Genomic DNA, 142,976 nt, shown 5'->3' with positions numbered 1-142,976 from the left:
CATGGGTGTAGGGAATAAAATAAACTTTATCTTATTTTATTTATATATTTATGTTTGCAAAATCTCGAAGTTTAAACCACACAATAAATGGATTGATAGTGGTAACTGTTGATTTATAAATATATAAATATATGGGAGGGACACCTCTCAATATTTGCCACTTGGTTGGAAACTACCTCGCTAGGACCCTGCGAGAGACAATGGTTCTAACTCGGATGAACAGGGTCTCTCCCAGCCTCCAGCTGCTTTCCTCCCTTAGTTGAAGGGACCCTCAGTAAATGGTAATGATGAGTAGCAGGTTGCAGGTAGGAGCCTGAGGAAGGGCAGTTAGCTCTGCTAAGGGCAGGCTGAGGGCCGGGAAGAATTGGAGCAGTGACCACAGGCATCTGTGTATTTAAATCATACTGGTTTTGGGAGCTCACTCCTAGCAGAGGAATCAAAATGTAAGTTAAAATGTAAGTTCTGGTCCTCAAGTAAACTTTCTGTCTTAGTCATAAAATTGGGTTATTATACCCCAGGAGTTGTGAATCAAGATATTTTGAAGAGAATCCATTTTCTGATCCTCCATTTCCTATGCTTTTTCCTAAAAGTGGTCTTCCTACAAAGGCACCTAAGACAAGGCGTGCCCTTTCACACCCCCTGGAGGAAACAGAGCTTTCCAAGAGAAAGCTGCATCTCTCACTCACTGTAACCCCGCTGAGGGCACTGCATTGTGGAGCAGGTATGAAACCTTGAGGGGCTCTAAGGATGGGGTAACAGGTCTTTTTGCAAGTCAGGTGGTTTCTAGTTATTTGCTTTCAACCAAATGGAAGGGCTCATCACACTGTCAGCGGATCATTAAAAAAGATGTGATAATAATATGAGGCATATATTTTGGAAGTTCAAAGAATCGAATGGCATTCTATAACAAAACTCATTGGTTTCCATCTATTATGTATTTGTTTGTTTGCTCGTATGAACAAGGTTTCTCAGTGTTTAAATCTATCATGGGAATGAAATAGACACTGAACCTTCAGTCTAGCAATAAGCAGTGGTCATCTACATATATGCACACTTACGCAGAAGAGAATCTGCCCTTCCCATCTCATTTAGAGATGCATTTCTGATAAAAATTTACTTTTTATGTTTAATATTGTCAAATTTGACAATTAGTTGCATAGCTCTCATCAATAGAGCATTAATCATTATAACAACTAAAATCAAAACAAAAATTGTTAATACAGCTTTTTTTTTTTTAAGATTTTTTATTCATTTGAGACACAGAGATACAGAGAGAGAGAGAGAGAGAGAGAGAGAGCATGAGGGAGAGGGAGAAGCAGACTCCCCTCTGAGCCAGGAGCCCGATGTGGGGCTCGATCCCAGGACCCCGGGATCACGACCTGAGCCGAAGGCAGATACTTAACCATCTGAGCCACCCAGGCGTCCCTGTTAATACAGCTTTATGAACAAAGTAAGTTTTAACTTAAACATTTTTATTGATGTATTACTCAATGAAAGATTTTCAGTCATGAAAAATATATTACCTGTGGAGAAAATCCGTAACAGAGTGGAATGGAAATACAAGCTTGTGGAAGGAACAATGTAAATTTCCAGCTATTAAAGAATTGGGACGTTTCTCTATTTTTTTAAATGGATAATGGAGGCTACCAAATGGCTATGATATTTAGATTCCATTGGACACTTCAAAGAGAGATTAAAGATCTTTATTTTAAAATATCAATATTCGGGCGCCTGGGTGGCTCAGTTGGTTAAGCGACTGCCTTCGGCTCAGGTCATGATCCTGGAGTCCCAGGATCGAGTCCCGCATCGAGCCCGGCGGGGAGTCTGCTTCTCCCTCTGACCCTCCTCCCTCTCATGCTCTCTGTCTCTCATTCTCTCGCGCGCGCGCAAATAAAAAAAAAAATAAAAAATAAAATAAAATATCAATATTCATTTTTCTCTGAATTTTCATAATGGCTGTCATATAGGATATAGAGTCAAAACAAGGCACATAGACAGTGGGGAAAAAAACAATGTATAAAGTGCTAGAAAGCATATCCTTTAGAACTATTTCAACTGGTGATGAAAAGTTTAAATGCCAACTTAAAAAAATACAAGAAGGTATGTAATGTTAAAAACTCTTGTAGAGGGCGCCTGGGTGGCTCAGTCCTTAAGCGTCTGCCTTGGACTCAGGTCATGATCCCGGGGTCCTGGGATCGAGCCCCGCATCGGGCTCCCTGCTCGGCAAGAAGCCTGCTTCTCCCTCTCCCACTCCCCCTGCTTGTGTTACTACTCTCGCTATCTCTCTCTCTGCCAAATAAATAAATAAATAAATAATCTTTAAAAAAATAAAAAAAAACTCTTGTAGAGGCTTTGAAGGCCACTGTCTGGGAGTGAAGGATCCCGTGTCTACTGCATCTGTCCCGCTCTGACTTTACTGGGAATCTTTGATGTGGCTTCCAAAAAAAAAAGAAAAGAAAAGAAAGCCCCCCCCCAACGTGCCCTGCCCTGGGGCTCTGGATGCCGCGGCTGGCCCCTCCCCGCGAGCAGCCTGGAGCCCCACTCCCCGCCTGCGCGCCCTGCCCGCCGCCACCTCCTCCCAGCGCGGGCCGCCCGGCCAGCCCCGGAGTAAATAAACCGCGTAAATAAACCACCGGGCAGGGACCCAGACAATGGACCTTGGCGCGGAGTTAATGGGCTGGGCCTCCCGCTTTAGCCGAGTGTGACCGAGCTGGCAGGGGGCCTGGCCTGGCGCCAGCATCGATTACGACTAGACGGAGCCAGGGCAGACTTGGCACGGGCGGGCCCCACAGCTGGCAGATTCAGTCACCCTGGCCGCGAGGGCATGAGACCTGCCCCTGGGGCCCGCTGCCACCCGCGGGCCGCACTCCCACCGCGGGCTGCCTGCCGTCACCGCCAGTGGGGAAGGGCCTCCCGTTGGGCCCCCAGACCCTCGGCCCTGACCTTTGGTCCTGCCCAGAGGGGGACTGTCCCTGATAGGGCCTCTTCCTGTTCCAGGCTGCTATGTGGCCCCAGACTGGGGGTGGGGACAGTGGGGGGGTGGGGGAGGGGCAGTGGCAAGGAATGAGGGAGGCTGCTAAGCTTGGCTGGCGTCTGTCAGCAGGAAGGGCAGGTGAGGCAGGCTTCAGATTGAGGCCCCAGCGGGCCTTCCTTTTCCTGTCCCTCAAAAACTCTCCAGGGCCCCTGGTTCTGGTCCACCTCAGCATTGCAGCCCTGAAGAGGGGAGTGGAAAGGAGTGTCGGGGAGGCAACCTGAGGGCTCTCCTAAGTCTCTCTGCTATGAAGCTGTTGGCGTTGCTGTTAGAAGCAGGGCTTGGCTGGGTGGAAAGGAAATGCTTTGCTTTTTTTAAGTTTACTTCTAGCTCCCAGACTCTCCTCGGACAGTCTCCCCTGGGCAGCGCACGGGTGTCCTCAAGTTGACCCCTCATCCTATTCTGACAAGATCCATGGTCTCACAGTCTTGCTGAGCAAAGGTTTCACTGGTTTGGCCTGACCTTAGGGGAGACAGATCCTTCCACTGGGCAGGGTCTCCAAATTTTAGGGGATGGTGGGTGCATCTCTCCTCTGAGAAGTCCCATTGAGGAGAGAAAACACGTGGCCACATGCTCAGAGTGACAGTCCCTGTTCCCTGAGGTGGAGAGCTGCAGGTGGAGAGGTGCATCCCGCCCGAGGAAGCAGATACAATCCTGCCTCTCACCTCCCTACCCAGAGACGGAAGTCGAAACGGACCGCCGTCCCTGGCTCCCTCCTCAAGCTCTAGGACCAGATCTTTCACTTTTCCATGAGCTCTGTGCTCAGAAGGAGTTTGCTATAGGGGATAACTGCCCACCTGAGGGTGGGGAGACTGTGGGACCCACCAAGTGACACCAGCTCTAACCACACTGGGGAGTCGGGGTCTCCAAACCACCAGAGAAGACACAGTGACAAGTCACAGACAAAACTGGTCTGGACCAGGAATGAGAAATGTCCAGACATTTTGGACAAAAGGAGGAACAGGGGGAGAAGGATGACTTTTCTGTAAAAGAAATACGGTCATTTGATGGAGAAATAAAAATACGCACAATTCTCTTCTCCTCCACTACACTTACTTTTTTAGTGTCCTTTAAGGACCTACAAAAATCACTTAGATCATTTAGGAACATAAAATGTGCTATGCATAACTTGGCTCATAAAATTGTCACCTTTGTTATATGGATTTAGAGATGTGAAGGCCTGTTAAAAAGTTAAAAACGTGTTGTTAATGGAGAGTCTTTATTTTTCCCATATTTTTTAAAACCAAAAGACGCCTGAGGGAGTGTGGATTCCCAGCCCCCCCCCTCCCCCCCCGGCCTTCACTTCTACAGCCTGGACTCATCTTTTTGGCGTCCATTTACATAGGAGCTTGCAGGCTTGCACACAAGATACCTCACACCCGGGGCTGGCTTCGTGGGCATGTCACCTGAGCCAGCGGCACACGGCCCAGCACTCACAAGGGCCCTGCACTTGGTTTCATATCTGCTGTTGCCATATTTAAATTCTTCATAATTTTGGGGCGCCTGGGTGGCTCAGTTGGTTGAGCATCTGCCTTCGGCTCGGGTCATGGTCCCAGGGTCCTGGGATCCAGCCCCGCGTCAGGCTCCCTGTTCAGCGGGGAGTCTGCTTCTCCCTCTCCCGCTCCCCCTGCTTATGCTCTTTCTCTATCAAATAAATCAATAAAATCTTTTAAAAAATTCTTCATGATTTTTTGACCAGAGTCCTGCATTTTCATTTGGCACTGTGTCCCACAAATGACTTAGAGAGTTCTGCTCATACTCCCCACCTCTCCAGTCCCCCTGCCTAGGGTACCAGTCCCTCTGGATCATTACTGGGACTCACTGGCACAGTCTCCCCAGGAACCCAGGATGGCCCTTGTCCTTGCTTGACTCCCCTTCCTCTCGGCAGACCCCTGTGTTCCTCACCTGGTCCTTGCCTGGTCCTCCCTGGTTCCCCAGGAGAAGCTCATCAGCCTCTGCTTCTCACATGCACCTTTGCTCTGGCTTCGGGGACGGTGGGGGATTCTATAACAACACCACTGAGCCTGTTTCCAGCGTGGGGTCGGTCCCAGCAGCCGGGTTTGCGCCTCACGGCATCTGGTGTTCCCCTCCAGACGCTGTACCTCACGCAGAGCGGGAAGCCTTCAAAGGAGCCATGCCTTCCTGGTTGCTCCCTTGCATCCTGATGCAGTCTGATGGTGTTTTTGCAATTTTCCTGTCAGCTTGGTGAGAGAAGTTCAAAGAGACTCTGTCTTCCTTTCTGGCTTCCTTTCCAGACAGAACAGCTTTCTCTCGGCTGCTCCCCTGCCCCACCTCTCTCAAGGAAATTGGTGTCTTTCCTCTTCCCTCCCCCCCCCCAAAAAAGTTCCTGAGGGTTATCCTGAAAGCAGGTGGGGAGAGCAGCTGAAGTATGAGGCAGGTCAGAAATCAGCCAACTCCTAGCTGTGTCATCTCTTTGCCAATACCCTGTGTGGAGTTAGACTCTCAGAGGCTCTTCTGAGGGAGAAGCTCAGAAAGAGAGGGGCTAGAAGAACATTAGCATCTCTTGTTAGACCACCTGCAAGTCACCAATTCTGAAAGAAGGTGATGGATTGTTCAGAACTTGCCCCTGGGCACACTTCCTAGTGGCCGGTGACAAAGGGGAACTTGCCCACCTGCTGCCTTCCTGTGGGTGAAGCTTAGTGGCTGAGGTTATTCCTTGGGAAGAACCTTGGATCCCAGGGGTCTTGGAAGGGTTCTTCGAGCTGACAATGTGGGGCAGTCACTCCTGGCCCAAATCAGGAGTTTCCCAGTTTTCCCAAGGCATTAGCGTTGCTCAGCATTGTACTCGGTCAATTCTAACTGCCCCAGAAAACCTAGTGTAGTGCTCAGGAAAGTGTACAGACACAGTTAACATGGTCCCTCTGTCCCTGCTCTCCCTCTTTCCTCCCTATTAAAATGAGTCAACAGGATCTGGGGAGGGGGGTGGTGACTAGAAGTACCAGGCCAGACATAACCACCTACTGCAGGAGAGCCTGCCAGACCCAAAGATCAGCTCAGAGCTCCAAGTCTTCCTTTCAAGATCGGCACTGAAACCAGCCAGAGACCAACTGTGCACACTCCCTGGATCTGGGGATAGGACTAAATAGGTAAGACCGGACAGGAGACAAAGTGAACAGTAGGCCCAGAGCCAGTAGGAACAGGCTCTGAAAATCAAAATCCCAAAAGATAGGGAGGGGGATGGTTTCCAAGGAGACCCCAAAGCGTAAGCCCTGTGGAGAAGGCTCAAATGGCAGAGGGATAGCTGTTCAGCTTCTGGAGAAAGGGGGAGGGCACCCTGGAGCAGGAGAAGGGCAGAGTTGTAAATGAGGGCAGTCAGCAAAAATTACTTCTTGCCCCGCAAAAGGGAAGAGGAGACAGGATGGAAATTTCCACTAAGCAAGACTGTCAAGACACTGGGTAAAAGTGGAAGGGGAAAGATGGACACAGGGCAGGAAGTCACATCATCAGAATCAAAATGATTCACTTTGAGCTTGGTGATGAGAGAAGGAGGGGATCAAGTAAGTGGTGAAATTGTAACCACCTTAGTCAATCGTGTGACCCAAAAGAGCATGGGACTTTCCTTGCGGAATTAAAACACACAGACTTGGAAAGCCCTTTGTGGCCAGAGATGGTTGGCTGAACACCAATTCTGAGCCCTTCCATAGCGTGTGGATGATGGTGGGAAGCGCCCACCCGGCCGAGGACTCTATTTCCCAGGTCCCCTTACAGTAAGCATGGTCCCATGTGACTAGGACTCACTAATGGAAAATGAATGGGGTGGTGTGTATCATTTCCAAGCAGACGTGGCTAAGGAGCAGACGTGCCTTCTCCTCCCTCTTGTTCCCCCATCTGTAATGGCTCTGAAGGTCCGTGCTGAAGTTGGCCAAGTGACAAACTGGAAGGAACCTGGATCCCTGAATCACCATGTTGAAGGCCTTCAACACCAAACATCCACATTAGACAGATGTGTGAGTGAGAAAGAAACTTTTTTTGTGTTAAACCTTTGAGATTTGGCGGGGGGGGGGGGGGGGGCTCTAATATAGCAGTTATCGTTCCTTCCATCTCCAACCCAGAAATTGCACTTACAGGAAGGTTTCCTAAAAAAAAAAAAAAATCATCAGAGACACAAAGATTTATAGAACCTAAGAATAAGGAACAAACTCTTCAATGGCTATAATCATGGTGAACGCCGCACAGGCCTTGGAAGTATGGGGATGGGCAGTGGCCCACGGCAGAGGGAGAATAGATTGGGCAATTGCACAGTAGTGCAAATATTCACTGTTGTGGTGGGAAGAAGGAAGAACAGCAGTTGAGAAGAAAAGGAGAAAACTGATCAATAAACCCTGTGTTTAAAAAATGTGTAAACTGAACCATCTGTACAAACATTCCGGCAGAGGTTGGTGAATAGATCCTGGCATGGAAATACTTTGTTAATTGTGATTGGGGGTAATTGGCACTTTTCCCTAAGAAATCCTTCGACATATGATTAAACTGCTACAGTCTCTTTTACCTTTTCTATCTAGATTTCTCCAGCCTGGAGATCTCTGGATCTGGGGATAGGACTAAACAGGTAAGACCAGACAGGAGACAAAGTGAACAGTAGGCCCAGAGCCAGTAGGAACAAGCTCTGAAAATCAAAATCCTGGGGCTAACAACTGAAGCCTTTTCTTCTCCTTTCCATAAGTGATCCTTCTTGCCATCCTGTCTGGCCCCAGGCAGTGATGGTAATACTAGTAGAGTAAGTGCTAGTACTAGAAGTTATGTTTAAAATATACTATATTTGTATTTTGCTTATACTTTCAAATTACTTTCACTATTTTGCAGAATTGGAATCCCTATTGCAAAATTGGTGTCTTTTGGACTGGCGACTCTCACATACACCAGAATTGATTTTCAAGGTGTTTTTTTTTTTTTTTTTTTAAATAGTGATCTCCAATATGGGAAGAAAACAAAAAGAGAAAAAGAAAAGAAAAAACTGTCCTCCTTGGTAACTATGTTAGCGGGGATAGGGCAGGGTATACTGCAATAATAAAGTAACTCCGAAATTCCAGTGAACACAAAAAAGGTTTATTTCTCTCTTATGTGGGCTGTTCATTCCAGGTTGGCTGGGGGCTCTACTCCACATAGTCCTCCGAGACCCGAGGTGACAGTTGACACCACGCTGTAGCTGTACTATCCGGAACAAGGTGCCTCCTCAATCACTGAACATGGGAAGAGAGAGTAAAGAATGGCACAAGGGCATTTTCTGCCCCAGCCTGGGGGTGACACACCACACATCATTTCTGCTTATATTTCATTGGTCATTCGTATTTTGTTGTCACATGGCCCACCTACTGTGCAGGACTAAATACAATGTTTCACAAGCTACATCATCTCTCATCCTGTGCACCATTCCCTCCTGCCCATTTTGCTACTTCTCTTCATATACGTACAATAATCTAACTTTCTGAGAGGACACAAGGAAGGACAGGGGTAGCAAATGTGTACTGTTATTTCCTCCGTGTCCAGCAGACATTGCTCATTAGTCATGGCACTCTTTTCTGCTAAGCCTAGATGGAGCATCAGAATCCTTCTTAACACAGCTGGCTGCTGGTTTCTCACTACAGATGAAACTCATTTGCCCTTCCCTGCCTAGAGAATTTCACTGACCCCGAGGATGAGGACGAGGCCGTGGAACTGGCTCGCTTGGCTCCAGCTCTGCTACCTAATCTGGAATCTCCAATGTTACCAGCATTTTTGGGCTCTGGTGTTTTCCCTTCAACTTCTACCACTTTGATCGGGGTAAGAACAATCAAAGGAAACTTGACTTCCTTTACAACTAACACGGGCTACCACATAGACTGAAAGAAAAGACATCTTCAGGGAAAAACAGAAATGCAAGTCCTTCTGACCCAAAACTTTGAAATGGATCAATCCAGACCTCCTCTCCAGAAGCCTCCGTAGTTCCACGGGTTCCTCCCCGAAATCAAGGAAGGAAATCTTTCTTTCCTATCTTCAGTGACATGGAGCGAAGAGAATATCCTTCATAAAAATATCCTCCTTAAGGGTTAAACAAAGGAGGATCTCAGTAAGAAAATCCAGATTGTTTTTCCCCCTCAGCCGTGAACACTCTGCTCACCATTTTCTGTTTATTTCGAGCTTTATCCTGAGCCCCCGGGGTCTCTGGTAAGAGATACTCTAGAAAACAGAGGAGTTGGGGCAGGCTGCTGGCTTCCTTTTTTTCCTTTTCTTTCCCCCCTGTAAGTCATTTCCCAAAACTTCTTAAAGTCCTCACGTTATACAAAGTGAAGATTTGCTCTCTCACACCAATAGCCGAGAAGTCCCTCCCGACAGAAGTTTTCACTACTGTTGCTGTTTGCCATTGGCTCTGCAGACGTAAACAGGGTCATCTGGGGCCAAAGAGGGTGGGTGTTTAGTTTTCAAGCTCTGGGGTTAAGAGTGAAAGCATGTGACTCCAGCCTGGCCAGAAACAGAGAAGCCTTTGTGTGCCGGGAGCCGGCGATTGGCAGTCCTGAGGCTACGCGCAGGGGGAGCGACAAAGAGCGCTGACCCAGGTTTCAAGGGTCCGAGAGGAGACCACTGGGGAGAGGCTACCTCTTTGTGTCAGGCTCCGAGGCTTCCGTGGGGGAGCTTCTGGCCCGTGGCTCCTGGGGGAGCCAAGCGCTTCAAAATAAAAGAGAGCTGCCGTGGCTTGCAGAGGGACACACGTACTCCTGTGGCCGGGGGTGGGAGGAGGCAGGCCGAAGCTACTGGAAGCAAGAGCAGTGTCCGAGGGGGAGTTTCCCCGACAGAACTTCCTTGGAGTCCTAATCTCTGAACACTGCAGGCTGTTCCTGTGCCATTGCTCCTCGAAGCTCCCCCCCTTCTCATCCCGGATGGCTGGGCTGAGCGGGAGAAGAGACCAGAGCAGCCCACAGCGCATCTCCCCCTCGCGGCCCCTTGTTCAGGAAGGGGAGGGTTGTGGCTGGCAGAGCGGTGCCAGAGGGAAGCTAGCAGGCTGCTGACTCAGCCCACCCTGGCTGCACCCTCAGGCACCCACAGCCATTGGCAACACCCTTCACCACGGTGCTGAGGACCCACAGACGTTTGGGGAGCTTGGGGTCCGCCCGTGGCCAGCCCTGAGTGAGGCGGGTGGCCCTCTGCCTGGTCCACTGTGCTAAACTGCTCACGGCCCACTTGTTGCAGCGTCGGGATGGGGGGTGCCCTTTCCCCAATCCCGCCCCTTCCCCCCATATTGCTGCTTTGAATCTTCCTGCAGTGAGCAAGGCAAGTCTTTTGAAAGTCTGCAGAATCTGACTTCCAGACTTCGGCTGGGGGAGAAAAAGGAAACAAGGTTGATTTAGCCACTCAAAAGCCTGGGCCCACTGGGACTCCTCAGAAAGAGTTCAGAAATGAATATGGGGGTGGATAGCCTATCTTGAGGAACATCCCTCGATACTCACCTCATTCCTCTGTTATTCTGCACTCCTTCCTTCTACAAAGATTTCTGGGCATCTCGCAAATGTCAAGTTATTTACTGGATAGTGAGGATCTAGTGGGCAATGAGACAGACCAGTTCCTGCCACCAGGAAGAAGCCTGTGGTCTATGTAGACATGCACACAGTCATTCACATACCATTGCCCATTGGTGGTCAAGAAAATGGATAGGGGCGCCTGGGTGGCTCAGTCATCAGGCGTCTGCCTTCGGCTCAGGTCCTGGGATCGAGCCCCGCGTCGGGCTCCCTGCTCGGCAGGAAGCCTGCTTCTCCCTCTCCCACTCCCCCTGCTTGTGTTCCCTCTCTCGCTGTGTCTCTCTCTGTCAAATAAATAAATAAATAAAATCTTAAAAAAAAAAAAAAAGAAAGAAAAAAGAAAACGGTAAGTGATGATTGCCAGTGGTGAGAGGTGGTGCTAAGGGTATGAAATCCAGTCTTCTAGGTGGATTTCAGTTTCTCCAGCCAATAAGATGTCACCAGCTCTTCTCTACGTTTCAAGGAGGGATCACTGAAGTTATGCGCACGGACCGGCAATAAAGAGCAGCATAGTGCGGCGGTACCAAGCCCTAGGGCTCAGGCAAGGGGCTCAGGGACCCAAGGCTCGATCTTCCGGACTTGGGGGCTCATGGGTTTTTCTGTGGTCACTGTTTAAAGCAGCACCCAGCCCACTTGAGCCTGTGTATCTATGAAGTTGTACCCCGTGCTCCAGGGCACTTGGCAAATGTAACGATGTGTTAGAAATGAGGTTGCCACCAGGCACTGAACCCTCTCCACTTCAAAGACAGGATCACTGAGCAGAACCCTGGACTCACTCAGGTGAAAAACAAGAACCTTTTATCTGGGGTGCACAGAGCTCCCAGGCCTTTGCCCTTGACAGCTTCTGGGTCTCCGACAGCCACGGGCCATGTTCCCCTTCACCTTCAACGTCTGATTGCTTCCTACCGGCTCATTCAGCACGAACATCGGAGCCAGAAGCCCCTTTCCTCCCGGAGTTTATAGAAAGGCACCAGGCTCAGCGCCCCTGCTTCAACCTGGATAAGCTAGAAGGGTTGCAAAGACGACCACAGATACCCCGTCTGGGCTGGGGTGGTGGCCTCCAGAAGGCCAGACCGTGATCACAGCTTTAGTCTCCGGGTGTGCTGACAATGGAGAAGGGTGCATCCCTGGAATCAAGAATGCAGCACAAGAAACACAAGCGCCTCCAGGAACTGCGCCAGCCTCCTTCAAGGCGGAGGCGAGGATGAACGGTGCAGGAGGGAAAGGTGACTTCTTGTGGTATAAGCAAGGTCGGTGACAGAATGAGGAAAGGGCCTGCCTTGGTTTCTAAGTTTTTGTCGTTCTCATTCTTTTTATTTTCCTTTGCAACAAAACTAGAGTCCTTAAACCTGGGGACCAAGTGACAGATGAAGAGACTCAGTAAATTTCCTGAAACCTTAGATTCTTGAGTCTCTATAGTCTGTGCCACCTCCCAAAGAGAAGATTCCTAGATAGTTTCCAGCAGAATCTCAAGAGTTCAAGACCCAGCAAAGACTGTTGAGTAAAATGCTGGGTGGGTCATAGGTATGCAGTCTGGTCCTACCCCAATTTATAGATGAGGAAGAACACCAAGGACCAGAGAGGGGAAGTCAGGTCCCTGCCCAAAGTCACTGAGGCAGTTAGGGACAGAGTCTGCTTAAAAACCTAGCCTCCTTAATCCTAGTCAGGTAGGGTTTCCCCTGCTTCATAGCAACTGGATTTCTTTTGCGACCTAATTTTGAGGGCAGGGATCACACGGCCTGTTTCTTTTGAAGCTGTGCATGGGCTTGACGTGATGTGTCACTCATGGTGAGGGGCTCAGGCAGTACCATGCACCCACTCAGTGGATCTTGTCTTCTCTCGAGAGCAGGGCTTGACATGAGTTCAAATGCTAGTGACAGACCCACCTGCAGAGCAGCATGGAGCCAGAGACCTTTGAACGGCAGCAAAAGCAGGATAGGACACCACTTCCATCCCTTACCCTCCTCCCCCTCTTCAGGGCAATCCCAATTCCAATTCCACATTGAGTCTGCCCATTCAGGAGGGCAAAAACTTCCCCTCCGGGAAGTAGGGGATTAAGGGCAGGGTAGCTGGGTTGAGTGGTCAGATTGAGTCTCATTTTCTATCTTTATTTTTATTTATTTTAAAGATTTTATTTATTTATTTGAGAGAGAGAGAGAGAGAGACAGCACAAGCAGGGGGAGGGGTAGAGGAAGAGGGAGAAGCAGGCTCCCCGCTGAGAAAGGAGCCGGACGCAGGCCTCGATCCCAGGACCCTGAGATCATAACCTGAGCCAAAGGCAGACGCTTAACCAACTGAGCCACCCAAGGCCCCCTCTTTTTTTATTTTAATTTTTATTATTTTTTATATCTTATTTTTAGAGTCTCATTTTTCACAGGAACTGGCTCTAAGACCTCCTGTAAGGCAAAAATCACGCGAAGTAGAAAATGCCCTTGGAAATCCATTCCGATGCCCCTGAAGTGTAACAAGCAGACCCATCACTTCTCAGGAAATTCCAGACAGCCAGCTTCTCCTTCAGGTTGGAAGAGAGTTCTGTTGCTTCCGTTGAGCAGTGGAGGAAACCCCTGACATTTAGGGCTATCCCGGCCCAAAAAATTTATCTCTGAGTGTGATAAGATGCTGGTGTGATATGAGGCCCGGGAAGGGCTGTCATGCGTGTTCCCACATCACACTCAGTCCAGGCACGCATTCGCTGAGTGGAGGGCAGGAGTCTCATCTGCTGCAATGTATCCCTACACGCATTTCCCATTCCCTCCCCACGCCCGTTGCTGAGCTTGTATAGTTGACTTCATGTAAATCAAAGGGCTGCTCCAGGATCCAGGAATCCCCACCATACTATTAGCCTCTCAACAAAAGCTGCCACCTTGGGTGTTGAAGCCCTGACCCACAGAAGCTGTGAAATAATAAACGTTAGTGGTGTTAAGCTGCTAAATGTTGGGATAATTTGTTGTGCAGAACGCGAATATAAGAAGACAAATACAGAATACTAATACAAGGGAGTAGCTGGAGAGACAGGATAAGGAATGTGGACGTGATCCACTAGGGCAACTTTTCCAGGGGGGGAGTGATTGGATTGGGTCTGTCTTTGAGAAAGTTCGCCTGGCGACGGAGGATGTGCTGTGGGAGGGCCAGGGTTGGCAAAGAGACCAGTTAGGGGACTCTGCAGTTATCCAGGCAAAAAGAGGTATATTAAGACAATGTGGCAGAGATAGTAAGAGGATTGGTGCAGGAGACCTTTCTGAGGGGCACCTGGGTGGCTCAGTCGGTTGAGCGTCTGCCTTTGGCTCAGCTCATGATCTCAGGGTCCTGGGATCGAGCCTCACATCGGGCTCCCTGCTCGGTGGGCATCCTGCTTCTCCCTCTCCACTGCTTGTGTTCTCTCATGCTCTCTCTCTCTCAAATGAAATCTTTAAAAAAAGAGAGAGAGACCCTTCTGAGTAAGAATGCTCAGAGCTTATGGATCAGCTGCCTACAGATGATAATAATAAAAGCAATAATATTATTAATAATACTCACAGCTAACATTTATGGAAAACCTAACATGTACCAAGCACTACTGTAAGCCCCCTATATGTATTCACACATTTAATGCTCACAGCAACCTGATGAGGTAGGTACTGTTTTCCTTTTACAGATGAGCAAACTGAGGCAAAGGGAGACTCTATGACCTACCCAATGCCACTTAGCTGGTAAGCCGCAGAGCCTGGGTTCAAACTTAGGCAGCTGTGCCTTTACCATCTCAAGGGACTTCCTCTGGAGGGATCAGAGAGAGAGAGGGAGGGAGAAGGTGGGACAGGGTGAGCTCTGAGGGTTCTAGCCTGGGCAACTGAGTGCAGCCTTACCCTAAGTAGCCGCGGATGACTTGAAAGACATTCCTCTCACCAATCACCTACTAATTCCCTGTGTACCTCACAGGAGCTGCTTAATGGGCTCGACTACAACCCAGCGCGTGCAATGTACAAGAACATCCGGATGTGGCACCAGGCCCCGCTTCTACCACACTCCAGTAAAAATAAATCTCTCTGTCCAAATATAGAGTGGTCAGAAGTGCCATGTTTTACAGGACAAGAGGCAGTTATTTGGCATTAAAAATAGACAAGTTTTGGCTTCCCTGCAGATCTGGGCAAGAGCACTGCAATTTCCAAATGGAAACCTGGGTGGATGGGGTCAGCCCCCTCAGACTGACTCAGCTATTTAAAAAGCCCATATAGAAAATTACATCCCCTTTCTTTTTTTTTTTTTTTTTTTAAGATTTTATTTATTTATTTGACAGAGAGAGACACAGCGAGAGAGGGAACACAAGCAGGGGGAGTGGGAGAGGGAGAAGCAGGCTCCCCGCAGAGCAGGGAGCCCGATGTGGGACTCGATCCCAGGACCCTGGGATCATGACCTGAGCCGAAGGCAGTCGCTCAGCCGACTGAGCCACCCAGGCGCCCCTACATCCCCTTTCTGGGCCTCAGTTTACTCATCCATAAGATGAAGAGGTAAGGGGCACCTGCGTGGCTCAGTAGGTTAAGCCTCTGCCCTCTACTCAGGTCATGACCGCAGGGTCCTGGGATCGTTCCCTGCTCTGTGGGGAGCCTGCTTCTCCCTCCCCCTCTGCCACCCCCCAACTCATGCTCTCTCTCTCAAATAAATGAAATCAATAAAATATTTTTAAAAAATGAAGAGGCAAGGCACGACAATTGACATGAAAGCTTCCATTGTCTGTGAGGGTAGGAACTGGAGCCCAAAGCTGGCCCTCGGAGAGCTGAAGGCCTCCTAAATCACGGAGACCCCGCACAGATAAGGTGGATAAGGCGAGCTGGCCCTTTGGCCCGCAGCTCACTGCTCATAGGACCAGAAGTGGTTTTTTTCTGAGGATTTTCAGAATTCCATCAAGGGCTTTAAATTACCCTTTTGAGTCAGACACCTTGTTAATCCACAAAGAAAGGCAAACCAGAAGTCCCCCTCCAACTAGCATACCTCCCTCCTGAGATGCTACCTTGATAAAAGGAAGCCAAAGCCCAGCCAGACACGGGAGTGGGGGGTGGGCGGTGGAGGGGCTGCCAGGCATTTTCGGTCCCCGAGGCTGCCCCTGCGGAGGGCCTCCGCCCTTCCCCTCTATTCTGCAGACAGGTGTCGCTGACCTACTCACGGAAGAGCGGAGGTCTCAGAGAGGGGACACAATTTGCCTAAGATCGTTCAGCTGGTGGAAGCTGGAACCGGATCCAAATCCAGGTCTGGATCCAAAGCCCGGATCTTTCCACCTCATGGGGCCTCTCCTGTGCTGTTGTGAGGTCAGCAGGGCTCCTCTCCACTCCCAGAGAGGAAAGGAAATCCTGATAAAAGCAGGGAGCCTGGGGCTAACTCAGGACAGCAGCCAGAAACAAGTCAGGAGTCTCTAATTCCCTAAGGGATCCCCTTGGAGTTTTATCACACCTTGAAAAAGAAAGACCGGCTTTGCTTTAAATGGTTTTATTAAAAATTGTACCAATTGATGGGGGAGAATATACACACACACATATGCATGTGAAGAACAGAAAGCCAAGTATTCTGTACAGGTTAAAAAACAATGGGTCCCCATTTCCCTCCCTCTCTTTCCCTGTCTCTCTCCCAGAGGCAGAGTGCCTAGAACCCAGGACAGCTAACCTGGGCTAAACAAAATGCTACATTCTCACTGGGTCTCCCCCTGACAGCCCCTGTGGACCCAGGGATGGGGCGGCCCACTGGGCGATGCTCACAGAACAGGGAGAGGTGCTGGCCACCCATGCAGAGAAGGGGGCAGGGCAGACCCGGGTGCCGGCTCCCAGCTCCCGTGGCCTGCAAGGCTGGTGCATCTTTGGAAGAGCTCGGCTTTCTGTGTTATTCCCTCAAAGCTCCAAGTCCCCACCAGCCGAGGTGCCCCTGCCCACAGTGTGCCCAGGAGGCTTCGAGGGCAGGTAAGTTAACCCTTTCCTGGACCAAGCCCAGCCAAGGTCCAGCGTCCCACCAAGGATTTGCCTGCACCCGGAAGGCCCTGCAGCTTCCTGCAGCCCAGGCTGAACGTTGATTCCCAGAAGCCCCGCAGAGCCCTGGAGGCAGAAGTCTTTTTGTTTTTGCTGCTCTCCACTCTCCATACCCCCTCTTCATCAAGTCCACCAAATGGCACAAGCTTGCCAGCTCTCAGTGGGCTACTTACTGACCGGGGCAGGCGCAGTGGCTCCCCAGCCCCCACTGGAGGCCGTGGCTGGACCATCCCAAACAACACTGCTCCCCCCCTTCTATGCCCAGGCTGGAGCCACCCCATGGATGAGGCTGGGCCACTGGGGACAGTGAGACAAGTCAGCTGGGCCCCTCTGACTGTTTGGAGCATGCCTGCCACATAAGCTCTAGACATGGACCCACACCCCTCAGGGCTTGGGGAGGTCACTGGGAGGTGATCTTTCTCTCCCTTGCACTGAGCAAGAAAAGGCCATGGGGACAGCCCTCCAGCAGCCCAAACTTTGAAGCAGGCAAAGGCAGGGAGGCCACGCCGGGTCCTTCGACTCACTGAGGGAGTCAGCTGTCTGGCCTGAGTGGGGTTCTCTCCCTAGTTCTGTCTACCAGCTTCCAGAAACTCTAGGGTTCTGAACTGAAGGGCTCTTTTGACCCTGACTACCAGGCTTCCTCCCTCTGGGGCTTTTCTATAATAAGAGGGAGGTTTCCAGCCCTTCTCCCACCCCTCACCCTCAGCAAACCACAAAAACTCCACAAGTCTTCAGCTGGTTACAGGTCAGGAGCCAGGTCAGAGTCTCCCTCCCTCCAAATCTGATTCTCCACCCCCTAACTAGAGACAGCCAAGCTCCCGGGGGTGGGGGATGGGGGATGGGGGCCCAGGGAGAGGGATGTGTCTCCTGAGGCTGGACTTGAGGAATGTTCAGACCAACTCACCAGACAGAGGGGGCAGGGGCCAGTCTAGATCACTAGGCCAATTAAAACCAGCCAGCCAGAAGGAACCTCTCTTCTTCCAGGAGCTATTTACCTCCTGGGTGTTTTGGGGAAAAGGGAGAAGGAGGGGGTTTTAAACTGTGCCCCAGCTGGCTTAGGATAGTGAGTTAGTTCCTGGCTTCCCATAAGATGGAGACAGTGCAGTCAGACCACCCTCCATCTGGGCCCAGGCTCAGTGTTCAGGTGGGCTTGTCAAACTCTGGGCTCAGTTCTTGGGGCAGGCCACAGGACATCCTGCCTGGGCCTGGCAAGATTTCTGAAGCTGATGGCTTTGCCTCAGTGTTGAGGCCCTGGACCATTTATTTGTTCTCTCACTCAGCTCACTCAGAAGTCCGCTAAGAGGGGTTCAAAGTGGCTGGCAGAAATAATCCTGGTTTTCTTGTGTGCCACTCAAGCATACACCACCTGCCTGTCACTGCCTTGGTCCAGGAGAGGGGAAAATGGCACATGTCCAATGCACGTCCTAAAATGGTGTGGAGACACGCAAAGAAGGCTGCATTTCACAAGGGTCAGCGTGTCCCGGAGCTGGTCTTCACCTGTTCCCTGGGCTCCTCCTTGTAAGCAGGAACCCATCTTCTTAGCAGACAAACCATGGTACACACCCTGAGAATACAATTCTAGCCAAGAAGAGGTAATACCTCCAGAACATCCAAGCAGAACAAAACAAAGGCTAATGTACAGTTTGAGGTCTTTCACCTTGGGGCCACTGAGCCCATATGGCACCTTCATGCAAATTAGGAAAGGCACCCCTTCCTCTGAGCAGACGTAGCCCCAAATTAGGGCATATAGCCTAGTGGGCATAGCATGAGCTGGATTTGACTTCCATTACCTTCTTCGGCAGGTGCCCTTGTGCAGTGAACAACCTGCCCAACTGTACATCCAGTAGATTAATGCTTCCTGAAGACCTCCTGTCTGTAGAACTGGAGGAGCTTGGGCTTGTTTAGATTTGAGAGTCTACTTGGACTCCTCCAATTTCCTTGGGTAGCCCTGAGGTCTTCTCTGCCCAGGGAAGCCACCTTTTCTTTGGGCCTTGCTTCATGTTAGCACCAATGTTATCTTTTCTTACATAGGCAAAAATTATAATTTAATTTCTATGTATCTGGTTAGCAGATTCCCTGTGTCTTTTCAGATTCCCCGCATCTGCTTTCAGAGCTGCCAGCCTGGCTGCCTTAAATTCTCTCCATTAGTGCCACAGCAGGGAGAGAAGGGAAGTTCAGAGGCAGCTGCGAGCCTGCTGAGCTCCCGAGCACGCCCTTCTGGCCTAGCTGGAAGCTGAAGGAAGCCAGGAAATGTGTACCCAGCTTTGACGGTTGCACGCTCTAATCATTGTCTGTTACTCCAAAAGACACGGTTCAGCTGACAAAGCCATGGCGCTGGCTTCTTCCTGTATCCCACTAGGTGTGAAAAAGGAATGGGGATAAGCGGGAGGAGGTATGTTGTTTCCAAGGAAACCAAGGGGTCTGGGTTCCTCTCGGGCTGACTCTCACAGGTGGGATGGCCACCACATTTCCCAGCCCCACGGTAATCCTGCCCCATGTGTGCCCCAGAGTGCTGATATTGGGGGAGGAAAGCAGTCTGTTGGCTGGGTCTTTTCAAAGAAGAGCTGACGAAGGCACAAGCTGCTGGCTATGGCCCGTTCCTTGGCTATTTGGCTCATCTGTGGTGGACACCCAGGCCAGTCCCAGGCACCCAGAGGTGACAGTGGTCCTGCACCTCGGGACCAATCCTGGGGCCTCCGAGTGGGAGCAAGTAAGACTCGAGGCCTACCCAGAAGTTTGGTTCATTTTGCGGCACGTTTGAGGGGTCCTTGTAGAAACCCAACCCTCCCTGAGGTCTGCTGGAGATGACAGGAGCTGGGCGAGAATCCCTGAGCCCTTGGGGCAGGCACTGGCTGGGCCAAAGGAGAACCCAGATATGGAGCTGGCTGACTGGCCTTAGTGGAAGTTGCCATGCTCAGCTGGAAAGCCCCTGGCCGAGGCCCTGGGGGATGAAAGCAGTGTGACTGGCAGATCTCGGGCCCGACCACGGTTGAAGGCCAAGAGAGCGCTGGCGGGACCAGGAGTCTAATCCAGTCTCCTAGTTCTTAACCAAGCTCCTGTGGGAAAACTACAGTCCACTCGCTGGAGAACATCACTACCTGGTCATCTTCAACAACAGCTCACTGAAGACTTGTCAGAGCCCTTGGGAGGTCCCACATCACAGACCTATCAGCCTCAACTTCAACAGTGTTTGACAAAGGCCCTCATTCCTGGTCGAGGTCCTGAACAGGGAAAGAGGCCCCGCTTGGGGTATGTCTTATGTACACAGAGAGAAACTTGGAAAATGCAAACGCAAAACAGCAATGAACAAACTTCACAAGACACAGTGTCAGTCCTCGCCGATGTCCTTCCTGCGGTGGGTGCCCCATACAAAGAGGGCAGCCCAGCCTCACCTGGGACCTGCCCCATTCCTGTTCTCATCAGCATTCAAAGCGAGGTTGTGTAGGAAGAGGAGGATCTGCCACCACATTCGATTTTGGTTTTGCTGGTGCTAGAAAGGAAAAAAAAAAATCAATGTAATTTCTAAACATAGCCTGTAGCCTCAACGACTCCCGGGTCCTTATCATTCCCAATAAAAGTTCAGATAAACGAGTCTGGGGACAGCACTTTAATCCCATCAGGACAGCAAACTGAGGAGAGGAGGGAGGAGTTGGGGGGGGAGATGAGAAGAGTGGCGATGAGGGGGAGATAGTTGAGTTCTCCAAAAAACAATTGCAGTTTTAACATTAAAAAGAAAAGTCCAGGCTCTTTATGCACTGTGCACAAGAGGATTAAACTTTTTCCCCTGCTTGCAGGATTTTCCAGAGTTTAGCCAAGTGCTGCTTTTAATCAGATTGGCTCCTGAGCCCCTCAAACCTCAGCTGCATGAACAACAAACTTTCTTCAGAAAGAAAGAGAAGTGCCCCCCTCGCTCCCCCAACTCCAAAGTAACACAGAGAACAAGGGGGAAAGGGGGGGAGCCTCCATCTGCAAGTGATTTGACACTGTGAAGGTCAAAGGGTTAATCTTCAATTTAAACCACACTGCTGAGGCAGCAAAAATCTGATTTCATCCAGTGCAAACACGCACACACACAGACACAGACACACACACACACTTGTGCACCCGCCCTCTCTCCCTTCCCAGCATCTCCAGCTCAGTGCTGCCCTTTTTATAGCTGCTCTTGACAGTAAGCCATAAATAATCCCTCTTGGAGCGCTTTCCTACTGACTGGAGCCAATTAAACGTTAAGCAAGAACATACTTGAAAACAAAACAAAAACAAAGAATGCACACTACTCTCTGGAGGTTATCCCAGGTCCTACTGTCAGGCAGGGACGCTGGGGGCAAAGGTCAGGGGTCACTGGCTCCCAGGACTGGGGCTGGTGCCCCGCCCACACAGGTACCCTTTCCCAGGGGCCAGCGGAGGCCCCCCGAGGGGACTGGGGTGCTGGAAGAGGCGGTCTTTGTTCTCTCTTTGTCTGCCAGGGCAGGAGGACTGGATTGGGGCCCTCTCCACGGGGTCCTCCATGGATAGGGGAATAAAAAACCAGCGTGCAGGAAGAAGCCAGCATGGGCTGGACCAGGATCACGGCAGTGGCCCTACAGTGAGTGCATCCGTGTGAACTGACAGCAGAGCCGGGGCCCTTCTTGGGCTGTCTTTAACCCCACTGCCCCGGCCCCTACATCTCCGATGAAGGGGACAGGCTAAGTCAGGGGCAGAATGGAAAGTGGGCCTAGGTCTCCCGCACCCTCGGAGCTTGGTGGGAGCAGCTGGCCCTGGCCTCCCGGACTTTGCCCCAGGCGACCGTGCAGGTTCTGTGGCACCTCCCCTCCCCGCCACCTTGGGCCACTAAGGGAAGAGAGGTGACCCGCGGACTGAGGCTGACCTCAGGGCCTTGCCGAGGCAGGTGAACAGAACGCCCCCCCTCCATCTGGGGCAACAGCGTGCTCCTTGCCCCTGCGGAAGGGAGGCTGGAAAACCACCCAGAAAGCTGGAGTCCCGGCTACTGCGAGGAGGGGAAATCGGGGTGTGCCACAGAGGAGTCCTGGCAGACCACGCAGGAGACTGATGGCTGCCTTGTGTTTTGTAAACAAAGATGGGTAAAAAGAGGAAACACAGCCGGCTTAACAAAATCTGGTTAGAGTAAAGCAGCGTGAAAACGGACTCAGCTGCAAAACCTGAAGGCTCGGGCCTGCCTGCAGCCGCTGGGCTGGGCACCCCTCCTCCTGCTTCCCGCCCCCCAGCTGCTGCCCAGGACAGGTGCAAAGGTCATGTGGCGGAACGGGAGGAAAATCCAGGAAAAGACTGGTCCCTGGAGAGGCCAGTCTGCTGGAATTCCAAGTCTCCTCAGGTGCCTGTTTGAAAAGGCCAAGTAATAATAACAACCACAGTCATGACAAGAATAGTAACACTGAGTGTGCCAGGCTCTGTTCTGAGTGTTCTACATCCTTGCTTCTCAAAGTGGGGTCCGTGGACCAGCAGCGTCAGCATCCTCTGGGAGCTTACTAGAAATACAGATCTACTGAATCCGAATATGCATTTTTAACAAGATCCCCAGGTGACTTGGAGACACATTAAACTCTTTTGGCCCTTCTCGACAACCCTATGAGATTGTTATATATCATCATCCCCATTTTACAGATGAGAACATTGAAAGAGTTTGATAACTTGGCCACATGGCTACTAAGTGGCAGGGACTGGACTGAATTCCAGACCACCTGGCCCTAGAGCAATGTCCTTACCCATTATCATCATTCTCTGAGCGCCACCATATACCTTTATGCCAAAGCAGACCCTCTCTCCTCCCCTTCTCTAAATCATATCAAAATAGTTCAATGGCTAAGAAAAGGAGATCACAATTCTATGATTTGGGGCCTGGGCCAATCCCATTTCTGTATGCCTCAGTTTTTCCCCAAATGCCCCTAACGGAGGCTGCCTGCTGTTTGGGTTACTTCCTGGGCCCTGAGGTGTCTGGGGATGAGGCAACGCAGCACCCTCACTCCCATCATTTGGGCGTGTTGGGGGACCCAGAAGCAGCTACGGGCCAGAGAGTGCTGTCAGAGTGGAAGGCTGAGGTCTTGTTGGGAAACACAGGCAGGCCTAGGTGCAGGAGGCAGTGCCCACAGGCCCACCGTCGCGAAGGACCCAAGTTCCACGTCTCTGCCTGTGACAGGCTTCTGGGTACATGGATCGGCAAGGAAGTCTCCCTGGGCCAGGAATCAGAGGACCTGGCTGTCGGCCGCGGCTTCCCAGCAGCCTGTCTGTGAGTCCTCACTTCCCTTATAAGAGAAATGCAGGCATGGTATGAGATCAGTGGTTCCCAAACCTGACTGTGTCACAGAATCCGCTGACGTGCTGTTATAAATACAGAGTCCCAGGGCTCCACCTAGACCAACTGGGTCAGAATCTCCAGGGAAGCAGTCCAGGAATTTGTACGTTGAACAAACTCTCTGGGTGACATTTTTAAATTTTATTTATTTATTTATTTATTTTTAAGATTTTATTTTTTTAAAGTAATCTCTACACCTAACACGGGGCTCGAACTCACAACCTGGAGGTCAAGAGCCAAATGCCCCACCGACTGAGCCAGCCAGGCACCCCAGGTGACATTTTTTAAATCACAGGTAACATTTATTGTATATTTTAGTCATCAAAGTAATACATGTTAACTGTAGAAAAATTGGAAAACACAAGACATGAGAGAGAAGAAAATAAAATCATTTGTGATCCTATAGCCTGGAAGAAAACACTTCATGATTGGATTTTTTTTTTCAGTCTCTTTCAATCTCTTCCCATCAGAATAATGACTTGGCCAAGCCAGAGGTAAATCCTGCCCAGGTGGTTCTGAGGCAGCCAGGCCACAGACAGGCATCTGGAAACCACGGAGGAGTTTTCCGACCCTAAGGTTTACGATGTGAAGTTTGTCATCCACAATTACCTTCAGGATTACAACTCCGAGCTCCAACAGCTGAATCCAGCCAGCCTATTGGAGGGTCTGGGTGAGGCTGGAGGCCAGGCTGCCTTGTACGGAGTTAAGCTGGCTGCGTGGCAGCCATGAGAGCAGCAAGACCAGCAAGAGCAGGGCCTGGTAACCGGTCCTCAGCCTCGGTAGCCCCTGCTCTGGGCACAAGCAGATGCCACACAAATTCCACTTAGCCTTCTCTTGCCACAGGTCAGCTCCCAAAAGACCTTCTTCCTCAACCAAGCTGCCTCACACCAAAACTATCAAAGAATGCCCTGATTATGAGGAACAACAATAAAAACAATATTTAAAAAAAAAATTAAACAAAAGGGCCTGACCAGAAAGGAAAGAAAAAGGACATGAAGGGAGGCTGGTGAGAGAAACAGTAAGGAGGAAGGAAATCAACATTCACTGAACAGGATGAGGTACACAAAGACACCCAAACGCCAGAGAACATGGATCCTTCCAGCAGAAGGTGTGGAGAAGCAGGGGAGAAGGAAGGGGGAAGCAGGAAAGAGTATGCTTGGCCTCTGACATTCAGGCACTTGGCACAGCACAGAGCACAGAACCTGAGCTCAGTGAGTGCGAATCCCCAGAGCAGGGCCCAGCTCTCCCAGACTCAGCTTGAGCACCCTTCTAAGTCTGGGAACCTGCAAAAAGTGGGGTTCTAAGAAGGCACAGTCAGGGTGCCCTTAGGGATAAGGGATTGAGGGACAGGGGATGGGAAACTGCTGGGAATTGAAGCTTACACCGGAAGGCCTCAAATTGAGAGTTTAGAGGGTAGGACCAAAGCATAGGGGGAAAAAATAGAGGTGAATGCCCCAAGAGAATGGGATCTGACATGGTGGATAAGAATATCCTCTTCAGTTAAGAGAGCACAGACAGGCATTAGAGACCTAGGGCTCTTCTTTCTCCATTCCACTTTCTTTTCTTTTCTTTTTTTTTTTTTTAAAGATTTTATTTATTTATTTGACAGAGAGAGACACAGAGAGAGAGGGAACACAAGCAGGGGGAGTGGGAGAGGGAGAAGCAGGCTTCCCGCCGAGCAGGGAGCCCGATGCGGGGCTCGATCCCATGACCGTGGAATCATGACCTGAGCCGAAGGCAGACGCTCAACGACTGAGCCACCCAGGCGCCCCTCTCCATTCCACTTTCTTGCTGTGGTCAGCCAGCTGACAAGGGTTCGAGTCACCCCCGCTGTACATAAGGCAGAGCAACTGAACGCACAACCACGCATCCTGTGTCATGGGGAGCACGCCGGGGCACACAGTAGGTACTCAGCAAGTGCACAGTGGACCGACTACAGAAAAGTCAGCCTTGCAAGATAACCCACTTGTCTGAGGGCAGGAACAACTGATGTCTGGCCAGGTCTAAAGATGTACTCCATGTGATGGTATCAGCCTTTTGCCCGAGGAGAGGCCCAACTAGTAAAAGACTTTTTTTCTTCTTCTTCTTCTTTTTTTTTTTAAAGAGCTGGCTGTAGCATCTGACAAGGTTGGATTACACAAATCAAACTCTGTTTCATCCCACGTGGCCTCTGCCCTCAGGACAAAGAGTGTTCCCTCCCCTCTCCGGATAAGAATCTCCCTCGGCCTCTCTCCCTTTGGATCCAATTCACACCCTCTGGGGGCTTTTGTGTGTCACCCGTGTTCCAGATGCTCCAGCAAAAGCTAATTCACCCCCAAAGAACTAGAGCAAAGAGCAAGCCTACACTGTGGCCAGGCTTGAAAAGGACCCTGCCAATTTACCAAACAGACAGCAATTTATAATATCTCATACTTAGAGTGCCTTCCGATCTTCCCATTTCCTCTTCACAAAGATCTGGAACACAGGAAGGACACGTATTATCCATCCCATTTTATGGATGGGGAGGTAAAGGCTCAGAAACATTCCCCCAAGCACATTAGTTGGGGGGTGGGGGTTATTCGGACCCCTGACTTCTGACTCCAGAGCTATGTTTTTCCACTAAAATATTAGTGTGTTCATTCACATCATGGCAAGTAGCACTAACTTTTCAAAGAGAATCACCACTGAGCTGCTCCCCTCGTATGTTTAAAGACATTGTTTCCAGATCATTAACTATTTAGTAAGGATGCTGTGGACCAGAAAAAAATAAACCTTCCAGAGGCAGGGCTAACTGAAGATCAAACAGAAATAAAGCTAAAACTGCTCTGAAATTATAACTTCAGATCATGTTCTGAAACCACACTCGGTTTCTTTAAAACACAGAATTTCCTATACCCTGTTTTGCAGGGAGAAACACTCTCTCCAGAGTGATGTTTTCCCACCTCTTCCCCTTAGCCATCATAGTCTAAACCCACCCTGGCCGAGGCTGAGGGAGAGAGCCTCGGCACCGAGAACATGAACACCGAGATAAGAGAGACTTCAGGAAAATTCCACTTGAAAGAAGTTGAGAAGATGTTTTTGTTCAATTCAGCAAGCTTCTATCAAGCCCCGAACTCGGCTAAGACTTATGAAGGACACAAAGATGAGCAAGATGTCAACTGTCCTCAGTTGTTTTACAATCTGAACGGAAGACAACAAGAGCATAGAAGTAAGTTTTATGGGAGGCAGAGGGAGGTCAGGGCAGTGAGTGGGCGCTCCCTCACACTCCTGTCTTCCAGGGGGTGCCTGGAAGCAGAGATTGCGCAGTGGGAAGACCACAGTTTTAGGATCAGTCAGATCCGTATGGCTCCCAGCGCAGTCACTTACAGCGTAACTTGGGCATGCCGTCTCCCTTCTCTGAGCCTCGGTGTCCTACCAAATGGGGCTAACGGGGTCCAGAGGTACGAGGTTGCTGTGGTGATCCAGTGAGAAACATCCATGTAAAGCAATAGGCCTGGTGACTGTGCCGAGCAAGCAGCTCACTCCCCATGCTGAGGACAAGGAAACCTGCGCCCCACTTAAGCTCGCTGAGCACTTCCCTCAACATCCTCTCCCTCAGAGCGCCTGCCCCAGGAGTGCTATCTTCTAAACAGACTTATGAAGTCCTGGGGAAATCCCTGACTTTTCACTCTGAGATGGGCCAAGACAGCTAGAGGCAGCTGGGCTCAGAATTCCAGGCGGCCAAGCTGAGCAAGGGATTCTGAAACCCACAAGGCAGCCCCTTGGGTCCAGTGGCCCACTGCCCTAAGAAGGCTTCTGACCCAGATGCTAGAGGAACGAGCAACGTGGCAAAATGGAGAAGGAAAAAAATAGCCCCTTGCCAAGAGCTTCCTCAGGGCAGTCAGCCGTGCCAACAGGACATTGAAGCCACTGGCTGCCATCATGGCGACACCAATCACTTCTTCCGGGAAGAAAGGGTAGCGCAGGACAGGCTGGGTCTCAGTCGAAGACAGGAGGGTTTCCTCTAATGCAACTGCGGGCCACCGGCTCCAGCCACTGGGGGCTGGGGGGCAGGGCTGTGTGCACGACCCATATCCCCAGAGCCCCATGTGGCGCCTCCACAGCCTCTGGAGGCTGCCATTCCTGGGGCCCTTACCCAGCTTCCCACAGGGCCGGCTCTGGCTCCCTCAGAGAACTGCTCCGTCGAACTACCGGACAACTTCTTAAGAACTCAGGAAGAAATCCTGGTGTGTGTGCTCTGGTGGAAGGTGAGGGAGAGAGAGGATTGAGGGGCGGCAGATCTGCTGTGGGGCTACGAGACCGTGGAAAAGGAGCCCCCAAAGCTCTGACTCCCAAACTGGGGCCTTGGCAGCTGGCTGTTCTTGTCCTGCCTGGAGCCAGTCCCCTAGCCAGGACAAGGCAAGCTAAGCGTGGAAGAAGGCTGGACCCTCCTCCTCACCACACACACTGACCGTTCTCGTTCTGGTCATGGAACATGCCCTCTTGGTTGTCAGACAGGATCAAAAGGCAAACCAGACCTTTTTCTTCATCCTTCTTTTCTTGTGCCTCTCCCAACCCCTCCTCCCATCACCCCCCTTCTCCCCTAAGGAAAAAAAAAAAAAAGCCAACTCCCATCCCCAAGGCCTATAGCTTGGTGAGGAGGGAATGAACTCTCCAGAACTACAAGGCCCTTCTCCTGGAAGAGAGAGTAGTCAGGTGCAGAGTTGTGTGGGGAACTCGGCCTCTAGTCAGCCACGCTGATGACTCAGAAGCTAAATATAGTGAGCGATATAAACAGAGCCAGCCACAGAGCAAACACAGGGCCCCCAAGCCCCGGCCTGGCTCTCACGCACAGCGGCCCTCCACGGCCCCTCCCCCAGTCTCACTTTTCCCCAGGCACCCTCCTAGGTAGACCTCCCACTGCTGGAACAGAGGCTGGCTCCACAGGGACCTTCTCACTCTAAGGTGAATGTCTGGGGCTCCTGCCCAGGGCTGCCACATCTAGGGTCTGAACAACCTCATTAGCCACAGTCTGAGCCCCCCAAACCACTCAGCAACAAGGAGGGCATCCCAAAGGGTCAGGAAGCAGTCAAGGGCCCCCTGAACAAAGGATCCAGGCTGTTGGCAGATGTAAACACCACTCTGGGTACAACTTCCAAGTGAGCTCCCTAAGAACTATAAAGACAGGTCCAAGCAAAATCCTAAAATCATCTTCTGGCACATTTCTTAAAGTGTTAAACCGCCCACACCTTAATAGTTATATATATTATAATCTCCACTGGGCTTTCACATCTGCTCTGCTAGGTAAGTATGAGAAATCGAGGTTCAGGGAAGTTAAATGACATGCCTATAGACAGAGAACTCATAAGGGACAGAGGTAGAAATTTGAACCCAGGTCTGCCTTTACATCTAGGATCCTTTCTGTGATATTGCAACAAAAGATAGTTTCTAGTGAGTGGCTAACATTTTCCTCAGATTTCATTTTCCAGAAAGTCTAATTACCATTCAGAGAATTTCCAAATCGGACTATTCTGAATGAAGCCACTCCTGGTCCAAGTGAAAAGGCCATTTCCAACTCAAGGAATTCCCATGTGCTTGTAGCTTTACTCACTCAGTGGTCTACAGTGGCTTTTTTTTTTTTTTTTTGAGGATTCTTGGCTTCTTAACATTGCCTAGGAATACCCCCCCCCCATAAATTTCAAGATGGTGCCATTGGGATAGGAGACATTCCTAAGAGGAGGGGACAGCAGCTACTGTCCATTCTTAGGCCCATACTGGAGGAGATCGCAGAAGGGGGAATGGAGAGAAACTAGAACCCACACCTTCTGACTCCAGCAGCTCATGAACACAGTGAGGAAGCAAACCTGTACCTCCTCTTCACTGCAGAAGCTGGAGAGACAGAGCCTAAGTCAAGGCAGACCCTGGTCAGCAGATCACCAACTCTTGATTTCAGCTCAGGTCATGATTTCAGTTCGTGAGATTGGGCCCCATATTGGGCTCAGTGCCCATAGCAGAGTCTGTTTGTCCCTCTCCCTCCTACACTGCCCCTCACTCTTTCTCTCTCTAAAATAAATAAATAAAATCTAAAAAAAAAAAGGGGGGGGGACCATTCCACTCCTGACCCAGTCAAAGGAAGGTGGGGCATGTGACCAGGTTGGGAAAGGCTTTTGTCTCCAAACGCCCGGCCTCCAACTCTCTTGCTGCTTTGGAGACCCAAAGAGCCAACAAAAAGCACCTCACTGATACTGATATTCTGCCTTCAAATCCTTGCCTTTCAATCCAGAGGAGCCACCCTGAACTGATCACTCGGGTAACCAGGCTAGACCCCACCCACATGCTCCTTAGGAAGTATGTGGCCGGCAAAAATCCAGATCCAACATCCAGTACAATTTGCAACCTTTTGAATTGGGGGTCATGTTGATGCACTCAATTGGCCATAATGCCATTCTACAACACACTACCCCGTCATGGTACCCCCCACCCCCTCTGCTCCACATCTCCTAGGAAAAAGTGTTCCCTTGACACAGAAAAAGAATTACTTGAGGTCCTTAACTAGGGACCAAAAGTGAATGCTCACACTACCTACAGGACTCAGGGACCAAGGGCCATTGTCTGGCCTTGGGACACCATCCCAGATCTGAGGAGAAAGGAAATGGCCAAGCCCTCTCAACAACTTATTGCCTCTTGGGTTGTGTTTCCTGGCTCCCTAAACTCGGCCTATATCGATGGGGGACTGATCATCATTCTTTGAGGAGAAATGTACAAGGCCGAGGCCCACAAGTGAACAGCTTGGACACTGATTTCTCTGTGCAGGGCAGGTGGAGGGAGCTCAGGGGAGGCAACTCTGCTAAGGGATCAGCCTGATAGGAGGGGTGGGAAATGGTGAACTGACAAGAACAAATGTGAGGGATGATCAGGCTTCTAGACAGACAACAGGAAACATGCATTAAAGAATACCTACTGTGTACCCAGAACTTTAAATGGTATTTTCTCACTTAACCTTCACAATAATATTCTGTGGTATTAGCTCTAATTTACAGAGGAGGAGCTAGACTTGACAAGGTCAAGTGCCTTCCTGATGGCTAGGGGGTAGCAGAGCTGGCATTTAAACCTGGGCCTTCTGACTTTGGACTCAAAGCCTAGAGACTTAATCCTAAACCACTTCCTTCCTAGTACCTCAGTGTCCCTGCCTGCAAAGGAAGGGAATAGGGAAAGAAAAGAAAAGAATGTAGGAGTCACAACAGTACTTTCTAGATATGAAATATTAGACTGTGGTTTATATAATAAAGTCAGAAAACGACTCACTTCTTAAAGCTAGCTGCTAAAAGTTCCTCTGCATGCTGGTGCTCCTTCTGCCCGTGGCTCTTATCCTAGCCCTTCCTGCAGGATGAGCTCCTGGACAAGGTCTGTGAGCAGGGTTAGTGGGGAGGACAGGGTTAAAAGCAAGAGGATTCCACAGACCAAAAGCCTGGTTCTCTGTAATGGAAAGTTTGGGAAAACCAGCTCTGGGCTAGAAAGGCTTAGCTGACTGGCTCCCGCCACTGTGAGGTAGGAGTAGACAGCAGGCAGGAGGGTGAGGGACACAGGGACACAGGGGACTTGGGAGCCAGTAGGGGGTGAGGTGCAGAACACTGCAGGGGAGATTCTCCTATGGTTCTCCTTTGATTCTGCTGCTTTGCCCCTCCTCCCAGGCTGGGGTAGCTCTGGCTGATAGCCGAAAGATACCCTCAAAAAGGCAGCCCTGGACTGGGGGAAATGATGCCAAGCAGCAATGAGCAGGGTCAGACCTTGGGATGAGGGCTGTCTCCTCTCGTTCAGGACTGAGTCATCAAGAAAGGGCCCTGGGCTATGTTCTAGTCTTGTCCTCCCAGCCTGCTCCCAAGCCTACGGGGGCTCACCAATGGATGGAGAAATATTCTGGGAAACAATTGTTGAGAGAGATCAGGTCAATTGGGAATGAAGAAAGCTGCCTTCCAGACAGTCCTCTAGATGAATCTAGGAGACCCACAGCCACTGTGCCCTCCAAAAACTCCAGCACCAGGACTGGAAGCTGTGAGCTGGTCTCAGCCATAGGCCTGTAAAACCAGGCTAGAGTGAATGGGCAGGAAGGAGGCCAAGAGACGGAAATCCAGAATCAGAGCAAGTCCACACATGGAATGAAGGGGAGACTTGAAGCCAAGTTTCCAGATAACAATCAAAGGAGGGACTAGGGACTGGAGCGAGGGGTCAACGGAGGAAGCTAGGCTGCCTTATTACCTAAGCATAGGGCCCCCCTCTCTTCCAGATCACTAAGGGACTGGGAGAGCCATCCAGGACCAGGTCTGGCCCCAGATTTCCCTCAGAACTCCTTGGCAGAAGGCACTAACCATATGTAACCCCTGATGGTCTGTTCTCAGGAGACCAAAAGACAACTTCTCTCTCCCCTGGTGTTGGCAATGGTTTGGCCCTTCAGTCAAACCTACTCTGATCACCTGAAGTTACCCATCTAAACTCAGGGTCTGCCCAACCGTGATGAGTTATTTATTCTCTTTATTCCAGACACAGACACAGACACAGACACACACACACACACACACACACACACACACAGCCCGCTAGGACGGTCCCCGGGGTAGGGACCGTGTTCATTTCCAGGTGGCATGCCTTTGCTTCCATGGTGGTTGTACGAGCACGGATTCAGCCTTGGGCTCCTCTCCCTGCCTTGGCAGCCATCCAGAAAGCCAGCCCAGAGAGGAAGGGTTAAGTGCCTGGGGGCTGGCCCAGACAGCGGCTGCAGAGCAGGGCAGCCTCCAGCCCGTGGCACGGAGGGCTCCTCCAGCACGAGCCTGCCAGCCGCCGCCGCCTTTGTTGATGGACTCTGCCACATGCTCGACTGACACGCGATGCTCCGCCCAGGCGGGGCTGGTGCCAGGCTGCCGGCCAAGCGCCCGGCCGTCAGTCTGGAGAGACTCTCTGAGGTATACTCTCCAGAGTCCCAGGTCCCGGTTCCCAGACAGAGACAATGAGGAGCAGCCTCCCCAGCTGGAAAGTGTCAGGTTACAACCGGTTCCACCACTTTCCCCGACTCAGGCCCATCCCTCGGCCTTGGTTACCCGGTTCCCACTGCACCTCAAGTCAGGCACCCCCAAATGTCCGATTTCACTCCGGCACCCTGAAAACCTTCCCCTTGGGTCTGGGAGGGACAATCTCCCACCCTGGCCTTGAGCAGACACAGTGTGTCAAACAAGGCTGCAGAAAGCCACCCCATTCCCCAGGAGAGATGGTAGCATTTCCTGACAAACCACTGGACAAACCGCTCTTAGGAAGCCTGAGCTGAGAGAGGGCAGAGAACCAACTTGGAGCTCAGAGATGGCAAGAGTGCTCAGCCAGTTGGGCCCATCCAGTTAACCCTGGGACCATATCCTCGGGGCCTGGCAGAGACAGAGTTGCTGAGGCAGGTCCGAGCCCCCAGCCCCAGCAGACTCCCCCCCCCGCCCCACCCCAAGCCCCCGTGCCTACTTGCTGCATGTGAAGCCGATGGAACTGGTCTGCAATGCACTGAAGCTTTCGGGCAATCTGTACCTCTGCTCGATGCTGCCACTGCCCTTCAGGGGGCTGCCCCCCAAGGGGCAAGCCTGCAGGGAAACTGGCCGGGAGAGGGAGCCGGTAGCCAGCATTGCCTGCAAAGACAGAGGGCCCACATCTCAGCATTCTCCACAACTGCACCATCCACTCCATGCCTAACACTCCTGGCTGACACCTGGGGCCCGAGGTCTTTATCGGGCACGCTGCCAGATTTGGACAACCTGGCTGCCCAACCATCTAAAAGCTGATGTTCAGAGGGAGCAAATGGTCCTAGCCTTGTCCCTTCACAGGCAGTGCCGGGGCAAAAGTAGTATGTGTGGGGGAACTTGCCAGCCTTCGGTCTTTATTTACCAAGCTGTGCTTGACCACAATTTATTTTTCATGCAGTAGCAGGTTGAAGCTCTTCTCTGGAAAAGCACCGGAGGCAGCTCTCCGGAGTTCCTGGGTTGAGCAAAGCAAGGCGGGAGAAAGAGAATACCAAAATGTGCCTTCACTTTTTCCCCTGGCTGGGCCCAGGTCCTGAAGCTCTGGGCAATGGTACGAAAACGAGGGAGAGAAAACTCCTTAGACCCACTGGATAGCCAAGTTCCTCTCTGGAGGAGCCCCAGGCCAGACCGCAAGACCTCGAGACCTGCGCTGCACCCTACCCAAGTGCTGGCAAGCGAGCTGCCGCTAGGGGTGCCCGCCTGCCTCCTCCCTCTGTTCCCTCTTCCCTGCTGGCCGGCCTTATCCATCTTTTCGGACTCCCCAAGGAAGTACCGGGCAGCTCCCTCCAGGAATAACTGCAGCGGCTCCTCAAGAGGCAACCTCAGACCTAGCAAGACAGCCTCCGAACCTTTTCCCCCACCCTCCATAAGCTATTGTGCTAAAAGAATAAAGCCGACTGAGTGTCTAACCCTGTCCCTTTGCCAGAGGAGGGCATGTTACTCATAAAACAAACCATTTAAGCCCACAAATGAAGGGGGCTTGTCTGATTGAGTCTTGGAAACAGCCCCTCAGCTGGCACTGAGCCCCGGCAGGCCCAACCTCTTTCTCCAATTCCCCCTTCCAAGCACAGAAAGTCCCAAGTGACACCTTCTGCCTTCAGGAACCTTCCCTCCAGAAAGGACTGGGTTTTTCCCTTCAGTGTCAACAGCGAGTCACAGATCCCCCAACCTTCTCCGGGGCCACTTCGGCCAATTAATGGAAGGCATATCACTCCCAGGACACAAAAGCCTGGGCCACTCATTGGGCCACAGGATGTAAAGCCCAAGGCCCAGGTACCCTCTCTCCAACCCTAAAAGGCACCATGGACCCAAGGATCCCTGCAGAAAGGGACAAAAAGGCAGAAGTGATGGCATAGCAACTTGCCTTTCTTGGTGCCCAAGGAGCACAAGTGAAAAGCAATAACAGGCAGAGAAGAAGAGTGACAAGAGTCGAGGAATCCATAGCCCCTGCTGTTTAATTTGGGGAAGGAAATAACAAAGTGCAGGTCTGAGGAGGGGAAGTCCCCTCTTTTCCCCCAGTCTCTATGGGAGGAGTCCTGAGGCTAAGAGCACTCACCATAAAAGAGTCGCTGGGGTTCTTGGGTCACCCCACAAGGCAGCATGACACCCTGACTCGGGGAGGCTGGACTGAGGGTCTGGGTGGCCTTGTCTTCCTGGCTGGTGGGTCGAAGCCCAGGGCCACAGCAGTGGGTGAGAGGGAAGAGATGCAGACGGCTGAGGGGGCAGTCCAGCTGGCTCTGGGCAAACAGGTCAGCAGAGAGCAAGCTCCCAGGCTGCGTCCCCGGCTCCCCGTCGTCTGGCTGGAACACATCATCCTCTAGCTCCTCCACACACTGAGGCGGATCCATCTCCCCTGTTAGGGCGCAAAGCAGGTCTCCGGGCTGCTGCTTCTACCCAGGCCAAACCTGAAGGATCCCCCCTCCCCTTTCTTCTGTCCTGCTTCTCCTTCTTACCTGGGGCAGTGGGGCCAGGTACTGAGGACAGATAACCCGGTGATAAAATACTACCAAGGATGACACCCCTCCCCAAACAGTGAGGACTGCCTCGCTGTTCAAGGATGTGCCATACCTCTTCCCTGGGCCTTCCCAGAGCCACCCCCTACCTTGGCCTTTTCTTCTGACCCAGGCTGGTTCTGGTCACGAAGTCTGACTGCTATTGACTCTGAGCAATAGCAGGGGTATGATCAACTGCTACAAGCATGCAGGACACCTGGGGAAATGTCAACAAGACTAGACCCTGTGAGTGGCTGTGGGAGGGCAGAGGGTGCTGTGACTGGCTGTACACACAGTGCTCACCACACACACACACACACACACACACACACACTCACTCACTCACTCACTGCCCTGAGGAGTAACCAGCCAGCTCTCCTCTCAGTCTGAGCTGAGCTCCCAGCTGAGCAGCAAAAACAAAAGCCAGCAATCAGAGGGCAGCCAGGTTCCCTCCAAACCTGCTAAGCCCCGCCCAGATGCCCATCTACTCTAGTCTCCACCCCCTGCTTGCTCAACACAACAAACAGGCTCCACGGTGTGGTAAGCGTGTCCTGGGAGAGAGGGCAGAAAGACCCAAGTTAATCGTTGCCCTCCCAGCAGAGGAGAGCTGTCTGTCCACCACAGCTTGGCCGAGAGGGTAGGTCCAACATCTAGCATGTGGCCAGCCTCCCCCAGCTCAGCCTACTCACTGGTGTCCATGACTTCAATCTTCTTTCCCCACAGCCCAGCATTCCTGTCAGCGTTGAACCTGAGACTGGTGTAACCTTCCTCACAGAAGGAAGTGAAATTCAGCCCTCTTTCTGTGACCTCACTCACCGCCTCTGTACTACTCAGGTTGTCGATACGAGTTTCTTGGTCATGAAGAAGTTCCTCTTGCTCCACCTGATGGCTCTTGGAAATCTAAGCTTGGAGCCGGCCAGCATCTTGGGCTCCCAACACAGCCCCCTACACACACACACACACACACACACACACACACACACACACACCCAGGAACCTGTTAAGAGTCCCTGGGCAGCCAGAAGCAGCAACTACCTGAATGGTTAAGGATACAGAGAGATACTGTTTGTCACTGCCAGATTCAATTAGATATCCCCTGGGAATTCTGTCTCCCAGTCTCTTGCCTTTGAAGAACAAGCCAAATGGTCTGTGGGTTGGTAAAGTACTTAAAGGCATCTCACTTAAATTCAGAAAATCTGGGGCGCCTGGGTGGCTCAGTTGGTTAAGCGACTGCCTCTGGCTCAGGTCATGATCCTGGAGTCCCAGGATCGAGTCCCGCATCGGGCTCCCTGCTCGGCAGGGAGTCTGCTTCTCCCTCTGACCCTCCCCACTCTCATGTGCTCTCTCTCATTCTCTCTCTCTCAAATAAATAAATAAAATCTTTTAAATTCAGAAAATCTTGGCTTCCCTAAATGCAAGCTCTCTCTGAGGTGCTTGCTTCAACCCTCCCTCCATCCCAACTATCCGTGAGCTATCTATGACCCCATCTCTGCCCTCTTCCCTGGTGAGTGAGGAGACCCCCGCTTGGATGGCAAAACAGGCACACGCTGTTCTTTGGAAAGTGTTTCCCAAAGGAGGGTAGGAGATCTTCAGCTTATCAGCACCAGGAAACAAAGTTTCTGGCTGAAAGGACCAAGTGCTGTCTTGCCAGTCACCTGGCAGGGGCTCACCTCCAGCCCTTCAGGCTTCTCTCCCCAAGCTGGCAATCCCAGCCTAAGAAGGGGCCCTCCAAAGCCAATCACAAGCAGCAGTCATTGTCTTGGTTTTTCCTTTGAAGCCGGTCACCTCCCCCTCCCCCTCCCAGCAAAGCCCCAAAGTTCAACCCTTGCCTGGACTGGACTGTGGGGAAATGCAGCCATAGGGTGTGTCTCTGCAAGCCCTGGGGACCCTACCCATTCTCCACAGGAACTGCAGGTGGCTCTTCTGTACGCGGGAGCCTCCCGAGGGGTGCTGGGCAAAGTCAAGTGTAAACCGGGATGCGGTAAGGAGACCCTCTTCTCCCCTTCGCCTGAGCTGAGGGGGTGATGTCCAAACTGGTAGGAGGATCACACTTCTTGAGAGCACAGCCCGGGAAGGCTTTATTCCTAGCAAGGGGAATCAAAGCCCGCTGGAGCCGTCCCAGCCCCCAAGGGCTGTAACTGGGATGCTGAACTTAAGACTCCTCCTCCCAGGAGAAGTGCTTAGCCAGGCACTCTGAACCTCGATAGGAGTTAAAATCTCGGAACGCACACATACATGCATACACACTCACGCACCCACACGACACACAGCAGACCTGGGTGACTCCAGGAGAGAGTCTCGGCCTCCGAGTCGTGATGCCAGGGCTCCGCGCCAGGGTCCAGCGTGACGAGCACTCGGGGGCTTGGCGCCCAGACTCAATTGGGAAGGAGGGAAAGAGCCCAGCTGTTAAGGAGAGGAGCCTTCAGACTCCGCAGGGAGGCTGGACGCCCCACAACTCCCTGTCCTACCCCAAAGTCAGATCCAGAGGCCGGGCCGTTCTCGGGAGCCCAGGTCTGCTCAGCAGTGAACCGCAGGTTCCCTGTCCACCTGGACCCAACTCCTTACTGTCTGAAATGCTACTACCCCCAAGTTCCCTGGTGGAGCAGCGCACCTAGATGAGGGTTCTGCACCCCGTTCCCGCACCCAAGCGCTCCAGTCCTTCATGGTCACCCTAGACGCCCGCAGCCCAACCCTTCCCGGGCCCCCATGCGCAGCACGACTCCTCTCCCCACTTCCCCGAGGAGGTGCGATCCAACTCCGGCCGGCCCCGGCCGCCCGCGCGCTCACCGGGCTGCGGCGGGTGGCGGGAGGCGCGGGCAGGGGCGGCGGCGGCAGCTGGCTGGCTGGCGCGGGAGGAGGCCACTGTGCACCGCGCGGTATTGTTTCCAAAATACGCCCGCTCGGGGCATCCCGCAAACAGCTGATGAGGCCCCGCCCCCGGCGCGTCACGCCCACGGCTGGCCAATGGCGAGCGGAGCCCCAAGTCCCGGGCTGGGCGGCTGCCAGGGACGGTCACGAATGTACGAACCTTCCCTTGGAAACATCGCAAGGGGCCGAGCGAAATTCCGGCTCCCGTCAGAAACGCAATTGGAGCGCCATAGTCCGCGCAGGTTCCGTTCCTAACGCCAGCTCGGGAAGGACCGGAGAGTCCCCGAGTCCTCTCTATTAGAAGGGAGAGAGGGGGCGCCAAAGTGACTTTTGTCTTCTCTTTCTCCGGAATGGCCTGATAATTATGGAGCGTCCAGAAAGGGAGGGTAGGAGGAGGCAGGAAGCTTTTAGATGGGGCGGGCGGCGTCCACCGAGTGCAAGGTGTGGGTCCTTGTGGATCCCGGCCTGGTGGCAAAGCACCCTCCCGCCTGCCTAGCGGGTCAGAAATGAACTCCTGGCGCAAATCTCTAGGAAGCATGAGAACACGTGCGTCTGGCGCTGTTACCGAGTGACATTCAGATCAAACACCTCCAAAGGGACTCTCATGTCCTCTCCTTGAGTGGGCGTGGATACTTAGAAAATAAGTATCTGGCTGAGGAGAGGAAAGATAAAAAATGCAGGCGCTGCGTGAGCAGTTGACACCCATCCTGTTTATGGCATCATCCAGAGATGTGTACTGCAGATCTCGTACTATCAGTAAGGGAGTCCCCAGGCCATTTCACAAACATTTATTGAATACCTACATTGTGCCAGGTACTGGGTTAGGAGCCAAAAACCTGGTGCCTGTCCTCAGGGAGCCTATAGTTTACTCGGGGAGGAAGATTTGAAAATAACCGAATGCCGCATGAAATGTCTTAATTTTTAGGGACAATGACTGCTGGAAGGTGCAGAGAAATTCAGAACGGAAAGCTTCAGGGAGATGGCTTTTGAGTTGGGCCTTAAAGGATGTGGAAATTTTTCAATAAGGAAGACCAAATAAAGCAGCCCAGGCCTAGGGCAGCAGAATAAAGTGCTGAACTGGACAATCTGTCCTGGGAGCAGGGCAGGCTGGAGGAGAGGTCTTTGGGTGCACCCCAGGATTTGGGAAGGGTGGTCATGGACAGGTAGATTCAGGTCAGAGTACATAGGTGTCCCTGCAGTGCAAGGCTGGAGAATCCCTACTGGAGGCAAAAGGGAGCCAGCAAAGATTTTTACAGAAGATAAGTGAATTGACCAAGCCTGCATTTTAGGAAAGATAAAAGAAGCCAGAAATCAGTGAGAGCGAGCCAGTCCCTGCAACAGACTAGGTGGTCAATGATGGGCCTGACCCTGGTGATAGTAGGGATGGACAGTCCTCTGACCACCAAGCTGCTGTCTCTGGTTGTAAACTCAGACAGATTTAAGTTAAGTGGAGCTGGGACTCAGCCCAGAGGAGCCTGAAGTCTCCTTGCACCTTTTCCCCTACCCATTCTTTCCTTAGCTCCCTCAAAGCGCATCTGAAAGAGAGCCAACCAGGCATCTTGACTGACAGCTGGGGTTGCTAAGGCAGGAAAACACCATCTCCAAAGTCCAGAGAAGAGGGAAAAGGGAAAGAGGGGAGGGTCGAGGTTGGCCAGCAGCCCAGTCCCCAGGAGCTGACGGATGTCCAGAAAGAGGTGCTGGAGCCAAAAGGAGATATATTATTTTACCAGGAGGCTTGGCCAAGAGGGAGTGTCACCTGGTCAGGGTGACCTCACATTCATGCCACATGTGGGGAAATGAGGAAACCAAGCCCAGCTTCCATGCAGGGCACTGGGGAGCCCTCACCACATTCACCAGGCACAGACCTCTTTCCCCTCCTTCCTTCCATCCTTCTCTTCTGAATGGCTTTCCTCCTGGACCCATGTCTCAAGCTGACCAGTGAGGACTATGGGTATTACTTAGGATCAAGAATGAACCGAAGGGGCGCCTGGGTGGCTCAGTTGGTTAAGCGACTGCCTTCAGCTCAGGTCATGATCCTGGAGTCCCTGGATCGAGTCTGCATCGGGCTCCCTGCTCGGCAGGGAGTCTGCTTCTCCCTCTGACCCTCCTCCCTCTCATGCTCTCTGTCTCAAATAAATAAATAAAATCTTTAAAAAAAAAAAAAAGAATGAACCGAAGGACAGAGCAGGTCTGAATCTCTCTTCTCAGGCAGCACAGGCCCTAGGGGGCAGAGGTCATGCTCATTTTCCTTACCGCCCCCAACCCCCACGTCTCCATCTCCCACCTCCCCACCTCTCAGCCCCCACCCCCATTCCAAGCTGCAACTGCTCTGTCTGCTTCATCATGGCAGAATTGGGTCCACAAGGTAAGGAAGATGGTAGAGCAGAATTGTTACCTGGGCTCCATGTACTTGCCAGACTCACCAGGGTCTCCTCAGCTTTAGGGTCTCTGAACCCCTGAAATTGGCTAAATTGTGTATGTGGGTTCACACAAATATTTTGAGGGGTGGCTCCATAGCTTACTTACAACAGTCTCCCAAAGGGGCCTGTGATCCTATAAAAGTTTAAAAATCACCAATGTAGGGGAATGGGGCTGGGAGCAGAAGGGATCATCTTAGTGGGTCTGGATAGTTTGCAAGGTGGGAGGAGGGTCACACCCTCTAGTGACATTTCTTCTAAGACCTCTCTCCCAGGCCTTCCCAGCCTCTCTCAGGCTGGTTCTGAAGGACACGCAGCGGCTTGGCCTCCTGCGCTCTCAGCCTCTAGGGTCAGGCAGCAGGGGCCCAGCCTTCTGAGCTGCAGGGACCAGAAAAGACTGTCAGGGATAAAGGGGTCAGGGAGGTCAGGAGCCTCACTCCCCACCTCTCATCACTGTCAAAGCGGATCCCTCCCTCTGTACCATTCCTCCCCTTCCAGCACGGGGCTCAGCAGCGTCAGGACCTGCTTGACTGGAGGTCTGGGCACTGAATCCCTGACCAACAGCAGCACCCTAGTTGCGGCCACAGCAGTCCATTTTGGAGAATTTCCTTTCTCTCTTTCTCTTCCCGCCCCTTGCCCCAATTTGTTTTCTCCTCTGCTGACTGATGCTGGCTGTAGAAGGAGGGTCCCCAGAGAAAGGCATAGTTGCTCTGAAAGGCGCCAACGATCTGGGAGGGACACAAAGAGTTAAGGGGAGGCTGCTTTCAACAGAAGAGAAAATCCAGCTCCCTATAGAAAGCAGGCAGCAACCCTCTCCATTGTTTCACCTGGCTATAGGATTTCTCTCTGAGACAAGGAATAGGCTCTAAAACTCTGGTAACTGGATCACTGGGAAGGGAGGTTTTTTAAAAACCAGCTGACAGCTGAATAATAGGAATTACCAGGCAGGCTGCCCCGGGGGTTGCTGAGGTTTGTAACTCAACCCCCAGGGAGGGGTTAGATTGGAAACTGATTTATGGTGGGGGTCTTGGTGGGGGAGTCCATAGTGCTTGATCCTCTTGCCTCTTAACTTCCTCCAGGAGGGATCGTGTCCATAACAAAGATCAGGAACCTGGAAGATTTGAGTGTCCTTCCCTTGCTGGTATTGCTCTAACAGAATGAAATTATCTCTCGGACATCATTCCATCTGTGTGCAAAGGAACAGTCGCTCTCTTCTGAGTTGCAGTGTGTGTGTGTTTACAAGTAAGAGAGAGAGAGAGAATATACCCGAATAGACAGATTAGTTTCTGCTAACTGGGTAAGCAAGTGGAGAGACTTGATTTCCCAGTCAATGAGTTCACTACTTGCCAATCACTGGTTCAGTGGGATGTAAACAGAAAAAGCAGGTGCTAAAGAGAAAACACTTGGAGCCCCAGACCTGGGTGGAAAGGAAGATGCAAAGTGAGGCTGCCGTGCGAAAGCCCAGGGGAACCTAAAAGATAAGGTGAAGTCCAGGATCCCATGACTTACGACATTTAGCACACATTCAGTTTCAGTTTTCAGTGAATGAATAAGTATACATTTCCAGATTTTAAAAATATGAATAGTTTCATGTTGGGGAGTGGGGAAAAAAACTCTGCAGTGGAGGATTTCCATAAATGTTCTATCTCCATTGTGTCTGTCACTTGGGATGGCTGGCCTTAACCGAGTCTCTTCTCACCAGCAGAGCCAACTCCTAGAAGACAAAAGGGATGCTGCCAGGTCTTTGGTACCGTCAGACCACCCTCCTCCTGGCTGCGGGGACACATTTACAGGAAAACTACAAGCATGGCCCTCAGATGGTAGAGCAGAATTGTTACCTGGGCTCCATGTACTTGCCAGACTCACCAGGGTCTCCTCAGCTTTAGAGTCTCTGAACCCCTGAAATTGGCTAAATTGTGTATGTGGGTTCACACAAATATTTTGAGGGGTGGCTCCATAGCTTACTTACAACAGTCTCCCAAAGGGGACTGTGATCCTATAAAAGTTTAAAAATCACCAATGTAGGTGATTTCCCCCTCCCCCTCCTCCCCAGCCCAGGGCTCAACATGCCCAGCCCACGGAAAAGAAGTAGGGTTTATCCTGCCAAGGGATGAAGGAATCCAATCAAAATACTCTCCTTTTACTCTACTTCACCCAGGACGCAGTCATTTTCCTGGGCAAAGATACACCAGGACGTCAGTACATACTTCTCCTTGGGATTGTCAGGGAAACCTCAGAAATGTTCGGCTCAGGCTAGAGAATGATCGATTGCTATTGAGGAAACCTGCCACCTGTAAGATCTGAGAAGCAGTCCCTCCTGGGTCTAGAGCCTCCCAGGTTTTGAATCTGGTGCTCAAGAGGATCTGGACCAAGAAGATGAGTTGGATCATCTGTTTCCCAGCCAAACCCTTAGTCCTTACTGTCCTGGAGTGGGAGAGGGTCACTATCTGGCAAAGACAGAGGGGCTCCATCACCCAGGTGTGAGTTCATCAAATATCTACTGAGCATCTGCCATGTGCTAGGCTCCACGTCAAAGGCTGGAGGTACAGATATCCCTGGGGCATCCTTGAGCATATCCATGCCCTTTTCCCCCAAACACGAACCCTCATATGCATATCTCAAAGGGAAACTGGGGACAGGAGGAAGGTCTGTCAGGGAGAGCTGCAACGGGACAAGCTAAAGGTAAACAGATTTCCCAGGGAGGCCGAAACTCCCTGGAAGCGGTCTTGCGTTCCCTCGCACAAGGATATCCTGGAAATGTCCGAGGCCCCACTTCTTCCCTGTTCCCAAGGCCCACCCCTCATCAGGTGGAGTAGAAAGATGTGAGGAGATTTGGGTTCAGTTCCCAGCTCTGCCATCAACAGGCGCCGTCCACCACACTTATGTCCTCGCCCCTGCAGATTCAGAGGTGGCACACCTTGCTGGCTTGGCTGGGCTAGGACTCTGGGGACAACACCTGCCTCTTGTCCCAATTCCGCCAGAGGTCCCTGGGTTATAATCCAAACAACTCCCACCTGTTGAGCACCTACGAAATGCTAGACACCAGACAAAAGGCAGCTCACTTAATCCTAAACAACCCCAAGAGGGAGCCGTCACCATCAGTGCCATTTGACATTCACGGAATCTAAAGTCACTTCTCCAAAGACAGGCAGCCAGCAACAGCTCCATGATTTGAGGCTGATCTGTGTGATGTGAACGTCAGTGCTCACATCCCCTACATATACTGCCTTCAAGGCACACCCAGCCCCTCCCCGCCCCGACGGTATTCACTCCCCTTCCCCCATCAATAACACGCTGTCCCCTGCGCCCCCAGAACAGGAAGGCCAAGCCTGAGGCAGCCTAGCGAGGTAAATTCCAGCCTCTCTCAGTGGCTACCACTCCCACCACCACCACCACCTGCGGCAGAAGCGATTGCATCACCCCGCAGGAAGCGGTCCAGCAGCCCGGCATCGGCCCTGGGGCACATTTTCAGTTCCTACTTCTATCCTTGCCTAACGTAGCACACGGCCTTATCTTCTACCCCTGCCCTGGCCCTGGGGGTTTAGGCTAACGTGCATGCCTGGATAAGGGACTGTGGTCTGTTGCTTGGATGGGATTTGTACAGGACCAACGGGAGCCTCTTCTCTGAATGCTGCCAGATGGGGGTGGGGAGGTCAGGCTGAAGGAGCTTTGCCAGCCAAGGAGATCAACCAGTCAGCGATCCCAAGGGCTCAGAGAAAAAGTCCTCTTGGATGCAGGAGACAAGTCCCAGGCAGCCGCCATTACCCTGCACCTGCCTTTCAAGGATGAGTACTGGCGTGTCTGGGCCAAGGTGCTGAAGAGCCTGCCAACACAGCCAAGATGTCTGTTGTGGTGTCTGGAGCCCACTAGATTGGCAGACACATTGCACTTGGCTTTGTTTTCCTTCCTACATTCACCATGAAATCTTCTGGAACCGAGGATAGGTCCTCAGCCCTGTAGTTCTGCTCCTGCGCATCCTGGACTTCCCGTCCCTCTCTGCCAACTTCCTTCTCCCTCTCCCCCCCTGCAGCACTATTTCTTTATTTCCTTAATCTCTCTTCCTACCCTGGTTTCTTCCTGCCTTTGGCACCTCTGTCTGGCCTCTCTCCTCCAAAGCAGCAACCATCAGCTCAGAAAAGGGACTCGTAAAACGTTCAACATTTCAGTAGAAGTCAATCTGTGTAGAAAGGCTGCTTCCTTTATATTATCATCCCCATTTGAGAATGGTTTGTTTGAGTCTGAGTGGCATTTGAAATGGCTCTGGGAGTGGGGTTATCACTGTCTCTTCACCCAGAGAGAGGGAGAGAGAGCGAGAGCACTGTGCTAACCCAGTGACCACTATATGGGTCTCTCCAGCTCTCAGATGCTCTTTGCACCACTAACCTGACTTAATCCTCAGCGGGGGTAAGGGCACCTGAAACAATGCTTTAGATAAATATCAAGTTGTTCTTTTGGGACCAGCCCAGCCTGAAATTACCAATACTGGTTTACTTTGTTTAAAAAAAAAAAAAAAAAGTCAAACTGCAACATGAAACTGGGTAATGAGAGGGCCAGTGAGGCTCTCTCCCAAGGCTCAAGGGTCACTAAACCTGTCCTAGATGTAATACACCTCTAAGAAATGAAGGGGGACCTCAACTCTGAGCTCTACCCCCAAATCAGACCAGGTTATGGAGCCTATTCCAGGTTTCATAGGCTCCTAAGCATGATCTGAGGCTATGTAAACTTCTGATGGAGAAACTAAATGTCATGATCAATCCTGGACTTCACAGCTGGAGAAAATATCAAAAATTCCCAGATGCTTCGGAGTAGAATCACTTTTTCATTCCTAACCCTTCTTACGAAACTGACCTCTGTATAAGCCCCTGGCATAAATTCTTACTAACTTCAGGGAGAAACTATTTCCCCAGCTTATATCAGCTCTGAGACAGGGTCATAGACTATGACCTTCACTGTGCCTTTGGACTAGGTCAACTCTCAGAGGGGAGGTGAAAAAAAGAATCTTGATGTGGCTTTGGGTTTAGAATGTAGTTCCCTGAAAAGCAGCTTACCACTTTCCTTGTCTGCAAGAAGGAAGGTTTGCTAAAATGTTTATTGTTGAAATAATTCCTTGAAGGCAGAGAACTTCTGTATTCCATTTCTTTGGTACTGAAAAAAGAGTGTGTGCCATTATCTTTGAAATGTGATTTCTGAAAAATAATTTAGTCTTATGTTTGGGGGATGTTGTTTTATTTGATCTCTTTTGGTTCTTTGGCAATGGGGGTCTCTTCCTATTTCTACATGTCCCCAATAAGTTTAACTGAAATCATGATTACTTCATTATTTATTGAGCACATACTATGTGCCCCAAGCCATAATAAGAGTATTAAGGAAGCCATGAGGTATAAGACACATCTCTTGGCTACCTTTCCCACTGCCTGCCATGTAATTCCCTAACCATAAAATTCACCCATTTAAAGTGTACAAACAGGGGCGCCTGGGTGGCTCAGTTGGTTAAGCGACTGCCTTCGGCTCAGGTCATGATCCTGGAGTCCCTGGATCGAGTCCTGGATCGAGTCCCGCATCGGGCTCCCTGCTCAGCAGGGAGTCTGCTTCTCCCTCTGACCATCCCCCCTCTCATGCTCTCTGTCTCTCATTCTCTCTGTCTCAAATAAATAAATAAAATCTTTAAAAAATAAATAAATAAATAAAGTGTACAAACGTTTTTTTAAATATTTTCAGAGTTTTGTAACCATCATCACAATTTTATTTTTATTTTATTTTTTAATATTATATTTTATATTATTTATATTTTATATTTATTTTATATTATTATATATTTTTATTTTTTTATTTTTTAAAAAGATTTTATTTATTTATTTTGACAGAGAGAGACAGTGAGAGAGGGAACAAAAGCAGGGGGAGTGTGAGAGGAAGAAGCACGCCTCCCGCTGAACAGGGAGTCCAATGCGGGGCTCCATCCCAGGACCCTGGGATCATAACCTGAGCTGAAGGCAGACGCTTAACTATTGAGCCACCCCGGTGTCCTACCATCATCACAATTTTAGAGCATTTTCATCGCCCCAAAAAGAAATCCCATACCCTTTAGCAGTCACTCTCCATTTCCCCCCAAGCCCTCCCTAGCCCAAGTACCACCAATCCACTTTCTATCTCTAATAGATTTCCTATTCTGGACATTTCATTTACGTGCTATGAATCATATATTATATTTTCTTTTGTAGCTGACTCCTTTCATTTATTTATTTATTTTTAAGATTTTATTTTTTTATTTATTTGAAAGAGAAAAACAGGGAGCCCGATGCGGGGCTCGATCCCAGGACCCTGGGATCATGACCTGAGCCGAAGGCAGACGCTTAACAACTGAGCCACCCAGGCACCCTTATATTTAACCTTTTAAAGAATCATTGTGTGTTTGATTTGTATTTACCTAATGACAAATGCTGTTAAGTATATTTTCATGGCTTTATTGGTCATTTACATATCTTCGTTGGAGAAATGTCTATTCAAATCCTTTGCCCACTTTGCTATTAGGTTATATGTCTTTTTATTGTTGAGTTGTAAGAATTCTTTTTTTTTTTTTTTAAGATTTTATTTATTTATTTGACAGAGAGAGAGCCACAGCGAGAGCGGGAACACAAGCAGGGGGAGTGGGAGAGGGAGAAGCAGGCTTCCCGCCGAGCAGGGAGCCTGATGCGGGGCTCGATCCCAGGACCCTGAGACGATGACCCGAGCCGAAGGCAGACGCTTAACGACTGAGCCACCCAGGCGCCCCGAGTTGTAAGAATTCTTTATATATTTTGGATACAAGTCCTTTATCAAAATATGTGATTTGCAAATACTTTCTATTCTATTAGTTGTCTTTTTACGTGTTGTCTTGATGATGTCATTTGCAGCACAGAAGTTTTTTAATTTTTATGTAGTTAAATTTATCTATTTTTTTTTTGTCACTTATGCTTTTAGTATCATATCTAAGAAACCATTACCTAACCCAAGGTCACAAAGATTCAGTCGTATGTTTTCTTTTAAGAGTTCTATAGTTTTATCTCTTATATTTGGGCTCCATTTTAAGCTAATTTTTGTTATGGTATAAAGAAAGTGTTCAAATTTGTTCTTTTGTGTGTGAATATCCAGTGATCCCAGCGCCATTTGTTGAAAAGACCACTTTCCCCCATTTTTTTTTAAGATTTTATTTATTTATTTATTTGAGAGAGAGAGAGAGAGAGAAACAGCATGAGAGGGGAGAGGGTCAGAGGGAGAAGCAGACTCCCTGCCGAGGAGGGAGCCCGATGCGGGACTCGATCCCAGGACTCCGGGATCATGACCAGAGCGGAAGGACTCCGGGATCATGACCAGAGCGGAAGGCAGTCACTTAACCAACTGAGCCACCCAGGCGCCCCTCTCCCATTTTTTTTTTTTAAGATTTTATTTATTTATTTGACAGAGAGAGACACGGCGAGGGATGGAACACAAGCAGAGGGAGAGGGAGAAGCAGGCTTCCCACTGAGCAGGGAGCCCAATGCGGGACTGGACCCAGGACCCGGGGATCATGACCTGAGCCGAAGGTAGACGCTTAACTGCTGAGCCACGCAGGCGCCTCCATTCTTTCCCCCATTGAATAGTCTTGGCAGACTTGTTGAAAATCAATTGGCCTTATGTTTGAGGGTTTATTTCCAGACTCTCAATTCTGTTTCTTTCATCTATAGGTCTTTCCTTTATGCCAGTACCACACCGTCTTGATAACTGTAGCTGTATAGTAACTTTTGAAATGGGAAAGTGTGACTCTTTGGAGTTTATTCTTATTTTTCAAGATCATTTGGATATTCTTGGTTCCTTGCTTTTCCATGTGAATTTAAGGATTTATTTGCCAATTACTGAAAGAAAAAAAAAAAGCCAGCTGAGACTACAATTGGTATTGTATTTAATCTATAAATCAATTAGGAGTATTACCATCTTAACAATATCAAGTCTTCCAGTTCATGAACATGGGCTGTCTTTCCATGTATTATCTTCTTTAATTTCTTTCAATAATGTCTTATAGTTTTCAGTGTACACATCTTGCATATCTGTCAAAATTTATTCCTATTTTATTCTTTTTGGTGTTACTGCAAATAAAATTGTTTTTTTAATTTTATTTTTAAATTGTTCATTGCTTGTATACTGAAATACAATTAATTTTTGTACATTGATCTTGTATTCTACAATCTTGCTGCATTCATTTATTAATCTCTTAGGGTTTCTTTTCCCTTTTTTTTTTTTTTTGAGGTTTCATTAGGCTTTTCTATATACAAAATCAGGTCATCTGCAAATAGACATAGTCTTATTTCTTCCTTTCTAATCTGTATACCTTTTATTTCTTTTTCTTTCCTAACTGCCCTGTACAATGAACATCAGGTACAATGTTGCATAGAAGTGACAAAGGTGAACATCCTTGTCTTACCCCTGATCCCAGGGGAAAAGCTTTCAGTCTTTTACTACTAAATATGACATTAGCTCTGGGGTTTTTGTAGATGTCCTTTATCAGGTTGAGGAAGTTCCTTTCTATTCCTAGTTTATTGAGTGTTTTTATCATAAAAACATGTTGGATTTTGTCAAAGGCTTTTTTTGTGTCTCTATTGAGATGATTATATGATTTTTGTCCTTTATTTTATTGCAAATGTATTATATTCATTGATTGTATATGCTGAATCAATCTTGCAATCTTGGGACAAATTCCACTTCTAGTATAATCCTTTTTGTGTGTTCCTAATGTCAGTTTGCTGATCTTTTGTTGTTTTGTAGTCTTTTGAGGAGGTACAATTAACACAGAAGAAGGAATAGAGGACAATAATGCAAAACAGTATATAACCCAGTACTATAAGGTACAGGGAATCAGTGTTATTTATATATTAAATAACAAAATAAATTATTTTTAAATAATAAATTAAATTAAATTAATATTTATTGTGTATCAACTATGTGCCAGGTATTGTGGTTCGGGGAAATAAAAGCTGCGGAGGCCAAGGGTCTTGGTTAGCACCCTTCCCTCCATTCTAGCCAGCATCCCCAAGTCATCAAGATACCTCCCCCATACCCCTGCAAACACTTCTCAATTCCATTCACACCCAGGGGGCATTGAAAAAGGAGCCAGCACTTCTTGGGGATTTAATTAGATGGCCAGACATAATGCTGTGAATCAGTTAAGAAGCCAGAATAACAGGATAAGAACAGGGTTTCGGACTCAGACAAATGGGGATTCAAATCCCAGCATTGGCACCTACTGGTGATTTGGGAATAGTAAATTAATTTCTCTGAACTTACTTATAGTATCTGTCCGGTGGAAATAATTATAGTACCCTCTTCATGTGGTTTTTGGGGAGTAGAAATTGCGATAAACTATAAAAATCACCTAGCAGAGTGCTTTGATACATAGTAGATGCTCAACAAATCATAACTATTACTATGTGTTCAGCACTGTGTGACAACCACAGGATAAGAAAGAAGGTCCAGAAAAAGAGTGAAAAAAACAGGGATGCCTGCGTAGCTCAGCTGGTTCAGCATCTGCCTTTGGCTCAGGTCATGATCTCAGGGTCCTGGGATGGAACCCCTAGTAGGGTTCCCTGCTCTGCAGGGAGTCAGCTTCTCCCTCTTCCCCTCCCTCCGACTCATGCACGTTCTCTCTTTCTCTGTCTCTTTCTCTCTCAAATAAATAAATAAAATCTTAAAAAAAAATGTTTAAAAAAAGAATGAAAAAACATTGGCCAAATTTTCAGAATGTGCATGTTCTAGTTGGGGAATCAAACCTAGCACATACAAAATAACTGTAGCATTATAAAAATAGCATATAATTTACCTAAAAATCTTATCATACAGAATAAGATTAGTATAGGAATAAATGAAACTGTAGTATATAAATGCTTGACACCAAAGTGCCCAACACATAGTAAGTACTTGATAAATAGTAGTAGTTACTATTATTTTTTAAGATTTTATTTATTTATTTGACAGAGAGACACAGTGAGAGTGAGGGAACACAAGCAGAGGGAGTGGGAAAGGGAGAAGCAGGCTTCCGCAGAGCAAGGAGCCCGATGCAGGGGCTCGATCCCGGGACCCTAGGATCGTGACCTGAGCCGAAGGCAGACGTTTAACAACTGAGCCACCCAGGTGTCCTGGTAGTAGTTATTATTAACGGTTGCTTTTGCCTTAGGAGTCTCTCTAGAAGAGTGGTTTTCAAACTGTGGTCCTTGATCCAGCAGTTTAACAAAATATGGAAGTAAAATGGAAGCCAGGGTAACCTAGGGCCTATGCGCCATCCTATATAAGTGGTTGTACAAAATGAGGCCTCTGGAAGCAGTAGATTTTCACCTCTAACCTTGCCTGCAATTAGGGAGAATAGCCACCAGGCTCCTTAGTTGGGCTTGCTGGTAAAGCAGAAGCTTCCTTTGCTATAGGCTGTTTTAGGGAAGTAGCTAGTAGTGAAAGAAGGGTGAGGTTTGGAATCCTTAGACACAGAAATCCTGCTGTGCCCCTTGTAAATTACTTAACTTGTTAGAGTCCCAGTTTCTTCATCTGTTTATAAAAAATGGGGATTAAACAAGATGACAAACATGCAAGTCCTTAGCATGTTGCCAACCACATAGATGCTCAGGAAATGTTTGTTTCCCTTCCTTTTCCCAGAAAAGAGAAGGGGTGACAGGGGCATAATCGGTCAGCTGTCCGAGTCTCCTCTGTGACCCCCCGAGAACCACCAGTGTCCCTGTGACTCAGTGTCTGTGTCTTCCAGAGCTATTACTAATTAAGAACAGAGTAAGATTTACATGTTAAATATTTCTCTGATAATTCCCCAGCTGGGGCTGCAGCAAACTTGTGGTTTAACCCGCTTTCAATTATAATCTACATTCCCAGTACATAACTTAGAACTTCAAGTAACAGAACATAAAGTTTATTTGAATTCTAGAATTATTAATGTAAAAAATAAATATGACAGTCTTGTGATCCTGTTTTTTCACGGGGGAGACAGTGCCTCACAGGCTGGACCCATTCCCATGAGGGGTTGGGCCTTTCTTCTGGGCTTTCATTTTTGGGTTTGGGTTCACATTTCTCCATTCTCTCACGGAGTCTAGGGCTGAATTTCTAAAAGAAAGAAGAAAAGGAAGTAGAGGGAAAATGAGCTGTTTTCTTTAAAAAAGGAAATGGTCCCATCTTTTAAATGTCCCCAGCCCACACGAATACCCACATGAACCCCACATTCCCAGCCTGGGAATCTGAACAAAAATAACACCAGGACTCTTGGGAGTCCCACAAATCTATTTGCATACATTTGCATACACATAGAAGCAAACATACTCAATGAATTAATTACGGTGCCCAGTGGTGATTGCAATCAACCCCAATATTAAAAACTGGCCTGTGGGAAACAGGTGACATGACCACAGGGCAGACCATGCTGCTGGCTCTGCTCTGGGGAAGACCAGAACCCCAGTGCAACAGAGACCTAGTGTCCTTGATCTCTGCTCTCCCAACTTTCTCCCCTCTCCTCCCTTCCAGATCCAGATCCAACTGCCCTTCCTTCTTCTCCCTTCAGATCCAGGGGAAGCCGTGGCTCAGTGACTCCCTCCTGAGAGCCAGAGTTAAGGCAGGCCTGAGCCCCATAAGGTCCTCAGGCTGCAGAGAGCTCGCCAGTGTGGGAAGAGGGGGCACCCCGTAGGCAGTGGCCACCCCTCAGGAGAATCTTCAGGGCAGCTACAGTGGGGCAGACATGCAGGAGCATGCCAGCAGCATGGAGCCTTGTAAGGAAATCTCCAGGGAGGCAGGCAGAGGCGCAGACCTGGGAGTGTGGGAGAATCTGGCCCTGATCTAGGACACCAGCCTTTACAGCACACCCTTTGAAGTGTCACACTGTCCTCCCAGACCTGCAGAGCCCTTTCTTCTCTGGCCATTGCTGAGCAGTCTGGCTCCTGGAAAAGCCAGACAGATTGTTCTAAAGTCTGCATTTCTACTGGCTCTCTGTATCTAATAGGCTGTCACTCAAAACTCTGCCCCAGAAGCCAGGCAGTGCCTGGAGGAAGTGGGAGGGGACACCACATAGGGCAGTATCCACAGCTGGGCCTGTGCTTCCCCCAGGTTACAGGAAAGTCTAGACTGCCCTGAACTCTGGGCCCAAATTTCACTTTCAAGGAGCTCAGTGCCTTTAAACCTTTGAGTTACCTGGTGTCCCCAGGGCAGAGCCCTGTGGGCAAGGTCTCTAGATCCTATGTGATCCTCAGGCCAGCGCCACCCACATGGCATTGCTGTAAGGGTCTTCTCTCTTCACAGGATTGTCCACACTTGGGCCAAGAGGGCAGCTGCCAATATGGAATGCTATGGAAAGTGTCCTTCTCCCTCTGGGTTCCCACAGTTTGCCCTGAGGCCTGCAGGTCCGCAATTGGAATCCTTTTGGGGTAACCAGAAGGCCCTGTTACAATCAGCTATTGATTGGAGAAAGGGGCTGTGGCCTCCCCTATAGGAGGTGCTCCAGCTTCTCTGGGGTAACATTCAGCCACAACCTCTTCCCAAGGACCAATGATGGGCTTTTCCTCCTGTGATCAAAGCCATGGGCCCCAACCTCCTTCTTTACTGCCCTCCATCCCCCTCTCCTGCAAGGGGCTTCACACAGCACGTGTTTAGTTGGCCATTGTGGGAAAGACTGCTTCAGTGGAGTGTGGCTCCTAAGTGATTAAGTACAACTGGTGAATAGAGTATAAAACCTAAGGAGGACAGTTAGAGCCACAATGAAGAGAATTCTAGGTGCATGTCCATAATCTCTTATCTGAAATCCCAAAGCTCCAAAATCTAAAAAACAAAAACAAAACAAAACCTAAGAACAAAAAACAAAACAGGGGCGCCTGGGTGGCTCAGTCGTTAAGCGTCTGCCTTCGGCTCAGGTCATGATCCCAGGGTCCTGGGATCGAGCCCCGCATCGGGCTCCCTGCTCCGCGGGAAGCCTGCTTCTCCCTCTCCCACTCCCCCTGCTTGTGTTCCCTCTCTCGCTGTGTCTCTCTCTGTCAAATAAATAAATAAAATCTTTAAACAAAACAAAACAAAACAAAAACAAAAATCACCACATGTGTAACGTATTAGGCATCAAAGCCTATTAAAATGATGTGAAGCTATTCATGATTTCCCTCATTTTTGGTGGTTATCACTACATTTTTCTGCCAAATCAGTATTTACTTATGGAGTGCTGGCCCAGATCCTACTGAAGGTGGTAGCTAAATACATGGCATGTGACCCGTAGTATCTGGCTCCGAGGGTTCAGATAAAGGATTGGGAAAGCGTAGAGTATGCTATTACGAGCGAAGAATAAACTATAACAAGGTATGAATAGCTTTGCTCAGGAGACTATTTAGACTGTGTTGAGAAAGTAGGCTATGACTCAGACCTGCTGAATTCAAATCCTAGTTCCAACATTTACCAGCTGCATGACCTTGTAAACATTGCCTAATCTCTCCATACCTCCTGTTATGAACTGACTTGTTTCCACCCCAAAATTCCTATGTCGAGGCCCTAACTCCCAGCACCCCAGAATATGACTGTATGTAGAAAGAGGTAATTAAATTAAGGTGAGGTCATATGGGTGGTCTCTAATCCACCTGACTGGTGTCCCTATAAAAAGAGGGGGATTAAGACATACGTAAGACACTGGAGATGTATGTATACAAAGAAAAAGCCATCTGCAAGCCAAGGCAAGAGGCCTCAGGAGGAACCAAACTGACAGCCAGTGAGTTCCCTGACTGACACCTCGGTCTTGGACTTCCAACCTCCAAAAGCATGAGAAAAGAAGTTTCTGTTGCCTAAGCCACTCATAAGTTTCTGTTGTCTAAGCCCTTTTGTAAAGCAGCCCTAGCAGACTGACTAATACACCCCCTTTTGTGGATGATAATAATAGAACCTAACTATTAGGGTTGTTGTGAGGATTGAATGAGTAAGAATGTAAGAATAATGTCCAATGCCTGGCAGAGTAAGCACTCAATAAACATTAGCTATTATTATGTTGAAACAAAGATATGTCACATTTACTCATTCACTTATACCCCCCCAAAAAATATATATATATGAGCCCAGCCCATTTCTCTTCCCTGAACTGCAGACAAAAGGCCTACTCAGCATCTCTGTTTGGATGACTAAAGGGTACACTTCCCACAAGTCTGCTCCACCTCAATCTTCCCCATTGCAACCAGCCACTCCATCCTTCTGGTCTCTCAGGCCAAAACTTTTGGGTCATCCTCAACTCCTCTTTTTCTCACATTTCACATCCAATCTGTCCATAAACCCCATTGGCTGTGCCTTCAAAATGTATCCAGATTTTGGCACTTCTCACTACGTCACTGCTACCCCCCAAGCCACCATTATCCCTTGCCTGGATTGTTGCAAAAACCGGCCTCCCTGTTGCCTCTCTTGTCCCTTATAGTCTCTTCTCATCCCAGCAGCCAGAGCAATCCTGTTAACGCCCATACCAGATAGTGTCATTCCCCTGCTCAGAACCATCCAATTGTTTCCCATCTCACTCAAATTAAAAGCCAAAGTCTGCAGTGCCCTACAAGAGTGAGCCTAATTGACTCCTGATTACCCATAGATTTATCTCCTCCTCCTCTCCTCTTTCACTCTGCTCCAGCCAAATCAGCCTCCTTGCTGTTTTCTACCCTGTACTTCAAGAAAAACTAAAGGAAATTCTTCAGGCTGAAGAGAAATGATCTCAGATGGAAACTTAGAACTACTAGAAGGAATGACAAGCACTGGAAATGGTAAATATGTGGGTAAATAGAAAAGATTGTTTTCTTTATTTAAGAAGACAATTGACTATTTCTTTTAAAGATTTTATTTATTTATTTTGACAGAGAGAGACACAGCGAGAGAGGGAACACAAGCAGGGGGAGTGGGAGAGGAAGAAGCAGGCTTCCCGCCGAGCAGAGAGCCTGATGCAGGGCTCAATCCCAGGACCCTGGGCTCATGGCCTGAGCCAAAGGCAGACGCTTAACGACTGAGCCACCCAGGCACCCCGGCAACTGAGTATTTAAACCTAAGTAATGACCATGTATTATGGAGTTTTTTAAATATGCACAGAAGTAAAGTAGATGATAGTAATAGACAAAGGATGGGAAAGGGTGAATGGAAGTATAAGTTTCTCACATTATTTGTGAAGTGATATAATGTAGATCCAAAGTAGACTGTACGAAGTTAAAGATGCACATCGTAATCCATAGAGCAATCATTAAAGATAAAACAGACATCTAGCTACAAAGTGAAAGAGGCAACAAAATGGGATACTACCAAGTAATCAATCCAGAAGCAAGCATAAAAGGAGGAACAAAGAAACAATGAACATATGGGACCAGTAAAAATTCATAGCAAAATGGGAGACAGCTATCCACATGGCTTATTTCCTCACAACCTTTATGTCTTTACTGAAACATCACTTTCTTAGGGGACCTTCCCTGACTATCTTATTTTATTTTGTACCTTCTCTCCAGAGCAACTCCTACTTTCCTTTTTCGTGGCCTCAAGGCCATTGTCTATCCTTGCATGCCAGATCTGGGCTGTGCTTACTCTTCCCTGGCTTGAGCCTGGAAGGCCTTTGCCCAAACACTGCAGCTTGTCAAGAGCAGTAACAAAACCAAGTGCCAGATGCCTTATCACAGCCTTTTTATTTACTAAAAAGCCACAACTAGTGTGGAATGTGTAATGAAGGGTTCAGGTGTCACTGAGGACTTGACCATGCAGCCAGGGGAGCTGGAGAGTAAAAGAGGAGAAGGTGGATGATGGACAGAGCCTAGGAGAGAGAGGAGAAGGAGCTACCATCTCTATAAATTATTATCATAAACACTCTTCCGTGTACTGTGGTCCCCTACCTCTGGGGGCTGTTGGCCCCCCGTGTCACCTGTATCTCTCTCCTCCTCTGCCGGCCATCTATTAGAGGCAGAAGACAAGGTAACTGGAGCCAAAGAGGTTCCCAAGGCCACATGCAAGGCCCTGTCCTCCCTGGGCAATGGCAACTGAATATGAGCTGGGAGAAATGTGTGGAATCCACATAGTTCCCACCCTGAAGAGCTTATGGTTTAACTGGGACGGTAAAACAGACCCACAAAACATGTCATTTCAAAAGTGCATTGCCTCTAGCCATCCATACATATACACGCCCACCTCCTGGCTCAAGCCACCATTTCCAGAGTGCTGTGCTGGATGCCTAGGACAGTGCAGCTCACACCTTACTGAATTCCCTGGACTTCTTATTATAATGCAAACCACACTCTGATTAGCAAGGCTGCAGAAGATTCAAAGATGAAAAAGACAACGCTCCTGCCCTCACTTTACTTAAAATCCAGACAATATAGCATGAGAGAGAGGGAGAGAAGTGCTATAAGAGAAGCACAGCAAAAAGGACAGCAGAGCGATGATTTCCTTGGTTTCAGTCCAAAAGTGCAAGATTATGGTAGACGGCAAACCTCAAGCCACCAGACAGATTTAATGTCTAAGGGCATTTGGCAAGAGAGAGAGCTGGGGGTATGCAAAAACTTGGGGGAGTATGGATGAAACCAACTTCTGTATGACCCAGGTGAATATGCTGTTGGGGTCCTCACTTCTGTCCACTCTGATGGAAATTGCTGGACGGGAAGAGACCACCATCATGACATGGCCAGTGTGGATGTTTTCCCATAGGTAAAGAGGGCCCAGGATTCGCTGTGGGGAGCTTCCAGGAGAGGAGTGAGAAGTACATCAGAAGGAGGTTATGAGGACCCAGGAGTGGACCCTTCTTGTAAAGGGAGATGCAAGCAGAGAGGACAGGCAGCCAGAGAGACTATAACTCATTGTGGGTTGGTCCTGAATTCTTGTCATTTCTAAGCATGGAGCCCTGCTTGCTTCTTTCACATAGGGCCTGTTTCAAGAGGTGCAGATTTTGGTACAACCTTAAGTTTAATAGCCACCGTGGTGATGCAGGGCTAAGTCCACTGTCAGGCTCATCACTCAGGCTCATCTGTGCAGGGCAGGAACCATCATAGATAGAATCGTGGGATTTTAGGGGCGCCTGGGTGGCTCAGTTGGTTAAGCGACTGCCTTCGGCTCAGGTCATGATCCTGGAGTCCCGGGATCAAGTCCCGCATCGGGCTCCCTGCTCGGCGGGGAGTCTGCTTCTCCCTCTGACCCTCCTCCCTCTCATGCTCTCTGTCTCTCATTCTGTCTGTCTCAAATAAATAAATAAAATCTTTAAAAAATAAAAAAATAAAAAAAGAATCGTGGGATTTTAGAGCTGGAAGTTCCTTCCTCAGGCCCAATACCTTCCCTTTAACACCAAACTCACAACTAGGCCAAGTACTTTCTGGAATAGTCCATGGTTCTTCCCTTTCCCTGGAGCTGAGATTCCCCCCATGAAGATGGCTCCACAGTTCTCATAGAATCCCCCCTGGGCCCCTCAGCAAAGCGTGAGGAATGAAGAGAAAACAGGCCCGTCCTCTGCACAGGGTGGAGGGTCAGGGGGGAGGAGGGCTCGTTTGTCAGCTTTGGAACCATCATCAGGGGCCAGTTGGCAGGACTGCATGCTTGGTGATTCAGCCCCAAGAGGCGGAACAAGCAGGAAGGCCCACCACTTGGCTGCTGACAACAGTGGCAGTTAACCTTGACTGTTAACACAGCAGGATGGAGGGCCAGTGTTGGGGGTGGGGGGGTCTGATTGATACCACGCCCAAAGTTAGGAAGGCTGTGCCCAGATTTGCCTAGGACAGTCCTAGCACATAATACATGACTGCTATGTGAGCAAAATTATTAAAAGAACCCCTTTCGGGGCACCTGGGTGGCTCAGTTGGTTAAGCGACTGTCTTCGGCTCAGGTCATGATCCTGGAGTCCCAGGATCGAGTCCCGCATCGGGCTCCCTGCTCAGCAGGGAGTCTGCTTCTCCCTCTGACCCTCCCCCTTCTCATGCTCTCTCTCTATCTCATTCTCTCTCAAATAAATAAATAAAATCTTTAAAAAAAAAAAAGAACCCCTTTCACTACCCATCGTGACTACTGTTTTAGACACCAATTTCTGTGGTCACCTGGTACAGCTCCTAGTCTCTGACGGCAAAGGCTGAAGGGTGGGGTTCCTGAGCCCCTGCCCTGACCCCACGGGGCCTTCCTTCTCTGCCCCTGCACCACCCTGATTGTTCTGGACACACCACTAGTACCCAGCACTGGAAGGAGTAGGGGTCTGGGCTTGGGACTCTGTGGGGAGCCTGGGAGGCTCAGCCTGGCCTCCAGGCAGCTCCAGAAGGGTAGAGAGAGGGCCGGGAAGCACTCTGGGGCTGATCCAAGGTGGAAGACAACACCAAGCCCCAGCCAGGCCTGTCCCAAAGCAGACTCAAAGCCGCTTGCTGGGGAGGAGCCGGGCTTGGGACAGGGCACACACTTCCTGGATAGTTGCAGCATGGTATTAGACTTTCCCCTCCTGCGTGGGCTAGGGAGACAGCAGGGACTGTATAGTGGAGAAACCAGGAAGCCAGGACACTACACCAAGGCAAGGTGATTCATTAATGATAATTAAAACTACAACCACACTACTCAGTGACTACTTGTATCATTGTAGGTTGACTTCTTCTTATAGCACAATTCAGCTATAGTCCTCTGAGGATGTCACTTTCCAAGGAATGACAGGCCAGACTTGCCTTCCCGTGGGGCCCGGGCTGGACCTTTGCCTCTGAAGGAGCCATATTATTCTCCTTCCATGGCGGCTGATGGGGACCCTGATTCAACTCTCTCTTCCCTTTCTCCACTATCACATGCTCTTCCCCAAGGTAGGAGGCAAAATCCATCCAAGCCCCAAATATTGCTGGAGCCCAGGTGTCCAGAGGGATCAGAGAGGGACTTCTCTACAGCAGGTGTGGTGGAGCCGGAGATAACAGGGTTAGGATTAGCTAAGGGGCTGAGGCCTGGGGCTGGCATCTCTGCTCGGCCCAAGGGCCCTTCACTTGCCCGGGCCCCACTCCTGGCAAATGATTAACCAGAGGGCCGAGCGGCCAAGCCCCCTGATGGCTGTGCCCCTGAGAACTCTGTGGCACAGAGCCACCATGCCTACCCGCAGGCAGGCATTTAAGAGAGCAAGAGCCTCTATCTTGTTCAAACCGTGCTTATTTTGACTATCTGTCACCCACAACCAAACCTAATCCCAGCTGATAGAAGTATGTTAAGACTTCTTGTTCACACTCCACTTCTTTCCAAAAATAATTTGAGGGGTGCCTGGGTGGCTCAGCTGTTAAACGTCTGCCTTTGGCTCAGGTCATGATCCCAGGTTCCTGGGATCAAGCCCCGCATCGGGATCCCTGCTCCTCGGGAAGCCTGCTTCTCCCTCTCCCACGCCCCCTGCTTGTGTTCTCTCTTGCTGTGTCTCTCTGTGTCAAATAAATAAATAAAATCTTAAATAATAATAATAATAATAATTTGAGACAACTTACGGTCAATGACAAATAAATGATAGAAGCATGCAAGCAAGGATAAAGAAATCAGAGGCATATCATAAAAATGGGGTGACAGTTTTTTCCAGAAAATGTGCGTTGAAGGAAATTATTGTAGCTGCATGCAACATTTCACATCTAACTTCCCGGCCACCAAGTCAAATAAGGGCTACCTGGTGACTTAATGTACCTCTCATTATTAGTGTGGGTGGTCAGGAGAAGGCTCTACCAGGGCTACCACTGGCAGCTTACAAAGCAAACTCTTTGTTTTCAATAGCATTATCCCACAATGAGGGAGTAAATCACAAACCCGCATTAGAGGGGCACCTGGCTGGCTCAGTTGGTAGAGCATTCAACTCTTGATTTCCAGGTTGTGAGTTTGAGCCCCATGCTGGGTGCTTAAAAATAAAATCGTAGGGCACCTGGGTGGCTCAGTCAGTTAAGCGGCTAACTTGCTTTCAGTTCATGTCGTGATCTCAGGGTAGTGGGATCAAGCCACAGCGGGCTCTGCACTCAGCAGGGAGTCTGCTTGTCTCTCTCCCTCTCCCTCTGCCCCTCCTTTTGCTCACACACACTCTCTTTCTCAAATAAATAAATAAATAAATAAATAAATAAATAAATAAATAAATCTTTAAAAAATAAAATAAAATGGAAAAATTGGAAAAAACCCCAAACAAACCTGCATTGGATGACATGTTCCATATGGCCCACTTGCCCCATCTCATTCTCTCTCTACTCTTTTCCCGCTAGTGTCCTAGAGGGCTTGTAGCCACCAGTGCTCTTGCCCTCTGCCTGCCAGTTGGTTTGGCTATTGGGAGGCCCGAGTTAGGGGGTCATGAGATGGGAAGAGAGAGATGGTGGAGTATTTATTCTTCACTGGTGTCATACTTGTCAGTGGCTGTGTCCTTCTCTCTTCAGCCACATCTCCTGTCAGGCTCTCTCATTGTTGTAATTCTCGATGGGTTCCAGGAACAACTCCAACCCTTACCCCATCAGAAGGAGGGGTAACAGCTTCCCACTATTGCTAGTCTCTGAGTACTTCACCATCCTTTATTGGTCCCCTTTAATCCTGTCCCTGCCATTGTAAATTATCCCTCTGTTAAGTCTCACTTACAGTGTGTCACTGGTTCTTGCTAGGACCCCAACTGATTAACAGATGATATCTCTGTTAGGAATGAATTTTGCTTCAAGTAACAGAAAGCCTGACAAACAGTGGCTTAAACAAGACAGGGTAATTTTTTTCACATAATGAGAAGTCCGGGGGTAGCCGTTCCAGGTTGGTGAGACCATATTTTTTTTCTTTTTTAATGAAACCATCCATTTTCCTTTATTTAACCTCCCCAAAGCAAAAACAAAACAAAACAGTGTGTTCTTTACATTTTTCTTAAGTCAAACCAAGCTGTTAACAGGGTGAAGAGTCAATATACAAAGTATTCAATGAAAATTATACGAAGCCACTCTAAAAATATCACTAGTGCAAATCCATTTGTGATTCACATTCTTGAGACCAAATAACTGGTGAAACTCAACGATCAGCTCTTCATTCACCTTCAGCTTCCTGGCAACCATGGTAAGGTTAGAATTTTGGGGAGCTGGCTGATGATCATGAGATGTGATAATATGGTGGATTTTTTTTTTTTTTTTTTTTTGGAATGGCATATTCATCAGCTTCCCCTTGATGACTGCTTTTCCTTAGAACTATTTTCCCTCCCAGGAAAAACTGCATGATGCTGTCACACAGCCAGGCTCTTCCTGCCTTTCCATTCTGCTTTCCCTTAGCATATTGGCTCTTATCGTCCTGCTGTCACTTCATGGTCAAAAGAGGCTGCCCAGATCCAGACATCACATCTATCTCCAAGTTAGGAAGCAGGGCAGAAGGGCCAGGCCAACTGTGCCTCTACCACCTCTATCCTCTCTAGACTTCTGTTTGGGTCACAACTGGATCAAATGGCCACTCTCAGATGCAAGGGAAGTGAGAGACTGGGGAAAGGAATTGTCATGACTGGGTTGAGAAAATTGTGAGCCACTGCTTGGGGCAGGGCACATCATCATCACAGGAAATGATCTTGTTAGCAAGGGAGAGCAGGAGGATTGGTGTTGGGTAAGCCATGAATACGATCGCTGCCATGAAGTTAACTTGGCCTGGGATGCCCATGGGCCCAAGGTGACTGTGAACAGGTAACTGAGACAAGCTGGCCCACAGTAGTGTCTGCAGTTAAAGGTGAGAATGGGGATGGAAAGGAGTTAAAAACCCACTGTCCCTAATACGGCCTGGGGCCCCATTTCCCCCTTTGGTGTCATGGGGAGAAACCCTAGACACAGTCAGAAAACTGCTTTGGAAAGTTCTCCACAGCTGCCTCAAAGCTTCTCCCCGCCTCCATGTGGCCAAGCTGCACACGATACTTCTGTGGAAGTACGACCCCATCATACGTACTGCAGTTTTCTTTCCCGCCTGGCTGTCTTCACCCACTCAACAGGGGATGACTTGGGATGAGAATCTCATCTTATTTGTGACCCCACTGCCCAGTTAGTACCTGGCATGCAATAGCAAACGCTCCATAAAGCTTTGTTGGCTGAGTGACTAAGTGACGGACTAAAATAGAGGAGTGGGAGTGGGGTGGTGCTCTCAGTCTTTCCCCCAGGACGCCGTGTGACCTTGGGCAAAGAAGTTCTCTGAACCTTGGTTCCTGGCTTGTCACCTGAGGAGCTGCACTGGAAGATCTCCAAGACCTCTTCTCATTCTGACATTCGGTGATTCTTAACTCGCACCACAGACGAAGGAACACCTCTGGACTTATTTCTTTGGATCAACACATTAGCTGTCTAGATATCTCCCATCAAAATGCAAAGACACCACAGGTGGAGGTTATCATAATAAAAAGCCCACTGGCATTACTGAGGAAAATTCTCTGGTGTTTACGATTAGCCACCCTCAGAAAAAAGTGTCTGGGGAAGGGGCACACAGGAGAGGTAAGTTTTGACATGGATAGGAAAGAAAGTCTGAAACCAAGTATACTGTCCAGGTCCTCTGGGACAGTTGAGATTCTGTGAGAAATAGCGAGGGGGCAAGGAGCCTGGATAACTGGAATAGAGGGGACATAGAGACAGTGGGGAATTGTGGGGACACAGAAAGCCACCAGAGAAATCATCAGTTGTTCCTGTGTGTCTAGCAGAATAGTTGAGCACAAGGAGCCAGGCTGTGGATCACAGAGGGACAGAGGGGCAGGGATGGGGCCAACATCCTGGCTAGCGGCCTGATGGGAGGTCCCTCTGGGCAGCAGCTTGTCAAGATGCTGCCCAGAGCCATTGGCCTTCTGCTGTGACACTCCAGGGGGTGGTCCTCAGGGTCCTTGCAAGGCTGAAGCTGAACAGAAGAGGAAAGACCCTGTCCTCCATGCTTTCCAGATCCCCCCCTCCACTAGGACTGTGCACAGAGTCAGAGCCAAGGCAAGTGGCATTCTTCCCAGGGCACATACTTTTGTCTTTTTGCATCACCTGTCATGTTCTCTCCCCCTCACAGATATTTTTGCTCTAAGTACAATGGCATTACTTTATTATTAGTCACTCACCCTAAGTGATTCACTTTTTCTTTCTTTTTTTTAACCCCAGGTACATTGGATTAATCTCAGTCCTTGGTCTATAGCCCTCTCTCTTCTTTGATCCAGGCATGGCCCACCTTTGTGGTTATTTGTGTTTAGTTAATTATTTATTTCAAAACAATATAAAAAGCACCCATGAACACCCAGGGCTAGAACTAAAATATGGACAGACTCATATCTACCTATGAGTTCCTCCTATGTCCTATCCCTCTCCCTGCCATCCCACTACCCACCCTTGATTTTCTAAAATTTGATCTCCAAGGCTTATAAAGTATCACAACCACTACCAGAGTTTATTCTCTGGGAGCACATCCAGTCCTTCTGATTTCTAACTGGCTGGATACGTTCACGCTCAGAGAGGCCTGAGCTTCAGGCAATGACATGTGTTCATGGCAATGTGGCCAGGGTCACCCACTTGCAGTGAAGTCACACGGCACACACATATATTTCACATTGTTTTAAAATTTTATCTAAGCCAGTGTTTCTCAACCCTGGCACTACTGACCCTTTGGGCTGGATCCTTCCTTGTCGTGAGTGGCTGTCCTGTCTGCCGTAGGATGTCTAACAGTGTACCTCTACCCACCAGATGCCAGGAGCAGCCCTGTCCCTGCCCCCTCCCCCCAGTTGTGACAGTCAAAAATGTCTCCTGGGGAGGAGACAAAAACCACTCCTGCTTGAAAGCCACCAATCTGAGCAAATATTTGGCAATATCCAGTCGAACCAATTCTGCAGTTCAAATGACCTAAAGGAACACCCATGCATGTACATCTGTGCCGTCCGCCTCACGAGACACAGTGTGGTCCTGAAGCAGCAACCTGCACACCTGGGAGCTCATCAGAAATGCAGAATCTCAGGCCCCACCCCAGTCCTGCTGAATTGGGATCTGCATTTCAAAAAGATCCCCAGGCGATTCATGAAGTTTGAGAAGCTCTGCTGCAGAGATTACACAAATTCTGCTTCTCTGAATAAAGTGGGCCCAGACACAGCGTTCCTCAGCGGGGGAAGTTACTGCCATTTTGGGTGGGACAATCCCACTGTTGTGTGGGGTTGTCCTTCGCTTTGCAGGACATCCCTGTCCCATCCCTATTAAATGCCCACAGCGGGGCGCCTGGGTGGCTCAGTTGGTTAAGTGACTGCCTTTGGCTCGGGTCATGATCCTGGAGTCCCTGGATTGAGTCCCGCATCGGGCTCCCTGCTCAGCAGGGAGTCTGCTTCTCCCTCTGACCCTTCCCCTCTCATGCTCTCTGTCTCTCATTCTCTCTCTCTCTCTCTCTCTCAAAAAAAAAAAAAAAATGCCCACAGCGCTCGCTCCCCAGTCCCCAAGAGAGAGCACTTTGTCTGACAGTAGGGCTGCCTCAGTCTGCAGACACGTCCAGGAGGCAAGGAAAGATGCAGAAGTGAAAACAGCCTCGTGCCCTTCATCACATCCTCCAGGTGGGAGGGCTATGGTGCCAAGGGATGAGCACTGGTCCCCTGGGGCCAACGGGAATGCGTCAGAGCTGGGCACAGCAAGGGGAGCAGGGAGCCCTCTGGGAGAGACAGGAGCTGTGACCTGCCGCCCAACCAGTTAGACCAGCTGGGGCAGTTCCCCCTGGTCCTGGCAGCCTTGATGGATGGCCTCATCAGGATAAAGCAAATGAGTGAAAACAGCTTGGCATCTGAGAGGTGTGTCTGAGGTGTGGAAGGGAACGCATCCAGGTGGGACAGGGGAGGTACCCATTCTGTGCCCTGTCCCTTTCTCACCTGGGACAATCTTCAGGCTTTCCCCCAGCCAAGAAGATAGGTGGCTCCATGCATAGCTGGGAAACTTGAGAACCCGCGGGGGTGAGACCCAGCTTCCAGGCTGCAGCTGGACACCACCCTACACTGGGAGCAGAAGGAGCTGAGCTTGCCCTCCAACCTTTCTGTTGGCCAGGCACAGCAAGTCTGGGGCCTCCCTGGCCAGATCCCCCCACACCGACCCCAAGCTTCCACCATTATGATTCCCTGCAGCCCCACAGACCCCTAGAACACTTACTCTCTTGCCAACCTGTGTTAGACGTGTGGTTCCTTCTGGCTAGAAAGCCCTTCCTTTCCTTCGAATAACTCCTAGGCATTTTCCGAGACCCCTCTTGGGAGCAACAGTGTCACGCACTCACTATTCTCTTTTCTTCATTTCTGTCAGTCACTCAGTGAACTGGTGCTTATTGAGCACCTGCCTTGGGCCAGGTCCTGAGGATCTGATGAGCAGTGAGAGCTGCCACATCCCCCCTTGTGGCTCTTACCCATTCTTGGCGGGGGCGCTCAGGAGAGCGGTGGGGGGCAGAGCCTTTGGGTGCTGCGAGGAGCCAGCAGATCCAATCTCTTCGTTTGCAGTTGTGGAGGAAACGGCAGCCCATAGATTGGAGGGATAAACCTCTCTCAGACCTGTCTGGGTGGTGGGGTCTGCCCCACGACAGCCCCGTGGCTAATGCTGTCCACTGCCTGTCTGGCCCTGGCAAACATTCCCCGCCCCCCTCCGCCGGCAGAAGCCAGCCTCTCAAATGCCACCGCTCCCCTGGTGAAAACACAGGGACTGCAGCTAGCCTGGCTCCCTGTCCCTGCTTTCAGGATGCCCACTGCCTTCCCTAACTCCTCCCAGGGGGCCTGGATGGAAACTCAGAAACAGGATCAGGTCAATCCACTTCTGTCTTTCGGCTCTTAGGGGAAGATGTTTTTCTCACTTTGCCTGTCTCTGGACTCTCTTCTCCCTGCTTCAGTTTGGGAGCCTGTGTTGGAAGAAAGGCATTCAAACTTCCTAGAGGCAATGCTTCCCGAAGACCTCTGTGGGAGAAGGGAAGCTTGTGTAGTTCTGTCCTGGCTCAAGAGACTGGGGTTCACATCACTGGCAAGTTCAAGCCCAGCAGTGAGCCTCAGATTCTGAAATGAGAAGAATTCCTCTAATGTTGCTCGAGAAGGTTCCCAAATTTAGGTCTCCTATTGGCCCTCAGACTCAGAATTGTTTTAAGAAAGGAAGACTGTTGGCCAATCCTGGGGAGGACCCACACCTTCAGACAGGGGGAAAAAAAAGCTGGAAGGGAGGAGGGTAGAGTTGGAACAGAGGCCAAATAGCTTCTCACCTCACTTAACTCTTCTCTGAATCATCCCACTTTAGCCACGGTCAACTTCTCACGGTGTGATCCAAACAGCTCCATGTTGGCTCCCACATCCAGCCAAACTAAGTTGTTTCCCAACATCCCATCCTCTTCCAGCCTGTGGTCCCCTGACCTCTGGCCTTTCCTTGGAAGAGCCATGCAGAGCCCAAGAATGCCTCCCATGGCTGGGCCTCTCAGAATGTCAGAAGTGAACTTTCTACAGTCTGCACCAGGCCCCGGGAGACAACATCTGGGAGGGGTAACAAGGAAGCCTGAGTGGCAGAGAAGCATTGGGAGCACCAACGTACCCACCCCCAGCCACGCCATCCTCCTGCCAGCTTCCCCACATTGCGTGGCTCTGCCAAGAACCATCCCAACTGTTGTTCACCTATCATGGGATCACCACCCCCTCACATAAGGATAGACAGGCCTCACTGCTGTGGAGCTACATGAACACAAGTGAGGAAGACTCCACTAGCTCCTCCATAAAATCCGCTAGGCCCAGGGCCACAGGGGGCAGACACAGTGCTTTCCGTGACTTAGAAAAAGGAGGCCCCTCTGAGCAGAAGAACTTTTAGAAGTGCCTCCTCTGAGTGAGCAAAGCAGGAAAAAGTGTCCCATCTGTGCCTCTGGATGGGTGCTCTTGGGCATGGCATAATTTGTACACCTAAGTATGTGGTCCGGATTCAGCCCCCCTTTCACAGCCTCCCCTAGGTGGTCTGGTTATCTTCCAGAGCTCTTGGGCTCATCAACGAGTCATCCCCGCAGTTACTGCCCAGCATCTGCCACGCTCTTCCTTTCCTGCTTCAGTTCCCTGGTTGATGGCTCTACCTCTGAGGCCACTGGAGGATATTTCACCTCTGCTGGAGCCTGCTGGGAGGGTGCTGATGTCCAGACACGGAGTAGCCCCTCAGTGCTCTCCCAGGCCTTCCTGGAGCACAAAACTCTGATCAGGATAATGGCAGGGCAAAACAGCCCAAACGTGTACTTCCTATTAGCTACATAGTTTATTGAGCACCGCATCTTACCCCATTTCTCAACAGCCCTGCCGTATGATTGCTCCAGTTCTCAGCTTGTGGTCCATTCCGACCTTTTGTTGTTGTTGTTGTTGTTGTTGTTTTCTGCCAGTTGAAGAAAAGTTGATACCTGGTATTGCCTTGTTCAGCATGTATATTTTTTGCATATATCAGTATGGAAACTCTGGGTCAGGCAATTTCCAATGGTTTGAGAAGACCCATGAAAAGTAGGGTAGGTCTGCAGAAAAGCAGAAACATAGTTCAGAAAAGAGTTTCCATGGAATCGAAGAGAGAGAAGCCCAGCTCCTTGGAGCATTCCCTAATCCCCTGTCAGCAACAGCTACTGTGAGATGCAACTGGGTAGCTGCCAGTAGTCCCCAGCCCTGGGCTAACGCATCTTTTCACCCTTCACCTCCCTTCCTCCTGCAAACACAAGATGGTTTGGATTATTATGCTTCCTTCTCATTGGTTCTTCTACCTCAAGACACCTCATCACTGGTAAAGACAAGATGCAGCTCCTGCCCTGATTGGCTGATCTGTTGCTGGGGTAAAGGCCAGCAGGGTGATTCTGCTTTCCCAGATGTGGTCTCCTTCAGGACCTAAAGATACACACCCCCATTCAGTCTCTCTTGACCTTCCTCCCACCCCCAGACAGTCCCTCCTTCCTCTTATGGTTACACAGTAAACAATCAGGCCATCCAAGGGTTCCCTGGGGAGACCCAGAGGTTTTCATCTTTGCAGTGGTTAGCCTGCTAAAGTAGGATTTCATATAATCCACGAAGGCAAAATTGGGGGAAATCAACCTTTGATAATCAAGAACACACACATCTCCACAAGACCAAGCGAGAGGTCATAGATTTTCTGACAACTAAATCCCTCTAACAGCCACTAATGCAGATTAAGTATGGCTTTGCATGTAAAGCAAATGTGTAAAAACGCAGGGTTTGCTAGTCCCCAACTGCTACCAGTGGCCACTGTGCCTGAAATTCCACCATTAAGGTTTATTCCTTTATGAATTTTCTTCTCCTGGGGCTGACTGTTAAAATACAAAGAGCCCTGGGCGCCTGGGTGGCTCAGTTGGTTAAGCAACTGCCTTCGGCTCAGGTCATGATCCTGGAGTCCCGCAGGATTGAGTCCCGCATCGGACTCCCTGCTCAGCGGGGAGTCTGCTTCTCCCTCTGATCCTCCCCCTCTCATGTTCTCTGTCTCCCATTCTCTCTCTCAGATAAATAAATTAAAAAAAAAATCTTTAAAAAAAAAAATACAAAGAGCCCAAAGTCTGTTCTGAAAGATATGCGAAAAGCTTGGCCAAATGAGTTCAGAGACACCAAGATGTTTTAGCAACCCCCGCGATAGGTGGAATCGTGGCCCCTAAAGATGTCCATGTCCTAATCCATGGAACCTGTGGCAAAAGGGACTTGGCAGATGTGATTAACAGTCAGGACTTTGAGATAGAAAGGTTAGCCTGGATTATCTGGATGGGTCCAATATAATTACATGAGCCCTTAAAAGCAGAGAGATTTTCCTGACTATGGTCAGAGAAAGAGACATGGTAATACAGAAACCAAATCAGACAGATGCGTGTTGCTGGCTTTGAAGATGTCGGAAGGGGGCCACCAGCGAAGGAATACTTGTGAATGCCTCTAAAAATTGGAAAAAAGGAAACAAATTCTCCCAAAGGGCTTCCAGAAACACAGTCCAGCAGCACCTTGTTTAACCCAGTGAGGCTCGAGGCAAACTTCTGACATGTCAAATTGTAAGATTATAAATCTGTGTTGTTTTAAGCTACTAAGTTTATGGTATTTTGTTGCAGCAGCAATAGAAAACTAAAAGGGAAGGGGTACCTTCCCTTAGAGATTCAAAGTGCACGTTGGCATATTAAAGGCTCGAGGGAGCCTTTCAGTAAAGATACCCATGTAAGTCAGCATTTCAGAAACTTATTTGAAAACCACACCTTTTATTCCCCTGTAACATCTGCTAACATCTTAGAACATGATATGGAAAATACTGCAGTAAAGCATTAACTGCTATTAACATCTCAGTGTGACTTAGTTCCTGTTTTCAATGTGATAGCTAGGTGAGAGAGAACAGCACACAGGACAGGCAAGTTTTAGTGGGCCGACACGGAGGTCTAAAGGGCTGAGCTCTGGGTACAGGAAGTCAGTGGAGAGAGTGGGGAATGAAGAGGAAGTGGACACATACTAGAGAGAAACTTCAGCTGCGACTCAGCCTGTGTTGCTCAATAGTTTGTGCCAAACCTCCCCTACCTTTCAGGTTGGCCATCTTCTCTACAAAATTTGCCCTGACCTCCTCCTCTCCCCCACGCCTGGGCTGGAAGGTCCTCCATGTGCCTCCATGGCCTCTTGTGTTTATTTACCTCTGGTTGTGGCAGCAATGTAGTGAAATTACCTGTTTATTTGTCTGTCTCTCCCACTAGCCTGAAGTTGCTAGAGGACAAGAGCTGTGTCTGGTTCACTGTTCACATCTTCTGTGTCCCACCATGCCCGGCACATTGAAGGACTCAGGCTGAGCCTCTGTCTTACCCTCCTTGGACCAGAAATGTGTATGAGCTTAATCCTGACTTTCTTCACGATCAGTGAGTGCTGTTGAGGGACATATCAACACTCAGCCACAGTCCAGCCCAACAAGAACTCGCCTTCCCAGTAAGACCATACAGCACATTCTGTCATACCTTTTTTTAAAAAAAAACCTGTCTCCCTTCTCTGGTGAAACAAGCAGAGTTTAGCCTGAAAGTGTTCCATGTTGTACCACAATTTATGGAGCTTCTGACTAGGTTATGAGCAAAACAGATCAAAAGAGCAAACGTTACATCTTCCAAGATGGTTTATAGGAAGCAAACGGAATTAAGGAGTTGTGGAAGTGAACAGGACACTCTGGGAAAAGGAAATGAGGGGCTAGGTCAGTACTGGTGTGAGGTGAGAGATAAAATGAGCCAAAGAGAGAATCCCATATATCACCTCTCCCATAATCCAGGAAGTCTTTTTGGATGTAAAACACTTAGAAGTAAAGAGAAACCAAAATTTCCTGTAGGGAACCACCCCTTCCCCTCTCTCCTCCCAAGATGAAACACATGATCTGGGCTTGAACAATTAGAGCCCTGAATCTGCTAGTTCCAAAGATGGGGGCGGGGGGGGGGGGTAGGGGGGCATGGCAAATGAGATTGACTTCTGAGTCTGAACTTGAACCTGGAAAGACAAAGTCCTATAGCTGTTATTCAACGGAGAATGACAATAAACTAACATAAAGAAGAGCACAGGTGAGAAATGGAGAGGGTCCCAGTCCTGGTGACACCACATGAGTCCTGGGTTAAGTGTCATCTGAAGTCTTTCATATATGAGCCAATAAACTCCCTTTTCTGAGGAAGTCAGTTTGGGTTGGATTCCCATTCCATTGCAATCAAGAGTCCTGATGATGTGGAAGAAAGAAGAGCTTACATAGTATGAGAAAATGGTGGAGGGGCACCCAGCTGGTTCAGTCAGTAGAGCCTGCAACTCTTGATATCGGGGTTGTAAGTTCGAGCCCCATGTTGGGTGTAGAGATTACTTAAAAATAAAATCTTTAAAAAAATGGTGGAGAAATCTGAGAACCAAGAGGCAAGGAGCAGTGAACACCTACTCCCAGCTCCCCTCTCTGGGAACTGCCACCTCTCACCACCCTCAAGTTCACAGGAGGATGACTCCCTCGTACCTGGGTTTGTTCAAAAGCCCCTGCTCCCCTGGCCACAACTGAGCCCACCATATTTTCTTCCTCAGGAAACTGGAACGGGGACTAAGAGTCCAGTGCCAGTGGAGGCTGCTGCCCTGAAGAGGAAAAGACGCCAAACCTTGGGAGATGAGACATAGCTGTATTTTCTGCCTGTGGACTGTGCAGTAGAGATGAGAAATTTGAAGGTCAGAGAGACTATATGGCTTTGCCTAAGGATGCACACTTGTTACGATTTTCACAGAACTAGAGTCCAGCTTTTCTGAATTCAAAATTAGACAGGAAACAGCTGGGTCAGGGTGCCCTAAGAACTCTAGACGTGGGAGCAACTTGAATCAGACAGCAAGGGGTGATCTCAGCCTGGCCAGCCACCCAAGAAGTTTCAAGCCAAGGGCAAGCACTCAAAGGTATCTCTCTATGCTCAAAACATCAAAGAAATTCTGGTGCTTGAAATATCCCTCGATGGGCTCAGAGACTTGCTTTAGAGCACTTGCAGAGAATTTACACTGCCTCAACCTGCGCCTACTGAGCGGCCACGGACTCCCCGGAAACTACAACTCCCATTATGCATCGCGACTGCGTGGACTAAACCTGGGATAAACTACAAGCCCCAGAATTCCTTGGCGGAGAGAGGGAGATACGCGAGTACGAAGGGGCGGAGGGGCGTATTCACGTCGGCCGCGCGGGACCGTTAAATTTGAAATTTGGAGGGTTCGAGGTGGCTGGTTTGCCGAGGAGGCAGGGGCAAACTTTTGTCCCTCTGGTCGCTTCGTTACCTCGAAGGGCAAGTTGCAGAAGGAAGCCCAGGCGGTCTGCGGCCCTGAAGAAAGGCCTGCGGCAGGACGAGGGCCTGAACCGGGAATGCAGGATGGCGGCGATGAAGAAGGAAGGGGGTGCCCTGAGGTAGGTACCCGAGAAAGGTTGCCGGGAGCTCTGCCTGCGAGACCCGATGGTGTAGCCGGTGACAGAGGCTCCGCTCAGAGCTGTCCAGAGGAACACGGTCGGGAGAAGAGCGGCCCGGCTGGAGCCTCCTTCCTGCTGGAGTTGGGCGCAAGGGTCGGAGGTGAAGACGGGGTTAGTTAGCATCGACCTCGGTGGGGTGAGGGCACGTGAGAACCCTGCTGCACCCAGCTTCAAAGCAAAGGAGTCTGTGCGACCCCAATGGCACAAAGAATTTGGAATTTATAGTGTGGTCTGTGTATCTCCGCTCAGCCATTTGCTGGCTCTTTGACCTTGGACTCATCTTAGTACGGAAAATGCTGGTGGGGGGTGGGTGGCGTAACTGGGTGACGGGCTTTAAGGAGAGCACTTGATTTAATGAGCACTGACTGGGTGTTACATGCAACTGATGAGTCAGTGAATTCTACCTCTAAAACTAATAATACAGTATATGTTAATTAAATTGAATTTAAATAAAAAAGGATAGCAGAGATATAATAAATTGCTACTTAAATTGAAATCATACTGTAATCTTGTAAATAAAATCACAGTTGTCTTTTTTTTTTAAATACTGAAAATGCTGATGAATTCAAAGTATGTGTAAAGTAACTGCTTCCAAATAAGTGCCAAACAAATGGTAGGTGCTTCCATGTCAATGGCATACTTAGAAATATAAAAAGCCCTTCTCTGCATGCTTGCTGCTTTTCCTTATATAAATACATATCAGTTCTTCTAGGTTGGAATTCTGAATGCATTTTATTTTTTTTTAAGATTTTATTTATTTATTTGAGAGAGAATGTGAAAGAGAGAGAGCATGAGCAGGGGTAGGGGTAGAGGGACAAGCAGACTCCCTGCTGAGTGGGGAGCCCTTGGGGGGGGCGGCCCCATCCCAAGACCCTGAGATCATGACCTGAGCCAAGTCAGATGCTTAACCTGCTGAGCTACCCAGGCACCCCAAGCTACGCATTTTCATTATGGGGTGCACAATACTTAGATAAATGCCGTGTGGAGAACTCTTTAACTCGTGCAACAAATATTTATTGACTACCTCCTAAGCACTAAATATGGCAAATAAACAAAAGACACAAAAATCCCTGCCCTTGTGCAATTTAGTTTCTGGGGTGGGATGAGGGTGGGGGCAGCAGACAATAAACAAGAAAAATAAACTAAAAGCTAGATGGTCAGTATGAAAAGAACTAAAACGATGGGGAGCAGGGGCACTGGTGCAATTTTAGACAGTTTTGAACAGGGGGCCTCACTGAGAAGGTGTCATCTGGGTCAAGACTTGAAGGAAACTGCCCCGTGTTGGGTTCCCTGCTCAGTATAGAGTCTGCTTCTCCCTCTCCCTCTGCCGCTTCCCCTGCTTCTGCTCTCTCTCTCTCTCTCTCAAATAAATAAATAAATAAAATCTTTAAAAAAAAAAAAAAGACTTGAAGGAAACTTAAGAGCTAGTCAAGCACGTATCTGGGGGAAGTACAGAAATTTGGAGGGTTAGGGTTAGGGGAGGGAGCTGCACCTGGCAAGTAGCTGGAGCCAAGTGAACCAGAAGAGTAAAAGGAAATGAAGGATGAGGTAAAGGCAAGGATGTGAAGATTGTAAAGACTTGGTTTTTATTCTGGTTCAAAAGTCAGTGGAAGGTTTTGAGCAGAGGAAAGACAGGATCTGGTATGAGTTTCAATAGGATCATTGGCTGCAGTGTTGAAAAGACTAAGGCAGAAAAGGATGAAAGCAGGGAGACCAGTTATGAGGTTATTAAAATAATCCAGGCAAGAGAAGATATTAGCTTGAGCCAGGCTAGAAACAGTGGAGAAGATAAGAGGTTGATTTCTGAATCTATTTCGAAGGTAGAGCTAGTAGGATTTGCCAGTAACTGGAGGTGGGGGATAATGAGAGGGGTGTCAGGGTTGGCACTGTGATTTGGGCTTGAGCAACTGGAAACTAAACGAGATGATGCATTTAGTGGTAAGCAACTGGAAAAATGAAAGTGCCATTTATTTGAGATGAAGGAAGACTGTGGGAGGAGCAGGTCTGGAAGGAAGCAAGAGGAGCAAGGAGGGAGGGGAGCAGTCCCAGCTCAGTTTGGGACATTAGCTGAGGTAGTTTAATTGCTATTTCAAGATCAAGAGAAGACATTCAGATGAACTCCGCAAACATTTATTCAGTGCTTACTAGAGTCAGATCCTATATTAGACCATCGGGGTTGTGAAAATAAATGACAAGGCCCTTACAATTATAAGATTCACACAATATGGTTAAAAAGATGTGAGTAGTTACAACCTAAATTATTAATCACTTACAGTTTACCTTCTTGAGTGTTTTCAGCTCTCATCTAGACTGAGGTCACATGTAACTTTCACTTTATTTCTAAGATTAGTGCCTGTTTCTCTGTTTTAAGCCCAGAGATGGTGTCTCTCAGACAGAAGTAGGCTTCTATCTGTCAGTTGCAGAGCTCTGAAGTTCAGAGCACATACCCCATATGGTGATTGCCTCCAAAAAACTTGTGGGAATTTCCCCATCAGTAGGCTTGATGGAATGGGGGGGCGGAGGCAGTTGTGACCAGTAAATTGTATTTTTGTCTGCTTCTGCTCTGGGCTACCTGTATATACATATACACTTCAGTTTTAAGTCACCAGTTGAAACATGGGGTGTTAGTCTGACAAACTGCTTATTTTTTAAAAAAGATTTTATTTATTTATTTATTTATTTGAGAGTGAGAGAGAGCAAGCTCACAAGCAAGGGGAGGGGCAGAGGGAGAGGGACAAGCAGACTCCATGCTGAGCAGAGCCCAACGTGGGGCTCAGTCCCCAAACCCTGAGATCATGACCTGAGCCTCAATCAAGAGTAAGATGCTTAACCAGCTGAGCCACCCCGGCACCCCGGTTTGCTAATTTTAAACTAAACGAGATGATGCATTTAGTGGTAAGCATAGAACTGCTTTTTGTCTGCGTTGCCAAATTTATAATTTTTTCCCCTTCTTTTCTTCCTGCCTTAAACTTTATTCTTATAACTGTCCACAGTACCCTAGTTAGATTCTCTCTTCTGTTAGGCAATACTACAGCCATAAACTTGGAATCCAGGTCACAGAAAGGCTCAGACACTTAGGAGTGTAAGAACACTACTCATGTGCCAGCCCACCATATTCAGCCCAAAGATCATGAATAATCACTTATTTGAAAACATTTACAATAATCTAGTGATTTAATAATACTTATACATATATATGTTTATATATATACTTACATATACGTGTAAGTATGAAGTTTACTTTTATTTCTCTCTTTACAGTGAAGCCATGTCCTTGGAGGGAGATGAGTGGGAGCTGAGTAAAGAAAATGTCCAACCGCTAAGGCAGGGGCGGATCATGTCCACACTTCAGGGCGCGTTGGCGCAGCAAGAATCTGCCTCTAACGCTACTCTTCAGCAGCAGAAACGGTGTGTAGAACGGTGGGGGATCACCCTGTCATCATTCATCCTCAAGGCGGGATGGTAATGGAGATGTGGATCCATGCAGATTGGCATAGGAAATACTTTTCAAAAATTGATAGTGTGAGAATCTGTTCGCCACCTGCTTTTTCATCACACAACAGCTACCTAAAGATCTCCTTGAGTATGATTAAGAACAAGAGCTATAGGATTTCATTTCATTATGGAGCAGCCAAACTCTTGTATCAATAGAAATAGATCTTATACAGGGGACAATGAGAAGCAAAGTAAAACAAGTATCATATTAAACAGTATTTATCAAAAGTATAATGTCATGCTGGATCTCTAAATGGAATTAACTCTTTAATAGTAATCAGTTAAAGAAATTGCTTCCTTGGATTCCGAGTAGTGAGGGAGAGGGGAATCTGCTATCTTGCATGTGTACTCAATTTTTAACCTTCTAGGAAAGCATTTTTGAGAGTATGCCAAAAAGAAATAGTGATCTCCAAAGAAAATATAAACCCGAGAGAAATTAAATTTATACTAGAATGTTTCTCATGAATGATTTAATGAAGTCTGAAAAAAGAGAAGCTGAAAAATACTACAGTTGGCCCTTGAACAATACAGGGATTAGGGGTGCCGACCCTCCGTGCAGTAGAAAATCCACGTGTAAATTTTGACTCCCAAAACTTAACTATTAAAAGCCTCTTGACTGGAAACCTTACCAATAACATAAACAGTTAACACGTATTTTGTATGTTATATATATCATATACTGTATTCTTATAATAAAGTAAGCTAGAGAAAAGAAAATGTTAAGAAAATCATAAAGAGAAAATATGCTTACGGTACTGTACACTATTTACTTGAAAAAAATCCACATATGAGTAGACCCGTGTAGTTGAAACCCATGTTGTTCAAGGGTCAACTGTACTACGTTATTCAAATGGACCCACAGAACTTGCTTTCCTTTGACTAATACCTGTTTTGATAAATACACTTTTTTCAAAAAAGTGAACTAAAGCATCAGTTTCTACCTTTAATCTCTGACAAAAAAATTTCACTGTCATAGGCAATTTCAAAACTTCGGGTTATAATGTAATGAATATCCTCACTCATCTCATTGGATCTTTAAAAGCATTGAGTTTTATTTCAGAGATGGTGGTATTCTATTCTTAACTCTTCTTCCTGGTTTCTGTGACATTTTACTAGTGTTTCCACTTCTCTAACCTTCCTTTTTTCTTATTGGCTTCCTACTGCATTTTACCTAAGTCTTTTGTTCATTGCTCTATGTGTCCTTACAAATTCACGTTTTTCAGGATTGTTTAACTACTGTTTACGTCTCTTATTTGCCTTCTAAATGTCTTTTTATCTACCTGTAATATATAATCACTAGTGTATTAAATACTGAATCTCTTCTCTCATAAATGACCTTTCCATTTTGGTTAATGGTACCAAAACTCACTTGAATGATTTTACTCGTTGCCCTCTCATCCTAATTTTATTTAGTCCGTTACTAAGGTCTGGGATTTTTTTCTTAAAGTATAATTTACATGCTATGAAATGCTCAGATTTTTAAGTTTATGATTTAATCAATTTTGACATGCATTTCAAGACAGAGAACATTTTTATTACCTCCAAAAGTTCTCTCAATGCCCATTCCCAATCAACGTTCTTCCGCTCCTCATGAAGCAACCAGTGATCAGATACCTATCATCATAGGTTATTTTTGCTTATTCTAGAAGATTATATGAATGGGGTCATAGGTTCTTTCACTCAGCATGTTTTATTAGGCCTTTCGTGTTGCATGATCAGTAGATTATTCCTTTTTATTACTGAGCTGTATTCCATTTGTTTATCCATTTATCAGTTGATGGACATTAGATGCTTTACAGTTTTGTGCTTCATGAATAAAGCTGCTGTAGACATTCTTGTACAAGGATTTTTGTGAACATTTTCATTTCTCTTAGAATAGAACTAATGGGTCAAAGAATAAACGTGTGTTTAACTTTTAAGAAACTGGCAGTTTTCCAAAGAGATTATAACATTTTACACTTCTGTCAGCAATGTATGAGAGTTCGCTTGCTCCAAATCCACTTCAGTATATGGTGGTGTCAGTCTTTTTTCGTTTTAGCCATTTCGGTGGATATGTAATAGTATCTCATTATGGTTTTATTTGTCATTTCCCTGGTGACTAATGATGTGAGCACTTTTTCACATGGTTATTGGCCTTTTATATATCTTCTTTTGTGGTATATTTGTTCAGACATTTTGCCCAGTTTTAAAATTGGGTTACAAGAGACCTTTATATAGTCTGTATATAAGACCTTTATCAAATAATGTGTTACAAACATTTTCTTCCAGTTCATGGCTACCTATTTTCATGGGAGTGTTTTCTGATAAGCAGAAGTTTTTCATTTAGATGAAGTTTAATGAATTACTGTTTTTCTTTTACGGTTAGTGTTTTTTCTGTCTTTAGATCTTTGCAGAGATCCAAATTTGCAAAGATATTCTCCTGTGTTTTCTTCTAGTAGCTTTATTGTTTTAGCTTTTATGTTTCAGTCTATGATTCATCTTAAATTTATCCTTGTGTATAGTGTAAGGCTGGGGTAAAAGTTCTTCCCCCACCCCCCATAAGGATTTCTAGTTGTTCTGCCTCCATTTGTTGGAAGAGATTATTTTCTTTACCCCCACTGAATTGCTCTATGAAAATTCCCTTGTGAAAAAAGAAATCATTTGATTGTATATGTGTGGATTATTTCTGGCCTGTCTGTTCTCTTCCATTGATCTAATTGCTTATCCTTTCACCAATTACACATTTTCTTGATTAGCTTTATATAATAAATCTTGACTTTGGGCAGAGTGAGTTCTCCAACTTTTGTTGTTCTTTTTCAAAATTATTTTGGCTATTTTTGGTCCTTTGCTTTTCCAAACAAATTTTAAAATCATCTTGTCAGTTTCTAGAAAAGAGTCTTGTGAGATTTTGTTTGGATTGCATTGCATCTGTAGATACATTGGGAGGATTGCTGATTTTATTTTGTCTTAGATTTTATTTTTTCACCATTTCTGTAGATAATCGCCTCATTATCTCATACTGAAATCACCATTTTAGCTTCATAATTGTGGTTCCTTTTCTAATTTCTTCTATTCTTAAAATATTAATTGATCTTTTTGAAATCTTTACTTAACATATTCAAGATACTCTCCCATTAAAGAACCAGTAGTGGCTTGAGCAGGTGGAATCCAAAGTCCTTATTTTTAATTTAGTTTTATTTTTTTGAAGTAATCTTTATGCCCAACGTGGAGCTTGAACTCACAGCCCTGAGCTACATGCTCCGCAGACTGAGCCAGCCAGGTGCCCAAAGTCTTTAAATTTACATTTAAAACATGCCCTTCTTGGGGTGCTTGGGTGGCTCAGTCAGTTAAGCATCTGCCTTTGGCTCAGGTCATGATCCCAAGGTCCTGGGATTGAGCCCCACATCAAGCTCCTTGCTCAGCAGGGAGTCTGTTTCTCCCTCTCCCTCTGACTGCTGCTCCCCCTGCTTGTGTTCTCTCTGTCAAATAAATAAATACAATCTTAAAAAAAACAAACATGCCCTTCTTACTTCGCCAGTAGGCATTCTAATGTAGTGTTAGACTACTACTGACCTCCTGACAATATGTCAGAAGGAGGATCATCTGCTCCTGGAGCACGGTTATATGTATATATGTACATCATTGTAAGGTTAATCCCTTACTATTCCTATCTCCATTTATTCCTAATACTAACTGTATCTTATAGCTCAGTTTCCTCTGGATAAACTCTCCCACTTTTACAACTTTATTCAATACTGATTTCTTGGAAATCTTGGAAAACTCCATTTTTCTTTCAAATTTTATGGTTCCTTCAGAGTCCCACCTTCTGATGCTGCTTCTGTGATACCTCCTTTTGACTTATCAAAGCTTTTACTATCCATTCTTGGCAATTATAATATACTATCCTGCTTTGTATTGTTAGTTAATTTTCCCTTTGTGTACTTTGTCTTTCTTATTAGAGTATAAATTCCTTTGTGTCAGGAACTATTTTATAGTTCTTTGTATGAAATGTAACCCTTTCTACAGTTTTTATTGATGAAACATTTATCTAAATTGTGGTTTATTACTCAGTACTTCCTATCATTTACTGAGTGCTTATTATGTCTAAACACTTTATACTAAGCGTAATCAACCTAATAAGATAGGTGCTACAGTAGTCCTGCCTGACCTGTGATTTCACTTTCCTCAGTTTCACTTACCTGCTGTCAACTGTGGCCCAGGAGCAGATGATCGATCCTCCTTATGACATTTTGTCAGGAGGTCAGTAGTAGTCTAACACTACATTAGAATGCCTACAACATTCACCTCACTTCATCTCATTGTGTAGGCATTTTATCATCTCACATCATCACAAGAGGAAGATGAAAGATGAGTACAGTACAAGATAGTTTGAGAGAGAGAGACCACATTCACATAACTCTTATTATAGTATATTGTTACAGTTGTTCTATTTTGTTATTGTTGTTAATCCCTTACTCTGACTAATATATAAGTTGAAGTTTCTCATAGATATGTATGTACAGGAATAAAACATAGTATATATAAGTTTCAGAAGTATCCTCAATTTCAGGCATCCATTGGAGGTCTTGGAAACTATCCCCCTGCAGATAAAGGGAGGATTTCTTTATTATTATCTCCATTTTACAGATGAGAAGACTGAAAATAGAATTTAAACTACTTGTCTAATGTCACTCTGCTAGTGATTAGTAGAGCTGCTAATTTGAACCTAGGGATTCTTGTTCCAGAGCCTTAAACTGCTGTGTAATTCTGTTTTTCTATATGTTATTTTGGAATTTGTTTATCTAATTTCCCCATGTTTTGTCCTTCCTGTTATATTATCAGGCAGTATCTTGATTATTTCTATGTTTCTTCCTGTTTAATAAATCCTCAAACTCCAGTGCAGTTATTTGGATCAGTATTAAACACTTAAAAAATGAATAAAAATGAAGGTGACACTTGTTTATTTGGCTATTATCCCCATTGCTAATGCTAACATTTTCTGTTTAAATTTCAGGGCATTTGAATCTGAAATTCGATTTTACACTGGAAATGACCCTCTGGATGTTTGGGATAGGTGGGTCTTTTTTCATTTAACAAGGGCACTAGAAACTTAACAGATGAGTCCTTATGGCCATGCTTCTCAAATTAGGGTGTACAGAGCAATGTCAGAGTACAAAGTGGTATCTTGGGGACACAGAGAGACAGATTAATCACAGTGTTTCTTTCTGAGGTGTTCACGACTGAAGAAATTTCAAATTTGTGGCATGCATCTGAGAACTACACCCTTTTATCTCCAAACCCATTATTTTCCAGAGGCACATGTTAGCAATATTTGGAAAAGTTTGAGGGATATAGGTTTAGGACATGAGGGCCTCTCTAAATAAACATACTTTCAAATTAGATATTTCTGCTTAAGAAAGTCAAGAATGGGTCTTGGTGCAAGAATAAAAGTACACATTAAACTTTAAAATTATTCTTTTGTGGCACCTGTGTGGCTCAGTTGGCTAAGAATCTGCCTTCGGCTCAGGTCATGATCCCAGGGAGTCCTAGGATCGAGTCCCGCAGCGGGCTCCCTGCTCAGGGGGATGTCTGCTTCTCCCTCTCCCCCTGCTCCTTCTCTTGCTCCCTCTCTCTCTCAAGTAAAATCTTTAGAAGTAAATAAGTGAGTAAATAAATAAATAAAATTATTCTTTCCCTTTCCATTTAGGTATATTAATTGGACAGAGCAGAACTATCCTCAGGGGGGGAAAGAGAGTAATATGTCAACATTATTAGAAAGAGCTGTTGAAGCACTACAAGGAGAAAAACGATACTATAATGATCCCCGATTTCTTAGTCTCTGGCTTAAATTGGTAAGTCTTTCTTAAGTGCTGTTTGAATGTAAAATATTAAGCCAGGAGATTTTCTCTAGAGCTTTCTGGTACACACCAAAAAAATGGCAAAACTTGAGCCATTTAGTAGGTACTAAACATTTAATACATGCTCAATATTTGTTAAATTAGTTCTACTTAAAGATGGATTTTAATGTAAAGGTTTTTTTTTTTAACCCCTTTAAAAGTGATCATAAGGCCTGTATACCTCCTCATGGGAGTGGAGTATTTATTTCAAATATAATTGGGCCATGCAACTGTACTGGGGGAGGCCATGTAGGAGCCAACACATGGCAGTAGTATGATTGTGAAAAAGTTTTTGTTGGGGCACCTGGGTGGCTCAGTTGGTTAAGCGACTGCCTTCGGCTCAGGTCATGATCCTGGAGTCCCGGGATCGAGTCCCGCATCGGACTCCCTGCTCGGCGGGGAGTCTGCTTCTCCCTCTGACCCTCCCCCCTCTCATGCTCTCTCTATCTCATTCTCTCTCTCAAATAAATAAATAAAATCTTTAAAAAAAAAAAAAAAAAAGTTTTTGTAGGTGATTCTGGTATCCCTTTGGCCCCTTTCTGAGAATCAACACCATGAAAAGGTAATGTTTTTTATGTAGTATATTGCTACATCCAAAAATATCTGCCTGACCACTTTATACTGTCTCATTTGACATGTAGTTCTTTTATTTCTAGAACACTCTTGAGGATTTTTTTATGAAAACATCTTCGAATAAGATAATGACCAGAATTTCTTAGATACTAATTTCATTGCCTTTATCCTAAAAGAGATTAGAAAAAGTAAGTGATAAATATTTAGAATAGAATGTTAGATAATAGAAAATTAGATAATGGATAACTAGATACTTATAAAAATAAATTATTTTTCTTAAAAATAAAAAATGAACTATAAAAATAGATAATTATATAATAGAATTCTAAATAATAGAATATTTACAACAACCATTGTAATATGATAGAATATTGACATTTGAAATTGATAAAATTTCTGGCTAAAATATATCTCTTGAGGAGAGCTTATCTTAAACCTCAAATATCACTAAAAAAGGAAATTAGGTGAGTCCTGAAGGCATAAGCTATCTTGGTTTCCATAGGACATTTGACATATGTTGGCATCATTATTAACAAGTTGGAGAAATTATCTGTAGGGTATTAGTGACAGGAGTCTATGACAAAGGATGGTACCCAAAGCATGTTGTTAGCATGGAGACTATGGTCCCTGGTAGCTTACTAATGGATTTTGTTCTTCATTCCATCCTACATAATATTCTTATCCTAAATAACATTCTTATATGTGATTTACTAAAAGTTTGGACTAGATAAACCTCTAAAGTAATTCTTTATCCCAGAATTCTATGATTATATTTAGTTGGAGCTATTAAAAGTAACAGCTGGAATAATTTTTCTGTTCATAAATGCTAACCTGGTGCTGGTACTGAAGAGTAATGATATTATCATAAAATAAAAAGCATAGTCTAGACCAGAGCTACTGAAGAATGGTCTGCAGACTGTTCAAGATAAGTATAAAAGTTCAGAGCAAGCATTTAGAAGTTTTGCTAAGTTTTGTTAACAAATTTGACATTGCCACAACATCCAAACACATCATCATTTTTCTAGTAACTTCTATTTTTATTGTATTTTTTAAAAATACTAGTCAACAATGGGGAAAAAGAATACCAGTCAATAGTGGAATGGAAACTTGAAACACACACCAAAACTAGCCCCTTTCCCACAGGCAATCTGAGAATCGCTGGTCTAGACAACCCTCAGATTCAAATGATCAGCCCTAGTATGATCAGCAATAATCTGAACTTTGTAGATGGTTAACAGGGTGCATATTGAACTATTTTGCTGAGGTTTTTCTCTTTATGGAATGGTCAAGAGGAGTAACAGTTGGGTTCCTCACACTACTTTCTTTGCTTTGCAGAAAAATTTCTCCAGTCTAAGAGTTATTTTTGTAAGGGATAACTACAATCTAGCTAAGGAAAAAATTGTTTTTAGGAAATATCCAGGATTTTTAGTTAAAAGTGTAAAATTGTTTTAGTTGGCTTGTTAGAGGTTACCAAAAAGATTTGTTTAACTTTTGGATATATTAATCTAACCATGTGGTCCTTTTATTTATGTTATTTCTTAAGTAATCTCATTCAGACTCTAGAATAACCTGATATTTATTGGCTGTTTCATGCTGAACCAGAGCTATTTAGAAAGCCATTAACAAGTGCAGTCAATGTTAACCTTTATTTATGTAGTAACAGATATCAAGGACTGGATCTGATACTGATAACATATTCAGAATTAGAACTTCGCTTGAATTGCCATCACATATGGGAAAACATCACTCATTTGGATAAGTGAAAAACTAGTTACTGAATTACTACAGAATTAAACTATAAAATACTAATTGTTTTGTCAAAGATGTAAATGGAGCATTTCATTTATTCAATTTTCTACCAGACCCTGGCTAGGGATTAGGATATAGTGGATAGTAATGTTTTGTGCCTTTGTGGAGCTTACTTTATTGGAAAAGACAGATGTTAAGCATTTAATTGTCACAAAAGAGAAAGCAGGAAAGTATTGAGTTGCATAGGAGGGAATATATACAAGGAGGACTTAACCTAGGCTAGACAATCAGGAACAGATAGAGATGAGAGAAAATATATCTAGTAAATAAACAGGAGAAAATGTTAGCCTCCTTAGTAGTATAAGAACTCCTAATTAGAACACTGAAATGCAATTTTTATATGAAATTAGAAACTTAAAAATAGGTATTTTCTGTGAAATTAGTATTTGGGAATAACTACTAGCATTTTAAATTTGTACAACCCTCTTAGAAAGCAAGTTGTTACTTTTTAGGGTGCCTGGGTGGCTCAGTTGGTTAGGCGGCTGCCTTCGGCTCAGGTCATGATCCTGGAGTCCTGGGATCAAGTCCCACATCGGGCTCCCTGCTCCTCAGGGAGTCTGCTTCCCCCTCTGCTGCTCCCCCTGCTCCCCCTGCTCCCCCTGCTCCCGCTCTCTCTCTCTCTGTGTCAAATAAATAAATAGATAAAAATCTTTAAAAAAAAAAAGCAATTTGTGACTTTTTAACATAGTTCTAGTTCTGAAAATTTATCTTAAGGCAGTAATATGAACATGAAAGGTTGTGTGCATGACAATGTTTGTTATAGAATTATATGTAATTGGGCAAAGTAGAAACTGCATATCCAAAAAATAGGGGAGTGGCTAAATGATGGAAGATTATTGGATGGAACATTATTTATCTAAAAATAATAAAGAATAAGCAGCAGCATGGAAAAATGAATGATGGACGGTTCGATGGATGGTTAAGTAGAATAAAAGCAAATTTTCTTATGATTAAAACTTTATAAAATGATAAAAAACCCTTTTGTGCTATATAAAATGATATATGTTCTTTTTTTCCTCAAGGAAAAAATATATATCAAACTGTTAATAATGTGGGATTTTTATTGACTCATTACCCTATCTTCTTACTACTAGAATTATCTACATTTTATCTGGTCTTATAAGATCCTTCTAAAATACAGATTTGACCATGTCATTCCTTTGCTTATAGCTCTCCCACCCCAACACACATACATTCACTATCAGGTAGGTTTAAAATTAATTGTCTTGACATTTAAGACCTGTCACACCCTTTTTTCCAAGCTCCTGTCTTGTCTGCATCTCTATAAACTTTTAGTTTCTGTCTTTGCTTATACCATTTTCTCTGTGTAGAATGCCTTCCTTTCCCATTCTCTACCAGATGTAAGTCTATTCCTCCCTCAAGGCCACACTCAAAAATGTCATACCTTCTTGAAGTCTTTCCTTCTCATCCCTTTTTCTTACAAATTAATCTCTTTTGTCTACTTTTTAACTCTTCCCAGTGTAGTCTTTATAACATTGCATTATAATAGATAAATATTTTTTCAATGCAGAAACTACATATAGTAACTCCAGTGATTACTTGGCACATAAAAGACAGTAAGTGAATAGAAATTGGTTGACTGTTAATGCTTTTAATTTGTTACAGGGACGTTTATGCAATGAGCCTTTGGATATGTACAGTTATTTACACAGCCAAGGGATCGGTGTTTCACTTGCTCAGTTCTATATCTCATGGGCTGAAGAATATGAAGCTAGAGAAAACTTTAAGAAAGCAGATAAGATATTTCAGGAAGGGATTCAACAGAAGGCCGAACCACTGGAACGACTGCAGTCACAGCACCGGTAAACTTCTCGAGCTTGTCTTCACTCTTTAAAACTAATAGATAAAAATAGTTGGTTTTGCATCTGAATAAAATGCTCTCATGGATTGGCAAATTTACTTAGTTACTATTTAATTTTTTAAAAGACCAATTTTTATTTAACATTTAGTAAAATCTACTCTTTGGTGTACAATTCTGTAAGTTTTCACAAATGAATAGAGACATGTAACCATTACCATGATCAAGTTTCACCACTCCATAGAATTTCCTTATGCTCTCTCCCTTAGTAGTTTAACACTTACTCTCATTCCCAAACCCTGGCAACCACTGATCTAGTCTCTAGCCCTGTAGTTTTGCCTTTTCCATGATATCACATAAATGGCATCATACAATGTAGCCTTTTGAGTCTGACTGCTTTCATTTAGCATAATGCATTTCAGTTGTTAAATTGGTTCTACTGTAAAGATGGATTTTATATGTATATTCTGAATACAAGTCTTTTGTCAGGTATGTGACTTGTAAATCTTCTCCCAGTTTAACTGTGATCTGTTTGTTCTCTTAGCAGTGTGTTTTATAGAACAAAATTTTTAATTTTGAAGAAGTCTAACTTATTTATTTTTTGTGTGAATCATGCTCTTGGTATATCTGAGAACTCTGTTTAGCGAAAGATTGCAAACATTTTGTTTTCATCTTGAAATTTAAAAAAAAAAATTTTGAGTATAGTTGATACACAACCGTTGCATTAGCTTCAGGTGTATAAGATAGTGATTCTACAAGTTGATACATTATGCTGTACTCATTGCAAGTATAGCTATTATCTGTCACCATACAAAGCCCTTATAATATCACTGACTATATTTCTTTCTTTTTTTTTTTTTTAAGATTTTATTTATTTATTTGACAGAGAGAGACACAGCGAGAGAGGGAACACAAGCAGGGGGAGCAGGAGAGGGAGAAGCAGGCTTCCCACTGAGCAGGGAGCCCGATGCGGGGCTCGATCCCAGGACCCTGGGATCATGACCTGAGCCGAAGGCAGACGCTTAACCGACTGAGCCACCCAGGCGCCCCCACTGACTATATTTCTTATGCTATACCTTTTATTCCCATGACTTACTCATTCTATAACTGGAAGCCTGTGTCTCCCTCTCCTTTTCACTCATTTTGCCCAGCCCACGCACCCCCGTCCCCTCTGGCAACCATCAGTTTGTTCTCTGTATTTATAGGTCTTAGTCTGCTTTTTGTTTGTTTATTCCTTTTTTTTTCCTTTTAGATTCCACATGAATGAAATCATACGGTATTTTTCTTTCTCAGTCTGACTTATTTCACTTAGCATAATGTGCTGTAGGTACATCCATGTTGTCACCAGTGGCACCATCTCATGCTTTTTTATGGCTCCCTAATATTCCATTATATATACATATCTTCCTTATCTATTTGACTATTGATAGACACTTAGGTTGCTTCTATATCTTAGCTATTGTAAATACTGCAATAAACATAGGTGTGCATATATCTTTTTGAATTAGTGTTTTTGTTTTCTTTGGGTAAATACCCAGTAGTAGAATTACTGTATTATATGGTATTTCTATGTTTAATTTTTTCTTAAAGATTTATTTATTTATTTGAGAGAGAGAGAGCACACTAGTAGGGGTAGGGGCAGAGGTAGAGAAATCTTCACTCCCCCCTGAGGGCGGAGCCCGACATGGGCTTAATCCCATGACCTGTGAGATCATGACCTGAAACCAAGAGCTGGACGCCCAACAGATTGAACCACCCAGGTGCCCCAGTCTTGAAGTTTTTATAGTTTTATTTTTTATATTTAGCTCTCTGATCCATTTTCAGTTAATTTTTTTAGAAAGTATTGATCAAAAAAAAAAAAGTATTGATCAAGGTTCTTTTTTTTTGCATACGAACCCCCATTTGTTCTTGTACCACTTGTTGAAAAGATTTTCTCCATTGAATTGACTTTGCACCTTTGTCAAAAATCATATTTGACATAAAAAAAAAAGTATTTGTGTAGGTTTATTTCTGTTATTCTGTTCTTTTGATCTGTGTATCTGTTAATTAGTGTACCATGGTATCTAGGTTGCTGTACCTTTATACTTTATAGTAAGTCTAGAAATCGGGTAAATATGAGACCTCCACCTTCGTTCTTCTTTTTAGCCCTTCTGGTTCTTTGACTTTCTGTATAAGTGTTAGAATTAGCTTCCAGAAATTGGATAGCCACATGCAGAAGAATGAAACTGGACCATTTCCTTACACCACACACAGAAATAGACTCCAAATGGTTGAAAGACCTCAATGTGAGACAGGAGTCCATCAAAATCCTAAAGGAGAACACAGGCAGCAACCTCTTCGACCTCAGCCACAGCAACTTCTTAGAAACATCACCAAAGGCAAGGGAAGGAAGGGCAAAAATGAACCATTGCGACTTCATCAAGATAAAAAGCTTTTGCAAAGCAAAGGAAACAGTCAACAAAACCAAAAGACAACCGACAGAATGGGAGAAGATATTTGCAAATGACATATCAGATAAAGGGCTAGTATCCAAAATCTATAAAGAACTTATCAAACTCAACACCCAAAGAACAAAGAATCCAATCAAGAAATGGGCAGAAGACATGAACAGACATTTTTCCAAAGAAGACATCCAAATGGCCAACAGACACATGAAAAAGTGCTCAATATCACTCGGCATCAGGGAAATCCAAATCAAAACCTCAATGAGATACCACCTCACACCAGTCAGAATGGCTAAAATTAACAAGTCAGGAAACGACAGATGTTGGCGGGGATGCGGAGAAAGGGGAACCCTCCTACACTGTTGGTAGGAATGCAAGCTGGTGCAGCCACTCTGGAAAACAGTATGGAGGTTACTCAAAAAGTTGAAAATAGAGCTACCATATGATCCAGCAATTGCACTACTGGGTATTTACCCCAAAGATACAAAAGTAGGGATCCAAAAGGGTACGTGCACCCCGATATTTATAGCAGCAATGTCCACAATAGCCAAACTGTGGAAAGAGCCAAGATGTCCATCGACAGATGAATGGAAAAAGAAGATGTGGTATATTTATACAATGGAATATTATGCAGCCATCAAAAGGAATGAGATCTTGCCATTTGCAACGACATGGATGGAACTGGAGGGTATTATGCTGAGCGAAATAAGTCAGAGAAAGACATGTATCATATGACCTCACTGATATGAGGAATTCTTAATCTCAGGAAACAAACTGAGGGTTGCTGGAGTGGGGGGGTGGGTGGAAGGGATGGGGTGACTGGGTGATAGACACTGGGGAGGGTGGAGGGTATGTGCTCTGATAAGCGCTGTGAATTGTGCAAGACTGTTGAATCTCATATCTGTACCTCTGAAACAAATAATGCAATATATGTTAAGGAAAAAAAAAAAAGAAGAAGATAGCAGGAGGGGAAGAATGAAGGGGGTGAAATCGGAGGGGTAGACGAACCATGAGAGACGATGGACTCTGAAAAACAAACTGAGGGTTCTAGAGGGGAGGGTGGTGGGAGGATGGGTTAGCCTGGTGATGGGTATTGAGGAGGGCACGTTCTGCATGGAGCACTGGGTGTTATGCACAAACAATGAATCATGAAACACTACATCTAAAACTAATGATGTAATGTATGGGGATTAACATAACAATAAAAAAATTTAAAAAAAAAGAATTAGCTTCCAGGATTTTGACTAGTATTTTGCATAAACTTGGTATATTTCTCCATTTATTTAGATCTTTGATTTCTTTGAGTAAGCTTTGGTAGTATTTGTCTTTTGAGGAATTGACTCTTTCATCTATGAGGTTATGAGCATAGAGTTGTTTATAGTATTTATTTTCCTATTAATGTTTGTAGGTTATATAGTGATCTCCCCTCTTTCATTCCTGATATTGGTAATTTGTGTCTTCTCTTTTTACCTCAGTCTGGCTAGAAGTTTATCGATTTTATTGATCTTTTTAGGGAACCAGCTTTTGGTTTCATTGCTTTTTCTTGATTGATTTTTTTTCTTCTTATTTTTATTAATTTCTGCTTTTTATTATTTCCTTCTTTGTGCTTGCTTTGAGTTTAACTTGCTCTTTTTCTGGTTTAAGATGATAGCCTATTTCACTAATTCTAGATCTTCTTATCTAATATAAAACTTTCTTTCTAAACACTGCTTTAGCTATCTTCCACAAATTCTGACATAATACTGTATTTTTCATTTTCATTCAGAACAACATTTTTTAATTTCCCATATGTTGTCCCTTTGACTCATGGGTTATTTAGAAGTATATTAATTAAAAAAAAATTTTTTTTTAAGATTTTTTTTATTTATTTATTTGAGACAGAGAGAATGAGAGAGAGAGAGCACATGAGAGGGGGGAGGGTCAGAGGCAGAAGCAGGCTCCCTGCTGAGCAGGGAGCCCGATGCGGACTCGATCCAGGGACTCCAGGATCATGACCTGGGCCGAAGGCAGTCACTTAATCAACTGAGCCACCCAGGCGCCCTAGAAGTATATTAATTTAATTGGGAAATGTTTAGAGATTTTTCAGATGTCTCTCTGTTACTGATTTCTAGTTTAATTCCATTATGGTCAGAGAACATAATTTGTATGGTTTCAGTTTTTTTTAATTTGTTAAGTTTTGTTTTATGGCCCAGAATATGGTCTGTCGTTGGTGAATATTCCATGGACACTTGAAAAATATGTGTTTTCTGCTGTTTAGGGATGGAATGTTTTTTATATGTCACGTAGGTCAAGTTGATAGGTCGTCTGTTCTGGTCTTCTGTTTCCTTGCTGATTTTCTATCTACTTGTTCTATCAGTTACTGAGAGAGGAATTTTGAAGTCCCTTTTATTATGACTTTGTCTATTTTTCCCTAAGTCCCATTTGTTTTGCTTTATATATTTTGAAGTTCTGAAGCATGCACATTTAGAATTGACCCCTTTGTCAGTATATAATGTCTCTCTTTATCCCTGGTCATACACGTTCTGAAGTCTCCTTGGTCTGCTACTAGCACAGCCACTCTGGCGTCCTTTTGTTTATATGCTATATCTTTTTCCTTCCCTTTTTTTTTTTTTTAACAGTTTTAGAGTTGTGTGACCATCACCACTGTCTAATTTTAGAACATATTTAACACCCCAAAATGAAGCCCATACTCATTAGCACTCACTCCCCATTCCCTCTCACCCACTTCCAGGCAACCAGTTATCTGCTTTCTCTCTCTAGATTTGCCTATTCTGGGCTTTGCACATAGATGGAATCCTATGTTATGTGGTCTGTTGTGACTGGCTTCTTTCACTTAGCATACTGTTTGGAAGGTTCATCATAGTATATTCATCACTGATGAACATAGTTGTGTCGTATATTAGTATTTCATTCCCTTCTATTGCTCAGTAATAACCCATTCAGTGACTATGCCACATTTTGCTTATCCATTCATGCAATAATGAACATTTAGGTTGTTTCCATTTTTTGGCTCTTGTGAAACAATGCTGCTGCAAACATTCATGATGCAGGCTTTTGTATGGATTTTCTTTCATTGTTATTCCATGTCTTCATGTTTAAAGTGGGTTTTTCATCACAGCAAATAGTTGGGTCTTGTTTTTTCCTCAGCTCTCACAATATCTTTTTAAATGGTGTATTTAGAACATTTAATTATTAATTGGATTGGATTTAGATCTATTATTTTCTTATTTGTTCTCAATTTGTTCTCTATCTTTTGTTCCTCTGTTGCCTCTTTCCTGCCTTCTTTTGGATTGTGTGAATTTTTTTTTTTTTTTTAAGATTTTATTTATTTATTTGCGAGAGAGAATGAGAGACAGAGAGCATGAGAGGGAGGAGGGTCAGAGGGAGAAGCAGACTCCCCGCTGAGCAGGGAGCCCGATGCGGAACTCGATCTCAGGACTCCAGGATCATGACCTGAGCCGAAGGCAGTCACTTAACCGACTGAGCCACCCAGGCGCCCAGTGAATATTTTTTAATATTTCATTTTAATTTATTTTATTGGCTTTTTTTTTGTCTGTTACTATTTTTTTTAGTGGTTGTCTAGGGTATATTATAAACAGACCTGATCTTTCATGGTCTACTTAGGGTTGATATTTTACCACTTCAAGTAAAAAAATAAAGAAGCTTTATAACCATATAGGTCCCTTGATCTTCCCTACTTTTTTGGTATACTTGTCATATGTATTACATCTACATACATTGAAAACCCCACCAGACAATGTTATAATTTTTGTTTTCAACAGCCTTAACATATTTAAAGAACTTTGGAGGAAAATGGTCTTTTGTATTTATCATTTTGTTCTTCCTTCATTCCTGAAGTCCCAAGTTCTCCTCTAGTATAATTTCCCTTTAGCCTGAAGAGGTTTGTTTAGACATTCATTTAGAGTGAGCCTATGGCTAATAAATTTCCTTAGTTTTCTTCATCTGAGAATGATTTCATTTCATCCTCATTCCTGAAGGATATTTTCACTGGATGTAGAATTCTGGGTCAACAGTTCTTTTCTTTTTTCTCTTTTTAAATTTAATTTATTTATATGAGAGAGAGAGAGAGAGCATGAGCAGTGGGGAGGGGCAGAGGGCAAGGGAGAAGAGCAGACTCCCCACTGAGCAGAGAGCCGGAAGCGGGGCTCCATCCCAGGACCCTGGGATCATGACCTGAGATGAAGGCAGACGCTTAATGACTGAGCCACCCAGACACCCCTCAATAGTTCTTTAATTTCAATGCTTTAAAAATGTTGTTGCACTGTCTTCTGGACTCCATGATTTCTGATGAGAATGGTTCCTTCTCTATATGTAATATGTTGATTTTCTCTGGGTGCATTTAAGATTTTTCTCTTTTCTTTTTTTAAGATGTTATTTATTTGACAGAGAAAGAGAGCGTGCGCACAAGCCAGGGGTGGGGGTTGTAGAGAGAGAAGCAGACTTCCCGCTGAGCAGGGAGCCTGATGTGGGACTCGATCCCAGGACCCTGGGATCATGACCTGAGCCGAAGGTAGACACTTTGGTTTTTTTTAAGATTTTATTTATTTATTTGACAGAGAGAGAGAGAAAGTGAGAGAGCACAAGCAAGGGGAGAGGGAGAGGGAGAAGCAGGCTTCCCGCTGAGCAAGGAGCCCAATGCAAGACTCGATCCCAGGACCCTGGGATCATGACCTGAGCTGAGGCAGACGCTTAACCGACTGAGCCACCCAGGCGCCCCTGTTTTTGTTTTTAATTTTTTAACCTTTCTTTTTTCTGTTCTTCAGAATGGCTAATTTTTGTTGATTGGTCCTCAAGTTCATTTACTCTTTCCTTAGCCATCTCCATTCTGATATTGAGTTCATCCAGTGAATTTTTTATTTCAGATAATGTGTTTTTCAGGTCTAAATTTTCCATTTGATTCTTTTTTATAGTGTTTGTGTCTCTGCTGAGAACTTCTGTCTTTCTATTTATTTCAGATATTTTTACCTTTATCTCTCAGAACGTCGTTATAATAGCTGCTTTTAAATTTCTGTCTGGAAATTCCCAACACCTAGGTCATCTTGATTTTGATTGATTGCCTTTTTCTTTGAGAATTGATCACATTTTCCTGGTTCTTTGTCTGTCAGGTCATTTTGGATTATATCCTGGACATTTATCCTGTTACTATGTTATTAGACTCTGAGTCCTATTGGTTGATTTTCTCTGGGGAATGTTGATATTTTGTCTTAGTAGGCAACCAACCCTCAGATATCACAAGTTCTTTCTCTGATGGATAGTGGTTCCATTGACAGTTCAATTTTCAAGACATTTGGGTCTATCCCACATGTAGGCTGCTCAGGGGTTAGTCTAGGACTTGCGCAATGGTTTATATCATAGTTCACTTCTCAAAGCCTTTTTTGTGCTACTTTGGGCCTGCCTTCTGCATGCATAGCTCAGGAGTGAGTCCAGGGCTTGTGCCAATTCATGTAGAGAATTAGGAGATCCCCTTCTTCGGCTCGTCCTCTCTAGTACCTCTCCCACATTCGTTGGCCCTCAGAGTCCCCTTTTCCCAGTACTCTGGACAGAAAGATGAGGTTTTAGCTTCCCACACCATCGTTGCAACAATTTTAAACCACAAGAGAAAAGAGAAGAAGAAAAAAAAAAAAACAGGAAACAACCCTGTGTGGTTTGTTTCTTCAAGTTTGACTCCTCTCTACAGTCCACTTGCTTTTGTTTACTTTTCAGAGGCCTCAGTTGCTTTTTTTGTATTTTGTTTAGAGTTTTTAATTCTACCCAGTGAGAGAGAGGCTATCACGGGCTTATTCCGTCTTGGCCAGCACTTGCAGTTTATTCTGTTTTTTTACCCTTTTGATAATACGGAAAGCTTTGACAACAGCACAGGAAGTTAAATCTTCAAACTTCTGCCAGCTGTGCTGAAGTAAAATGACATGTGGGATACAACTTCGTTTCATATGGTTTGGGAAAAAATGGTATGGAGCTGAGCAATGTGCCTAGTGAGAGCAAGAGACATAGACAGTGATAAAAGAGATGTGGCAAGACATTGACAGTTGTGAATCTAGGTGAAGAGTATATGGGTGCTCATTTACTCTTCCAACTATTTTGTAAGTTTAAAAAGTTGATGGGAAACTCCGGCCTTAATAAATTCTTTAATCTTAGTCACCCTGATCTGATCCTCAGATCAGCCTAATGGTGCTCTTCAGAGTATGCTAATTGGTTGAACGTGGACATTTAAAGGGGAAGTTAAATCATCCTATTCCAAACTTTCTCTGATTTCAAGGTAGCTTTCTTTATTCCTGAGAGAATAAACACTTTCTTTGGGCTGTTTCTCTATATTTCTTCTCCCTTGTTTAATAAATTAGAAATTTTGATTCTGGTGAGTAGTGTTCATCTCCCCCAAAAGTTAATTGTCCATTCTCTTACTTTTAGACAATTCCAAGCTCGAGTGTCTCGGCAAACTGTTTTGGCACTTGAGAAAGAAGAGGAGGAGGAAGTTTTTGGATCTTCTGTACCACAACGAAGCACACTGGCTGAACTAAAAAGCAAAGGAAAAAAGACAGCAAGAGCTCCAATCAGCCGTGTAGGAGGTGCTCTTAAGGGTAAGTTTGTTAAGTGTTATTATGGGAAGCTCTTAGTCTCGGGTGGTAGGCAAATTATGTAAAGAGATAATGTATAAATATATATGTGGACGCTGTCCTAGTTTTCTGAATACTAGGTAGCAAAAAGAAGGAAGTCTTCAGAGAGCTGAGATTACAGTATGCAGTAAAAGCAAAACATGTCAGCAATTTTGTGTCTTAATTAAGAAAAACCTAATATATAGGAAGCATCAGGAGTTTCTGAGTTTGAATTGTTAGTAGAAAGAAGAATGCAATAATATAGCCAGTATTGTCAAAGTGAAGCTTACATGTACCAGAGCCTCAGAAAATGTATTAACGTGGTCTTCAGGTTTTTGGGGCCAGAAATTGGACTCTCTTTGTATACCTAAAGATGATCACTAATAAGCTTTCTTTCTTTCTTTTTTTTTTTTTTAAATTAACTATGTTTAGGGAAGTTTTAGATTCACAGCAAAATTGAGTAGAAAGTACAGAGAGCAGTAAGCTTTTACTAACTACATTTATAGCAGTTAGATGGATAGACCAGAATTTAAAAAACTCTCTTATTCCTTTTACGGTATCAACTTACCAGTATTCAAAATATTACTTGTAGATCCTAGAATTAGGGTATAGGGAGTATATAGACCTAAAGAATATTTCATCCAGGGGCGCCTGGGTGGCTCAGTCTAAGCGTCTGCCTTCAGCTCAGGTCATGATCCCAGGGTCCTGGGATCGAGCCCCGCATCAGGCTCCCTTCTCAGCGGGAAGCCTGCTTCTCCCTCTCCCACTACCCCCTGCTTGTGTTCCTCTCTCGCTGTGTCTCTCTGTGTCAAATAAATAAATAAAATCTTAAAAAAAAAAAAAAAAGAGTATTTTATCCAGATCATAATGAAGCTTGATTGTAATAAGGAGCCCCACAACAGAGAACACCCCTAATAAATGGGCTAATTTGTCTTCTCTAGATTCAGCACATTTCAGCTGATTTCCATTGAGAGAAAAATTTTAAATTGACAAATGAGGATTTAGGTTAGGGTAGTCTCTGAGAAAACTAGGTAGTGTTAGAATGATGATTGAAGGAAGATGTAGAATTTTTTTTTTTAAGATTTTATTTATTTATTTATTTGTCAGAGAGAGAGAGAGTGATCAGCTTCCTGCTGAGCAAGGAGCCCAATGTGGGACTCAAACCCAGGACCCTGGGATCATGACCTGAGCCGAAGGCAGACGTTTAACCATCTGAACCACCCAGGCATCCCAAGTTTTTTTTAACATATCTTTAAATAAAAGACTGGAGGTGAGGTAAAGGAGGGAGAGTATAAGTAACAAACAGAATGGATTAAAAAGTTAATTTAATTCATGTAAAGTTTTAAAAAAATTGTTTAAAAAAATCTCTTTGTTTCTATGGTGGTAGAGGTAATCTCCTTGATTTTAGGAAGGATTAGGTATTCCTTATCTGGCATCTGAGTTGATAATTAAAGATTTTACATAAAATTTTAATATTTTTCTCCTAGCTCCAAACCAGAACAGAGGACTCCAAAATCCAGTTCCTCAACAGATGCAAAGTAATTCCAGAATTACTATTTTTGATGAAAATGCTGATGAGGCTTCTAGAGCAGAGTTGTCTAAGCCTACAGTTCAGCCATGGATAGCACCCCCTGTGTCCAGGGCCAAAGAGAACGAGCTGCAGCCAGGCCCTTGGAACACAGGCAGGCCTTTGGAATACAGGGTAAGGACTCTTAGATCCAGTGTACTTGCCAACATAACAAAAAATTCAGATTTAGAGTAGAGGAGTGTTTTTAGCATCTCTTTTGATTCCTCCTGAATGATTAGGCCTGACCTGCATATACTTTGTCAGAATGTATAACTGTGGTAATTGTCATCTTCTTCTTCGTCGCCAGCCTCATGGTGGTACAGCTTCTGTGACCACTATACCCTCTCTGCTTCCCAGTTTTACTCCATATGTTGAAGAAACTGCACAACAGCCAGTGATGTGAGTTTGATTTCCTGATATTTTGAGGTGGGAATTATTAAGAGTGAGCAGGAGCACCTATTCTGGTTCCCAAAAGCATTTCCTTCTTTGTGGGGATGAAAGTAACCAGACAAATTGTGTTTTTTAAATGTCTATGTTCTCTAGAGTATGTTAGGGCCAAAAGACCATTTGATAATATTCTTATTAAGGAATAAACTTCATAGGCTTATATTTACATTGTTTTAGTCAAAGATAATCACTTTGACTTAAGTGAGATGTTCTACCTTTGTTATTGACAGTAATTAGAAAATATGATAGTTTTTCCTTTTACCCTGCTCTTTCCTTCTGGATGTCTTTTTCTTTTTCTTCCTAACCCTTAGTATTTCTGTTATAAGAAAAAGAATGATGGGTGATACTTAGATCATCAGGCAGTGTGAGATCTACTCTAATACACACTGCAGAGCATATAATACTAGGGTCAGAGTCTGTGTCCCAGTGCAAGAGTTTTCTCATAACTAATCTATAACCCCTCATCACTATATGCTAGGTACTATAGGAATGCAAAAATAGATAAGATTTATAGCAAAAAATTCTGCCTGATGTGAGTTCAACACAAGGGAGGATATTCTTTTTTTTTTTTTAAAGATTTATTTATTTATTTATTTGACAGAGATACAGCGAGAGAAGGAACACAAGCAGGGGGAGTGGGAGAGGGAGAAGCAGGCTTCCTGCTGAGCAGGGAGCCTGATGCGGGGCTCGATCCCAGGACCCTGGGATCATGACCGGAGCCGAAGGCAGATGCCCAACGACTGAGCCACCCAGGCGCCCCAAGGGAGGATATTCTTAAGAAATTTCTATGAGGGGCATCTGGGTGGTACACTTGGTTGGGTGTCTGACTCTTGGTTTTGCGTCAGGTTGTGATCTCAGGGTCTTGGGATCGTCTGATGGAGACTGCTTGAGACTTTCCCCTGCTCCTCCCCACTGCATTTGCTCTCTCAAGCAGATGAATAAATCTTTTAAAAAAAGAAGAAAAGAAAAAAATCCTATGAGCCTTTACAAAGGATTACTGGAAGAAATTGATAGCACACATTTGTGGATATTTAATTTTTCGAATGTTTCAAATCACCTATAGATAGAATTATGGCAAAATAAATATGGTATAGAAAATGTTGAACTTTATTTTTATTTGAACTCTTCTTCATGGCTGTCTTATTTGACCTGTCTGCAACATTTTCTTTAGTTTGTGTTTTTCTTAATGGTATGTTCCAGGGGCTCTTTATAAATTATATATACATGTTATTATAGATTAAGCTAATCAGCTAAAATCTTTAATAGGAGTTGTGAATATTTCCCCCTAATTTGTCACTTGTTTTTTGATATTGTTTAGCAGTAACCACTAAAAATATATTTCTAATTCCTATATAGATTTAACAGTCTTTTTTATGGTTTCTGTGTCTCCATCATTCTTTGCTGGGATACTGCAAGCTACCTAATCTGTCTACTTCTAGTATTACTCATCCCATTCATTCTTTAGGCTGTGACAGGTCTGCATTGCAAATCTGATTGTCTCAGTTTCCTGATCAGAATCCCTTGCTAGGTCCCCATAACCTTTGGGATGAACCCAAAACTCCTTAAGATTAATTATAAGACTGTTCTTGATTTGGCCTCTGCTAACATCTCCAGTTTCCTTGTTTGTTTGTTTTTTAAGATTTTATTTCTTTATTTGAGAGAGAGAAAGCAAGAGACAGAGCATGAGCAGAGAGGGAAAGGCAGAGGGAGAGGGAGAAGCAGACTCCCCACTGAGCAGGGAGCCCGATGTGGGGCTCCATCCCGGGACCCCAGGATCATGACCTGAGCTGAAGGCAGATGCTTAACTGACTGAGCCACCCAGGCGCCCCTTAACATCTCCAGTTTCCTCCCCCTAATATAGTCAAACCAGACTGTTTGCAAGTTCCTGAACTTGTCTAGAGCAGCTACCCTTTGGACGTTTGGGTTGTTTTTACTTTTTGGCTAATTATGAATAATGCTTCTGTGAACATTTGTGTAAATGGTTTTTTTGTGGACATATGTTTTCATTTCCTATGAGTATATACCTTGGAAGGGAATCGCTGAGTCATATAGTAACTCCATGTTTAACATTTTCAGGAACTGTCAAACTGTTTTCCAAAGAGGTGGCACCATTTTCTGTTCCCAAATTGCCATAATGAATGAGGGTTCCAATTTCTCCACATCCTCACCAACACTTGTTCTTATTCACTTTCTTTTGGTTTTGTTTTTTTGGTTATTGCCATCCTATTGGGTGTGAAGTGGTATCTCATTGTGGTTTTGATTTGCATTTTTCTAATGATTAATGATGTTGAACATCTTTTCGTGGGCTTATTAGCCATTTGTATTTCTTTGGAGAAGTGCCTATTCAAATCCTTTGCCTATTTTTCAACTGGGTTATTTGTCTTTTATTTATTTTTTTATCGATTTTATTTGAGAGAGAGAGAGAGTGAGTATGAGTGGGGGAGAGGGGCAGAGAGAGAGGGAGAAAATCCCAAGTGGACTCCACACTGATGTCTGAGCCTGATGCAGGGCTTGATCCCATGACCCTGAGATCATGCCCTGAGGTGAAATCAAGAGTTGGTCGCCCAACCCACTGAGCCACCCAGGTGCCCCTGTCTTTTTGAATTGTAAGAATTTATATATTCTGAGTACAAGTCCCTTAGCAGATACACGGTTTGCAAATATTTTTTCCCATTCTGTCAGTTGTCTTTTCACTTTCTTTGTTTTTCTTTTCACTTTCTTGATGTTATCTTTTGAATCCCAAAAGGTTTAAAAATTTTAATGAAGTGTAATTTATTTTTTCTTTTGTTTCTTACATTTTTGGTGTTGTATCCAAGAAGGCTTTGCCTAATTCAAGGTCATGAAGATTTACTCCTGTGTTTTCTTCTGAAAGTTCTATAGTTCTAGCTCTTACATTTAGGTCTGTGATCCATTCTTAGCTAATGTTTGTGTGTGATATAAGGAAGGAGTCCTACTTCATTCTTCTGCATGTGGATATACAGTTGTTGCTTGAAAAAACTTCTTTCATCATTAGATGGTCTTGGTACTCTTCTTCTTTTTTTTTTTCAGAGAGGGGGTGGGGAGGGACAGAGGGAGAGAGAGAGAATCTCAAGCAGGCTCCACACCCAGTGCAGAGCCCGCTGCAGGGCTCAATCTCACAACCCTGAGATCGTGACCTGAGCCGAAATCAAGAGTCGGACGCTTAACTGACTGAGACACCCAGGTGCCACAAATGGTCTTGGTACTCTTGTTGAAAATCAGCTGACCATAATGTATGGGTTTATTTTTGAGATTTTTCTATTCCATTGATCTACATGTGTCCTTATGCCATAGCCTTGATTACTGTGGATTTGTTGTAACTTTTGAAATCTAGAAGTTTGAGTCTCCCAACTTAGTTCTTTTTAAAGATTGTTTTGACCATTCTGGTCCCCTTGCAATTCCATCTGAATTTTAGGATTGTTTTGGTAATTTCTGCAAAATAACTGCTGGGATTGTGTTACAGATTGTGCTCTGAATTTGTTGATCAATGTAATGAATATTGCCATCTTGATACTATTAAATCTTCTGATCCATGGACATGAAATATCTTTTATTTATATCTTCTTTCATTTCTTACAACAGTGTTTCATAGTTTTCAGAATACAAGTTTTGCACTTTTTAAAAAAATGAATAGATGTTATTTTTTGAGCTATTTTAGGTATATAGAACACTTGTACAGAAAGTACAGAGAGTTCCCATATACTTCCTCCTCCCCAACCCCATACACAGTTCTCCCTATTAATATCTTGCATCAGTGTGGTTCATTTGTTGTAATTGATACATTATTAACCAATGTTCATAGTTTACATTAAGGTTCACTCCAATGTGTTTTACAGTTTTCATGTGTCCATCATTACAGTGTCACATAAAATAGTTTCAGTGCCTTAAAACTTTCCTCTACTCCGCCTGTTCATTTATCCTTCCCTCAAATCCCTGGCAATCATTGATCTTTATATTGTCTTTACAATTCTGCCTTTTCCAGAATTCGTATAGTTGGAAATAAACAGTATGAAAGCTTTTCAGACTGGCTTTTCTCAGTAATATGCATTTAAGGTTTCTTCATGTCTTTTTTGAGGCTAAGAGCTCATTTATTTTTAGTACTGAATGATATTCCATTGTGTGGATGTTTATCCATTTATGGGAGGACATCTTGGTTGCTTCCAATTTTGGCAATTATGAATAAAGTTGCTATAAACCCTTGTGTGCAGGGTTTTATGTGGACATAAGTTTTCAACTCATATAGCTGGATTCTATCATAAGACTCAGTTTTGTAAGAAAGTGCCAAACTCTTCCAAAGTGGCTGTACCATTTTGCATTCATTCATATCTCCACATCCTTGGCAATACTTGGTGTTGTCAATAGTTTAGATTTAAACCATTCTAATAGTTGTGTAGTGGTATCTCATTATTTTAATTGTAATTTCTTGATAACATATGATATTGAATATCTTTTATATGTTTATTTGCCTTCTGTATATCTTCTTTGGTGTCTGTCTATTCACACTTCTTTTTAAAAAATTTATTCTGAAGTACTTCATTCTTTTTGGTGCTTCTGTAAATAGTAATGTTTTCTTAATTTCCTTTTCCGTTCATTGCAAGTGTATAAAATACAGTTGATTTTCATATATTGATTTTATATCCTACTTCTTTGGTGAACTCATTATTAGCCCTAGTAGTTTTTATAGATTCTTAGGATTTTCTATATATAAGATCATGTCATCTGCAAGTAGAGATCATTTTACTTCTTTTCCCACTTGGATGTCTTGTTTCTTTTTTTATGCTTTGTTTCTTTTTTTTTTTTTCTGATTGCCCTGGCTAGAAATTCCAGGACACTTTTGAATAGAAGTGGCAAGAATGGACATTCTTATCTTGTTCCTGATCTTAGAGGAGAGGCATTCAGTCTTTTATCATTAAGTATGATGTTTGTGTGGGTTTTTTGTAGATGTCCTTTATCAGGTTGAACAAGTTGAGGAAGCGTTTTAGGTATGTAGATGTTTAGACCCTATCATTAAAGGTTCTGATTTAGTGATCTGGGGTAAGGACGAGATGTCTGGTTTTTTTGTTTTGTTTTCTTTTTTAAGATTTTATTTATTTGTTTATTTAAAGAAAGCATGAGCAGGGGGAGAGGCAAAGGGAGAGGGGGAGAGAGAGAGAATCTCAAGCAGAGTCTAACGGGCTCCATCTCAGGACCCTGAGATCATGACCTGAGCCATAATCAAGAGTTGGATGCTTAACTGACTTAACTAGGTACCCCGGGACCAGATATCTTTAGTTGTAAAAAGGCACATATAAATAAAATAAAAGGTATATAAGTAATTCTGTCCATAGCCAGGATTGAGAATATCTGCCCTATTTTCATTGAAGTACTTCATGCTTCATTCTTTTCAAACCTGTATTATCACTTCCATTCTTCCCCCTCAGCTGAGAACCTTGAACTTGTCACATTGTCAATTCCCTAAATGTTGTATTCCTAACTCAAATTATTTTTGGTGATAAACAGTAGCAAATAGGCTATATTGCATGGGTTAATTTTCTTTCATACACTGGGTTTGATTAAGATATGATATTCAGATTTATTTTACCTATAAGGAATATAAGCTATCTGTTGACCCTAACTTATGGCTAATTTCATTCTTCATCATACAGAGTAGTACTCAGAACATAATTGTTGATAATCCATGTAAATTATTTTTTAGCCTCTTTTCTCAATCTTATTTTTTGAAATCAATTATACATAGTCTTGCTACTGACATTGTCCCTGTGTTCTGTCAAAACATGTAAGAAATAACTCATTTGACCTGTATGGTGAATAATAATTATTTTGCTTCTTTAGGACACCATGTAAAATTGAACCTAGTATAAACCACATTCTAAGCACAAGGAAGCCTGGAAAGGAAGAAGGAGATCCTCTGCAGAGAGTTCAAAGCCATCAGCAAGAGTCTCAGGAGAAGAAAGAAAAGATGATGTATTGTAAGGAAAAGATTTATGCCGGAGTCGGGGAGTTCTCCTTTGAAGAGATCCGGGCTGAAGTTTTCCGGAAGAAATTAAAAGAGCGAAGGGAAGGTATGTATATTGATCTAGTTCACAGCAAAATTTCTTGGGAATTGTAATCTTTGTCACTGCCCATTATTTTCTCAAGCATTCCCTCTATTCCAGTGAAGCAGCTCTGATCATGGTCACCAGAAACCTCCTTTTCGCCAAATCCAGTGGCCATTTATCAGTCTTGATCTTTTTTGACCTCTTGGCTTCATTTGACACAATTGATGAAATGCTTGTTTATGAAATGCTTCTCTTGGCTTTTTCCTTGGTGCATATTATCCCTCTCAATTTCCTTCACTGCTATTCCTGAGGCCCAGGATAGAGTATTGGAATATTCCAGTCACAACTATCACTAGGTAATGGATTAAATACTCTTTACAAGCTGGGGACTCTCAAATTTATATCTCTATCCCTGACATTTCACCTGAACTCCAGACTCCTATTTAGTTACCTATATCTATTGGCTATTCCGACAGACATTTTAAACTCAACATAGCCAGAACAGAATTACTGATTTCTGCCAAAAACGACACCCCAACACATACCACAGGCTTACCCATTTCAGTAAAAGGGAACACCATGCACCCAGTTGGTTCAAGCCAAAAAAACCCATAAGTCATCTCTGATCCCTCTTTCTGTACCATTCTCCCACATCTAAATGAATAAGCCTATCAACTGTACCACCAAAAAATTTCCCAGATCTTTCATTTATCACCATTCTCATTATTAATCCAAACTGCCATCTTTTAGGTAGACTACTGCAGCTAGACTTTCTGCAAACTTCAGTCTGGCCTTACTACAGTCCATTTTGCTCATAGCAGATGATCTTTATAAAAAGTCCAGGTCCTATCATTACTTTACTTAAAATTCTTCAGTGTTTTCTCATTGTCTTACCATGCAGTACGAACTCTACCCACCCGTGACTTGGCTCCTGCCTACCTCTCCAACCTCATCTTTTACTTTTCTCCCTCTTACTTTGCTACAGTCATACTGGCCTTCTCTGGAACTCACTCTTGAGCACAGTGACCTTGTTCCTGCATTAAAGCCTTTGTGCCAGCTCTGGCCTAGAATCTTTCCCCAGATCTTTATATCACTGGCTCCTTGTCATTTGGGTTACAACCTTATGAATGTCCCTCTCTTAAAATGATCTTCCCTGCTCACCTGTCTTAAGTAGCTCTTGACCTCCTACTCAGTCACACATTCTCACATCACCTATTTTATTTTATTTATTTATTTGAGATAGAGAGTGAGAGCAAGAGCTGGGAGACAGAGGGGGGGGGAGAAGCGGCTCCCCGCGGAGCAGGGAGCCCGATGCGGGGCTCCATCCCAGGACGCTGGGACCATGACCTGAGCCGACGGCAGATGCTCAATCGACTGAGCCACCCAGGCACCCCACCTATTTTATTTTTAACACTGATTTTCTTATTAATTTGTGTGTGTGTCTTCCCCAAATTGAATGTTAGTGTCACATGACTAAGGACTTTGTATTATGCACCACTGACATGTAAATGCTCCGAATTGTTCTTGGCACATCATAGACATTCTGGTTCTTATTGATTAAATAAATGAAAGAATAGAAACCCAGACCTCAAGTAGAGGGCTTTGCTCCATTTATATTATTCTCATCTGTAATATTAGCATGTATGTTGAAGCCATGAGCTCCAAAGACAGTTTTTGACAGAATAAGTTGCTATAAGGAGTAATGCATTAGCCAACCTTACTGTTTCTAGCTGAGCTACTGACCAGTGCAGAGAAGAGAGCAGAAATGCAGAAACAGATTGAAGAGATGGAGAAGAAGCTGAAAGAAATTCAAACTACTCAGCGAGAAAGAATGGGTGATCAGGTCGTTTCTCTCTCTTGTTTTGTTTTTTTTAAGATTTATTTATTTATTTTAGAGGGAGAGTGTGTGTAAGCAGGGAGAAGGGCAGAGGGTGTCATGCAGGGCTCCATCTCACACCCTGAGATCATGACCTGAGCTGAAACCAAGAGTCACGTGCTTAACCGTGCCACCCAGATGCCCCCATTTCTCTTTTTTTAATACAGAAAACTATACTTATTGAAACAAATTTAAACAATATAAAAGCATAGAAGATAAAAATCCTCCCAACCCCCATTCAGAGTTTCTGGTAGTTTCATAGCTATTAGTGGCAACAAAGTCCAGCAGGAAAGTAATTTAACAAGTGACCTCAAATGGAACTTGTGTCACTAGAAGTGATGCAATTTATTGACTTCTTAGTTAGACTCTAAAGCATTGTTTTATAACTTCTGGACTTTAGCTTTTTATTCTAGTCATGTTGCATTGAAATGGGGTCACCCAAAGAAATTTGGTATATGCTTGGCACTGCTCAGTTGAGTACAACAGAAACGGTTTATCCTAGGAATGTAAATTATTAGAAAGAACTTTTATAGCATAGATATTTTATATGGTTAGTGGGTATCTAGGCGAAGAGTATAGTGAACCTAATTTTGGAACTAAAGCTTGAAAATAGGTAGGATTTTTTAGATAGGAGGGACACATTGATTTTGTTTCTTTAATGCAAATAGCAAGAAGAGAAGATGCCTACAAAGGAGACAGCTGAACTGCAAATTGCTTCAGAGTCTCAGGAAATACCAGGAATGGCTCTATCCAATTCTGTTTGTCCAGTAAACTCTTGTGCCAGGTAGGACTGCATTGGTGGGAGGGATGATTCTTATAGGAGGGCACTTAAAACCAACCTTTGACTCTAATGACTTGAAGTCTTTTATAATATTAAGACAATGTTTGCAAGTCTCTGTCACAACATAAGCTCTGATACTGATGAGGTAAGACAGGGTACTGACATTTTTCTGTTAAAAAAAATACATGTTTCTTACAGAAACAATCAAATATAATTTTTAAATTAAAAACAAATTTTTTTAAAGTAGTCTTCATGGAGCCCAGCATGGAGCCCAGCATGGGGCTTGAACTCATGACCCTGAGATTAAGACCAGAACCGAGATCAAGAGTCAGAGGCTTAACCGACTGAGCCACCCAGTCACTCCTCAAATATAATTTTTTAAAGATAAAACCACCCATTTTTACCACCAAGTGATTACTGTTATTAACATATGTATATCCTTATGTGTTCTGTTTTTTGTTTTATTTGATAAAAATGAGAGTTTGCCATTGCTTATACTGTTAATGTTATAACATCTATTATCAAATATACTTATATAACAATTATAATGACTGAAGGTTCGATCTTCTTAAAGAATTTGGATTGACTACTAGAATTTTTTTTATCTAGAGTGAAGAAGATTATATTTAATGAAAAAGCCTCTTGGACTTATAAGAGTTAAATAATTCTTTTTGTGGGTACTTCGGACATATTTTAAAACAAGTTTCTTTACAGGGAGACTTCACTTGCAGAAAACTTTTGGCAAGAACCTCATTCTAAAGGTGAGTTATATTTGACAATGTCATGAAAAACTTACCAGTAACAAACACATTATGTAATATGTGGTAAATATTTTTCTTAATTATGGTAAAGGGAGTTGTAAGAAGACAGAGGGGAACTAAGATCTTATCGTATCTTTGAATCATGGAATTCAGTTAAGCATATGATTTGAGATAGGATAGGCATTTAAAAGAGTGTGTTTGTAAGATTCCTCAGTGCTTTGAAATGTTTCAATGTAGATTTAAATTTATGTTAACTACCAAATACTATCTTCCACCTTAGCAGCGTATACTGAGCTAAACCTATCAGTAGTATCCAGCAGCCAAGAAAGTAGTTTTTCAGAAGAAAGAAAAAATGTCTAAAACTAAAGCTATTTAGGGGTGCCTGGGTGGCTCAGACTGTTAAGCGTCTGCCTTCAGCTCAGGTCCTGATCCCAGGGTCCTGGGATTGAGCCCCGCATCGGGCTCCCTGCTCAGCGGGGAGCCTGCTTCTCCCACTGCCGCTCCCCCTGCTTGTGCCCTCTCTCTCTCTCTCTCAAATAAAATAAGTAAAATAAAATAAAATCTTAAAAAAAGAACAAAACTAGAGGTATTTATACTCAAATTTATTATTTTTTTTAAGATTTTATTTATTTGACAGAGAGAGCAAGCAGAGGGAGTGGCAGGCTCCCCAGCTCCCCATGGAGCAGGGAGCCCAATGCAGGGCTCGATCCTAGGATCCTGGGATCATGACCTGAGCCGAAGGCAGACGCCTAACCAGCTGAGCCACCCAGGCGCCCCAAATTTATTCTCTTCATTTAAAAATACGTTAAAAATGGTAAAGACATGAATATCTACCTAGTAGTAGTTGAAAACAAATTAAATAGAATCTGATTAAACCTCTAACTCTAACCACCAATTTATAGGAAATACAAAGCATAGAGGAACATGTTAAACAACATAGGAAGATGTAATTGGCAAAAAATCCAGCATTATGGGGCAAACAACCTAGTTTCTTCAACAGAAAATTACTAAAACAACAACAAACCCTATAGTATCAAAGTGATTTAGGAGGTATTTCAACCAGTCACAGTATATGAATCTGCATTCCCAATTCAAACTTTCTAAATAATTTTGGTTAAATGTGAGTCTTCTGATTAGATATATGATACTCAGAAATTATTAATCCTATAGGTATGGTTATGTTTTGAGATTATGCTTTTTTGAACGAGTCTCTCTCTTTTAGAATTACATCCTGAAATATTTACAAATGAAATGATATGATGTCTTAGATTTGCTTTAAGATAATTCAGAGTTGGGTTGGGTTTGGAAAGTAGTGGTAGTGGTGGGGAATAAAGAAAGATGAGACACAATCATCCATGTTTAGATAACTTATTAAATGATGTCTACTTTTATATGTTTGAAATTGTTCATTATAAAGAACAGGTTACCTTTCTGCTTCCAAACAGCACAAAATATTAATTGACCTAGATGTCTTGAAAAATGGGCATTTACTCTTAAGAGCATAAATCTATTCTCTTTTTCTATAGGTCCCAGTATACCTTTCTCCATTTTTGATGAGTTTCTTCTTTCAGACAAAAAAAATACCAGGTTTGAAGTTTTTTGTTTTGTTTTGATACTTAAAAGTCTTCTATTATTATAAATGAGGATGCAATAAGGGTTACTGTTATCTATGTGAACAGAAAAATAAGTGGGGTATGTTTTTTTCCAGTCATCCTGCAGATCCCCCACGGGTTTTAGCCCAACGAAGACCCTTTGCAATTCTCAAAACTTCAGAAAGCATCAACTCAAATGAGGATGTGTCTCCAGATGTTTGTGTAAGGAACAGTATTCCTAAGTTAATATAAGCAGACTGATGAATTGTTTCATTCAATTCTCATAAAGTTAGGGTTAAAATTAAAATCACTGGCTTGGGGCACCTGGGTGGTTCAGTCAGTTAAGCGTCTGCCTTTGGCTCGGGTCATGATCCCAGAGTCCTGGGATCGAGTCCCGCTTTGGCCTCTCTGCTTGGCGGGGAGTCTGCTTCTCCCTCTGCCTGTCACTCTGCCTACTTGTGCGCACACTCTCTCTGTCAAATAAATAAATAAAATCTTTAAATAAATAAATAAAAATAAAAACACTGGCTTAAAATTTAAGCACATGAAAAGATGCTTAACATCATTATTCATTAGAGAATGTAGATCCACAACCACAGTGAGATACTACTTCACATGCACTGTGATGGCTATAATCAAAGAAAATAACAAGTGTTGGTGAGGATGTGGAGAAATTAGAACCCTCATACAGTGCTGGTAGGATTATAAAATGGTGCAGCCACTTTGGAAAACAGTTTGGTAGTCTCTCAAAATGTTAAAAATAGAGTTACCATATGTATGACCTAGCAATTCTCTCCTAGGTATATATCCAAGACAATTAAAAACATGTTTACATTTTTAAAAACACTGTACATGAATGATCACAGCAACATTATTTATAATAGCCAAAATATACTAGCATATATGCTATAATTTTACTTGTTATAAAACCCATTTATTTATTATTATTATTTTTTTTAAGTAGGTTCCACATGCAACACGGAGCTTGAACTCATGACCCCAAGACCAAGAGTCACGTGCTCCACCAACTGAGCCAGCCAAATGGCCCTAAAACCCCTTTTTTAAGTATATGCGCTTAAATGTATGCATGTAACCTACCAGATATGTAGTTGCCTCTGGGGAATAGTAATTGGAGGGGAGATGAGGGTCAAGTGCCAGAGGGAGACTTTTTCACTATATATCCTTTTCAACTAGTTGACTTTTTAAACCATATACATGTATTACTTTGTTTTTTGTTTTTTGGTTTTTTTTAAAGATTTTATTTTATTTTATTTTATTTTGACAGAGAGAGACCCAGCGAGAGAGGGAACACAAGCAGGGAGAGTGGGAGAAGGAGAAGTAGGCTCCCCGCAGAGCAGGGAGCCCAATGCGGGATTTGATCCCAGGACTCTGGGATCATGACCTGAGCCGAAGGCAGACACTTAATGACTGAGCCACCCAGGCGCCCCAACATGTATTACTTTGAAAGACGAAGGGGTAGCTGATTCAGTTAAGTGTCTGACTCCTGATTTCAGCTGAGGTCATGATCTCGGGATCCTGGGATGGAGCCTCCTGTGTCAGGCTCCACGTTCATCCAGGGAGTGTGCTTGAGATTCTCTCTCTCCCTTTGCCCCTTCCCCTGCTTGCACATACACGGTCTCTAAAATAAATAAATAAATCTTTGAAAGACAAAGGAATATTTTTAAAATTTTCCTTTTTTTTATACTTTGTATTCCATATTTTCTTTTCTTTTTTTTTTTTAAAGATTTTATTTATTTATTTGACAGAGAGAGACACAGCGAGAGAGGGAACACAAGCAGGGGGAGTGGGAGAGGGAGAAGCAGGCTCCCCGCAGAGCAGGGAGCCTGATGTGGGACTCGATCCCAGGACCCTGGGATCATGACCTGAGCTGAAGGCAGTCGCTTAACCAACTGAGCCACCCAGGCACCCATCTATTCCATATTTTCTACTGTGACTGTGAATTATCTTTAAGAAATAAAATAAAAATTCAATATTTGGTGTAGAAGAAAAAAGCTAGGAGGATAGCAGATTATCAGAACATTTTCTAGGTCAAAGCCAGAAGAAAAATATTATTCCTCTAGTTCTTAGGTGAAATTGGTTGGGCAAAAAATCATTATCCAGTATTTTTCCTTTGGAGAATCCTCACAGTATATTTTTTTGATAATACATAGTTTGCTATTTTCATGATATAAAACTTTTTCCCTCAGATATTATGATGTGCTTTTTAAAATTATCTTTCCTAGAGATTCTAATATGCTACTTCTGTACCCTATGTTGAAAATCACTTATCTAATGTTTGTCTCTCTGAGTAAAAAAGGTAGGTCCTCCATATTCTCACTGAAATATTTCAGCTAAACTTTATGTGTTTTTTATTTCAGGATGAATTTACAGGAATTGAGCCCTTGAGTGAGGATGCTATTATCACAGGTTTCAGGAATGTAACTATATGTCCTAACCCAGAAGACACTTGTGACTTCGCCAGAGCAGCTCGTTTTGTATCCACTCCTTTTCATGAGATAGTGTCCTTGAAGGATCTCCCTTCTGATCCTGAGAGACTGCTGCAGGAGGAGGATCTAGATGTGAAGATCTCTGAGGACCAGCAGACTGCTTGTGGCACCATCTACAATCCAACTCTCAGCGTCAAGAAGCTCAGGTGATTGTAGGTTGCACAAACCAGATTGTTTGAGTGATCTCTTATTCTGTGTGTGCTTGTCAGAGCGATCATTTATCAGGTTCTCACTACCTGCCAGGTACCGTGCTAAGTGCTTTACATGACAGTAGGACTCCCCCTGATAAAGTGGTGGTGGGATTTGGTAATTGATTTGAGTATGAGAGTTAGAAGAAGTAAATTTGGATGGTTATGAGACTGAGAGCCCCCAGAGGATTCTGGTGTCTTTGAGAAAACTTGGCAAAGTATACCTGATGGGGAGACAGGGGGCATTTTATTTTTCCTTTAATACTAAATTTTAAATAATGGTAAAATAGCTTGATACTAATTTCAGATAGGCAACTAGAAGTGTCCTTTTTTTTTTTTTTAAAGATTTTATTTATTTGAGAGAGAGAGAGAGAACATTAGCTTGGGGCGGAGGGGCAGGGTGGGGCAGAGGGAGAAGCAGAGTCCCTGCTAAGCAAGGAGCCGGATGTGGATTCGATCCCACGACTCTGGGATCATGACCTGAGCTGAAGGCAGAAGCTTAACCCACTGAGCCACCCAGGTGCCCAGAAGTGTACTTTTTTAAAGTATCTTTTAGGGGCGCTTGGGTGGTTCAGTCAGTTAAGTATCTGACTCTTGATTTCAGCTCAGGTTATGATCTCAGGATCATGAGATCAGGCCCCGGGTCAGGCTCCATGCTTAGCGTGGAGTCTGCTGAGATTATCCCTCTGCCTATGCCCCTCCCCCTGCTCTCTCTCGCTTGCTCTGTCTCTCTCAAAAATAAATAAATAAATAGATGGATAAAATCTTTATTTTTTTTAAAGAGTTTACTTATTTATTTGACAGAGAGAGAGACAATGAGAGAGGGAACACAAGCAAGGGGAGTGAGAGAGGGAGAAGCAGGCTTCCCGCTGAGCAGGGAGCCCAATGTAGGGCTCGATACCAGGACCCTGAGATCATGACCTGAGCTGAAGGCAGACGCTTAATGGCTGAGCCACCCAGGTGCCCCTAAATAAAATCTTTAAAAAAAAATAAAGTCTCTTTTAATGGAGAGGTGGAAATGAATAAAGAATGGTATGAAGGAATCGCATAGAATCTGTATATTTAAAAGTTGGCTAAATGAATGTTGGTTTTAGGAATATTCTTTAATTTGCCAATTTGTGCTTTTAAAACTGCATTTTCAAATTTTTGTCCAGTAAACTTTTTATCGCATTTGCTTAGCATGTATTCACCTTGAGTGATTTGGGTTTCCCTTTTTCTTTCTTGATCTTTTCTTATTAAAGAGTAAAAATGTCTAGAGAAAGGATAAACAAGAAAAAAGTTAGTATCTTAGTCAATGTTTCTCAGTAGTTTAGAATAGATGTAGATTAGGCATTTGCTATAGATTAGGTAAATAAAGCATAAATTTAGAAAATCTAATGCTGAGCATTGCCTGTCAACCAGAGTAGATAAATTCTGATTATGAATCTATATCTGTTTCAGGAAGATATAGACTTTGAAAATTAGACTAATGAGGGCACCTGGGTGGCTCAGTTGGTTAAGCGACTGCTTTCGGCTCAGGTCATGATCCTGGAGTCCCTGGATCGAGTCCCGCATCGGGCTCCCTGCTCGGCAGGGAGCCTGCTTCTCCCTCTGACCCTCCCCCCTCTCATGTGCTCTCTCTCTCTCATTCTCTGTCTCAAATAAATAAAATCTAAAAAAAAAGAGAAAATTAGACTAATGAATATCAAATAAAATAAAATAACAAAGATAAAGTGATATCTGTTATCCCTATGAGGACTGACTGATTTGTGGTTCTTTCAGCCCAATTATTGAAGACAGCCGCGAAGCCACACACTCCTCTGGGCTCTCAGGGTCTTCTGCCTCAGTTACAAGTTCCTCTTCCATCAGATGTCTTCAAATTCCTGAGAAACTGGAACTTACTAATGAGACTGCAGGTAGCTTCATACATACCACCTGTAAGCAAACCTCTACCTCCATGTCTACTGAACACTTATTTATCTCAGCAAACTGAGCTATGTGGTTTTTTTCTCTAGAAAAGTTCCCATAAATTGTGCAATTTCTAGAATGAATCAGTATTAACTGAACACCATAAAGACCTGAAGTAGATGAGTTTTGTTAGGTTAGCCGTGTTGATTGTGCAGTCTTGTGTTTTTTCCTCTCCTCTGTTTATAACACCCATTTTAGGTTTGGGGGGTGATGGGGTTTTTTAACTTTTTTTTCCCCCCCAGACAACCCTACTCAGTCACCCTGGTGTCCACAGTATCGCAGACAACTACTAAAATCTCTAATGGAGCTGAGGGCCTCTGCAGAGTTTTTTATAGAAGATAGACCAATGCCTAAGTTGGAAATAGAAAAGGAAATTGAATTGGGTAAGTATCATTGAACAAATGGGGTTTTTTTTTGTATGACACTATACGAGTAAGTGATTATTTGTACTTGAGCTTGTTGCTTGAGCAACTCTTGATCTCAGGGTCGTAAGTTCGAGCCCCACATTGGGGGTAGAGTTTACTTAATTAAAACAAAACAAAAAAACTCATGTAAAAAGACAAATGAAAAAGAAACAGATTATAGAGGTTGACACATTGATAAGTTCATGTCCCGGTAACAATATGGAGTCTGTCTTCCCCTCTTTCAACTTTTAACAAATGATTTTGAAAAGTGTTCTAACTGACTGCTCACTGGCAGATATAAAGTACCTTTAGCCCTTAAACCAGGAGGTAAAAGCTAAGGGGCTGTACATATTCACAGTGATTTTTAAATGGAATCAAACCTTCTCAACAGGTAATGAAGATTATTGCATTAAACAAGAATACCTAATATGTGAAGATTACAGATTATTCTGGGTGACACCAAGAAACTCTGCAGAGTTAACCATAATAAAGGTGGGACTGATTCTTTGTCATTTGCGTTACTTTTTAAAAAAATAATGTGGGTTGAAGCAGTAACTGTGGTCCCATGGTACCATCAAATCCTTTGAATAGTCCATAAGTTTCTTGATAGAAAAGTCGGTGAGACATCAAAAAATCACTCAGCATTATGTGCCAGGATCAGATATCAAAAAGGAGAGGCAATCATGTAAATCTCTTAGTATGTCCAAACATACTAAATATTCTATTAATTCTATCTTTTTGAGGAAATATGCTGAAATTTTCTGGCCTGCTCCAATCTGGACAGATTACATTCTGGGACACATACACACACACACACACACACACACACATTCTGGGACACACACACACACACACACACACACCCCTTTTGACATTTCCATTCACCATTATCCTAGGGAATCACATTACCTCTTTCTTATGTTAGACGCCCAGTAATATTGGCTCCCATTTTTATTTCTTTTTGGTTTAAGCCCTCATATTTTAGTAGCCTCCCGGGAAAGGATGCATGGGATATACATTTTTTTGAAACCTTCCATGTCAGAAAATTTTTTATTCCACATCTTTACTTGATTGGTAGTTTGGCTGGATATTAGAATTCTAGGTTCAAAACTTTTTTTCCTTGGAATTTTGAAGATAAGGTTGATTATCTTTTGGCTTGTGGCCTTTCTTTTTAAAGTCTTTTGCCATTTTTTGTGTAAGACTATTTTTCCCTCTCCCTGAATCCTTGTAGAATCTTCTTCTGTTTATCCCCAGAATTGTCCCCAGTATTCTGAAATTCCACAAATACATGTTTTGGTAAAAATCTATTATTGCCCATATGCTAGACACTGGATGGCCATTTCAATGTGGAAACTCCTTCAGTTTTGAGAAATTTTCTTCAAAGAATAAATTATTTCTTCTTTTCAGTCTTCTGTTCTCTCCTTCTAGAATTCCTTTTATTAGGATATGGGGTATCTTAGAGATCCTTTAAAAATCTTATCTTTTTTTCTCCTTTTCTCTTTGTCTTTTTGCTTTACTTTCTGGAATGTTTTGTCAGCTTTATTTCCAGACTTGTTATTGGGTTTTTCATTTCTTTTGTCATGCATTTGATTTGCCAGAGCTCTTTTTTATTCTCAGAATTTTCTTCTTTAAAACATTCTGCACTTCATTTCAAAGATGGAATATTCTTTCTCTGCGTGCATTTACGATGCTTTAAACTTTTTTCTCCCTGCATCATCTGTTTCCTTTTGTCTGTTTTGAGCTCTGTCTTTCATATTAGAGGCTTTCTTCAAGTCTTGGACTCTCTATTCATATTTAAGTGTGGGACTCTAAAAGCTAATTGAAAGCTCTGTATATACAGGACCTGGACAGCTGTTGGGCCTCACTGTAAGAAGATCTTGCTTAGCCATTCAATAAAAGGCCTCAGTCTTTCAGGTCTTTTCTTTTGAGCTGATCAGATCCTTCAGAGAAAACTTCTAATATCCTTTCTGGAGCAAATAATCCTGGTTGCTAGCTTCTTGGAAGCTAAGTGGGAAAATTAGTCGGGAGGGGCGGACAGGTGCATCTTAACATTTGATATATAAACTCCCCCCAACCCCCGTTAACAGTGCCTGGTGACCTCTAGCCCAGAGCCCTTCAGCTTTATACTTTCTAGGGGTAGACTTCTGGTCTTCTAGAATGGAGGAGAGGCAGGGGAATCTGGGGTTTAACTTCCTCCTAATACAGTTCAACCACTCCTGTGGTAGCCCCACCTCCACCCTTCTCTAGGTAATTGGTGCCATCAGTTTTATACTGTGGGAAGATGGTCCTGTAGTGTAAAGTTGGTTGCCCTCAGCTTTCTCTACTGCTAGAATCAGCTTTCCTTGGGTCAGCTAAGTGGATTGTTACCTCTTAGTGTTCCCTTTCCAGCTTCCAGAATTTGCTGCTGCTGTGTTTTTTATTGTAGATTTATGACTTTTAAAACATTCCTTTACTATTATTTCTGTTGGGGTATCATAAAGGCTGGAGGAAATGTTTTCAACCTGCCAGCCATAACCAGAGATTCTCATAGCTCTTATTTTTAAAATTTCTTACAGGTATCAGCTCACCCTGTCCCATGGGACTTTTATATCAACCTCAAGTTAAAGGAACGTTTAAATGAGGAGTATGATCATCTGTGCAGCTGTTACCAGTACCAAGATGGTTGTATTGTTTGGCACCAGTATATAAACTGCTTCACCCTTCAGGTTTGAATAATATGAATAGAGTCCTTAAATAGAGAGATTTGTGCTCCATTTACCAAGGGAGTTTAGTGCGAGATTCCTGTTAACCTTCTAGAAATAGACCAACTAAATTATAAACTAGAAGCATTGATCATTTTCCTTTCCCAAGTTGTTTTGGCCAAAAACTTCTTTGGTACTTTTTTTTAACTTTTTATTATGTCAATTTTCTTTTTCTTTTCTTTTTTTAAAAGAACATAATCTCTATACCCAAGAAAGATGGGGCTCAAACTCACGACCCTGAGGCCAAGAGTCACGCGCTCCACTGACTGAGCCAGGCAGGCACCCCTAGTATGTCAGTTTTCAAATATGGACAAAAATAGACAGAATTGTGCAATGACCCAGTCATCTAACTGTGTTCATCATCGGCTCATGGCCACTCTTATGTTAAATTCCTGGTGTGATAATTCCAATATTCTTTCCATGTCTGGTTTTGATATTTGCTTTGTCTGTTCGAATTGTGTTTTTGGACTTTTAGTGTATCATAAAATTTTTCTTTTTCTTTTTTAAAGATTTACTTATTTGAGAGAGAGCACATGCACGTGTGTGAGTGGGAGGAGGGGCAGAGGGAGAGAATCTCAAGCAGACTCCCCGCTGAGCCCAGAGCCTGAGGCGGGGCTCCATCTCACCACCCCTGAGATCATGACCTGAGCCAAAACCAAGAGGCAACACTTAACTGACCGAGCCACCCAGGCGCCCCTAACTTTTCCTGATAGCCAGACATGAAGTACTGGGTAAAAGGAATTGCTATAGATAGCCCTTTAATAATGTGGTGATAAGGTGTGAAGGGAAGGAAAGCATTGCATAATTCTGTGCTTTATGTTCTTTTATAGTGAGCCTATGCCTCTGGACTGTGCACCTCACAAGTATTTCCCCTCCCTTAGGTGGGACATGATGACTAGAGTGGGCTGAAGTTGGGTATTTCCCTTCCCCAGGTCAAGTAGGCTCAGATAATACTCTAGCAGGTTAGGCTCCAGTTAACTAGTTTCTCCTGACGACAGAGCTTTTTAAGAACAGAGTGCTCTGGCCTCTTTCAAAATGGTTCCTCTCTCCCTCCACCTCTGGAAGCACAAGGAGAATTTTTCTCCAACTGTGCTTCTCCATTTGCTGTGAGAACCTGATCTAGCTCCTAGACATAAAACTCGCAGAAGTGTGAGGAACCCCCTCCACCACCACCACCATGCTTACAGATCCTAGAAGAGTTGATTTTTCAGTCTGTTCAGCTTTTTATTTGTTAGGACAGAGTGGCAACTTTCAAACTCTTTACATAAGGAATGGTCTATTTTTGCTACTCTTGTTTTATCTATGCTGTCCCTCAGTAGATTATTTTTAGAACCCAAACACAGTATATCATTTTATTCTTAGGAATGTTCTTTTTTTTTTTTTTAAGATTTTATTTATTTGAGAGAGAGAGAGCGTGCATGCATGTGCATGCCAAGGAAGGGGGAGGAGCCGAGGGGGAGGGAGGGGGACAGACTCTGTGCTGAGTGCGGAGTCTAATGCAGGGCTTGATCCCAGAACCCTGAGATCATGACCTGAGTCAAAACCAAGAGTTGGCCGCTCAACTGACTGAGCCACCCAGGTGCCCCTGGAATGTTCTTAAGAGGTGTTGTTGCATATTTTGATGGTAATATGAATTTTCTAAAAAGGTTGGAATGAGGGTATTTTGAAACTACCATTTATAGAGCACCTATTATGGGCCTGGCTAATCCTCGATGCTCTTCATCCCTTATTTCAATAAATCCTTATAGTCTTAGAGGAGAGCAGTGTTGTTAGAACTGGGACAAAGACCCAGCCTGTGAAAGAGCCAGATCCTAGTAGAGAGCAACAAGGAGTACAAAGCAGCAGGTGGCAAGGTATTGAGTGTAAGTACAGTCACTGCAACTTAAGAAGTAGTGAATTTTCTGTCCTTTGTTTCTAGGATCTTCTTGAACACAGTGAACTTATTACCCATGAAATAATAATGTTGGTTATTTATAACCTTTTGACAATAGTGGAGAAATTACACAGAGCAGAAATAATCCATGGTGACTTGAGTCCAAGGAGTCTGATTCTTAGAAACAGGTTGGTCCTTTTCATTCTCTTAAAATTCTGTCAACTTTCTCTTAAAATATGGACAGTTTCCATTTCCTTTTGCCTCTCGATAAATGCCATATTGAGGAACACAGTATGTTAAAGTATTTGCTATCTAAAAGTCAATAATCAAGGGGAATAGTTTAAAAGAGTTCAAAGAAAAAAATACATTGAGGAAATACATTAATTCAGAAAAAAAAATTGACCACTCTTGAGTATTGTGATGATTCCTGGCAAGAAGAGATATAAAATATGAAGATTTGGAGGACTATGAAATAGATTGTGTAGTCTTTCTTTGAGTGGGGCCAGTGCGGATTGAGGGAGGATGCTAGCAAAACCAGGGCACTTCTCAGTTTCAAAACCAAAGCTTAAGTCAGGCCAAATTGAGGTAATTGCCAAGAGAAGTGGCTAAACCAGAGTGCAAATGCAAACTATGCCAAGAAAAAGGGCTTAGTGGTCAAATTAAACCCCATTTAGCCATCAAATGCAAGGGGTGAACACAGAGCAGCAAATAAATAGTTTTATGATGGCCAAAAAATCTTGTATCTTGTGCTATGGAAAAATGGGAGCAATTGTACTTTTTTTTTTTTAAGATTTTATTTATTTATTTGACAGAGAGACGTAGCGAGAGAGGGAACACAAGCAGGGGGGAGAAGCAGGCTTCCGGCTGAGCAGGGAGCCCAATGTGGGGCTCGATCCCAGAACTCTGGGATTGTGACCTGAGCCGAAGGCAGACACTTAACAACTGAGCCACTCAGGTGCCCCGCAATTGTAAATTTTAAAATTTTAAAGGAGATATGTGATGGGATTAGTCAAAGCCTGTATTTAAAAATATAGCATCTATCACTGATACTAATCAGGGATTTGAGGGAACTGAGGAAAGCAGAGACAAGGAACACAAAAATAATTCGTTCTTTTCTCTCACATAAATAGTTATATGTCTCCTTGGAGAGTAGCTTTATTGCATGGGATAGATAAACCCAAGGAAAATATAATTAGTAGTGAGTTATTGTTATTAGGTTTTCTTTTGTTTGTTTGTTTTGGGAGTTATAAATAACGGTTGGCATTACAGATAAGAGTAAGAGAGGTGTTAGTTTAATAAAAACAGGATAGTTTACAGTATAGGTGGCATCTTACACAAAAACAGCCTTATTGTTATTTCAGTTAAACTCTGAGAAGGAGGAATCTGAATGACACTTGGAAAGCCTAATCTATAGTAGTGAACAAGAAAGGCTATGACATCTATAAAAGCTTAATTTCTTTCATAATTCTCATCAGTGTGTAAATCATTGCTGCTGTTCATATTAATGTGTCTAGTATAAGACAGAGGCTTGTACTCTACTTCCAGTACTTGTTTTATGTAATAAATATAATATGATAAATGGTTTGTGGTGGCTGTACATTATGGTTTAGATATCCTTGTGTCACTAGGCTAATCTCAACATTCCCCCCTTAGCTGGACACCGCCACTGCTCTTACAGTTGCATTTTCATAGCTAACCACTGGAGGGAGCTGTTGGCATAGCTAAGACGCACCTGCAATACCTTTTTTTTTTTCTTTTTTTTTTCTCTTTTTTTTAAAGAGCAGCTCTGCAGCTTCTTTCATGGCCTATTTTTATTATCTCTTTCTCTTAAATCTGGGCTTAGAATCCACGATCCCTATGATTATAATAAGAACGATCAAGCTTTGAAGATAGTGGACTTTTCCTACAGTGTTGACCTCAGGGTGCAGCCTGATGTTTTTATCCTCAGTGGCTTTCGGACTGTACACATCCTAGAAGGACAAAAGATCCTGGCTAACTGTTCTTCTCCCTACCAGGTAAGTGTAAAACAAGCCTGAGCAAATATGGAGAGGGTTTCTTAATCTCTTCCTTCCATAGATAAACCATGAAAGCTAGTGTTTACTGATATTGTCTCCCCTGGAATAGATGACCTAGTTTTCAAATTTCACCAAGTCAAGCAAAATATACCATTTTTCTGTCACAGCATTGAAGACGGTACACATACACGTGCAGACACATGACTAACTCAGTAACCTAAGTGTCAGGGCCATTTCCATCACTCATCTGTGTGATCTTTTGTAAGTAATTTTCTGTAATCTTTGTAAAATAAGGATAACAATCTGCTCTGTGTGTATCAGAATTGTTGCGAGGATTAAAGGAAATAATGTATATAAAAAGAACATTACAAGTGTAAAGTGCTTTGTATGGTAGCGTTATATACAAAACCCCTTCTGACTCATCTCTGGACGTTTGGCATTTGCTGATTGAAAATGTATCATGAACTTGAACTAGTCATGTGGACCATGTTTAGATCACAGCTAGAGTCCATGCACATTCAGTAGGTCTACAAATTTGAATTTGACAGTCCGTATATTTTTGTTCTTCAGGATAATTTTGTTCTCACCTTTTGTTCTTAAGGATAATTCCTAGAGTTAGCTCTATTGATCACTTCTTTGAGGAGCTTCTCCCTTTATGGTAAGGGTAGGGAACAGTCTACTAAAATGTATGTCATAAGATAAACTTAAACACTATAATAACTTTCAACTTTCTACATAAATAGAGTGCCATGATAGTAGCAGAGAATTATTTTAGCTGATGGTGCTTTTTGTGATTTCAGGTAGATCTGTTTGGTATAGCAGATTTAGCGCATTTACTATTGTTCAAGGAACACCTACAGGTCTTCTGGGATGGGTCCCTCTGGAAACTTAGCCAAAATATTTCTGAGTAAGTATTGGCGATTTCAGGGTCTTTGCCTATCCAAATAATTTTCTCTCCCTCTTGGGTGCCCTCTGCTTGGGCAGCCTTAGTTTTCTTAGTCCAAATGCCATGATTCTATTAATTTCAACCAGTTTTCACTAGAGTGTCAGTGGAGCATCTAGTGCAGAACAAAGGAATTGCTAATTAAAAATAAGAATCAAATCATTCAGACTTCAGGACATCATTCTGGACCTAGATGTATCCTATAGATTGTGACTGTGGTGCGGAAGCCTCTCATTCTAGAAGTGTTAATAGAAACATTTCGTGAGAATAATTTTATAATCAATTGACATTAGTCTTATACCCCTTTTTAATAGCTATTGTTATCAAAGTTAATAAGCATCTCTTGAAGAGAATTAAATTTCTAAATTATATACTAATTTTAGACTGTTATTTATTTAATGAATGGGAACCAAAGCAGAGAACTGAGTCTCCTTGGAGAAGTAAATGCTCCCTTCATAAGAGCTGCTTGGTCTCAGAACCATAGTATTCCCTCAAGCCTACTTATAAAACTTATTAAATATCCCATGTTCCACTTTAGCTTATCATAGCTAATAACTTCCCAGAATAAGCTCCCCATATATCAACTTATTTATATATTCTTTGGCTAAAAAAAAAAAAAAAAAAACAGTGTTGGGAATTTAATACCCCTTCTCCATTCCCCCTACTCCCAACAAGTGAATTGTATTTTTTTATTTATTTAATTCAGAATTTGGCCAGTCTTATTTGTCTCTGAAACATACTTTATTAAAAATAGGCTTTAAGTATAATGTAAGACCTGTAGATAAATTCGGGTATCTCCAGTGGGCTGTGGTCCTAGGGGGGTTGAACACAAACAAACAGGTAGGGTCAGCTGGCGTTTCCTAACAACCCTGCCTTGTACGATAATAGAAGCTTCTCTTATTTAAAAAACCAAGGAAGTTAAACATCATAGCAGTAGTTACTTCAGTCAAGCTTAGGATTCTCGGAGGACTGTGAAGATAATAAAACTCTGGGCAGGGGGAAAAGGAGAACTGCAGTCTGTCTAATGACCTAGACTTTAGGAAAGTTAGAGGAGAGGAGCAAAATTCGCTTGTCTTCTTTTTGTAGAGCAGTACTGCATCTTAGCACACAGAGGCAATGTGTGGATTCAGATCAGAGACTTTCTCTTTACGTGCATTGTATTACGGCTCTCCTCTCTTTTTCATAGTTCCACCCTGGGCTTTGAAAGGATTACTTGAATGAGTTCTAACCCTAGACTTCTAGCTATTACCTTAAATCATTTAGTGCATATATGTACCACTGATTTAAATACAGAATTCTTTTATGTCTAATCTTGATGGAAATGGTTTTATATATTTTTAGGCTAAAAGATGGTGAATGGTGGAGTAAATTCTTTGTACGGATTCTGAATGCCAGTGATGAGTCCACAGTGTCTGTTCTGAGGGAACTAGGAGCAGCAATGAGTGGGGTGTTTGACACCACGTTCCAAAATCTCCTGAACAAAGCTTTGTGGAAGGTGGGGAAGTTAACCAGTCCCGGGGCTTTGCTCTTTCAGCAGGATAGGCAGCCAAATCTCTCACAGATTCCTGCCTAAAACCAATGGTTGTATTGTGGAACACTGGACCTGTGTATGCTATAATTCAGTTTAGGACATGTTTAGATACACTACCAGCACATTGCTACTTTTTAGTAAAGATACAGTTCTAGGTAACTGGCATTTTCTGCATAGCGCTGTATCTATCCTTGGCCTTGTCTAACTAACAAAGAAGTGTTTTATTCTTCATGGACTCCATATGAATGGGTACCTTATTGTCATTTAACACATTTGTCTCTACCTTTCCCTGTACATTTTTCTTTTGTAATTTGTGACATGTGCCCTTACGATCACTATGTATTTTTTTTTGATCACTATGTATTTTTAAGTAATAAAATAGTATTTGTTAAATTTGTGCTTCTAACATCTCATCCACTTTTTGCCAACTAAGATAATAAATGGCTTGATTTCACAGACAGGAGCTGTTGTACCATGGAATGGTACATATGGTACATACACAATGGTATATATCCTAGACATGGAACTGCCATGATAGAATCATAACAAGACAGAATAGCCAACCATTCCTTTGGGTGTTCTTGACCTTCCACTAAGTGGTCTAGATTTAAAAGTAGATAAAATGGGGCACCTGGGTGGCTCAGTCGTTAAGCGTGTGCCTTCGGCTCAGGTCATGATCCCAGGGTCCTGGGATCGAGTCCCACATCGGGCTCCCTGCTCGGCAGGAAGCCTGCTTCTCGCGCTCCCACTCCCCCTGCTTGTGTTCCTGCTCTCGCTGTGTCTCTCTGTCAAATAAATGAATAAAATCTTTAAAAAAAAAAATAAAAGTAGATAAAATGATTTAATACAAGGCCAAATTTTCTTAAATTTCAAGTGGCGAAGTTGTTTGTTCTGATTCTATTTTAATATTTTCATTTTTTTATCCACCAAACCCTTTCATCTATTTATATAATCTCGTGGTGCTGCGGCTACTGGGTCTCTTGATTAGAACTGTGGCTGTTAGAAAGGAAGAGAAAAGGTTTTGAATGGGGTGTAGCAACCTTTCAGAAATAGGACAATCACCCTTCTACTACCTGCAGAATGACTTGGTGGGGCCAGAGTTAATAAAGGAATGGAACGAAGTTTTGTTGATTGGAAGATTTGAAGAGATAGAGGCCAGGATAAAAAGATAACTTGGAAGCATGTAATAATTCGGGAGAGACTAGATCTAGAAGAAGTATTAGATCCCCAAACAGAAGCATGGATTATACCTGGCTTTGGGTAGAGGGAGGAAAATTGGAAGAAAGGGGCAATGAAAATCATCTATTTCATATCCAAATATCAAAATTCTCAACTGTGCCTCCCTCCATTGCTGGTGCCTGATTTTTTTTTTTTTTCTTTACTCTAGTTGTCACTGTTACTGCTCTAAGATTGCTGGAAAGCAGAAAATTCTAAGTATATCTCAACTAAAAATATTTAAGCATATATAGTTGATGCACTGAAATATGACTTGAGTCTGAAAGATAATCAACTTAGAAATTTTTGCTCTTAACCAAAATACAACTTTTCAAACATTTTTATGTTTGCTTCTTGTACAACTGATGATGTAAAATTATATATCTATCTTTGCTGTAATTGAGCCCTTCTACCCCTCTGCTCTCCTCATTTCTCAGTCCACCGTTTCGACACATAAAACCCTTTGTCTGAGGATGGACAGTAAATTTAGATTCTTTCTTAACATAGGCTTAGCTATCAATTAGTGACTTCTTCAAGAACCTTGGCAGCAAGGCTGAAAAACCAGAGCTTTGTCTCTGAAAGGAGAGGGAAGAGAATCTGGGGAAGTTCCTTTATCAGAGAACTTGCAACTCTCCCTCCATTCCCCATCTCCTCCAACCCTGACCCTTCTCTGTAGGGGGAAGAAAACAGTTAGGACCTGTGATGTCTTAGTTTCCTCTTTGCCTGGGCATAAAACCACAAAGTGGGCGCGCTTCCATTTCCCTTGTATTTTATGCTTGTTTGTCTTGGAAGAAGGAAGCCTCTGTTTTTTGGCAGAAGCTTCAAATGGTTCTTGTTTCTTGTCTCACTAAGGCAGAAGTAGCACAACAATGGACCTGGCAGGGGAAACAGCTGAAAAGGCAGGCTTTTTACTTTTGTCTGAAAAGAGACCATGGGATATATAGTGCCCCACCATTCACGAAGGCTGCACCCACTAATCTTCTACCACTGTGAGAGCCCTCATCTTTCTGTGCCGCTTGAATAAGAAACCTTCCATCCAAGTCAAAGTGCTCTAACTGATGCCAAACCTGAATCTGGAAATAAAAAGGTTTTCCTATAGGAGTAGGACTTTAGACTATTAGTTGAGCTATTATCTCAAAGTAGATAAGGAAGCCTTCCAGATGGTTAGCCCAGGGCTCTTTGAAATGACGCTTGATGTGTTTAAGCTGAAGTCTTTAAGCAAAGACACCAAAGAAAGGCTTCTTTTCTGTTGCATTGGAAAATGTGGGATTCTTCCTCCAACTGCACCAACTCCTTCTAACATGCCAAAATTGCTGCCAGTCTCCAAAATTAAGACTTCCCTAGTGAGGAAGATGTATTTTAAAAACTTTTTTAATATAGCAAACTTTGACCTTAATGAGGTCCTTGGTTCCACCAAAGACAGAAGAAGCTATGAATACTTAATAGGACAAAGATGGCATTTCCTATCAGTGTGGGAAAAGATAGGGTATTCAATAACTGGTGTTCAAACAATGGGTTAGAGTTTGAACTCCGTCACCAGTGCCACCACGAGTCATACCTTTGTGCAAATTAGACAAGGGCCCCTTCCTCTAGTGGATTCTGTACCTCCCAGTGTGCCGTAGCCTTCCTGGATTTCAGCCCCCACTTAGCCCGTCAGCCTGCTGCCCTTGTTTGCATAGCCGTATGTAGTGGGCTTGCCTGTTTCACTGCTAATCTGCAAAACCATCTTAGATCAAAAACGTTAATGGAAGAAAATGAAAATGTAAAATATTGGGGACGCCTGGGTGGCACAGTCGGTCAAGCATCCGACTCTTGGTTTGGGCTCAGGTCGTGATCTCAGTGTCATGAGATTGAGCCCTGCATTGGGCTCCGCACACACATGCTCAGTGCAGAGTCTGCTTGAGATTCTCTCTCCGTCTCCCTCTGCCCCACCTACTCGTGCTCTCTCTCTAAAATAAATAAGTCTTTGAAAAATAAATAAATAAATAAAATCTTTGGGAAAAAGAAAATATAAAATACTAGATGACTTTGTAATCTTTTGTCACTGTGACGTAAAACCAAGATATAGGGAAGAATATTGCTATTTATTACTATAGTAGATAAAAACCAAAATCTAATGGCTACCTATCTCTCCCCTCCAAAAAAAAAAAAAAAAAAAAAAACGCCATAAACTGAAACTAGGAAAAATAACTTGCAACATATATTTGCATCATCTTTCAATTGCATTATTTCAAGGTCTCATAACTGATCTCTATGCTTCCCTCCCCACCCACAGTCATAACAGAACCCTTATCACAGCCTGTGAGACCCTACCGGTCTGCCCCACTATCCCCTGAGTTCTTCCCTGACTCTCCTTTTCCTCACTCACTCCTCCCCAGCCTGTCCACCTCCTCCTAGTTTCTCTCTTTAGGGCCTTTTAGCCTGCCATTTCTTCTGCCTGTATCTTCACTTGGATTACTCCCTTCAGAGAGTAGTCGCCACCTTATCAGAGAGGTCTTCCCTGGCCATTCTATACACAGCAGCATCCCCCCACACACACACTGCTGCTACTTTCTGTCCCTTTTTACCTGCTTTGTTTTTTCCAAAGCACCTATCACAACCTCGTGTGTGTGTAAATTTTTTTTCTGTATCCCACTACTAGAATTTAACTTCCTTAAAGGTGGGGATTTACCTCGTTTCCTGTTTTAACCCAAGTGTCTGAATGAATAAAATATTGGCAAAGCACTATTTAACCCTAAAGTACAAAGAACTCCTTAAAAATTTTTGAAAACCAATAGAAATAGACTAAGGACATAATCCATTAAAAACATTTTAATGGCCCACTTACCTGAGATAGTCACCCTTCATTCCTAACTAAATAAGATGCAAAATAAACCTGAAATTTTTATCATTCACATAGGAAATAGTTGAAAATTGTATTTGTGACAGTGAAGGGAAGCAGGTACCCATATATTATTTGTATTATTAACTGGAGTGCAAATTGTACATTATCAGAAGGTGATTTGGCAATATTTATTAAATTTGAATATTCCCTCCAGCTGAGAAAGTTTTCTAAGAACTTATCTAAAGACACATTGACACAGGTTGGCACACTCAAAGAAAAGCACCATTTGTATTGTTGTCTTCCTGCTTGCAAGGCTCCTTAGTCCCAAAGGGATGATCAGTAGGACAGACCCCAGGAAAACAGGAGCCCCGCCAGTGCAGAGGTGACATGCGACCATTTGCGTAGACCGCAGGGGTGCTCTGGCACTGGTGCTGACAACCAGTCTTCCCGGTTGGCATAGAGATGGCAGAACTTGCCTTAGGCTTGGAGGGGGAAACTGCAGACGTTTCAGCCTTGGTTAAAAACAAAAAAGCTGACGAGGAAACGTGATTACCTTTGGGGAGAGCCACAGGAGTGGGGAGAGAAAAGAACGAAGGCTTTTACTTTTCATTTTGTGCATTTCTGCACCTTTTGAATTTTCTGACCATACCCGTGGATTACTTTTTTCTTTCTTTTTTGTCTATTGTCTAAGAAATAATGGGCCATAGTTTTGTGATCTTTTCTTTATATTAAGAAATAAAAAGCCTAATAACTATTAGTTTTGTTTTGTTTTGTTTTTAATGGGAAATTTGGGAAGCTTTATCATCTAAATATCAAAGCAAGATTAATTTGGAATTAAAATGAGGGACTGAGGGGTGCCTGGGTGGCTCAGTGTGTTAAGCGTCTGCCTTTGGCTCAGGTCATGATCTCAGGGTCCTGGGACCAAGCCCCACATCAGGCTCCCTTATGAGTGGGGAGTCTGCTTCTCCTTCTCCCTCTGCCCCTCCCGCCTGCTCATGCTCTCTCTCGCTCTCTCTCAAATAAATAAAATCTCTTAAGAAAATAAGAGAAAGGGGACGCCTGGGTGGCTCAGTCGGTTAAGCGTCTGCCTTCAGCTCAGGTCATGATCCCAGGGTCCTGGGATCGAGTCCTGCATTGGGCTCCCTGCTCCGCGGGGAGCCTGCTTCTCCCTCTGCCTCTGCCTCTCTCTCTCTCTCATGAATAATAAATAAAATCTTAAAAAAAAAAAAAAGAAAAGAAGAGAAAGTATTTTAAATAATTAAAGATAATATATCTAAACTTACATTTTTAGTATGCTAAAAATTCATATATATTCAAATATCTTATAATTTTTCTATTTGAGACGTGCTTTCCAAAATTACCATCTTCCTTATATTATAATTTCCTATGTCTGTGAACAAGGGAGTGAATTACATAAAACTTGACTTTTTTCAAAACAAAGTGCATTTTATGGCTTTCATATAGAAACTTGAGTTTCTACAAACTGACTTAAGAAAGGAACAGACAGACCATGATGAACTTAGGCTAAACTTCTACAAACATATACCTTTTCTCTTTTTTTTTTTTTTAAGATTTTATTTATTTATTTGACAGAGAGAGACATAGCGAGAGAGGGAACACAAGCAGGAGGAGCGGGAGAGGGAGAAGCAGGCTTCCCGCAGAGCAGGAAGCCCGATGCGGGGCTCGATCCCAGGACCCTGGGATCATGACCTGAGCTGAAGGCAGACACTTAACGACTGAGCCACCCAGGCGCCCCAAACATATGCCTTTTTTCTTTTCTTTTTTTTCTTTTTTTAATTTATTTGCGAGAGAGCGAATGAGAGACAGAGAGCACGAGGGGGAGGAGGGTCAGAGGGAGAAGCAGACTCCCCGCCGAGCAGGGAGCCCAATGTGGGACTCGATCCCGGGACTCCTGGATCATGACCTGAGCCGAAGGCAGTCGCTTAACCGACTGAGCCACCCAGGCGCCCCATATGCCTTTTTTCTATCAAAGCATACCACTGTCAAGAATCCTGCTCCTCAGAGGCTCCAGTGGCAGATTTTCGGCTGCTGAGCAGTATTGTCCCATAAGTTCAGATTGGTTTCTCCATGGGAATGGAGTGGCTGCCCAAACTGCTGTTTCTCAAATCCCCTGTGAACAAAGGACTATGCATCTATTAATTTTATATACTCCCAGAAATTAGCACATAGTTTTCAAAAATAAGTCGTGAATTAAAATGTTGGAAAAGAGCAGCTATGAGTTCAAAAACTAGTCGCACTGGAGCCTTGGGGAGGGGGGGTAAAATCTATCCTCGGCTCTAGATGAGCATGGCACCTTCTCACTTTTCTGTGTCACTTTATGTTCCATAACCTTTTGTTGTTATTGACTGCTGACCTTACGTTGTGATTCATCTCGTTGTCCTGTTTACTCCTTTTAAAATTAAATGTTATTTCCACAGGTGTATTTATTCCACTGGAATGTGTACTTTATTTCCCACATGTGTTTAATTCAGCCTCACATTCATTTGAAAGTTATGTGAATCCGCGTATGCTGCGATTTCAAGCTTACTGGCCTGGTCACGTGATGTGTTTCTAGTTAATTGCTTCACTCCTGCAATTAGCCAAGTGAGAATGGCATGTCATAAAACCAAATACCCATTAAAATCTGTGAACAAAAAGATGAATATATACATTTACTTGTTTGCTTTTGCATTTTTTTCCAAACAAAATTGAAAAATCTGGTAATGTTAGAATCAGGTGATAAAAACATTGAAAAGGGGACATGTGAACCTTCAATGAGATTGGCTCATTCAAGGAAATGAGCTGGTACAGTGGAGTCTAGGAGTCCCAGCAAATCGAGGGGGTTAGGCGGGCAGGAATAGGAGCTAGGAGGCAAAGTACATGAAAGTTAACTAGTGTTGCTGGGAGATACCTTCCCCGTCTACTGGACTCCATCATTGAATAGATAGGGAAGCCACTCCCCTTGCTCAGGACTCACCCAGACAGGCACATCCAGCATCCTAGCATGTGGGGACCCGTGGTTGAGGTTCCACGGTAGAGGCCACTAGGGGCCGCCCCATAGCTCCTACCTGTACCATTTCCCGGCTGCATTACAGGCGCAGGTACATGCCTTACCTCTCTCACTCAGATGAGCTCTTGGGGACAAGATCTGTGGGGTTTTTTTATACCTTAGTTATAACTTGTATGTAGTGCTCATATTATAGGGGGTCAATTGCACAGGCCCAGGGCTTGCTAGAACATCCTCAGTATTGAGGTGGCTCCTGCCTATGGTGCCGAATCAAATACTAGCATGGTGGTTAGAAATGCATCGAGAGCCAGAATACCTACGCTTGAGTCCTGGCTGTGTGGCATTGAACAATTACTTACCCGTTCTGAGCTAGTGTCCTCTGTGAAATGAGGATAGCATGAGTGCCTACCTTATAGAAAATTGGGAATGAAAGTTTTTAGTACAGATAACTTGTAGATAGCTGTACTGATTTAGTTCTAATGTTGCTTGAATGGTCTAAAGTTCTCTGAAGTCCTCTCAAGTACATTGGGATCCCAGCTAATTGATTCTACCTTTACTGTCTTTTGAGTTCATAGTATACCAAATCTGTAATATGATAAAGGTAGGCGAAAGAAGCATGGTGGTCTGTAATCTAAAGATAAGGGGAAAGGAGTTGTTTCTGTTGGAGATGGCCTTCAGGAAACCAAATCTTTGTCCTTAAGACAAGTCTCAAGATCAGCCAAGTAACCAAGCTATCAGGAAGCTCCGTCTGGTCCCCAGTCTTCAGTCCACAAGGGCATTTCAGTCTGTAGGGTCTCCTCTGGCTTATGGCTCTCTGCTGCTTCTATGCTGTGTTCAAAACACAGGAATCCTTAAAGGGCTGCCCCTGGTCAGTTTGTTCTGACGCATCAGGCAGGGTCTTGCTGCCCTTGGGTGGTGGGCAGCAGGATGCAGATTTCCTTCCCTCTAGCCACTGACAGATCTGGCTCACTCCCCTCCCCCACCAGGGGAAAGACTGTCCAGCTTAGGGAGCAGGGCCTACTCACCCCACTTAAGGCCAAGACATTTAGTCTCTTTCTGAGGCTGACATTCTTCCTGCTAGAGCTTAGGCTTTTGGAAACGATTTGTTTTACCCTCTGCTCTCTCCCTCTCCTGAGCTAATGAGTAAAAGATAGACTGCTTGCTTAATAGGAAAAAGAAAAAGGGGAACAGAGGGAGCCCTATAAACTCAATTCAGGAACTAGAAAACTTGGACTCAAACCCTAGGTCTGCTCCTTACCCGCTACTTGAGCTGGGCAGGTCAGTCTGTCATCTAGAAACTACTGCATGGCTCCTACCCCAAAGGGCCATCGTGAGAATTAAAAATAAGATGTGGTTGCTCCGCATGAAAGTTCCTGGGCTCATAGCAAGCAGCAGATTCCTCTGTCTCCGCAGCGGCCCCCAGAGCTGAGTGCATAGGAGGAAGTTGGAGCTGGTGTCACCCACTGGGGAGTCTAAGCCAAGATGGAGACGCCTGACATTCTTACTCACTCAGGCCTCCAGCAGCAACCTGTTGACGCCTGTTTTATTCTTTGTTGAAATGTGTTCATTTACCCCTCTAGGGCAGCAAATAATCTCTCAGAATGTGTCAAAGAAGATGAGCCAAGAAATATTTATTAAGCTCTACTGGGGTTCCATATTAATGACAAGCACCACGAAGGGCCGATAGAACTGTAAGGATGCTCACTCCCTTCAGGGAGTTTATGATTTAGTTAGAGAAACAGGATATTACAGGTTAAAACCAATAGATGTAGAGAGAAAAAAGTCAAAGGACATCTCAAGGTAAGCAACCAAAGGTCAAAGGAGTGGAGCAGATGTGTTTGAAGACACTCAGGAACTGTGAGGGCCAGACGAGGTTGGGGTGTCATTGCGTGGCAGGGATTGGAGCTGGTTGGTGTTAGGAAGTTTTCAGCTACAAAAGTCGGAAAAACAATCCAAAATTTCATAAGGGGTAAGAATATCTGTTATCTCATAACAAGCCTGCAGCTCAGCAAATGCGGAGGGCCCAAGTTTCTAGTCTGCCATCTTCAGCATTGTTGGCTTTAGTCCTCAGGCTGGTCACCTTATGGAACCCAGCTGGTGACCACAGTTCCCAGAGCCACAACTTGGAACAGCACAAGAAAACTTTGCCCAGAAACCCTCCCAGCAAACTTCCCCCCTTGTCATCCACATGGGGGATCCCTGGGGCCTAAACTAACCCGTGGCAACAGGAAGGGAATTATGAAGATTAGTTCAAACTAATCACCATTCGATCGTGGGGCTGAGGCTGGGAAGGGGCCCTTCCCCGAGGACACAGGTATGAAAGGGTACATCCAAATAAACCGGGTTTCTCCCAGCAAGTAAGAAGGGAGACGGATTCAGAGAGGTAACCAATAGTGTCTGCCACACGGGTGGTGTTGGGAAGAAAAGAAGGAAGCATTTGGTAGCAAATAGCATGCTGGATTCTAAAACAGATTGCCTGGATTCAATGCCCTGCCCTGTCACTTAGTGACCTGAGCAAGTAAGTTAAATTCAGGAGGGCTTAGTTTTCTCATCTCTGGAATGGGATAATAGGTCCTACCTAGATTGTAAACTTCATGAGGACAGCGACTTGTCTTGTTCACTGAGTTATCCTCAGCACCTAGCACAGAGCTTGGCACCTAGCAGGTACTCAATAGATATTTGTTGAATGGATTCATAAATTAGATTGTTGTGAGGATTAATTGAGTTAATATATGGCAAGGGTTTAGCACAATGCATAGCCTATACATTGTGCCCAAGGAAATGAGCTTTTAGTCACGTTATAGAGACCGTGGGAACCCTCCACAATTGTCCTCTTGCTGCTTTGTTTCACCTGGGCTGCCACATTGTTCACGAAAGCCGTTGCTCATGCAGAAGCTGAGATGTGTTGAGAAGGCTCTGCTCCTGGTGAACTGGGGCTGGGACAGCAAAGGCCCATCACATCCTCGGCTGGAAAGAGGATAACACTTGTGAGTCCAATACTTGGGACTCTGCAGTTCGTAGCTCTGACCAGTTTCTGAGCTGGCCTTCACATTGTTGTTAACTCCTCAGGGTCAATCCCCTGAACCGCCTCTCTTCTTGCTCCCCCTGGATGGCCCAGAGGCAGAGGCACTGTGGGGATGGAGGCATGGGGGGCTGCTAAACCAGTTTCTCAGGGAAGAATCCCTGTCTTCCCTCCAACTGCACTATGGTCCCTTGACCTCCTCCCGGCTTCCCGTGCCCATTGGTATCCAGACAGGTTCTGCGACCCAAACTGGGCCCCTGGAAGGCCTCGGCATTCCCTCCTCACTTTCAGGCAGCACTGGGCCTTCTGATCAAGGCCAGAGGGTCAGTGGCCAGGCAGCAAGCCTGCTAGCCAGCAGCAGTAGTAACTCTGCCTGGGCTTTCCCAATTTGCTTTCGTTGAGGAGGAATCCCTTAATGGGCAGCCCGCAGGCATGCCTACCCCCATGGAGTCCCGGCAGAGAAAATTCCCTGCCACCAGCTGTCTTCCACGCACCTTGTGCAGCCCCCAGGTCACCTCACTACCTGGGCTCCCTGCCCCCCACCCCCAGGATGGACGGAGGAGCAGGGCCAGAGAGGGCACCAAAGGGACCCAGCGCATCCCTATCTGACAGGGCCCTTAAGCTGCCTTCCCACTGAGGACCCCCTCAGGACTTGACCTTTACTTGACCATCTTCCCCTTTACTACCAACACCTTGGAGGGTGGGCAGAGATCCTGGAAACCTCCGCTTCCCAGGCAGCCCACCTGCCATGAAGAAAGCCATTTGGGAAAATCTCTTGAAGGTGGGCCTCTCCCTTGGTCTGGTTCTCCTGGAGGCCCAAGGTTTAGGGGCACCTCTGAGGTGAGGCCGCCCCAGAGTGCAGGACACACGCACTCATTAATCCAAGCCCTTCCTTTCCCGGTAGGGGATGAAGGTGGAACGGATCTGTCCCTCCCTTCCTGGCCCTGCAGTAGTGCGGTTGACAAGTGTAGGCAGGTGGAGACAGGCCCACACAGCCATTAGGAAGGTCTTCGTAAGGCTTCCTAGATACACGGCACAAGGGCAAGTGTGGGGAAGATCCGAAATGTCTGGAAAAAGGAATTCTTGCCATGGACTAGAACCCTCGATTTTGTTTCTGGAAGTTTTCATCCTCTGGGAAAACCTGGGAAGCATTCGTTTATCAAACATTCGGATGTCACTGCTGCATGGCCTTTCTGAGCACGTCCCCACTGGTTTCCTTAAACCACGTAGCAGGACACTTGATGTCAGCAATCATCCCAGCTGCACCCGACTGAACCAAAACGAGGCACGTTACCTTTGAGGCTCTAAGTACATCTCCATTGTCAAGAATAAAAGAATAAAGTGGAAAACTGCTACGAAGGGATCGTAAGGCCACCGTCTTGGCAGATTCGCCATGACTGCCACTCCCAGGGAGCCGAGACTGAAAGGCGGAAAGGCCTCCAGTGTGACACCACCACCTCTGCCTTTCACTGAATGACAGAGATGTCACACATTCAGGGCCGGGCCGGAGTGGGCCTGTGCGGGCAGCAAAGGGAACCATCCGAGCCTGCGAGGAGGGAAAGAGAGTTCCAGTCATGACTCTGCCTCTCATTTCCTCTGCAGCTTTGCTGAGTCACTTAATCTCTCGGGGCTGCAGTTTTCACACCTGTTGAACCTGGGCGGGGTGGGGGGGCGGGTAGGTGCTGGTGATTCTAGAGTCCCTTTCAGCTCCGTGATTCACCGTATTCTAAGTAAGGCTGGCCAGAGCACAGAACCTCTTCAGACGTTCATTCATTCCACCACGTTTCCAGGAGCGTTTACTATGTGCCAAGCCCCATGCTGGCTTTCCTGCCCTGGGGAGCTCGGAGCCTGCTGGAACTAGCAGAGACGTGACTCGCCTGGGATAAAGGAGGGCAACAGGGTGCAGCCACTGGCCCAGGAACATCTGGGCATCTGCCCACCCAAGTCAAGCTTCTTAGGGGGTCTTCCAATGGCTGGCAGGTCCCTCTGCCCCTTGTACAACCTCTGAAAGAAATGGATCTCGGGGGGCAGGTTTTCTCACCAAATCAGTAAGTCATGCCACATGATGGAGCAGAGGAGTAGGTCTCCGTTTGGGCAGGCCATCAGTTGTCAGAAGCTCAGGAAGATAAGAAGAAGAAAAGAATCAGCAATTACTGATTATCATGCTCAGGAATTGAAAATGAATAGAAAAAGAGAGCAAAGGGGCGCCTGGGTGGCTCAGTCATTAAGCGTCTGCCTTCTGCTCAGGTCATGGTCTCAGGGTCCTGGGATCGAGCCCCGCATCGGGCTCCCTGCTCCTCGAGGAGTCTGCTTCTCCCTCTCCCTCTGCCTGCCACTGCCCCTGCTCTTATGCACACTTGTGCGCACTCTCTCTCTCTCTCTCTGACAAATAAAATCTTTTTAAAAAAATAGCAAAGATGCTGTTTTGAGCATCAGCTGGTTTTTGGCCCCCGGCACCCGTTCCCCTTTCCTTCAATAATAGCACCCTACTTTTTTTCCCCACCTCATGTGTGGGAACAGGAGCACCGTGCCCAGGGTGCCGCCCCCCGCACGTGACCTGAGCCTCTGCACGTGACCACTCCCTTGCTCTTGCAGTAGATGCAAAGGTGCCCTCGGTGGGGCACATGGTAGGGGCACCTTCCGGCCAGGTGCGGTCAATCCTGATGCCTGGAGCACTGGCTTCTGCCTTGGACTTACTTGATTCTCCAGACTTCTCATCAGTGCTAGGATTTAGTTACCTGACAGCCATCAAAAAATTCCTTTCCTGCTCAGGATGGAGCTGGAGTAGGTTTCCACCGCTGGTAGTTGGGGGACCTGACTCATCGAAATTTTTATGCTTAATGCCATGAGGTCCAGTATTGTGCAGTTCAGTCAAAGTGTCTATGTGTGCAGCTTGAGACCTTAGCTCAGGAGGTGACTGAGGGGGTCATGGTTTTGGAAGGTGAACCTGCCACCATTCGGTGGGTGGCTAAGGATGAGCAACACTCATCATAAGATTAATGTTTATTTAAGCTCTCAGAATGAGCAGTCCCTGTGCCAGGAGCTTTGTTCACTTAATTCCCACAGCCCTCTGAGGCAGGTGAAATTATCCCCATTTTGTGGATGAGGAAAGTGAGTTCAGCTGGTTAAATCACAGGCCAAAGGTCACTTGGCTGAGGACCAGCAGAGCTGGGATGTGAACTCGGGACTGGGAAAACTCAGAACCTGGGCTTTTAATCAGACGCCACAGCACTTCACTATGAAAGATTTATGAGAGAGTTCTCAAAAATAATACGAGCAGCCCAGTGCCACCTTGGATATAGGGCCTAGGGCTGGGAAGAGCCCAGGAGGACAGCGGCCTCCGTCCGGCTGTCAGCAACAGTGGGTGCTCGGAGCAGAGGCTGCCTCATCAGGGGTGGTGTCTGCTGCGGGGCAGCCAGACACGGGTTCTGCGGGAGCCTGTCCAGGTTGACAGTCAAAGTCAAGATGGGGTCTCGGCGAGTGTGGTGAGAGAGGAGCAGGCGGCCAATGCCGGGGGCCCCACACTTGGACGCTGGCAGGAGGAAAGGAGCTAGGGAAGGAGCCCGAGGGGCTCAGAAACCAGGAGGGCATTTTGGAAGGCCAGGCTCCACCTGGTGTATTCAGGGGAGCTGGCCTGTGGGCGCCCAGAGGGGCTCAGGCCGCTGACCCGCACATGCCCCTGGTTCTGAAGGGTCCGTCCGAGTGGCTGGCTTCTGGCCCCTGCCAACCCAGGAAGCTGGCGCCCATGCTGCCCAGCACCCACCGTGTGCCGCCCTCCCCATGCCCTTCACGGCAACACCAGCTGAGACCCTGCAAGGGGAGTTCGGCCCAGCTGCGGCCAGGGCCAGCCAGTTCTGCGCTGTGGGGAGCCTGGGGGCTCGGGGGGTGGGTCTGGCTTCTGCGGGCTGGGGGAGGCTTCCACTGAGCCTGGCAGGCAGCCCTTCCTTTCCCTCCCCCTCAGTCAAGGAAGGCAGGGAAAAACGTGTTTTTATAAATAGCTCCAGCCCCAGCTGATTTGTAAATTCAGTGGGTTTTTTGTGTCAATGACATCACCCTCCTCCCCATAGCAACCCCCGACGATATCAAAATTGCCAAGCAACGTTGGAGCAGCTCAGCGCCCCAAACGAGCAGGTCGTTGCCTGAGGATTTAATGGAGAAATCCCAAAGTGAGCCTGGGTGCGTGGTGGAGGAGGGGCGCGCTGCGGTTGGGAAGGAGGCCCGAGGAGCTCGAGGAGCTCGAGGAGCTCACGGTCCAGCCTGCCAGGCAGCCCCGGGCCAGCTGCCGCTCCCCGGCCAAGGCCACGCTCCCTTCTGTCGACAGCAGATGGGGGAGGGCACTGGCCTGATGTGCCAAGAGCTGGGAGCAGCCATCCAGGTGACTAAGTCGGCCCTCTGGCACTGACTCACCTGCTGGCCCTGAGATTTCTTCCTTCCTTTTCGCATCTGATTATTTTGGGAGCTGGAAACTCCGAGCTGCACCTGGGTCCCGCCCCTTCTAGTTCTCCCCTCTCTACCTTGGGCTCCGAGGAAGATGGGACCTATCAGGAATCTGCTGCCACCCCCTAAGGATATGGAGAATGCTGTGGGGGCCCGAGGTTCCGGGAGAGAGATGCTGGCCGGCCAAGTGCAATAGCAGATATGGTGATCGGGCTGCTGTGTCCTCTGGACGTGTCAGGAGAGAAGGGGAGAGCAGTGCGTGCTAACTGGAGTCCTCCCGGGCTGGCTTTGAACTCCCCTCCCTCAGGATACTGCTGCACATGAGTGGCTTCTAGGGTCAGAGTGGCATTTGGAGAGCAAGGCTGGATTGGCTTAGGCTGGCCTGGGCAGGTAGGTGGCTCTGTGCTGGGTGTGGCCCCACGTGTGTGTGTGTGTGTGTGTGAGAGAGAGAGAGAGAGAGAGAGAGAGAGAGAGAGTGTGCATGAGGACAGAGGGCTGGGGACTTGGCAGCAGTTCATCCTAACTGATGCTGGGCCCACCCAGGCTCTGAGCTGGGCGCTGTAGAGAAGGGACACCAGGCGCCCGGCCTCAACAGGGTGAGGAGCAGCTCCAGCTCAGACAGGCCCAGGCCCTCTCTGAGCCCATAGGACAGAGACGCGGGAGGATTTCCAAGTAGGGAATGGTCCAGAGGATGGAAGCCAACCTTGGGGTGGGGGGGCCAGACAGGGCCTTGGCTCTCCCCTCTTCTGACAGCCCCAGGGAACTAAGGAGATAGCCTCCTACCTAGGAATTGTGTCATTCCACCGTGTCGTGTCCTCTGCCCAGCCCACAGGGACGCACTCCCCCAAGCGGGGTGCGGGCCGGGCATGGCTTTCCCATACTCAGGCCCCAGCTGGGGGCCACCACCCGGCCCGGCGCCCAGGCCAGAGCCCACCGCTCCCCCGCGCCCACAGAGCATGCTCCAGTGTGTCAGGCAGAGGGGCGTGGGCCGCCTCCCCCGTGTAGCTGGCAGCCTCCCGGGCACACCGGTGAGTAAGCGGCCAGGGGGAGGAAGGCTGTGTGCCCACAGAGGCAGGACACCGACCAGGAGCCTTCGGGAGAAGTGGCTCCGCGAGCAAAGCACTGAGGTTGTTTTCTTTTCCTTTTTCTCTTTTTCTGCCTGAAGGGAGTGCCTCTTCCTGGGCTAGAGACAAGCACCGGCCTGCAGTGAGGAGCTCGAGGTGTGACGGCCCCCCGAGGAGTGGCCACGGTAAGGTCCCTGCAGCCCGAGGTGGGTTCAGGCTCCCCAGGCAGGGCTGTGGGTAGGGGGTAAGCGTCCGGGCTGCCCACCGCCCGGGACAGCAGCAGAAGCTGCGGGTTTCTAGGAGGAGGAGCCCCAACCCGACCTGCCGCCACCTTTCCAGGTTGATTTTGAAACAACCCCGTGCAAGCTGGCTTCTGGCTTCCCGGGTGGAGGAAGAAATGCTTGTTTCTGCTCTTCCTGCCCTTACCTCCCCCTCCTGCCGGGCCAAGCTGGTGTTGTGCCACCGGGATGCCCCTCAGGGAGGCCGCTCTCACCCCACCACCTCTGGGACATTCCGCTCAACTAGTCATCCCACAAATATTTATGGAGCATTGCTGGGACCCGGCTCCCAGTCACACCGTGATGCAGAGTTTGACCTGGCAGAGATTCTGACTCTGAAACTTGGCATCAGGTCAGGTTTTGGGGGAGGGCTGCCTGGCTAGGCACCATCCCTTCTCACAGGCCTCAGGTTCCCCGCTTCTGCTGTAGGGTTAAGGACCTGGTTGGTTCCAGGGGGTCACGCCCACTGAGCTTGGGGTTTAAAGTGCTGGGGCCCCACTGAGAAGCCAGACAAATCAGCGTACACAGTTTGTTCTTTCCCTGGTGTCACAGAGCAAGGTTGGAGGGTCCTGCTTGGGGGTCTTTCCCTGAGCTGGTTTTGGTGGGAACAGGGTTCCAGGAGTAGAGCATGGACTCGGGGCTGCCTGACAGCTCCACAGAAGCTCATCTAGCTAGGAATAAGGCCTTTGGGCCAAGCAAGTGGTCCCCACTGCAGCTTAGGAGTGGCAAACCTGGGAACCCTACTGACAGGCGTGCCTAACCAGGAGGGGCTTGGCACCAGGAGCAAGGCTTCTGGGAACACCTGACTGGGGTGAAAAGCTCTGCACACCTGAGAATGGGCACAAGGTGGGAGTGTGGGGGCTGCACAGGCCTTCCAGTTCCTTCCAAAGACAGATTGATTCTTTGTGAGCTGAGCTCTGTGGGGTGTACCAGGCACAGGGAAAGGGCAGGCAGGTCTGGGGCCTCTAGCAATAGCAAACCTCACTCAGCATAATTCCCGAGGATGACCAAGAATGCCCTCGGTCCTAGAGGAGCACATGGGACTGGAGTCCAGATGAACCGTAAGTGTCTCCCATGCAATTAATCTCCATACCTGGCTCCAGTATGAGGAAAATGACCCAGCTGTGGGGGCATTTGCCTCCTTGCAAAAGGTGACTCCAAGCCTAGGGGTCTCCCACGGGTGCAGAGCTGAGCAGCTGTTGGTACCCAGCTGGGGGCAGAGTGGTGGAGGTTATGGAGTGCCAGACAAACAGCAGACCAGCTGCCTGGGTGAGGAGGAAGCGGAGGATAGAGGGCAGGGCATAGGGCGCATAAGGGGCAGTAGGAGAAAAGGTTGCCTGGGCTTTTAAGAGGGCTCAGGGAGGGCTCTGGATGGCTGGGTTTCTTATACCTGCCAACCTCCGTGAGAGGGGGGCTGGGCAGGAAAGAGGTGGAGACACTAGGAGACTGTGCTCCTTACCCAAACAGTCCCAGAGATGCCTCTTTTTTTTTATTTTTTTTATTTTTTTTTTAAAGACTTTATTTATTTATCTGAGAGAGAGAATGAGACAGAGAGAGCATGAGAGGGTCAGAGGGAGAAGCAGACTCCCTGCCGAGCAGGGAGCCCGATGCGGGACTCGATCCCGGGACTCCAGGATCATGACCTGAGCCGAAGGCAGTCGCTTAACCAACTGAGCCACCCAGGCGCCCTTTTTTTTTTTTTTTTTTAGATTTTATTTATTTGAGAGAGAGAGAGCATGAGCAGGGAGAGGGGCTGAGGGAGAGGGAGAAGCAGATTCCCATAGAGCAGGAAGCCCGATGCGGGGCTCGATCCCAGGACCCTGGGATCATGACCTGAGCTGAACGCAGGTGCTTAACCGACTGAGCCACCCAGGTGCACCCAGAGTTGCTTCTAACACACTGTGTCCTGGGTGCACCGTCTTGTGGCCTGAAGCAGAGCCCTTCCCGTAGGATACCCTCCACACAGGTTTCAGGACTGACTTGGGCAGTAGGAAGTTTGCTAGCAAACCTCATAAACAGGCATAGCCAACAGGTTGGAATGGAGCATGGAAAATGGAAGCTTTGGAGGTGGAAAGAGCTTTCCACTTCCTGAAGCCGAGCTGGCCCTGCTGCTCCAGGGGAGCATGCCAACTGGAAGCTGCCCCCTTCTGAGCTCTGCCTGAGGGCCCACTCAGGGCTAAGGTGAGACGCGAGATGTGAGATAAAGGGGAACTTGACTTGTCTGTTCTTGGCAAGACGTGAGTTCAAGGCAGCACGTGGAGATGGCAATTGGCACCTGGTCCTGGCTCACTGGCTTACAGGGAACAGGGCTGCCTGACCACTAAGTACAAAACACAGGCGGCGGAGACAGGGAATGAGGGAAAATGCTGATAAAGGAAGGACTGAGCCCTTCCCCTGGGGAGTTAACAGCTCTTCAACAGAGGAGTGGAAAGGGAAGCTGAGCTTGGAGCCAACCCCACCAGAAACCAGCTGAGCTACAGAGCCTTGATCGGCAACAGGGTGGTGGCGTTCTTTTGCCCACCCTGGGCCCCAGACTCGCGGCTAAAGCTGTCAGGCATGACCCATCCAGCCCAGATAATTTATAAATTTTGACCAACACTGGGAGATGGATCTTAACATAGAACTTAACAAAGATGGGCAAAAACAGATTTGTTGAGAATGGAAGGCAAAGGAAGAAGCAGTTTGAACAGCAATGGGTAGAGGATACGTGCTCAAGGAGATATACAAATGCAAGAGGGGGAACGCTGGGAAGCAATGTGGTACCAACTCCAGTTTTTCCTGAATAGCAAATTGTCTGCCACTGAGTTTCTCTAAGGAATGACTTGAGTCTGTGGAGCGTTTCCTTCTCCATCTGGGGTCTAGTTTCAGGTCCTGAGGACTTAAAACAGGCATTAGACAGTGAAGGAATCAAGAGGCCTGGTCCCCTCTTTGAGTCTAGAATTTTGTCACATGGGAGCCCTGATTCGTTGAGGAACTATGTACTCATGAGCCCCACCTGAAGCACAAACTTGGAGGGGCTGCATGCAAGGGGCCAGACCAAAGACTACAGGGGACTTCTTGATCACTCTGACAAGTGACTTAGAAATGCCCAGGAACCATAAGGTGCAGATTCAGAGACTTTATGCTTTTTCTGCCGAAGTTATCTGTTCTATGGATTTGGGAAAGGTAATCCCAGGTTCTATTCGCCTAAAAGAACAAGAACAAAGCATGTCCCAGAACATGACATACTTTCATATGCTGGGGGGAATTCGCATGCAAAAAACGGGTTCCGGGTCCCCCCAAACTGCATGGAGCCCCATTAGCCCCAGCAAAGGAACATCCGTGCTGGCCAGCGTTTTCTATAAAACCTCATTATAACACATCAGGCAGTACAGAGACCCAGGTCTTTACAGAGGGAAGACAATGATGGGTTTTTTTGGAACACCTGTGGGTTTTTCTGCGGTAACCTTTTCCCCTCGAAGTGCTGCCTCTGTCAGGAAATGCAGGCATCGTTCTGCTTGGCTCTGGTTTGCCCAAGTGTCGGGGCCTCTGGCTAAGCGGGTGGAGGCAGATCTGTGCTCTCTTGCACACTCAGGCTGATCAGGACGTGGAGAGGGGGACCTCTGGGTGCTGGGGGAAGCAGGTCCCAAAAGTTCAGGTCAGGTAGTGAGTTGTTCTGGTCTCTGATTCCAGTGCAGCAGGGACCTAGCCCAGTCTGCTACACACACACACACACACACACACACACACACACACACCTGCCCCGGGGCAAATAGCAAATAGCAACCAGCTATTTTTTTACCACACACACACACACACACACACACACACACACGCCCCGCCCCGGGGCAAATAGCAACCAGCTATTACAAAGGTGCTGCCTGCCGGCCTGCCCCAGCTCCTGAAGGCTGCAGGAGCTGCAGCAGGGTTAAAACTGGGAGGACTGGTTCTCTGCTTCAGCTTCCTGGCCTGGAGCCTCCAGCCTCCATTTTCTTTCTTTTAGCTTCAGATGAGGAATTGTACAGGAAGGCACAGAGAGGGAAGGGAACTGGGGGACCATTTATTCCACAGCCTCACGGGCATCCAGAGTGCAGTCCGGGGTCAGTGAGGTGGGGTGCAGAGGAGGAAAGGACTGCCCCCTGAAAGGAGCTCGCCATCTTGGACGGCTGTAGCACATTCAAGCCAAAAGGAGTCCCTAAGAATGTTTAATCAAGCCCTATAATTTTATGGGGGGAAGCAGAGGCCCAGAGAAGGAAAGTGGGTCCTGAGATCACACAGCTAACTGGTGGCAAAGCCTTGGTTTCAGGCCTTGGGGGTCCCCACCTCCCAGTGCTGTACTCCCTCACTACCCAGGCTGCCTTTCTGTCAGCAGGAGCATCAAAGGTGACCCCCAAGCAGGGGCAAGCAAAACCTGACGACCTGAGGACACAGCCTGGCCCAAACACTAAGAGGCCAGACAGGCCCTGATGCTCATCTGTGCCTCCTGCCTTAACAGGGGGCTGGCCCTGCCACACCCGCCGCCCCAGTCCCTCCCCACCCCTGCATCTTGCTCAGCATGCAGCCCCAGCTCAGCCCAAGTTCATTCCCCAGTGCCCCCCAAGGAGAGGCTTTGCCCCCCCCACCCCCCTCAGGATACTCTCTGATATACAGATCCAGCTAATTCGTAAACAGATTGATTTAAGTTTCGAAAATGGACTGATTTAAGTTCTCCTTGTCCTGGAAAGCATTTTACCTTTTAACCATAAGGCTGGCAGCGTCTGAAGCCAAAGAAGAAAGTAATGATGAAGCTATCTAGGAATGAAAGAGCAATTCTGGGGCAGAAGTCAGAGGAGGCACACAGGAGACCCTTTATTTCTGCTGGTTTTTTCACCGGTATATACTCTGACCCCAGGCAGGAAATTAAATGTCCGACGGCCACCACCAGAGGTTAGGTCCCGGAAGCAGGAGGCCTGTCGCCTGTCATCTGTCACCCTGTCACCAGGCCCAAACTGGACAAGAAGACTTTTCTGTTCCACTATAGTGGGTCTTGCTGGAAGATGGTGTGTCTGGGATTCAGATACATGGGGTCCCATACCCTGGGGAGGGACGAAGCCCGGCCCAGAGGCAAGAAGGCAAGGCCAGGGGCGCCTGGGTGGCTCAGTCGGTTAAGCGACTGCCTTCGGCTCAGGTCATGATCCTGGAGTCCCGGGATCGAGTCCCACATCGGGCTCCCTGCTCGGCGGGGAGTCTGCTTCTCCCTCTGACCCTCCTCCCTCTCGTGCTCTCTGTCTCTCATTCTCTCTGTCTCAAATAAATAAATAAATAAAATCTTTAAAAAAAAGAAGGCAAGGCCAGGAGTGAGCGTGCATGCAGAGCTCCCGTGGAGGAGAGGATGATCAGACAGGAAGAGCTGGCCCCACACAGTCCATCATCCCGGCAAAGGCCATTGTGCCAGCCACTGGTGAGGACCCCTGCCATGTCTGTGTTCACAAAAAGTTCCCACAGGCACCATCCCTGGGGTAGTCAAGGCGAGGGCCAGAGGCTAAGGAAGGAAAGCCCCCACGATCGAATGGCAGTAGCTGCCTGGGCCCCTGCAGACCCCTCTAAAGATGGGCCGGCCCAGCCAAGTGGCAGTTAGACAGGCCATGCCTTCCAACACTGACCCGGGGCAGATGCAGAAGGCAGAGTTCGGGGAGCACTATAGCCAGAGTCAATGCTCCCAAGAGGTCACAGCCCAGAGTGTATGAACTTTGTGCATTTAGAGCTAAGGTTTTGCCCCCCAGAGGGTTGTGGACCGGGCTTGGGCAACCAACAGCATATTTCCTCAGACTCCTCCCTTCCCTG

General features: G+C 45.5%; 2 protein-coding genes and 1 long non-coding RNA gene across 16 annotated transcripts; 2 read left to right on the top strand and 1 right to left on the bottom strand.

The window, feature by feature from the left end:
- The first annotated feature begins 6,008 nt into the window (after positions 1 to 6,008).
- On the top strand, positions 6,009 to 8,263 carry LOC123862351 (uncharacterized). Of its 4 annotated transcripts, none has more exons than XR_010405055.1 (5): positions 6,009 to 6,138; positions 6,898 to 6,999; positions 7,555 to 7,601; positions 7,958 to 8,018; positions 8,132 to 8,263. It is a non-coding gene; the product is annotated as an uncharacterized LOC123862351 (long non-coding RNA). The 4 variants fall into 4 exon arrangements; XR_010405054.1 differs by having other exon boundaries at positions 6,029 to 6,138; positions 6,833 to 6,999; XR_010405056.1 differs by lacking the exon at positions 7,555 to 7,601.
- Positions 8,264 to 15,983: 7,720 nt separating this feature from the next.
- Positions 15,984 to 37,258, bottom strand: BMF (Bcl2 modifying factor). Of its 10 annotated transcripts, XM_045900365.3 has the most exons (6): positions 37,127 to 37,256; positions 36,615 to 36,742; positions 36,232 to 36,289; positions 33,904 to 34,200; positions 32,296 to 32,456; positions 15,984 to 20,019 (listed from the first exon to the last, which is right to left on the bottom strand). In XM_045900365.3, the coding sequence occupies exons 3-6, from the start codon at positions 36,233 to 36,235 to the stop codon at positions 19,918 to 19,920; spliced, it is 564 nt and encodes a 187-aa protein (XP_045756321.1). In that variant the 5' UTR covers positions 36,236 to 36,289; positions 36,615 to 36,742; positions 37,127 to 37,256; the 3' UTR covers positions 15,984 to 19,917. The 10 variants fall into 10 exon arrangements, with proteins under 10 accessions (XP_045756321.1, XP_054369590.1, XP_064426758.1 ...); XM_054513615.2 differs by having other exon boundaries at positions 36,232 to 36,372; positions 36,615 to 37,249; XM_064570688.1 differs by lacking the exon at positions 36,232 to 36,289 and adding an exon at positions 34,450 to 34,556 and having other exon boundaries at positions 36,615 to 37,249.
- Positions 37,259 to 71,165: 33,907 nt separating this feature from the next.
- BUB1B (BUB1 mitotic checkpoint serine/threonine kinase B) lies at positions 71,166 to 123,791 on the top strand. 2 transcript variants are annotated; one of them, XM_045900361.3, is made up of 23 exons: positions 71,166 to 71,411; positions 74,733 to 74,879; positions 79,960 to 80,019; positions 80,653 to 80,797; positions 84,851 to 85,047; positions 93,914 to 94,083; positions 95,586 to 95,800; positions 95,973 to 96,064; positions 101,963 to 102,192; positions 103,899 to 104,011; positions 104,713 to 104,828; positions 105,540 to 105,586; positions 107,113 to 107,173; positions 107,295 to 107,400; positions 109,557 to 109,831; positions 111,635 to 111,789; positions 112,063 to 112,203; positions 112,616 to 112,716; positions 114,780 to 114,929; positions 116,884 to 117,026; positions 118,682 to 118,853; positions 119,654 to 119,760; positions 121,138 to 123,791. In XM_045900361.3, the coding sequence occupies exons 1-23, from the start codon at positions 71,377 to 71,379 to the stop codon at positions 121,367 to 121,369; spliced, it is 3,210 nt and encodes a 1,069-aa protein (XP_045756317.1). In that variant the 5' UTR covers positions 71,166 to 71,376; the 3' UTR covers positions 121,370 to 123,791. The 2 variants fall into 2 exon arrangements, with proteins under 2 accessions (XP_045756317.1, XP_045756318.1); XM_045900362.3 differs by having other exon boundaries at positions 71,230 to 71,411; positions 111,635 to 111,768.
- The last annotated feature ends 19,185 nt before the right edge of the window (positions 123,792 to 142,976 follow it).

The sequence above is a fragment of the Mirounga angustirostris genome, unplaced genomic scaffold (assembly GCF_029215605.1).
Source record: "Mirounga angustirostris isolate CCGP_5_RB_7025 unplaced genomic scaffold, mMirAng1.0.hap1 SCAF_9, whole genome shotgun sequence".
In the NCBI taxonomy this organism is placed as follows: Eukaryota; Metazoa; Chordata; class Mammalia; order Carnivora; family Phocidae; genus Mirounga; species Mirounga angustirostris.
This window is presented reverse-complemented; position numbering and strand designations above follow the sequence as displayed.

What these genes read in the sequence shown, in the direction of transcription:
- BUB1B (XM_045900361.3), top strand. Translation starts at nt 71,377, where the DNA reads ATGGCGGCGATGAAGAAGGAAGGGGGTGCCCTGAG. An exon ending in GCAGGCCTTTGGAATACAGG is followed by an intron (nt 95,801 to 95,972) that starts GTAAGGACTCTT and finishes CTTCGTCGCCAG; the next exon opens with CCTCATGGTGGTACAGCTTC. An exon ending in ACTGCACAACAGCCAGTGAT is followed by an intron (nt 96,065 to 101,962) that starts GTGAGTTTGATT and finishes TTGCTTCTTTAG; the next exon opens with GACACCATGTAAAATTGAAC.
- BMF (XM_045900365.3), bottom strand. An exon ending in ACCCCAGCGACTCTTTTATG is followed by an intron (nt 32,457 to 33,903) that starts GTGAGTGCTCTT and finishes CTGTCTTTGCAG; the next exon opens with GCAATGCTGGCTACCGGCTC. An exon ending in ATCGGCTTCACATGCAGCAA is followed by an intron (nt 20,020 to 32,295) that starts GTAGGCACGGGG and finishes TTTCCTTTCTAG; the next exon opens with CACCAGCAAAACCAAAATCG.